Here is a 116,020-nt window from a genome sequence, read left to right as displayed (position 1 = left end):
AATCAAGATATGATCTATTGATCTCATACTACTATTCTTAAGCAGTACAGGGGACCAATAGATGTAAATGATCATATTTCTTTTTGATTTAATGGTTTCTTTTTCATCATTAAAAAAAAAGAAAAAAAAAGGAAAAAGGAGATTGATCTATTGACTTGATTAGTCCAAGTCATTTGCGTTCGATATTTCCAAACATTCATGGCAAAGTTTGTAATCTTTCTTGAATCAAACCTGAATAACAAGGCCCACATATATGATGACTACAACTCTTTGAGTTAGATAATATTTTTAATTGGGATTAAACTTAGCAATTATAACTTAAGTTTAAAATAATTTCTCCATTAGATAGATCTTTCAAGTCGACACAGGTCTTTTAATGAGTTCCACACCCAATTATAATTGACTCGATCAAATACGTACAAGACTATAAAATCGAGATTAAATGAAGAATAGAACAACTAATGAAACCATGAAGAAAACATGTTCCTTTCACCAAAGAAAATTCAATAAATAATGCTCAATGCGTCCAAAAGAGATCATTGCATATTAACATTCATTTGTCAGCAAGTAAATCTATTATCATGATTTAGAATAATTATCACCTTCAATTCGCGGGCACCTCTAATTCCTTCAATTTCTCTAATAGGGAGAGTGGATCTCACCTTGGACAGTGTTTTCAGGAAGGGGATAGGGTGGTCATTTCCACCCCCATGTGAGGAATTGGAGGAATTAGAGAGGGCAGCGAAATGAAAGAAAAAACTCTCCATGATTTACCCCAAAAAAAAAATCTATTATCATGAGAAATATATATATAGTAAGATAAATGAATAAATGACATACTAAATTAAGTATTAAGATATATTATATTTTAAGTGATTTATTATCTTTGGGCAAGAGATCACTATATGGGCATGTAGTCCTTGAACCAGTGTGGGGGTTTGATAAGAGTGTGCACACGTATATCAACATGGATGAAATTTCCAATTTCCACAAGGGTGAATGGTAACTTTACATGCTCTTGTGTCTAGGCACAAGAACCAAAGGCGGGATCAAGTTAGCGTACATAAATATACGAGAATGATGGCATCCATTCAGTGAGACCCTTGGATGGAGGTGGAGGTGGAACCATAGTGTTAGAGCTGGTGAGATGGGGGTGGGATTGCAGGGGTAGAGATGGAGATTGGAGAGTGGGAGAATTATTAAAGGGTAAAACTGAAAATTTATTCAATTTGAAGTAGGACAGGACTTATCTGAAAAAGAATCTCAAAAATCACTTTTAAAAGAAATGCTTTCTCAAATGTCTCTTTTCTCAAATATTGGTACCTAGGATGCAACTTACCCTTTTAATTTTAATGGATTTTTTTTTTTTTGCCATAAAAAAAATATGAAAGAAATGATCCATTGACTTAGTCAAAGTCATTTGAGTGAGTTCGATATTTCCAATCCGCCTTCCTTTTTAATATTATCTCTGAAATTACACACTAGCAAGTAATAAAGTACTAAAAGAAATAAAGTCAGTCTAGTCTTTGAATGTGTTAAGAGTTCGATATTTCCAAAGATATGGAACCATGATCACCTAATTAATCACCTCTATATACTTGAGGAGTTGCGGCACACAATTATAATTGATTCGATGAAAACCAAGACTATCATACATTTTGTTGAATTTATTTACAAACTAATTAATGAAACCCCGCCATGAAGTAAACATGTTCAAATTCATCACTAACGCAGTAAGATTAATTTGTTAATTTACATGTAATTTCAACGTATAAATTTCAAAATTATTATTATTATATATATATATTTTTTGATAAAAATTATTATTATACCTAATGCGTCCAAAAGAGATCATTGCATATTTACATTGATTGATCAACAAGTCAAACTAATCATCATGAGAAATACAAGGATTTTTATCCTCTAAAATGCATGCTGCACCATACTTGAAAATTCAACCATAAAAACATGGGCGATAGTGGGTTAGATTTTCTAAGTGTGGTGCACTGAGTAGTGCACCGCAATTGAGAGGATAAATTTATAAAATATATATATATAGTAAGATAAATGAATAAAAAAAATAAAACTGATAAAACAACAACGGCATTACTTGACATACTTAGGTGCTTTAATATTTTATTTTATAACTATAAGAGATTATTTTTTTAAAAAAAATTTGAGGCCACCAAAGTTGGCTAGTCAAATTAAGAGAGAATAAGTGCATCTCCGGAGAACTTTCACTGTTAAAAGTCAAAAGTCAGAAATTGAACACATGGACTTGGTAGCATCGATCAACCCACCCCCAGTATGGATCCATTCCAACTTCCCGGACTCTTCAATTCAAACTATAAATACCCATACATTGGTTTGGCAATTTCATCATTGCTTGCTATTATTGCTTTCCCTTTCCTCCATATCTTTCTTATAATTCTAACTTTGTTGTTTAATTTCCCACATCGATCTTCACGATCCAACTCACAAAAACAAGAGCAGCAAATTAAAAGCAATAATGGGTTCCATCTACGAAGCACAGCGTGCAAAGGGTCCAGCCACAGTTCTTGCCATCGCCACTGCAAATCCATCCAACTTTACATACCAGACTGACTTCCCCGATTTCTACTTCAGATCCACCAAGAGTGAGCACAAGACCGAGTTGAAGGAGAAATTCAACCGAATCTGTAAGTATTTATTATATTTCAAATGTGGATTGATTTGATGATCTCAATAAACGCTCTCTTCAATCAATCCAAATGCTAATTATAAGTTTTCTTTTCATGTTGTTGGTGTTCAATTAAACAGGCAACAGGTCAACAATTCTAAAACGTCACACTTTCCTGAATGAGGAAATTATCAACGAAAACCCAGACTTCTGCAACCCTATGGCGGCATCACTCGACGCACGCCAAGACATTATGGTGGTTGAGGTCCCTAAATTGGCTAAGGAAGCTGCTTCCAAAGCCATTCAAGAGTGGGGTCAACCCAAATCTAAGATCACCCACCTTGTATTCACTACCATTTCTGGTGTTGACGCACCCGGCTATGACTTCCAACTCGTCAAGCTCCTCGGCCTTTCACCCACCGTCCAACGTGTTATGATGTATCATTTAGGCTGTTATGGTGGTGGTTCTGTCCTCCGTGTCGCCAAAGATCTTGCTGAGAATAACAAAGATGCACGCGTCCTCGTTGTCTGCTCCGAGATCAATTCCGTCAGCGGCTTCAAGGGACCTACTGAGACTGACTTCCACACCCTACTAGGGCAGGCAATCTTTGCTGATGGCGCCGCAGCTCTGATAGTCGGTGCTGATCCCGACACGTCCGTGGAGCGCCCATTGTTCCAACTCTACTCAGCAGGCTCTACGATTCTCCCAGACTCAGATGATATGGTTGAAGGCCACTTACGTCAATCAGGTCTTTCCATTAGCTTATCAAAGGATGTTGCCAAAACCATCTCTGGGAATATTGAGAAGTGTTTACTTGAAGCATTCAAAAAGATTGGTGTTACCGATTGGAATTCCATCTTTTGGGTGGCACACCCAGGTGGGCCAGCCATTTTGGATCTAGTCGAAATGACACTCGGCTTGAAGAAGGAGAAATTGATCGCATCGAGGAAGGTGCTAAGCGAGTATGGTAACATGTCAAGCCCCACAGTATTGTTCATCTTGGATGAGATGAGGAGGAAGTCTATGGTGGAAAATAAAGCCTCAACCGGTGAAGGATTCGATTGGGGTGTGTTGTTAGGGTTCGGACCAGGTCTAACCGTAGAAACAGTGGTGTTGCGTAGCGTTCCTACGATATGATTTCACCAGCTCATTAATTAATGAGTATTAATTAGTTATGGGGTGGCCTAAAATTAAAATTGTGCATGGCTATTCTAGAATCTAGGATAGCTTAAAACTTTCATATAATTGATTATATCGTCCTTAATTATTTGTTTTAATAATATGTAATATAAAAAGAATGTATTAATTAATTGAATATTGATTCAAATATGATGAAAGATACATATGTACATTGGTGAAGATTTATATTAACCCTAATGTCGACAAAAAACACAAAAAAAACACTCGACTGTTTCTCCAATTTCGACTGTGGAATGGAGAAAACACCTCCTTTCCTCAGATTTTTCCCACATCACCACCTCAAAGTATTGGAACTCATTGCTGGGGTTACGACATCGCTTTAAAGAGATGAGTTACTGTACATTGGTGAAGATTTGGTCACATTCAACATCTTCAAGTAATGAACTTTTTACAAAAAACATGATAATTACTACCCAATGGTTAATGAAATTTCATGTCAGACACTAATGGTCAACCTCACAGTGTCAATAAGTTTTTTTTGTTTATATATAATTTATCATTTTTTTGGTTTAAAAAGGGATTTTCTTACAACACAATTTTGAAAAACTATGGTAAATATAAACTGGACGAGGCTTAATTATATATGTTAAACATTGTTGACTGATTTACAACTTGGCGGAGTCTGAATTATTTTTGCCCATAAATATTTATTTTTAAATTTTGAAATAATTAAAAATATTCAAAAATTAAAAGAAAATGGTGAAAAATAAGGAAACATATTATATTTTAGTTTGAAAAATAAAGAAAATTGTGAAAGTAATTCAATGAGTTTTTTTTTTTTTATGAAAGGAAAACATATATATAAAAAACTTAAACTGGTAAGTACAAAGGTGGAGGAGTCTTGGTCCAGATAGGGTGCTTATAAAAGTGAAAAGTAATGTTTTCAAAGTTGTCAATTTTTTCAGCTAAACAAAAATGTTATGTAGTAGGTTCCCAAGGTGTTTCAGTTTTCAAAGAGACACAGCCACAAGAAAGAATGCAAGAGATTAACGAGGTTCGGCCATGGCTGCCTACGTCCTAGGGTAAAAGCTCCCAAATCGTTTTCTTATCATCGTTGTGAGAGTGATTAACCAAATATGTCTTATGGGTATCTGCTCCTTGTTAGCTCTTTTCCATCCTTGAAGAAAACCAAAAAGTTCTGCGTCCATGGGATCTTGTACACTTATGCAACCTGCATCTGTTAGAAAGTAATGTCCATCTATCAAAATGTTAAATTGCCACTAGATTAATTTAGAAACGGGTTCAGAAATTTCTGCGACAATTTCAGCGTGTTTTGAAGTGCATATATGCTTATTATGTTGTATCATATTTGCTTTTGTTGATTAAGTCAATATTTTATTAAAAAAAATTATACAATTTTAATTTAATTAAGAGAAACACATAAGGGTCAGGTGACAAATAATAAGTAGATACGTAGTTGTTTCAATGGTCTCGGTTGATGCGTCCCAGTTAATAATGGTTTGTTTTCTTTATGCAACATAAGGGTGGTGAGATATGGCTAACAATGGAGGCGACAGATGAAGTGATAGAGGCCGGACACGACATGGGAAACATAGCATGGAATATAGATTGATGGTGATAAGATAAAAACATAGAGTAACTACTGACTCAAAAAGATTATAAGTTCATGCTCCATTGTACTTGTGCATATTTCTATGGTCACAATTATACAGTTAAGCGAAGGGATCAGAGAAAAGCAGAAAAGGAGAAAGCGATGATAGCTATTTAGGAGGCAGTTTATGCGACTTAGCCAAGACGTTGGGTTATGATCGATAATGATGATGACAGTGGTGACCTTGCGTATTAATTTGTTAGTACGCAACAGTTGAAATTATAATCATCCTATGATCAAATAAAAGGTTCCCGCAGGCAGGGCTTAGTTGCATAGAAAACGAAATACAAGACAATAATCCATTGGATTCTTAACCATATATATATATATATATAGCATGATCCTCAACCTTGAGCAGCACATGATGACATTAAATTAACAATTTCCAAATATATATACCAACAACATATGTATCTTTCATCATATTTGAATCAATATTCAATTAATTAATATATTCTTTTAATATTACATATTATTAAAACAAATAATTAAGGACGATATAATCAATTATATGAAAGTTTTAAGCTATCCTAGATTCTAGAATAGCCATGCACAATTTTGATTTTAGGCCACCACATAACTAATTAATACTCATCAATTAATGAGCGGATGAAATCATATCGTAGGAATGCTACGCAACACCACTGTTTCCACGGTTAGACCTGGTCCGAACCCTAACAACACACCCCAATCGAATCCTTCACCGGTTGAGGCTTTATTTTCCACCATAGACTTCCTCCTCATCTCATCCAAGATGAACAATACTGTGGGGCTTGACATGTTACCATACTCGCTTAGCACCTTCCTCGATGCGATCAATTTCTCCTTCTTCAAGCCGAGTGTCATTTCGACTAGATCCAAAATGGCTGGCCCACCTGGGTGTGCCACCCAAAAGATGGAATTCCAATCGGTAACACCAATCTTTTTGAATGCTTCAAGTAAACACTTCTCAATATTCCCAGAGATGGTTTTGGCAACATCCTTTGATAAGCTAATGGAAAGACCTGATTGACGTAAGTGGCCTTCAACCATATCATCGAGTGCAGGAGAATCGTAGAGCCTGCTGAGTAGAGTTGGAACAATGGGCGCTCCACGGACGTGTCGGGATCAGCACCGACTATCGAGCTGCGGCGCCATCAGCAAAGATTGCCTGCCCTAGTAGGGTGTGGAAGTCAGTCTCGATGGGTCCCTTGAAGCCGCTGGCGGAATTGATCTCGGAGCGGACAACGAGGATGCGTGCATCTTTGTTATTCTCAGCAAGATCTTTGGCGACACGGAGGACAGAACCACCACCATAACAGCCTAAATGATACATCATAACACGTTGGACGGTGGGTGAAAGGCCGAGGAGCTTGACGAGTTGGAAGTCATAGCCAGGTGCGTCAACACCAGAAATGGTAGTGAATACAAGGTGGGTGATCTTAGATTTGGGATGACCCCACTCTTGAATGGCTTTGGAAGCAGCTTCCTTAGCCAATTTAGGGACCTCAACCACCATAATGTCTTGGCGTGCGTCGAGTGATGCCGCCATAGGATTGCAGAAGTCTGGGTTTTCGTTGATAATTTCCTCATTCAGGAAAGTGTGGCGTTTTATAATTGTTGACCTGTCGCCTGTTTAATTGAACACCAACAACATGAAAAGAAAACTTATAATTAGCATTTGGATTGATTGAAGAGAGCGTTTATTGAGATCATCAAATCAATCCGTATAATAAATACTCACAGATTCGCTTGAATTTCTCCTTCAACTCGGTCTTGTGCTCACTCTTGGTGGATCTGAAGTAGAAATCGGGGAAGTCAGTCTGGTATGTAAAGTTGGATGGATTTGCAGTGGCGATGGCAAGAACTGTGGCTGGACCCTCTGCACGCTGTGCTTCGTAGATGGAACCCATTATTGCTTTTAGTTTGCTGCTCTTGTTTTTGTGAGTTCGATCGTGAAGATCGATGTGGGAAATTAAACAACAAAGTTAGAATTATAAGAAAGATATGGAGGGAAGGGAAAGCTATAATAGCAAGCAATGATGAATTTGCCAAACCAATGTATGGGTATTTATAGTTTGAATTGAAGAGTCCGGGAAGTTGGAATGGATCCATACTGGGGGTGGGTTGATCGATACTACCAAGTCCATGTGTTCAATTTCTGACTTTTGACTTTTAATAGTGAAAGTTCCCCGGAGGTGCATTTATTCTCTCTTAATTTGTCTAGCCAACTTTGGTGGTCTCCATTGTTTGTTTTTTTAATATTCTATTATAATTATAAAATAAAATATTAAAGCATTTAAGTATGTCACGTAATGCCGTTGTTGTTTTATCAGTACAGTCCATGTTTTGACGGTTAAGGCGGATTCTTAACTATGGTGCACTAGGCCACATTTTAAAGGATTAAAATCCTTGTATTTCACCCTAAGGGGTCAGTTCAGTTGGTAAAAAATCAACTCCTCAAATAAGAGGTCATGAATTCAAACCACCTTAGCCATATCCCTATCCCTATCCCCTATTCCTCACAAATTCCAAATAAAAAATTCCTTGTATTTCATCGAATCAATTATAATTGTGTGCCGCAACTCCTCAAGTATATAAAGGTGATTAATTAGGTGGTCATGGTTCAATATCTTTGGAAATATCGAACTCTAACACATCCAAAGACTAGACTGACTTTGTTTCTTTTAGTACTTTGCTACTTGCTAGTGTGTAATTTCAGAGATAATATTAAAAAGGAAGGCGGATTGGAAATATCGAACTCAAACGACTTTGACTAAGTCAATGGATCATTTCTTTCATTTTTTTTTATGGCAAAAAAAAAATACTCCATTAAAATTAAAAGGGTAATTTGCATCTTAGGTCCCAATATTTGAGAAAAGAGACATTTGAGAAAGCATTTCTTTTAAAAGTGATTTTTGATATTCTTTTTCAGGTAAGTCCTGTCCTACTTCAAATTGAATAAATTCTCAGTTTTACCCTTTAATAATTCTCCCACTCTCCAATCTCCATCTCTACCCCTGCAATCCCACCCCCATCTCACCGGCTCAACACTATGGCTCCACCTCCACCTCCACCTCTACCTCCCTCCAATCTATAATCATGTGGGTCTCACAAAGTGGATGCCATCATTCTTGTATATTTATGTACGTTAATTTGATCTCGCCTTTGGTTCTTGTGCCTAGACACAGAAGCATGTAAAGTTACCATTCACCCCTGTGGAAATTGGAAATCTCATCCATGTTGATGTACATGTGCACACTCTTATCAAACCCCCACACTAGTTAAAGGACTACATGCCCAGATAGTGATCTCTTGCCCAAAGATAATAAATCACTTAAAATATAATATATCTTAATACTTAATTTAGTATGTCATTTATTCATTTATCTTACTATATATATATTTCTCATGATAATAGATTTTTTTTTTTGGGTAAATCATGGAGAGTTTTTCTTTCATTTCACTGCCCTCTCCAATTCCTCCAATTCCTCACATGCGGGTGGAAATGATCACCCTATCCCCTTCCTGAAAACACTGTCCAAGGTGAGATCCACTCTCCCTATTAGAGAAATTGAAAGAATTAGAGGTGCCCGCGAATTGAAGGTGATAATTATTCTAAATCATGATAATAGATTTACTTGCTGACAAATGAATGTTAATATGCAATGATCTCTTTTGGACGCATTGAGCATTATTTATTGAATTTTCTTTGGTGAAAGGAACATGTTTTCTTCATGGTTTCATTAGTTGTTATATTCTTCATTTAATCTCGATTTTATAGTCTTGTACGTATTTGATCGAGTCAATTATAATTGGGTGTGGAACTCATTAAAAGACCTGTGTCGTCTTGAAAGATCTATCTAATGGGAAAATTATTTAAAACTTAAGTTAAAATTGCTAAGTTTAGTCCCAATTAAAAATATTATCTAACTCAAAGAGTTGTAGTCATCATATATGTGGGCCTTGTTATTCAGGTTTGATGCAAGAAAGATTACAAACTTTGCCATGGATGTTTGGAAATATCGAACTCAAATGACTTGGACTAATCAAGTCAATAGATCAATCTCCTTTTTCCTTTTTTTTTTTCTTTTTTTCTAATGATGAAAAAGAAACCATTAAATCAAAAAGAAATATGATCATTTACATCTATTGGTCCCCTGTACTGCTTAAGAATAGTAGTATGAGATCAATAGATCATATCTTGATTCACATACCATTCGATTATGACGATCCAAAGGGCATAGATCTCATCACACAATGGATCAATTCCAGATTTACCCTTATTTAATCTGATTTCCAACATAATTCCATTATCCCATATAAAATGATGCCTAGCTATGCCTCTATTAAGGATGTAAATGGATCGAATACGGATTGAATATGAATTGAATGTGATCAGATCTGGATATCTCTTGACCGGATACGGATACCCTTAACTAGATTACTAGATATAGAGGCAAATCGATTTCGAATTTTCAACCATCCGTTTACATCCCTAACTTATGTAAACTAGACCTTCCTTCCCGCCGCCCCCCCGAGATATGATTTGCTCTCAATACATGTCTCTCAATTGTCTTAATTTATTTTCCTCATTCTCTAAAACATGTTGTACCTTGAAGAACCTTCAATATCATTAGATATTTAATTTTTTATTATTAATTGACATCTATTCGGATTGAATAGATTTTGTTCCAGATTATCCAAATTTGGATCTAGATAACCTCTTATGGATCCAGATACCTCTAAATGAATAATGTAAACAAATAATTTCCAACTATCTGTTTACAATCCTACCCTTTATTGAGGGCGGAGAAAGATAGACCAAGGAAGTGTTGGCGTAGGCCACACTCTCGGGTAGAGAACACTCGATCCCCATATGAAATATCCTCACTGCCCTCCAATGTCCGATACTTTTTTATTGCGCACAAATCATTGGTAGGTTTCTCTATACCGCTTGCTCCGAGAAACCCCTCCCTTATATTATAATTAAATGTAGAGAAGAGGTTATCTAAACCGACATGATCGATAAGCTGGAATATTTCGGGATCATGAGGGTTTGCTTTTATGTGCCTTCAATTGCTTCTTGGGCGTAGGTACCAATTATGGAGCCGAGCCGAGTTTATAGTTCTCCTCGGTCTTTGGATGGGTAAAGAGATGGGCATTGATAGATTGCGGGTGAAATGTGACTGTTCTTCAGTGGTTTACTTCAATCCTATCAAAGTTTGTCCCTTGGTTCTGTCGCCAATCGTGGTGGACTTTGGAGTCTTTAGCTTCAATCACTTGGAAGATTAGTCATCATTACAAGGAAACAAATGGTGTGACTGATTATCTAGATAATTACAGGGACTGCAACTCAGGGAACCTTTGAAGTCTTTTCGAATCTTCTTCTACTTGTGTGGAATAAGCTGGTTTAAGATACGCAATCTCGTCCCAGATTTTGTTTTGAATATTACTTGGTTTTGCTGATGTTTGTGATTTGGTATCGACCTGCTAATGGTTTTGCCGAAGGTTTGTTTTCATATCAGTTGGCCGTGTGTTGCAGCGTGTTCTATACCTAGACACAGTCTGGCATAAAATGACAGCCCCGTCCCTATGTAAAGACAGGGCGGGGGGGGTCAATCATTTTGCGTTCAACTATGTTTGAGTGAAGGTACATTCCACTGCACATGACCCGATGGCATTCTTTGGTGCTTGAATTCAGAATAATTTCACGACCTTAATTCCTAATATGTCATCGGAGTTTTTGAAGAAGATCTTTAATGATGCCAAAGCTATTAAAATTCCAAAATTTCCAATGGATGATCGATGTGCCTAGAGTTTTAACTCCATCTGGTATCTTCACTATGTTATCAGCCTGGGAAGCAATTAGACTTAAAAATCTGAAGGTGCCAGCATACATGATTTTCGGTGGTGGTTTTGAGGTCCTCTTCTTCGAGTGCAGGGAATGTTCAGGTATGTGAGCATACATGAACAATTCACAGCCGCTTAGATGGAATCTATTCTGTGGAAATGTTCCATCTGAATAGCTGTGAGTCGTTCACATACGTACACTCACGTATGTGAACATTCACCCCCCCTCTTCTCTTCTCCCACAACACTCAATCTTTGGGTGGTACGGACGAGAATATTTCTATTAAAAAAATTCAGTTAGCATCAAGATGTGAGCTGTGCTTGGATCATACAAAATCTGCCAAAGCCTAGCTGTTCGACCAAGTCCCTCTACCCAAATCGCAAAGGTCTTTTGGTGCAAACCTGTAATGGGATGTATTAAGTTGAATATTGATCCTTACCAAAAAAATAAAAGTTGAATATCGATGGGTGTTCGCTTGAAAATCATGGAAGAGCTGGTGCATATGGGGTGCTTAGAGACCACTCGATCGGGTTCTGTTAATCAGGCTTTCAAGGAATTCCTTGGTCACAAATCGAATTTTGTGGCAGAGTTTGCAACACTGATGAATGGTTTGTCTACAGCTTTGGAGATAGGTGTCACTAGTCTCTGGATTGAATGTGACTCGATGGCGGTGATGATTTTAGTACAAGCAAATTGTATTCCTTAGTTACCTTGGCAACAATGGATTTTCCCTACAAACTTTCTTGATTGGATCTATACACTGGAAGATTTTTCTTTGCTTTTAAGAATCTAATTCAGTTGTGAATTATTTAGCCAAGGAGACTGCAAAATTTGGTGTTTCCGCTTTTGTTTCCAAATTTTTCTATGTTTATGAAAGAGAATATTCAATTTGATATTATTGGTAAATTTAGATTTCACTTTTCTAATTGAATAGCTTTTTACTTTTTTGAGTTTGAATTGATTTTTCTCTGCTGATGACAATGTCGAAGGTGGGAGTCTTTTCTCTCTCCTTATGTTTTTAACTTCTTATATTTTTCAGATTATGCGCAGCTTTTAATCCCGTAATCTCCTCTTTTTTATCCTTTTATATATAATTTTCTAATCTTTTAAAAAAAAAAAAATGTAATATTTTATTGATGAAGCAAAAATACATATAACAATAGGAACTATGATAGATAGCCTTTTGCGAATTGGCTGTTACTAAACAATCATTTCCTACAATCAAAAGACCACATCTAAGTACATAAACAAGTAGACCCGCCCATAGGTCTAACATAGAATATATATCCTTAGATTTATATACCAATGTTTTAGGCCACCACTTAATTAATGAGCTGATGAAATCATATCGTAGGAACACTACGCAACACCACTGTCTCCACAGTTAGACCTGGTCCGAACCCTAACAACACACCCCAATCGAATCCTTCACCGGTTGAGGCTTTATTTTCCACCAGAGACTTCCTCCTCATCTCATCCAAGATGAACAATACTGTGGGGCTTGACATGTTACCATACTCGCTTAGCACCTTCCTCGATGCGATCAATTTCTCCTTCTTCAAGCCGAGTGTCATTTCGACTAGATCCAAAATGGCTGGCCCTCCTGGGTGTGCCACCCAAAAGATGGAATTCCAATCGGTAACACCAATCTTTTTGAATGCTTCAAGTAAGCACTTCTCAATATTCCCAGAGATGGTTTTGGCAACATCCTTTGATAAGCTAATGGAAAGACCTGATTGACGCAAGTGACCTTCAACCATGTCATCTGAGTCGGGGAGAATCGTAGTGCCTGCTGCGAAGAGTTGGAACAATGGGCGCTCCACTGACGTGTCGGGATCAGCACCGACTATTAGAGCTGCGGCGCCATCAGCAAAGATTGCCTGCCCTAGTAGGGTGTGGAAGTCGGTCTCGGTAGGTCCCTTGAAGCCACTGACGGAGTTGATCTCAGAGCAGACAACGAGGACGCGTGCATCTTTGTTATTCTCAGCAAGATCTTTGGCGACACGGAGGACAGAACCACCACCATAACAGCCTAAATGATACATCATGACACGTTGGACGGTGGGTGAAAGGCCGAGGAGCTTGACGAGCTGGAAGTCATAGCCAGGTGCATCTACACCAGAAATGGTAGTGAATACAAGGTGGGTGATCTTAGATTTGGGTTGACCCCACTCTTGAATGGCTTTGGAAGCAGCTTCCTTAGCCAATTTAGGGACCTCAACCACCATAATGTCTTGGCGTGCATCGAGTGATGCCGCCATAGGATTGCAGAAGTCTGGGTTTTCGTTGATAATTTCCTCATTCAGGAAAGTGTGGCGTTTTATAATTGTTGACCTGTCGCCTGTTTAATTGAACACCAACAACATGAAAAATTAATTAGCTTTTATAATTAGCATTAATTTTGATTGATTATGGAAGAGAGAGCGCGTTTATTGAGATCATCAAACCAATCCGCATTTGAAATATAATATATACTTACAGATTCGCTTGAACTTCTCCTTCAACTCGGTCTTGTGCTCACTCTTGGTGGATCTGAAGTAGAAATCCGGGAATTCAGTTTGATATGTAAAGTTGGAAGGATTTGCAGTGGCGATGGCCAGAACTGTGGCTGGACCCTCTGCACGCTGTGCTTCGTAGATGGAACCCATTGCTTTTAATTTGCTGTTCTTGTTGTTCTGAGTTCGATCGTGAAGATCGATGTGAGAAGTTAAACAACAACGTTAGAAGGAAGATGGAGGGAAGGAAAAGCTATAATAGCAAGAACTGATGATGAAATTGCAAAACCAATACATGATCAGTATTTATAGTACGTTAGAATGGATTCATATTGGGTTGATCTGATAGACTGATACTACCAAGTCCATGTGTTAAATTTTTGACTTTTGACTTTAACAATGAAAGTTTCCACCAAGGTGCACTTATTCTCTTTGTCTAGCCAACTTTGGTGTCCTCTTAAGTGTTTTTTTATTATTATTTTTTTTTTTTCATATTAGGCTCTGGTTTTAATAATAAAGCACTTAGGATATAGTGATATAGTACCTTAATACTAACTCTTTTTTTTTTCTTTGTTGTTTTATCAACTTTTTGTTTATTCATTTATATATTTTATTATACATATTTCACATGATGGTTAGTTTGACTTGTTGACCAATTAATTTGAATACGCAACTATCTCTTTTTGGACGCATTGGGTTTTTTTATTTTTTTTTTAATTTCCTTCAATGAAATTTTTTTTTTTTTATCTCGAATTCATTTTTTAGATCCTGTACCTTTCTAGTATGTAATTTCCAGTCATGGATCTTTGGAAATATCGAAGTCTACTGATCGAGACTGATCGAGAGACCAGACTTGTTTTTTCCTTTACTTTTTGTAGTAAGTAACTTTCAAAAAAAAACAGGGAATGGCCATCATGGATTGTTTGGAAATATCGATCTCTAAACGACTTCGACTTAGTCTATGGATCAATATCAGAAAATTATCTCCTGTAGTTTCCTGCCCGGCCAGTCCCCCAGTGCCTAATAAGGAGGGGTGGATTCTATCTAGGCAAAAGTGTTTGGATAGGGGAAGGGTGGTCATTGTCCCCCACCTTTATTAGAGGCACTAAGGAACTAGGCAGGACAAGGAACAGGAAGGGACAAAGATCCATCAATATTCTTTTTATTGAAAAGAAACCATTAAAATTAAAAAGAAATAAGATTATCTACATTTTCTGGTCCTCTATACTGCTTAAAAATAGCAGTATGAGATCAATTGATCATTTCTTGATTAGGTACCATTCGATTATGACAATAAGCCATAGATCAGATCTCATAAAAGAATGGATCAATTCTAGATTTACCCGTATTTAATCTGATTAACAGCATATGTATATGTAAAATCGCATTTTGTTACCCCAGAAAATTGCATCAATGATGGAAAGAGTCCCTCAGAGTCTTGTCAAAAATATCAGTTACTATTAGCATCGAACAAATTAGGGTTTTACCAAAAAAAATTACCATTTGTCTCTGTATCACTTTTGAGTCCAAAACTTCTTGGAATTGTTAAAAAAATTTATAAATAAATGTGTTTTAATATAATTAGCCTAAATATAAAATTTTGTGCCAAGACGACGCAATGTTGCCATTAAATTACTATTTTGCAAATACAAGAGTTGTCGAATCCCATGGGTGTTAATTAACTGACAACAATTTTTTAGAATGGTCTCAAATTTTGTGTTCCAGTGTATTTTATCATTGGGCTGATGTTTTTTGTGCCGCAGTGCAAGCTGCGCCTAGACACATGGGTCTACCACTCAGGGGGACAGGGTGGTCATTGCGCCCACCCCCATGTGTCTGGGTGCAGCCTGCGCCCCCATCACAAAGAGCATTCTCCCTTTATCATTTTATATCATTACCCAAAAGATGATGTAAAATTGATTTGATTTAGCCATTGTTTGATAAAATTACGCTTGAGAAAGTACCTCGAACTTCAGGCTCAATTTTAACACAATTTTTTGTCTAGTAACCATATTATTTTTACATCAATGAATACTACATTTTATTTTATTTTTTTGGTAAGAAGTGAGTACTACATTTCAAGACCTTTCCAACAATACTTGAATGCGAAAATCAGACCATTGGATTTCCCGAAATCTGCCAACAAAAATTTGATGTGAAAAAAGACACAATCAGACCAATGGGGGGGATGCCACATGGCATCCTTGAGGTACCCCAAGGACAGCCCCAGTGGTGCCCGCACAGTGGACTGCAAGGAATGTTCACATAAATGAGCGTGAACAACTCACTGTCGTTCAGATGGAATCTATTTTGTGAGAATGTTCCATCTGAATGGTTGTAAATTGTTCACGTACGTGAACATTCACCCCCCTCCCCGCAGTGACCCTTGGATGGCTATGGATGGTCCCCTCCCTCCCCCAAGCACCGAATACGTGGGGAGGGGTTGCTTTTGGAAAGGAAGAAAGGGGGCAAGGAAGGAGAGGGAGAGAGAGAAGGGTTAGAGAGTCACTTAGGGGAGGTTCTGCCAGATTTTTCCTAAGAAATCTTACACCCATAAGTCTTCAATCAACCTTAGAATAGGTGGAAAACCCAAAATATAGGGGGAATGCTCTCCTTCGGTCAATGAAGGTAGAGTTTTCTCTTTCTTCACTCGGCAACCTGAAGGAGCAATTGAGCATAAAATCGAAGAAACGAGTACAAAACTAAGTATCTGAGACTCCCACCGGACTCAAAACTGTACCTGAAGCAGGAACCTGGATTGTCTTCAGACTACCAGTAAGGGTCTCGCAAATCTGAGCGGGCATATCTCTTTAGGCGAACTTTTGGTTTTCTTTTTTGTTCACTATTTGTATATTTTAACATTTAATCAAGTTCTTCTCTTAACCCTCCTTAAAAACTTCAACTTAAATAGTTGTAAGTCATTTAACACACTAATCAAGTACCCCCAATCCTGGCTTCAATCCGAAAAGGTTTTTTCTTGGTTAATCGGATTTATCTATATTTTTTATCGTTGATTGTGTACTAATAAATATATCTATGTATATGTATATCTAAGCCTACATCCATTGCATTCATCTCAATAAACCCTAAGAGAGTATGTTCCAAAATACCCTTCCAATATCCATTCCCTTCCTTCAATGAATGGGATCCCATTCAATGTGAGTGGAGGGAAACTCGGTCCACAGAAAAATGAGAGGTGAGGGATGAAGGATGAAAGTAAGAGGAAAGAGCAAAGAAACCATTAATCTTTTTTTTTGATAAACCTGAATTTATTCAAAAGCAGAAAAAGAACTCCTGGATGGAGGGATACAAATCTCTCTCAACCATTAATCATAGAGTCCAATTACGGAGTCAAATTACTAGTGGTCGAGACCATCGGTGAAAAAAACTCAATCCTTTTCCCGCCATTTGATTTCGTCTCAAATGATGTTGCCACTGCCCAAAAAGGGCGAAGAAACACTTGACATCAATGGGTTAAAACAATGGGCAGTATGTTGGGCCCAAGAGGATGGGAAGAAACTTTTGTGGAGTCCAAATTTAGATGATTTGGGCCCATATTTACAATAAACATAGGTGAATTTTATGGTAGTACTAAGGATTCCATCCATAATACATCAAACTGTGGACTGTTGTTCCAACTAGAGGTGCAAGTTTGACCTGGTGAGTTCGAGCCTAGCCCAAAATTTCAAAGTATGGGTTGGGCTATTTCACCAGCGGGCTGGCTGGGTTGTGTTTTAAGTCAGTTCGAGGGTTGGATTTTGAGCCCACGGGCTGAACCTTGGTTAGGATGTTTAGGTCAATGTGTGTGTGTGGCCCTACATCAGCATGGGAGCCAATGAAAGCACGTGCAAGAGCATATACATGGATGGAATTTTTAATTTCATAGGGGTGGTAGTTTCATGTGCTTATGTATCGGGCGACATGGCTAGACATCGTTCTTATTTCCTTGAAATTTAACACATAGGGCCAAATCGAGCCTATCCATGGCATGGCTGGGCCAGGCCAAGTTGAGCCCTGGGGACTCAGGCTGAGCCCGGGTTTTCAAAAATCCGCACCAACCTAACCTAGTTGCATCCCTAGCCCCAACCATCCTAATCCAACAAACACTTCAAACATTGATTCCCCAATGAGACTATGAGAGGAGAATTTCACCCGTACTCCCTTCCTAGTAGGGTTTTAGTAATTGATATTGGTATTGGTCTCTCTGTCGATACCAATCTGGGTCGGCTCTATTTTCATTAAAAAATTAGTTTTTTTTTTTTCATTTTCACCTGTCTGAACCAATCCACCGATATGAGATCAGTCAAGGATCAATATCGGTCTCACCGATACCGATACGAATCAGCCATATCAACCCGATACCAATACCTCAAAGCATTCCTCCCGGGTAGCCTGCTTGCTAGTTGTAACCTTTGGTTATAAAGTGTTCTTAGATTGCATCTCAGTGGGCTGGTGCTCTACGTCATTACGTGTTCGTGACTGTGTTTGTGATTATCTTTCTATCCAATGGCTATGGTTGGAGTAGTCAAATCCTAATCGTGTGCCGCGAGGAAATTTAAAACCTACGTGGGTGAAGAAAACTTAATCCCAAAAATATAAAAATACCAAGCCTACACGTACATTGATGAGATTAGTAGAATATCTGTCATTTTCTCATGGGTACACGCAAAAGAAGTTCAAACCAACTATTTAATAATAGATCATGTCAAATTCCTCCAAGTAGAAACACTATTATATACAAAACCACTACTTTCATACATTGAATTGCTGAATTAATTACTTGATATGTCAAAAAAAATAAAAAATAAAATGTTTTTTATGAAAGAACGTGGTATGTGCGCCCTCAAACACAGAGGGGGCAGAATATGTCTGCATGTTGATGTGTTTGTGCATGCTACCAGTATTGGTCTTTGCATGTGTACAGAGGCCACATTCCCCCATAGAGAACTCTTTTCCCTGAAAAACTACAGAAACGTAATTGCATGGCGCAATCTAAGTTTGGAAGAGAATTGAAAAATCAATATTTTGGATATAATTGAAGGGCTCATGTTCTCTATGCCGCAGCACAAGTTGCGCCTAGACACATGGGCCTGCCACTGAGAGGGTAGGGTGGTCATTGCGCCCACCCCCCATGTGTCTGGGCACAGGCTGCGCCCCCGGCATAGAGAACATTCTCCCATAATTGAATTATAATTTAAAGAAAAGGAAGAAGTAAGGTTCAAGTAAGTAGAATCAACAATATGAGTGGTCTGGAAAAATGAATGGGTGCATCCATGTAAATATGATGTTTCAAGATATCAATCAAGAGTGGACGCTATCTTTTGTTAATATGAGTTGCTTAGAGAGTACAAGAACAGTCCAAACCATGGCTGTTAATTGGGGATTGGAATTCTTATCTAAGTCTGGATGATAAAGTGGGTGATAGGCCTATGGCTCAGAGACAGCTCAAGCACCTTAATGACCCTGCCAATAATGCATGCGTTTCTGAGGTGATCCAGGTGGGATACAAATTTACTTGGGACAATAGACAGTATGGAAAAAGGAAAATTAAGGCTAAACTGGATCGTTTTTTCACCAATGCTGACTGGCTGCAACTATTTCCAGAGGCCCAAGTCACTTCGGATATTCTTGCCACCTCTGATCACAGGGCCATCAATCTCCACACTGATAGATCCTCTGATCGGAGGTCTAGGCCCTTCCGGTTTGAGGCATTTCGGCTCACTGAACCCAATTATAATCAGCCCGATTACCTCAGCTTGGGCAAATTTTACTCATAGAGGTTCTTCTTCATACAGAATGCATCGAAAGCTTATTTCTCTCCAACAAGTACTCAAAAATTGGAACAAACATGAGGTGGGTAACATTTTTCAAAATCTTGATCAGACTAAATCTGTGCTGACCGAGCTATATAATATTGACCCCTATATGAGAAATGATCACTGGTTTCTAAATGAGAAGCTTCAATTAGCACAGTTAAGAAAACTTGCTCATCAGGAGGAGATTCTATGGCAACAAAAGTCCAGATCCAATTGGATTGTGAATGGAGATAGAAACTCAAAGTACTTCCATATTTCTACCATGAAGAAGAGAACAAGGAACAAAATCAGGCTTATAAATGTAAATGGCACTACTGTTACTGATGAAAATCAATTGGGTCAAGCTTTCATAGATTTCTTTAGGAATTTATATTCCTCTTCTAACCCTGTGCAAGAGAACTCTTACTTTGAGCATATCAGAGGGAGAGTCACAAGAGAGGACAATGACAAGCTCACCTAACTGGTTACTGATGCTGAAATTAGATCTACTGTCATGGCCATGTCCGCGGAGAAATCCCCTGGTCCAGATGGTTTTTCAGGTTTATTCTACCAGAATGCCTGGTCAGTGATTGGAGATGATGTTTCTAGTTGTATCAAGTAATTCTTCACTCAGGGTACTTTCACTCTGTCCTTCAATCAGACATACATCTCTCTTATACCAAAGGTGGACCACCCCTCTTCCTTTTCTGAATTCCGGCCAATTAGTCTGTGCAATTTCATTTACAAGGTCATTTCGAGGATCATTGTTGGCAGACTGAGACCAATTTTGAACAAAATAATATCTTTCAATCAGAATGGATTTATTAAGGGTCGGCATATTCAAGAAAACGTTCTCATTTGCCAAGAACTTCTTCACAAAATCAAAAGCACTAGAAGAGGTGGTAAAGGGTATTTCTCTCTTAAAGTTGATATGCAAAAAGCGTATGACCGGGTTGAATGGATCTTCCTCAGGAATACCCTTACTAGCTATGGTTTTGATCCAGTTTGGATTGACCGAATTATGTTTTGTGTGGAGAACACCTAGCTCAGTATTTTGCTTAACGGTAGCCCTCAGACTTTCTTTAAACCAACTAGGGGTCTGCGTCAGGGGGACCCCCTCTCCTCCTATCTTTTTGTTCTCTGTGCGGAGGTCCTCTCAACAAAACTAGCTTTGGCTCATCAGCAACATCAAATCAAGGGCATTCAAATTTGTAGGGGGGGAGATAGATTAACACACATGGCATTTGCTGACGACCTTATCTTTTTTGGGGAAGCTACAATGGCAGAAGCACGAGCATTCAATGTTGTTCTAGAAGTTTACTGTAGACATTCTGGTCAAGCTCTGAACATCAATAAGTCGAGAGCGTAGTTCAGCCCTAATGTGAGCTCCACAATCAAGCGGCAATTGAGAGAATTCTTCCAAATTTCCCCTACTAATTCTTTGGACACATATACTTGGGTATCCCCTTTGCTAGTGGTAAGCTCTCCAAGTGACATTGTGATAATCTGATTGCTAGAGTGTCTCACAAGCTACAACATTGGAAGACACAATATCTCAGTCCTGCTGGCAAAGTAGTTCTGGTACAATCTACTCTTCTAGCCCTTCCTCAGTATACCATGTCGTGTTTCAAGCTTCCAGTTTCTGTTCAAAAGTCTTTGGATAGCATAAGCAGAAGTTTTTATTGGTCCAATGGAATCAATTCTCAAGTTCCTACTATTTCTTGGAGTAATATTTGCATGCCCAGGCGAGTGGGGGGTCTCAACATCAAGCTCACAACTCCAATGAATAATGCACTCCTTGCAAAAAAAGGTTGGGAGCTACTTACATCTCCTTCATCTCTCTGGGTGCAACTCATGAAGCAGAAATACTTTCCGACTACAACTTTCTTTCATGCCAATTGTCCTAGTACAGCATCATGGGGGTGGAAATCTATCATCTCAAGCAGAGATCTTCTGATTAAAGGTTCCTTTTTCCAAGTCGGTGATGGCTGCTCTATCAACCCTTGGAAGGATTATTGGATACCCCATCATCCTCCTTCCAATGCCCCATTTCCCCTTCCCTTCAATGCTCCTTGCTCGGTGGATTGCTTCATCGACCAATCTGATAGATCCTGGCGAAGAGACCTTATATTCCACACATAGCTCTTTCCATTCTCTCTATTCCCCTATCTATATTTCCTATGGAAGATAAGTTGGTGTGGCTTGGTACCTCTACTGGACATTTCTCTGTGGCCTCTGCTTACCTGTTGGCAATTCAGGAAAGCTTCCATCCCCCTAATCCAATCTGGATTAAGCTTTGGCATCTCCCTACAGCTCCGAAGATCCAACACCTTTTATGGAAAACTCTACACATGAAGCTTCCTTTACCAGATCTTTTGAACCAGAGGGGGTTCAACCTGAATCCACTGTGTGTTTTATGTCAAGAACAAGCTCAATCCGAAAATCATCTATTTTTTGAATGCTCAATTATCGAAGGTATCTGGCGAGAGACTGGTCTTCTTTCCCTATTCTCCCTGCCAGATATTGGAGGTGCAATTGAGGCGACAACTAATCTCCCTAAGGATTCTAGTAGAGAGAATTGTGCGAAGGCGTCCCTTTTCTGCAGCCTTATCTGGTTTATCTGGAATGGCTACTGAGATCTTATCTATAGGCAACAGAATTTCAATCCTCGACATATCATGCTGAGAGCTATTGCACATTCAACAGAGCACCTGATACTAGTCAAGACTGGAGCCAGAAGAGACATTTTGTGGGTTAGTTGGCACCCTCCTCAATTCCCGTTCATCAAGTTCAACGTGGATGGAGCTAGCAAGGGTAATCCGGGTCTAGCGGGCATTGGAGGGGTGTGTAGATCTACAGCCAACTCTATTGTCTGTGGATTCTCTTATGGCATTGGTTATTCTACAGCCTTGATCGCAAAAGCTCTAGCTATTCGGAGGGCGATGCAGATAGCGGTTGAGTTGAGGCTTGTATATCTCACCATTGAAAGTGATAATCTGTTGCTCATCAACATCCTTTCGGGTGCCTCTTCCACCGTTCCCTGGAGAGTGAAACCGTTGGTTGAGGACTGCCGAGCCTTAGGTCACAATTTTTTGTGCATTTCCTTTGTTCATTCCCTCTGGGAAGCCAATATTGTAGCGGATCACTTGGCATCGTTGGGTGCTTCTACTCAACAGAACTTGCACTGGATGGGTCCCCCTCCTCCTTGTATTTTGATTTCTCTGTTTGCTGATTCGTCTGGAATTTCGTTCCAACGGTAATAAAGTTTCGTTACCAAAAAAAAAGATTGGCTTCCGTTGACCAACTAGAGGAATTTATTTACTCAATGATTGAAATGCCTATGTCAACTTTCCATGTGGCTAAAATAAAGGAGTTGTCGCTGGCCGAACTTAATTATGTGTGTCACTTGATTACAACATAGATTTATTTTTTTTTTTTTAATAAAAGACTACAACATAGATAGATAGAGAGATAAATGCAAGTCAATTTGCTTAATCAAAATGAAGCATTGGACGGATGAAAATTGACTCCAAGTGAATATTTAAAGGAGGTTTGGGGTTTGTAGATCAGACACAATAGAAATGAAATGATCGTCCTACCCCTATGAAAGATAGGAATCTTGACCTCAAGGTGCAAGTAAAATGCAATGCTTCACCATTTATCACCGACCACGTGTTTACCAAAAAAAAATGTCTACGACCACGTGATAAAGATTTTGGGTCATCATCTGATGCTAATCTCTCTTTACACGTTATGACGGGCCCACCAACACTTGGGTTATAAAACAACATGTGGCGAAGATTAACTCAAGAGCCCAATTGTTATTCATACCCACCTTTTCTCGGAATTTAGATCCAATGGGAAACAAAACTGAATCTTTTGCCTGGCTGAGATGCCTTTGTTTATTATACACGTCATTCTTCCATACAGCAGGATGCAAAGGACGGTATCTTTATTTATTTTAATTTATTATTATTGTAGGAAAATTAATTATTATTTAAATCTAGTACACCACAATACAAATACAGTAGTAGTACTTTCTAATCGTGTTATTAACTCTTGCTTACTAGTACCTAACTATAATTAGTTTCTTAGACTTTTTTTTGCTATCAAAATTAATTTCTTAGACTTGACTAGTTAAACAACTCTCTAGCAAAATTGGCTGGCTTTGCATGGACGACACGTGGCCGGTGGACTTTGCCTGATGAAACACCTTTCTTTCATTCTTTCATTCTTTCATTCTTTCATTCTTTCAATCATTTTAAAGGAAAAAAACTGGCACAACGCTGTCTATCTCTGTTTCCCCTTTTGAAATAATCCTTGTCCATCATGTATGATGTCTTTTATAAATAAAAAATAAAAAAATGTATAGTGTCATCTAGCACTGTCATTAGTGTCACCCACTAGCTTATCACATGCGAGCAATGTGTCTATCTATGTCCCATTCATTAAATTTTTGTGCCATAGCATTGTTCAAGATATCGGTATCGGTATCAGTATTGATGGTACGTGATATTGATACGATATCAATGCAAATTGGGAATATCATTTAAAAGGTAATTTGTTTTTTAATTTGCATCTAATACTAGTCTGATATGGATCTTTATCAACTAATCAATATCGAAACCGTATACTTGGACATCGATACTGATACCCAAGGTTTAAATTTGAAAGTATCGATACCGGTATCATATCAAAAGCATCATTTTAAGAGACATACGTATTGTATCATATAGAAAACACACAAGCTATGGTAAAGATATATATAGAAATGGTCTAGAAACGTATGTTTAAGATATGTGTAAAATATAATTTGAATCATAAAACACTTTAAATATGTAGGGAAAAAGAACGTTAACCGGTCGCGTGGTTCCTACACCCAGACAAAGCAGTGCGCTAGACTGTTCAGCCCCTAGTGAAATCGAAAATCCCATTCAAATTAATGCCTCTGCACGCACTCTCATGGATCCCTGTACTAGTGCAGGGGCAACACCTCGAGTTAGTGTTCTCTTGCGCAAATAAGTAACATGTAAACATATCATGTATAAAAAGAAAAGCAAATGCATACAATTGATTATTTTTTTTAAAAAAAATCTTACATATACTAATACTATATTTTTTTTAAGTATCATATTGATATCTTAAATATACAATACATATCGATTAGTATCGGAGAGGAATCTAACCTTGGGCACAATCTCATTTTCCATGTTTATCTTGAGTCCTTGACGTGCAGATGGAATTAAGGGTGTCAAATTGGAACTGGAACCGAAAACCAAAATCGGGGTTGAACGTGAGCTGGCTTGGGCTGACATCTTGGGTTAAGCCTGGCCCTACCCACTTTATAGACATTAAATATGTGAGCAGGAATAATATATGTAAAATAAAGGTTGATATTCTCTGTGCCGTAGTGTAGCCTGCACCCAGACACATGGGTCTGCTATTCAGGGGGGTAGGGTGATCATTTCGCCCACCCCTATGTGTCTGGGCGCAACCTGCGCTCCCGTCACAGAGAACATTTGGCAGTAAAATAAAGATCATTATGTATCCTAATTTACATTTAATATACACTATTGATTTAATATATTAGATATAAAATATATAGGTTTAAAATTATTTTTACTATTAACCAGTCTAACTGGGCAAGAGGACAACCATCTATCCATTCGCCCTCATTTCACGGGTTGATCGAATATTAGCGTAGCATTCAATCATGCCTTTTTTTTGCCCAGGCGACCTTCGCTTTGGGGTTGATGTAACTTGAACACAAATGAAATCTTGAATTGTGTATAGAAACAAAACAATCCACTTCTATTCTTGGAGCATAAAGATAAAGAAAGTTTTCTTGTAGTTCCACTTCATGTTCTAAAAATTCAGAAAGGGAAATCGTTGGTTGGGTTGGTCCGATCATGTCCTGCTCCTTACAAAAGAAAAAAACATGCCATAATTCTAGCAAACCTTTCAACATTCTACTAAGTTTTGTCTATTGAAAGATTCTCTGAAGCAGCAACCTTACGTTGTCACTTTAGTAACCTGTCCTGCTCTTAGACTTTACGTAGCGCCCAGTCGTACCACCTAGCTCGACAACACACAATGCAAATGGAGACCAACCATTTTAGTCATGGATAATGAATTATCGAATGGCCCAAAAGGAACAAGCAACTCCATAGCGAACAAGCAACAAATGAGCACTAGTTGATCTACGACTACTCTTGGAACTTGATTCAAATGAGTGGAAGGATGATCCATGAACCAGGCTTAGGAGAAATGACGGATCACCTGCCGATCTCTGATCCTGCTAGCTAGTCAATTCAAAGTTTGACCTGTCGATTAGGAAGGCGGTTCAGGACAAGGTCGAGAACTAGAAGTCACCGTTTGTGAAAATAATATAAATATAACAAAAATAGGGGCCGAGCTCAACCCACCCTGAGCCTAATATGGCCAGGCTTATCTCAACCCAATCCCGGATTGGACTGGGCCAGGCCTGAGCAGAGCCAACCTTAGGAAACCTGGTCTAGCCCTAGGTTTTCAAAAAACCCGACCTAACCCAGCCCGGTTTCACTAAAATACATATATTCACATGAATTATGAAGTGGTCCTTTGTTTTAAAATTCCAGCTTCAATTAATAATGAGAAGTATGGGACAAGTATGGTATCCCTGTCTTGACTGTTGACAGTGATGGGTAAGGTTGATAATGCATAACTATTTTGGGGCTTACTGTCTTTATTGTCTATCGCATTTGAATTTAAGACCGGTCACAATCTCACGGTCCAAGTCCAACCCTCAAAAGGATAATGTAAGTGGTGGATTTCTTGGCATGGATAGGCTAAACCGACCACGCCAAACCTAAATGAAACCAAACTTACCAATTGATTGAAAACAAATTTAATGAAACATGGGTTCGATTGGAAATTCACATAAGGAGCATGCCAGCCCTAGCGGTTCACTTGGCATTCAAATTTGTGTAGTGTACACTAGCATCTCTGTGTGTTTATCTTTCTCATCCCGTAATAAGGGGTAGATATGTGATTTTATAAGAGAGAGGAGAGAGGAGAGAGGAGAGAGATAGATATAAGAGGCATTAGCATTCGCCATACGTTACATAGTCTAACAACGTTTAATGCTTCACTTGGCATTCAAATTTGTTCCTTGCTATCCCTGTTGTACTCTCAGATCCTCACTGGAAATTTTTGCAGGGGAGTTCCAATTAATAAATCATGGTAGTGTTGTGTTAAAAAAAAAAACAAAAACAAAAACAATGTTTATTTTTTATTTTTCCTAAATACATTATAAAAATCAATAACTAAACGTAAATAAATTGAGTTTTGAATAGATATAGGAAATTAGGTGGGTCTGGATAAGCATGGAAAACATTGACAATCCAAAAGAATAACATAATTGTAAATCCCTTTCAAATAATTTGAAATCTTATTTTATGTGTAGAATAAAAAATATTGCTACTTCTCTGTTCACTGCTTTTGTTACAACAAGATGCACCTAAGGGTGTCAAAATAAAATCGAATCTCGGAACCAGCTATTTACAATTGAACCAAATTGCATCGCAGAAAAATTTACGGTTTTGATTCCATAGGTTCTTTTTCCGATTCGATTTTGAATTGCACCGCAAAACTAACAATTTTAAACCGAAAAGAAACTGATACCTCTCACTCAAACACCAACCCACGCATCAATTGGATTAATTAATAAAAGGGCAAAGGGCAAGAGAACACTGCCTAGGCCTCTAGAGCCTTGCACGTGCACGTTGGCCAATGGGAGTGCTGCACAAACATCTACTTGGGTGGGATTTCTGCCTTTCCATGGGGATAGGGATGTACTTTCCATGGGACTAGTGTGGTTCTGTGTTTATGCGCAGGAGCCACGTTAGCCAGGCGACCAAATAGCATTCTTTTCCCCTTGATTAATTTATTAAACAATAATTATTGCATCATACTTGAAACATAAAAATAAGTAAAATGTCTTGGGACTAATGATTATGGAAGAGTGAAGAAAATGATAGACCATGTTAAAATGGATTAACAAAATCCTATTTGAAAATGGAAGAAATAGTTTGTTTATTATACGATAGTGGAGAAAAAAATGAGAAAAACAAGAAACATTAAAGGAAACGACAGACAGTGAAGATGATTTTTTTATTTTTTATTTCACATATGCGTGATAAACAAGATGAGTGGGCGGACTAGGAGATAATGGGAAAACACATAATATATATTTAATAAAAAAGAAGAAGAAGAAGAAGATGAGAACAGGGAGGGTTTGAAAAGCTGAGGTTATCTTTATTGCTGTTTGTTGAATCCGACATTACAAATCGCATGTAAATCAATTGTGAACCAGATAATGAAAATTGAATAAAAACCAATAAAATTGGACTGAATGCAAAACAATTTTGTTTTTGGTTGATTCCTATCATTTCATCTTATCAAATTGTTAGCCCCACAAAATCAGACTGAATAATCGAAACCAATCGGATCAATTGATACCCTTAGTTGTACCCTTACATGAATAAATCACCTTTATTAATGTACGGCAAAGGGAGATTTTTGCTTTTTAGTTGGATTAAACCCAAAGAGCCAAAACCTCATCACCTTCCATAAATGCAAGGAAATCTCTATTGAAAAAGGGTGAGGAGGAAACTGTGTGTTTTATGATTCTATTCGTGGGACAAAATGATAGTGGCTACTTTTAACAAATCTACAAAATGGATAAGGCCGACTGCAAAAAATATCCAAAGGGAAAGAGAATGCTATCTGGACACGTGCGGTGCATGACTCTGCTCTGGACACAGGGTCATGCAAAATGACCGTTATATCATTAAGGATTTTTGCCTTTCCATAGGATGTGATGATCATTTTGCGCGGCCTATGTCTACGCACTGGAGCATTCTTTCTCCCATATTGAAAATAAAAACATGGCAAAAAGAATACTAGCCTATCACGTGGTTAGCATAGTTCCTATGTTTAGACACAAATCAATACCTTTGTAAGTGAAAAACCACCAATCCCCAGTGAAACGAAATCGCATCCAATCCAATGATTTGATGTGCACTTTCATTGACTACTTTGCTGGTGCAGGGGCTACACGAGCGGTAGTGTTCTCTTGCCAAAAAACAAATTGCCTCCAAGAAAGAGAATGCCAATATGAGCCTATTTGTCAAGAAAGGACGAGCTTTCTTCCCATTTCGCGTATTCCTTACTTTTAAACCTAAAGCCATTTAAGTCTACGTCGTTAATTTCAGGCGTTAAATGTTAACAGATCTGAAATTGTAGAATATAATGTATAGTTATACCCTTATAAGGGCATAATTACCAAAATGCCCTCGTTCTTCAATTTTAGATCCGTTAGTATTTGTTGCGTCATAGAATCCCCCAACCAACTAAAAGCTGCCACGTAAACGTATTGGAACTGAATCCGAGGCCGAGGCCAAGGCCGAGCATTTAAGCCAAGGCCAAGGACGAGCACTGAGGCCACGGTTGTCCGAGGCCAAGGACGAACATTGAGGCCACGGTTGTCCGAGGCCGAGGCCGAGCACTGAGGCCATGATAGGGCATAAAATCAGCTCACCAATTAGAAGCTGCCACGTGGCCGTCTTGAGGTCAGTCCAAGAACTGAACTGAGCTGAGCAGGAAACCGAGCCGACCCGGTCTCCGATAGGTCACCTGACAGAGCCGAGTTCACACAAGTCAGCCGGGGCTAAGGTCAAGCTCAGAGCCGAGCTCACACAAGTCAGCCATGAATTCCTGACCGAGCATACACAGGACAGCCTAGGCCTAGCTGACTGCCGAGACCGACCTAACAGGCCGACCTCTCAGGCCCACCCCCCAGGCCTAGGTGACTGCCGAGACCGACCTACCAGGCCGACCTCCTAGGCCGACCTCTGAGGCCGAGCCCTCCTCCACAGAAGCTACCATAACGGCCCACCGGGGATCGCGGGGCCACGTCAGCACATCCCGAGAATCACGGGATAAGGATCGAGCCACGATCCTAGCGCAATATGAAATCACACTTTACATGGACTCTTACCTTAATAAGAGCATGACCCCGAAAATAGCTCTCCACTCCGCTCTACGTGAGAGAGCCTTCCAAAAGAAGGACTCCTACCATACTAGGACTCTCCCAACCGCCTCATCTCATCCTCACTCTATAAATATCCAAGTATGGAGCACCATTCCTCATCTTGCTTTCACTACGCAGTTACGCTGTTGCATTGGAGACCTGACTTGAGCGTGGAAGAGTCCTTGGCCGGAGCCACACCGGCTCTCTTGTGCTCATCGCTTGGTTTTTGCAGGCTCATCCATGGGCGAACTGGGCATCGGAGGTTTTCACCTTCAACAGTATTTAACACTTGAAATTAACAGTGTAGACTTAAATGTAGGGATGTAAATGAATAGCCGAAAAGCTATATTTACATGTACAGGGATAAAATATCCGATCCGTATTTGTGTCCGTATCCGTTTAGCACTATCCAAATCTATTCGAAAGCTAATCGAATGCGGATGTGGATATGGCACTATCCGAGCCGAATCCGATCCGTTTATATCCCTACTTAAATGGCTTTAGGTTGAAAAGTAGGAGTTTATACATAAAATTTTCAAGGGGTGCGTGTGGAATTGTACAGAACCTCAGGGTAAATGAGGTATAATGGGTACATTTTAGGGGCATGTGTATTAAACCTTTACTTAAAGGGGGACAGCATGAAAACTCAGACTATATATAACTAGAGCGCAACAAGTAAAAGAGAAAACGTTTTCCCCTTTCCTGCCAAAGCGGATAACGAAGGAAGGAAGTTTTCTCATTCCGGGATTCTGGTTCTGGGTCTGGTCTTTTGTCGGTCACTCCAGATTCTAGAGGGAATTTTTTCGCTTCAATTGCGCGGTGAAAAATCCAATTTACACTCGGGAAACGAAGGGAATCCGTGTTGTTCACAATCCTCGAACAGGGCATTTCAGTCAATTATTGCATAAGAACGGTGGAGAATAGAATCATATACGAGACCAATACTTGAAGGCGTTTTCTGGTCTCGTTTGGGAAAAGAGGCCAACTAAGGTATTTTCAAGAAAAAATCCAATATTATTTTCCTCCTCCCCTTCCCCTGAAATTGATTTTCTTGTTTTGCTGCGTCTTCATTTGAAGCTGTTCAATTTTCACTTGTTTTTGTTGAAGAATTCTACTGGTTTCGAAAATTTCTTTACGATCTGTTGGTTTTTCGTTTTGGGAATTCTGATTCGTGCTCGACTTTTTTTCTGGGTTTTGCATCTTTTGGTGGAAGATCTTTGGATTTCTTTGTTTTAAGCCTCGAGAGCTTGTTTTTCGGTGAGATCCTTCTCTTGTAATGCTTAACGGGAAGTGGGTCTATGTCGTTTTCATTTGAACCGGTTCTGTGTTGAAGCCCTTTTCATAAACTTGTTTATAACTGAAATTTGAAGATATACTTGGCTACTATTGAATGAATCCTAACTAAAAAAGTGTGTTCTGCTTTTTACCAGGTTTCTTCCAGTTCTGTTGCTCAGGAATTGACCTTAGAATTATTACTTGTTTGTTGACAAAACTCAAATTGTAAGAATTATTAACTTCCTGTTCTGAAGCTGGTTTCAAGATTGCTGTACAGATTTTGTTGCCATTTGTAAAAGGTTCAAGTTTTAGAGATATAGTAGTCTTTGCACTGTTGGGAGACTTTAAATAATTGAAAGATGACAATCGCCCCGAGGAAGGATGGGAAGCGATCGAAGGGTAAACGGGTTGTTGATGAGAATGCTCCTTTGTTGCCGAGTAGGCAAGATGAAGATGTTGGACTTGATGAGTACGAGGGAGGTTCCTACAGTGGAGCCGTCTTTAATCTATCAACTACTATTGTTGGTGCCGGAATCATGGCTTTGCCTGCGACTATGAAGGTTTTGGGTCTTATTCCGGGGATAGCTGTCATCATCTTTATCGCTTTTCTGACAGAGTCTTGTATCGAGATGTTACTCAGGTTTAGCAGACCAGGGAAGGCACTTTCTTATGGTGGAGTTATGGGAGATGCTTTTGGAAGGACAGGGAAGATGTTTTTGCAGATCTGTGTTGTTATCAACAACGTTGGTATGATCGTTGTCTACATGATTATCATCGGTATAACTTCAATTTAGTTCTTATGTTCTATTCTTATATTTTCTTTCTTGCTAGAAATATCATCTGGTCTAGATGTTTGTTGCTTTTGTGTCTTGCTGAGTCTGCCTTGTATTTTTTTCTGCTTTTAGAAAGATTATGAATTTCCTTATATTTTTCATAACTAGTTGTTTTTGTCCTGAGACGAGCTGAGAATTTCTCACTCATGCTGTAATGAAGATCACAAACACTAATTTAATGTCTTTCGATTTCTCATTGTATAAGGTGATGTGCTTTCTGGAACTTCTTCAAGTGGAGTTCATCATTCTGGAATTTTGGAAGGATGGTTTGGAGATCACTGGTGGAATGGGCGTACCTTTGTTCTGCTTGTAACTACTCTTGCTGTATTTGCTCCTTTAGTTTGCTTTAAGCGTGTAGGTATGTGTATGCCCTGTTTGTTTTGTACTATTTACCAAGGCTTCTCTGAATTGGCTGGAGATCTCATTTTGTTTGATGAATCTATTTAACTTGCTGATTGCATTTAGTTGTGTATGCTTCTCTTACTTTATCAATTCATATTCTTTGCTTTTAGTAATTTTATTTTAGTAGTTTGGGACTCTTAGATTTCCTTGTACTTAGAGTCTTTAAGACTCTGGCTGCTGATTGCTCTCTCTTGTGAATTTCTAATAGAAAGCAAGTCAATGTTAAAACTAGGTTCATCTTTCTCACAATCCAGGGTATATGAGTGAAAATTATATCAGCTGCTAGTTTATCTACTCCAGAGGAGTATATATCCTTAGCTCGTATCAAAGAGTTGTCAAACAACTCATTAATCTAAGAGACTTTCAAATACTTCAGCAATGTGTAAAGGTGAAGTGATAAATTAAATTGAGATTCTTGAGACCTTTAGGATCCCCGGATGGATGAAATGTAAGATTCAAGGTATGAGGTATAGCCTTTGGTGTTCCCTTACTTTCTGACTGAAAAGTAATTAAAAATGAGAAAATGTAGGTTTCCTTTGTTTGTATATATTGCTTGCCAAAGGAACCAGCATTTGCATTTGGCATTTGAGCTGGTGCACCCAAGTACGTCTGTGTTTTGCCTCCTTACCCTTCTTCCTTGTGGTAAGTTTAATCCAGATGAACCTTGGCTACATCCCTCGTGAGCATGTTCTTCTGTGCCAGGTGAAGGATATTCTTATTTTTCTAACATGTGAAAGGGTTTAATGACACATGCTGGAGGGGTTATTCAGATGATGCTCATCAAGTTGTGAGGGGATGATGTGTTGAAACATGTGGGCCCCATTCGGCTCAGCACATAAGCTTTCATATGCTCAAAAGTTTAGAATTATAGAAATTGTGAATTTCAACATTTAATCGAAAATCAGATCCAATGGAACAATTTGTCACTTCCAAAATTATACTTTCCAACCCATGACGTGAATAATACATGATCAATTAACCACTGGCAAGCCGTTATATTATAAATAGAATTTTGTCTTGAAAAAAATGAAGTTTAACTTGTTGAGTAACTTGTAACGTTGAAGCTCGTTAAAATGAAGTGGTTGAATAATTGAAGAATATGAGTATTCAGGAAAACACATGGGAGTCTGGAATCAGGTAAGTAATTTCATGGGTGGATTCATACTCAAAAGAACTGTTTTTGATTGTTAAGAAGCGAAACAAAGGACACTGATAGCACTAGAACCACTATGTGTGAGGTCCACCCAATGCTAGATTTTGAGCCACATGATAGATGAATGTGAACTTCATGAGCTACCCATGATAAAGCCTAATGTTGCTGATACTTTCTTCTTTGGTTCCTTTTTCCATAACCTAACTTGGAGAAATGATAGGAGCTTTATCAGAAATATAGTTGTTGAAATACGTGTTTATAGTGGCAGATATGTCTTTTTCCTTTATTTATTTTAGTCCTTCATTGTATCGGTTTATGTAGGGGCAGTTCTGTCCTTACAGTTTTTTCTTATTTGATTATTAATATATCCTTGGCTGACCTGCGATAGAACATTCTGTTCTACCGCAGGTCCCTTCCTCCATTGGGGTTTGCGTGGATTCCTTCTCTTCCTCTTTTCTTCTGTTTCTACCTCTGGTCTGATTAACTATTTTCTGATATTATATCATGGTATCAGAGCACTCTTAATCAGATTGGAGTTTCCCCTTGATTTTCTGCTGACCTCTTCTTCTTGATTTCCCCTTGTGGTGTGCAGCCACCCATAGCTGCTTCTACTATGGTTTAATTCCACTCCTATCAATAATTAATGGAGTGATTTTATTACTATCTACCTGCTACTAGTTGCTAATTGGATGTCTACATCAACCACAACCGATATTGCAAGAATTGATCTCCAGAGAAAACCCTGACTCCTATCGATCTGATATGGGAGGCTGGTTGTTGAAGTTCTGTGTTTTGTGAATTATTTATGATGGTCGATTGCTACTGCAGTGTACTATTTTTGCTGCATATTTGAAAGCCCTACTTCTCTTCTCCAAAGCTCTGACATCGAATTTTTCTTGTTGGCTGGCTGCCTCTGGTTGTGTGTTGCTGGTTTGTTACTGCTGGTTGACTGGCTTCTCTGCTGCCGACTGCACTTTTTTTATTCTCTGAATGTTGGTTTATTGCTGCTATTCCATTCTGATTCTTCCATGTCGATTGCTGCCCCTTGGCTTAGCTTGTCCCCATTATCGATTCTTGAAGTAAGGGTTCTACTATGGATGATTCGAAGACTCCCCCTGATACTGTCAATGTTCAGATCACCTCCATTAAATTGAAGGGTAATTCCAATTATTTGCTTTGGACACAAGCTGTCCGTGTCTACATTATAGCTAAGGACAAACTTAGCTACATCACTTTTGATCTTCCTCCTATTAATGCTACCTGCTAACATGCACTTTTGGATGTTTACCCTTGGTTTTTGACCATGGTTTTATTTTGTCTTGGTTCTATAATATTGTTTGGGAAAATATCATCCCCCTCCCCTCTAAGTATCCATAATATCAACCCAAACCCCAAGTTTTGAATAATGATAATACCCTCCCCTACTTTCCCAAGGTTCTATCAACCGTACCCTAACCGTTAAAAAACGCCATTAAGTGATGATGTGGCATGTACAAAATTTCTAAAACCCCAAAATACCCTTAACCCAACCCTAACCTAACACTCTCTCTCCTCTCTCACTCCTCCCCATCCCTCGTTTCTCTTTCTTTCTTTTCCGGTGAACACCACCACCGTCACACCTGCAACTCTTCTTCTCCGACGAAACCTCAAGATTGGTTTGGTGCAAGAGATAAAATGAAGAAAGGGAACCAACTCAGTACTCTCTCAAGCCTCCCCTCTCTGGCTTCCCTCTTTCAACTCATCTCTATAACCCTCGGTATTCCAGGCGACGGCCGGCGACGGTATCCTTTCTCACGCCTCCCTCTCTCACTGCCATCGCACCCTCACCTCCCCTCTTCTCTCTCACCAGACCTTCCCAAATCGATTCACAGCAACTCTTCTCTCTCTTCCGCGATGAAATGCAACCACAGCGGCACCAATAGATGAATCAACGCTCTGAATCCTCTAATGCTGCTCCATTCAATCTTCCTCATTATTATTATTCTTCTAACTAAAATTCTGCCACAGTTGGAGACGATCAAGAGAAAACAAAAAAACCAGAGAAATTTCCTCTCTCTCTCCGTTTCTCTGCTGTGTGGTGATTGAAACTTGGAAGAAAGGAAAGTGTAGTTATTGGTTTAACAACAATGAAAGTGTGGGGACAATACACAATATACACGTGATTAAAGTAGGATCAGGTTTCTGTTGGGTGGAACTGAAAGGGAAGAGGGGAAATTTCCAAAAATAATTTTAGTGGATTCGTGATTCCTTCGCGCTTTTGACTCCAATTTTTAACTCTGGAGTCTCAGCATCACTACAACTGAAGCAATCCAAAGCTTTATCTTCTCTCCCTTCTCAGTTCGTCTCTCTACTGCTCCTTAACTGGATTTTAAGATCTCTGTTGCAACTCTAATGACACATATTATTACTTCTAAGGAATCCCTACAAATTTTATGAGCGATTCTTTGAATTGGAAGCACTCAAATTCTATTCGTTTTAGAACGAAGAGAGAATATCAGGGGGGAAGAAAGAAAGAGAAACGAGGGATGGGGAGGAGTGAGAGAGGAGAGAGAATGTTAGGTTAGGATTGGGTTGGGTTGGGTTAAGGGTATTTTGGGGTTTTAGAAATTTTGTACATGCCACATCATCACTTAATGGGGTTTTTTAAAGGTTAGGGTACGGTTGATAGAATCTTGGGAAAGTAGGGGAGGGCATTATCATTATTCAAAACTTTGGGAGGGGGATGATATTTTCCCATATTGTTTTGGTTCGGTTCTGATTGAACCGAATTAAAATTGTTTGGTTCACTATTACAATATATCTGCTTTGCATGCTTTCTTGAAGGATAGAATTCTGCCTTCCTGTCCATATCTTAAAACAGTGGGAGGACAGAAACTATCATACAGTGGGTGACAGAATTATTTGGTGCATATCTTTTGATATACATTTACGTTTTTTGTGATTCTTGAGGCCAACCCAGGGTTTTTAGACGTGCTCTACAGCGCTGTACTGTCTGTGACCTTCAGTTATGTCACTAGGTAGTACTTGCAACACAATTTTGGCTCTTTTGTGTACCCCATGATGGCACAATTCATCACGATTATTTACTTTATGCTTATTTATGATATTCTTGCATATATTATGATTAAACTGTTGAACCTGTGTCACATAATGGTATTTGGTGGCACATAATTTATGATTCAGGGTTCATGATACGATTTATTTACCAAATTACCACTGAAGGACTTAGTGTTTGCCACACTTCAGGATAAGTCCATAAAGCTTTAATTCAGGGATAATTTTGTAATTAATGAATTTTAAGGCATCATACACTTTGCAACAAATACATGAGAATTAACTCCGAGCCCTAAAGAGAAGTTATTAATTTTTGTGCATATGTTGGGGTAATTTTGTAATTAATGAATCTTAAGGCATCATACACTTTGCAACAAATGCATGAGAATTAACTCCAAGCCCCAATGGGAAGTTGTTAATTTCTGTGCATATGTTGGGATAAGGTAACTTGATAAATATTTAGATGAGAAGGATTCTTAAGGCCCAAAGGTACGGGATTCCTCTTGTTTGGATATGATTCATTCTAGCTTATTGTTTAAGATACAAACCTTACAAGTTGCAGTCTTTGCCCAAAGGTAGACTGTGATGAGTTTGGTTTGTTGTTGATTATCAATATTGGTTGATACCAACACTAAGGAAACAAACTATAGTAAGTTACAGCCTTAGCCCAAAGGTAGGTTGTAATGAGCTATAATTTGTTACTGAAATTAGCATGGGTTAATTTTCAGTATAAAGTTCCATGAGCATGTCACAGATTTGGTTTATATTGTGTAGTTATGCTTGACAACCAATTCAGGCTCCCCCTTTGGACTGGGGATAACTATACTGATTGGAAAGAGCTGCTTGAGCTTACCTTGGGGTATTTGGATTTGGATTTGGCGATTACTGAGGATAAGCCCCCTGCCCTCACTAATGTAAATACGTGATGCAGCTCCAAGAAGGAAGAAGGAGAAGAAGAAGCCCTTAACTTAGGGCTTGAATAGGGAGCCATAGATTAGGATTTATATTTTTCCATACTTAGTTTATTTTTCTGTTTTTAGATTGAACCGGTTTAGAATTGGTTGCAACCAATTGGTTCAATTGGTCTAATTTAAGTGAAGTGTTCCTATTGGTCAATATGTCCTTATATCCTATTGGCTAACATGGAATCTACTTTAAATTAGTTGTTTTTTTAAGTTAGATTCTCTTATTTTAAGTTAGTAGGGGTAGTTAGAATATTTTACTGTTTTAAATTAGTAATTTGATTGTAATTAGATCCCTTCCACGATTTTAAGTGAGGAGGAAGTTAGATTGTATTAGGACTTGGCCTTTGGCCTTTAGTTATAAAAGGAGAAATCGTGGGAGGCTCCCCCACAGATTATTTGAGTTTAAAATATAATTCGTTGGCTGCCATTGCTGTTGTTCCTTGCTCCCCTGTGTGAGTGTGCATCCTTGTGGACTTCAAGGTGGAAGGGTGGGTGGATTCTTGCGACTCCTTACGCCGTGACGGCTGGGAGGATCTCTCTTTGAAGGTGGTTTCATCCTTCATCCCTCAAGCTGCTGCTGGTGGAAGCATGTGGTAAGCTGAGTTTAATTTCTGTTTTATCTTTCCTTCTCCTTCCCCATTCAATCCTTTATTTTCTGATTTAATTCCTAAACCTCAGTTCAGTTACAGCCTCAACCAACCATCAAAATTCATTCATATTTCAGTCACAACTCCTTTACATCATCCCCTTCACTCGATATTCATCTCAGTCCTATCCAGCCATCTAAACCCTAATCCCCCATTAACCCCCATAAACCTAAAAGCCCTGAATTCCTGTTTAGGCATATTCAACCATCAGAAAATCCCCCTGCTGCAACCGAACCTTCCCCTTAGCCCCTCTAATACTCGACCTCAGCCCCAGCCCATAAATCCCACTTTAAACCCTAGTTTTGGTTGTTTTCTTAATTTCTGAAAACCCGAAACCCTAACCCTAAATCTGCATAATCATAAAACCTAACCAAATCCTATTTTTTTTTATATCAAAATAGTCCCCTAGACCTGCTGATCATTACCATATATTACTTTCATCCATAACCCTAGCCTAAACCCTAGGTTAGCCCTAAACAGCCCCAAATAGCAGACTCGATCAGAATCTGATTTCACCTGTCTCCTAGTAGGATTATCTCCTATTTTAGGACTACATTAGTACGCCAGATGAAAGGACTTATCAGTATAGATGGACTCGATTGAACTGTATGAGTCTGAAGCTCATTAGGGCTTATATAAGTAAGAGCATCAGAGGTTTTATCCCTACAAGCGACAAAGCTAAGGAATACTTGAAATCGATCGATGACCAGTTTATTGGCAATGATAAGTCTATCATCAGTACCCTGATAGCAAAATTCAGCTCTTTAAAGTACAATGGCAAAGGTGGTGTGTGAGATCACATCATGAAAATAAGGGACATTGCCGCTCAGCTCAAAGGAATGGAAGTAGGAATAACTGACGAATACTTGGTGCATCACATTCTCAACTCACTCTTCCCTACGGTGTATAGGGCCTTTAAGGTCTCATACGACACACAACCGCAGAAATGGACAGTCAATGAACTAATGAATATGTGTATTCCGGAGGAGCAGAGACTGAAGAGTGAAGCTAAGGAAAGTTCACATTTGACCACTTTTTAGAAAGGGCAATCCAGCAAGTCTAAGAAGTCTTTTCTGAAGAAGAAGGGAAATAAGCCTATGAAGCAACAAGGCATTAATCAACCCAAGTGCTTCTTCTACAGGAAGAAAGGACATATTAAGAAGGATTGCATCAAGTTTCAAAACTGGTTGGTGAAGAAAGGTATGTCCTATGTTTATTATGAGTCTAATTTGGTTAATTTTCATTCATATAATTGGTGGATTGATTCTGGTTCTACAATCCATGTTGCCAATACAATGCAGGGATTTCTGCAGACAAGACCACCGAGGGAAAATGAAAGAAGCATCTATTCTGGAAACAAGGTGCAGTCTTGGGTTGAAGCGGTTGGAGTCTATAGATTTATCTTGCAATCTGGGCATGTGCTGGATTTAGATAGATGTTTTTACATTCCATCTTTTTCTAAGAACTTAATCTTTGTTTCAAGTTTAACACCTTATGGTTATGTGTTTGGCACCAGCGCATATATATTATAATAGTGAACCAAACAATATTAAATCGATCTGGGAAGATTCCAAAAGAATCCGGGTGTACACTATTAAGTATCATTCTGATGGGTCTATTGAGCGGCTAAAAGCCCGCCTTGTTGCTAAGGGATACACCCAGATTTATTAATGTAGTCCTAGAATAGGAGATAATCCTACTAGGAGCCAAGTAAAATCAGGTTCTGGTCAAGTCTGCTGTTTGGGGCAGATTTGGGGCTGTTTAGGGCAAATCTAGGGTTTAGGCTAGGGTTATGGATGAAACTAATGTAGGGTAATGATCAGCAGGTTTAGGGGGTTATTTTGATATAAAAATATTGGGATTTGGATCAGTTTAAAATTCCTGCAGAATTAGGGTTAGGGTTTCGGGTTTTAGAAATTAAGAAAACAACCAAGACTAGGGTTTATAATGGGAATATGAACCAGGGGTTAGGGTCGAGTGTTCAGATGTGTAGGAGGGAGGTTTGAGTGGAATATGGACAGATTCTGATGGGTGGTTAGCTCTAGACAGAAATTAGGCTATTTAGGGTTTTAATGGAGAAGAGGAATTTAGGGTTTTAAAGGTGAGGGGAGGCTATGGCTTAAATTTGAGTGATTTCTGATGGAGAAACAGATCTGGATAGGTTCTAGATTAATTAGGGTTTATGAAGTTAAAACAGAAAATAAAGGGGGAATTGATTGGGAAGGAGAATGAATAGAAAAAACAGAATTTAAAGTTCAAACTCACCACTGGAATCCACCGGCAGCAGCTTGAAAGATGAAGGATGAATCCACCGGCAGAGAGAGATCCTCCCAGCCGTCACGGCGTAAGGAGTCGCAGGAATCCACCCACCCTTTCCACCTTGAAATCCACAAGGATGCACACTCAAAGGAGCAGAACAGCGGCAGCAGTCGGCCAGCAGCATAAAACAGTCTTTTAATTCAAATTTCAATGTGTGGGAGCCCTCCACGATTTACTATGTTAATAAGATGGCTTTATGCCAAGTCCTAGTAAAATTTAAAGTCTTTTCCTTCAAAAATCGTGGAAGGAAGAGATTTAATCTAACTTAACTAATTTAAAACAGTAAAAGACCTATCTAACTCTACTAACTTAAGTTAAAAGATATCTAACTTAAAATAACTAATTTAAAAGAAGATTCCATATTAGCCAATAGGATATAAGGACCTATTAACCAATAGGAACACTTCACTTAAATTAGACCAATTGAACCAATTGGGTGCAACCAATTCTAAACCGGTTCAATCTAAAAATAGGAAAATAAACTAAGTATTAGGCTAATCCCGTATGCAACCTATATACCCCTAGTTTAGGCTTATTAAAGTGGTCTAATACATAAAAAAAACCCTTAGGAAGAAGGGCCCAACATGTGTATAACCCAACCGTAGGCCTATTTCTAAAGAAATAAGCCCTATTTGGTGATGATTCTGCATCACCTATGGTGTTTATTATTTTGAGACTCTCTCTCCTGTGGCTAGGTTGAATTGTGTTCGCCTCATATTATTTCTTTGGTTGTAAATTTTGATTGGCCCTTGTACTAGTTGGACATTAAAAATGCTTTTCTTTATGGTGACTTGCTCGAAGAGGTCTATATGGAGCAACCTCCCGGGTATGTTGCTTAGAGAGAGAATAGTGGACGTGTGTGTAGATTGCACAAGGCCATTTATGGGCTGAAACAGTCTCCTAGTGCGTGGTTCAAGAAGTTTAGTTCCATTGTAATGTAGTCCTAGATAGGTAGGAGACCTACTAGGAGCCAAACAACAGGATCAAATAAAAAAAGGGGCTGCTGGTTCGAATGGACAGCACTAGGATTTAGGTCAATTCCTAGGGTTAGGGTTGGATATTGGGAAAGGGGTTTAGAGGGTATTAATGGGCAGGTCTAGGGGGTCAATATGGTATAAAAATAATAGGATTTGGGAAGGTTTTAAAATTCTGCAGTTCTGGACAGAATTGTGTTGCAGGATTTGGGTTTTAATGGAGTGAAGGAATGGAGGGGATAAAGTGGGAGTTTGGGTCTGAAACTTGGATCGAGTGTCAACAATGATGTAAGGGATGTATGCTGAAAGTTTGGTTTGAAACTGATGGACAGATTTGGAGTTATGGAGGTTTCCTAGTAGAAGTAGGAGAGAGGGGTAAAACTGTAATTTCAGACAATCGGCTGGGTGGATGGTGCTGAAATTTGAATCGAGTCTCTCTTAGGATTTGAGAAAGACTTGATCAAATTTTTAGCAGATTCTAATGGTTAGATTTGGCTGGGCAGAATTCTCACGAAAATCACCTTGTATGTGACCTTCTAGAAGGAAGAAGAATAGTTGCAGAATTTCTTACTTGTTACAGGTCTTCAATGGCAACAACTTTGAAGATGAACAATGGGGTCTCTCGATCTTCACAATGCAAGGAGATAAGTAGCAGCCCTCCCGATCTTCACGATGCAAGGAGTCGATTGGAGATCCACCAATCCCTTCAACCTTGATATTACTCACAAGGCAACCTTGATATTACTCACAAGGCACACTCACGATGGAGCAAAGGCAGCAAGCATAAAGCTAATTTTTATTAATCAAATTCGTCTCCAATGTTGGCCTCCCTTACAAACTTATATAGAAGACTCAAAAATAGACTTAGACACTAAAAAGGAATGGCCTAACCTTATCCCTAACCTATTAGGCAACTTAAACTGACTAGGAAACTCAAATAGACTCAAAATAGAGTCCTAATGACTTAAAACAACTTAAACTACTTAAAATAAAGAAGATTCCCTAGTAGCCAATAGGATATAAGAACCTCTTAGCCAATAGGATCACTTCACTTAAATTAGACCAATTGAACCAATTGGATGCAACCAATTTAAACCGGTTCAATTAAAAACACAAAATAAAAACTAAATATTGGGCTAATCCCGTATGCAACCTATATACCCCTATTTCAGGCCCACTAAAGTGGCCTAATACATAGAAAACCCTTGGGAACAAAGGCCCAACATATATATATCCCAACCCTACACTTATTCCCAATAAAACAAGCCCTATTTGATGATGAATCTGCATCACATTGTTACTGTTTTTGGTTTTTCTCAGTGCTTCTCAGACCATTCTGTATTTGTTTGCCTCCAAGGAGAGAAATTGGTTGTTCTTGTTGTTTATGTTGATGACATCATTGTGTCGGGAAATGATGAGAGTGAGATCAAAGAGGTGAAGAATTATTTGCAGACTAAAGATTTGGGACAGCTTCACTACTTCCTTGGGATTGAAGTTATCAGAAATAAAAAGGGAGTCGATCTGTCCCAAAGAAAGTATGTGTTAGATCTCTTGACTGAAACTAGTATGCTTGCTGCAAAATCAGTTGATATTCCTATGGATCCTAATCACAAGTTTGGTTCTGATGATGGTGAGGTTCTTAAGGACGTTCACTCCTACAAAAGCTTAATTGGAAAGTTGTTATAATTGATTGTCACTAGATCAGACATTTCTTATGTTGTTGGGGTTTTCAGCCAGTTCATGCAATCCCCTTATAAGTCTCATTGGGATGCAACCATTCGGGTTCTTTGGTACTTGAAGGGAGCCCCCGAGAAGGGGCTGATTTATTGCCCAAATAAACTGTTAAGATATACCAGAATACCAACCGTAGGGGTATTCTGGTCTTTTTCTCTTTTATTTTATGTTTTATGTATTCCTAGATTCCTAGTTATATTTCAGCTAGGCTAGGGTTTCTCCTTTTATTGGTTTTTCTCTCAGACTAGTTCTATTTTTGGTATTCCTAGTTGTATTAGGAATTCCTAATAGGATTAGGACTGAGGCAGTTTATTCCTATTTTCACTTTGTTTCAGTTGTAATTTAGAGATTATAAATGAAGGGTTGGGTGATCTGGTTCGATTACTTAAGCATTCTCTCCATTCTCTCTTCTAACATGGTATCAGAGCAGAATATCTGATCGAGCCTGCTTCCTAAACCCCCCCCCCCTCCATTGTTCTCCCTTCTTCCCCCCCCTTCTTCCACTTTATCTTCTTCAATTTTTTTTGGTTTTTTCTTCTGGATTAGGGCAGATCTAATGAGGTGATCTGTTGTTTAGATGCTGCCCTAATTAATCACCTCATGCCTTGACAAGTTGATGCAGATTCATCATCAAATAGGGCTTGTTTCATTGGGAATAAGTCTAGGGTTGGGTTACATACATGTTGGGCCTTTGATCCCAAGGGTTTTCTATATAATAGGCCACTTTAATGAGCCTAAACTAGGGGTATATAGGTTGCATACGGGATTAGCCCAATACTTAGTCTTATTTTTGTGTTTTTAATTGAACCGGTTTAAATTGGTTGCATCCAATTGGTTTAATTGGTCTAATTTAGGTGAAGTGATCCTATTGGCTAAGAGATTCTTATATCCTATTGGCTAGTAGGGAATCTTCTTTTATTTTAAGTAGTTTAAGTTGTTTTTAAGTCATTAAGACTCTATTTTGAGGATATTTCAGTTTCCTAGTCAGTTTAAGTTAGCTAATAGGTTAAGGATTGGGTTAGGCCATTCCTTTTTAGTGTCTAAGTCTAATTTTGAGTCTTTTATATAAGGTTCTAAGGGGGCCATGTATTGAACACGAATTTGATTAATAAAAACTCAGCTTTATGCTTGCTGCCTTTGTTGCTGCCTTTGCTCCATTGTGAGTGTGCCTTGTGAGTAATATCAAGGTTGCCTTGTGAGTAATATCAAGGTGAGGGATTGGTGGACTCCGATCGACTCCTTGCATCTTGTAGATCGGGAGGTCCTGCTTCTAGTTCTTCAAAGCTGCTGCCATTGAAGACCTGCAACAAGTAAGAAATTCTGCAACTATTCTTCTTCCTTCTAGAAGGTCACATACAAGGTGATTTTCGTGAGAATTCTGCCCAGCCAAATCTAACCATTAGAACCTGCTAAAAATTTGATCAAGTCTACCTCAAACCCTAAGAGAGACTCGATTCAAATTTCAGCACCATCCACCCAGTCGATTGTCTGAAATTACAGTTTTACCCCTCCTACTTCTACTAGGAAACCTCCATAATTTTGAATCTGTCCATCAATTCCAAACCAAACTTCTAGCCTATATCCCCCACACCTCTCCCTACACTCGATCCAAAATCCAGCTCATAACTACCACTCTATTCCCTCCATTCCTCCACGCCATTAAAACCCAAACCCAAACCCAAACCCCTAAATCCAATTCTGCCCCAAATTGCAGAATGTCAAAACTCATCCAAACCCTAACCTTTTTATACCATATTGACCCCCTAGACCTGCCCATTAATACCCTATAAATCCCTTTCCCAATATCCAACCCAAACCCTAGGAATTGACCTAAATTCTAGTGCTGTCCATTCGAACCAGCAGCCCCTTTTGTTTGGCTCCTAGTAGGTCTCCTACCTACCTAGGACTACATTACAAGTTTTGGATCGATAGCTGCTGCCCATTCTCCTGCGACTTTGTTTAGAGTTCTCCCCTCTTGCAAATCAGTCTCCTTTCTCAATTTGAAACTGGTTTGTTTATTGGGATCCATTCCTGCAGTTCCTATTGGACAGCTGCTATCACAGGTTCTCTTCTCCAGCATTGAAGCACATTCTCAGATCGATCTACTTTCAGGGTTTTTCAAAAAACCCTACCACTTGTCGATTCTGTTTTTTTCTGGTTCTCTGTGTGGATTTTTTTTGGAGAAGCTACTTCATCTTCCATCAGTATCATCTCTGCAGAATTTTCTCTGCCCTTTGAAGACCTCATATCTGCAGAATTTTTCTCAGCTTTGAAGACCCCTAAACCAGATCGATTACCTCTTTTAGGGTTTTTTTTTCTTAAACCCTGCTTCTCGGTTTTGGTTTAGGGCAGTTTGTTGCTGTCAACCTGCTTCTGTTCTTATTACCACAGGGCTTAATTCAGCCTTTGTATCTCTGATTTCTGCTGCTCCTATCTTCTCTTCAATATGGGAGACTCAGAGGTTACCACAGCCAACTCTGGAAGTGATTCTCAGTCCCGGACAGAATTCCTCCCTTATGCTGCCTCCATTAAACTCAATGGCACTAATTATCTCATATGGGCTAGATCTCTATCGTTGACTGTAGCTGGTAGAGGACTCAGTGGGCATCTTCATGGCACCTCTAAACAGCCTACTGAAGAAGGGCCTGCCAAGACTCGATGGGCTGCTAATGATGCTATGGTTATGTCTTTCATCTTGAACTCCATGCCACAAGACCTTTCCAGCCAGTACCTTCTTCTTAATACTGCTGCATAAATATGGGTTGCTGCTAAAGGCACGTATGGCCAATTGGGGAATGATGCACAGGTATATGACATCCGGAAAACACTTTCTTCTACTTCCCAAAAGGAGCTGTCCGTGACTAAGTACTATGCTGTTCTCAAAAGTCTGTGGCAAAAATTGGATCACTATGCCCCGTTTCAGCCTACAACAGCTGCTGATGTTATTGCTTATTCAGCCTATGTGGATAAATTTCGAGTTTATGACTTCCTAGCTGGTCTTAATGCTGATTATAATCCCATACTTGTGCAAGTACTTGGTCGGGTGCCTTTCCCTACATTGGAGCAGGCCTTCTCCTTTGTTCTTATTGAAGAGACCCGTCGAGCTGCAATGATGATGGGTTCCTCTGATGAAAGATCAGCCCTACAGGCTGCCGGTTCTAAAACTACTTCTTCTGATTCTACTGCTACTGCTGCTGCCCCTCCAAAGGAGCCTGTCAAGTGTGAACATTGCCATAAACTATATCACACCAAGGCTCAGTGCTAGAAATTACATGGGAAGCCTACTGATTTTGAGGCTAAACGTGGCCGTGCTAAACCTAAAAACAAAGCCAATCACACTGAAAGTGTAGCTTCGGCACCCACAGCTGACAATAGTTTCTCTCAGGAAGAATTCCAAGCTCTCAGGCGTATGTTACAATCTTCCACTACATCTGTTCCTGCCGGTTATTCCACACCATCAGGTTCCCATTTTGCCCGCTCAGGTATCCCTTTTGCTGGTCACTGTGCATTGGTTGTCTCCTCTCCTTGGATTATAGACTCCGGTGCCACTGATCACATGACAGGTTCTGGTAGGTTCTTCTAATCTTTTTTATAAATATTCCCCTTCTTCTGGGAAAGACAAAGTTCGAGTGGCTGATGGTTCCCTGTCCTCTGTTTCTGGCAAGGGGTCCATCAGTTGCTCTCCTACCCTTACTTTATCCTCTGTTTTGCACATTCCACGATTTACTACTAACCTTCTTTCTATTAGTAGTATTACCAAAAATTTAAATTGCAAAGTGACCTTTTTTCCTACTCATTGTGTCTTTCAGGAATTGGACTCGGGGAAGACGATTGGATCGGGTAGGCTACATAGTGGATTGTATCTCCTTGATGATGGACCGCAAGAAGCTTTACCTTCCCAATTATGTCAATCATCTTCTTTTTCTTCTGAATTACATCAATGGCATTCTAGATTAGGACACCCCTCGTTGGGCACTTTATCCCTTTTGTTTCCTGCTTTGTTTAAAAATTGTAATAAGGAAGACTTTTTTTGTGAGCCTTGTGTCTTGGCCAAACAGACACGTTCCATTTATTCTATATCTAATAAACGAAGTTCTTCCTTATTTCACTTAATTCATTCTGATGTGTGGGGCCCTAGTCGTAAGACCTCTCTTAATGGCCAACGATGGTTTGTTACTTTTATTGACTGTCATTCCCGTTTCACTTGGGTATACCTTATGCATAACAAGAGTGAAGTCTTCTCTTGTTTTCAGCATTTTCATACAATGGTACAGACTTAGTTTAATGCCTCTCTCAAAATTTTGAGAAGTGACAATGGGACAGAATATATGGAAGGTCAGTTCCAAAAATACCTTTCTGCCCATGGCATTTTACACCAAACTAGTTGTGTTGATACTCCAGCCCAGAATGGTGTGGCTGAGAGGAAAAATCGCCATCTCTTGGAGGGGGCTCGGGCCTTAATGTTTGCCTGTCATGTTCCATCCTTTTATTGGGGGGATGCTGTCCTTACTGCAACCTATTTGATTAATAGGCTGCCGACTCGGGTTCTTGCTTCCAAGTCCCCTATCGAGCTTTTACATGGCTCTTCCTCTTTTATTGTTCCCCCTAAGGTGTTTGGGTGTGTCTGTTATGCTCGGGATACTAAATCTCCTGGCAAACTTGAGCCCCGCAGTCTCTGCTGCATTTTCTTGGGTTACTCTCCCACCCAAAAGGGGTACAAATGTTATTATCCCCCTGCCCGCTGTACCATGGTTAGTAAGGATGTTCTCTTCCGCGAAACTCTCTCCTACTATTCGTCCCCACCTCTTCAGGGGGAGAGCTCTAGTGAAGATGTGTTGACTATTGACCCCCCTCTTAGGCATGTTTATGAGGAGATTACTCCTGCTGTTCCAAGCATGCCTACCTTGCCTAACCCTACCCTTCCCACTACGTCAGGGGGAGATACTCCTTCAAGGGGAGATGTTCCTGTACAGGGGGAGGTTCCCACAATTCCTGCTCAAGGGTAGGCCACCCCAGTCCGGAGAACCATTGGTGAATTTCTACGAAGGATTGATGCGACAGCGACAAATAATTTGAAGGTTTTTTCAAGGCATAGGACCAGAACTAGGGAGCTTCAATCCACTGTGACACCTGTTCCCATCCAACTGCCAACTCCGGCTCCAGAACCTACTTCTCCACCGGGTAAGGCTGCTTCTTCTTTGGATCTCCCCATTGCTGTTCGCAAAGGTGTGAGAACTTGCACTCAACACCCTTTATCTCATGTTGTTTCTTATGATGCTTTGTCTCCATCCTTTTGTGCATGTGTTTCCTCGCTCTCTTCTGTTCGTATTCCTCAAAATTGGCAGGAAGCTCTTACAGATGGAAAGTGAAAGGCTGCAATGATTGAAGAAATGGACGCCTTGAAAAAAAATAACACATGGGAGCTTATGACTCTTCAACCGGGGAAGCGAACTGTTGGATGCAAATGGGTGTTTGTAGTAAAACAGAAGGTGGATGGAACGGTGGATAGGTACAAGGCACGTCTCGTGGCCAAAGGATTTACTCAAACATATGGGATAGATTATTAGGAGACCTTTGCTACTGTCGCTAAGCTGAATACTGTCCGAGTATTATTATCTTGTGCAGTTAATCTTGGATGGGACTTACAACAGCTTGATGTCAAGAATGCTTTCCTCAATGGGGAACTTGATGAAGAGGTTTATATGGACATTCCACCAGGTTTTTCTTCTGACAGCACTCGAGGCAAGGTTTGCAGATTGAAACGTGCTCTCTATGGGTTGAAACAGTCCCTCCGAGCATGGTTTGGCCGTTTTCACAAAGCAATGATTTCGATAGGCTACAAGCAGAGTAATGCAGATCACACTCTCTTTATAAAGAGAGTAGGTGAAAAACTCACTATCTTGATAGTCTACGTTGATGATATTGTGGTCACTGGCAATGATAATGTTGAGAGCATCAGGTTGAAGACTTTTCTTGGCCAAGAGTTCGAAATTAAGGATCTAGGAAAGCTAAGGTATTTTCTTGGGATTGAAGTTGCCAGATCTTCAAAAGGCATCTTTCTTTCGCAACGAAAGTATGTCCTAGACCTATTGACGGAGACTGGTTTGTTAGGATCCAGTCCTTCAGATACTCCTATGGATGCGAATGTTCGTCTCAAGGAAAAAGAGGGTGATCCAATTGATAAAGGGCGATATCAAAGACTAGTGGAAAAGTTGATTTATCTCTCTCATACTCGTCCCGATATTGCAGTTGCTGTTAGTCTTGTCAGTCAATTTATGCATGATCCCTATATTTCACACATGGAGGCTGTTCTTCGGATTCTTCACTATTGAAGTCCGCTCCGGGGAAAGGAATTCTCTTGGCTCCTTATGGTCACCTACGCATTGAGGCGTATACTGATGCTGATTGGGCAGGTTCTCCAGACCGTAAGTCTATTTCTAGTTACTATTCTTTTGTGGGTGGTAATCTTGTCACCTGGCGTAGCAAGAAGCAAAATGTGGTGGCCCGTTCTAGTGCTGAGGCCGAATTTCGTGTTATGGCACATGGTATTTGTGAGTTGCTCTGGTTAACAGGTTTGCTCCAAGATCTTTGCGTTGCTATTCACCTTCCTATGATGCTGTATTGCGACAACAAGGCTGCCATTAGTATTGCCCACAGTCTGGTACAGCATGATCGCACGAAGCATGTTGAGGTGGATCGGCATTTCATCAAGGAAAAGTTAGAGGAAGGCCTTATTTGTGTTCCTTATGTGAAGTCCGATGACCAGCTTGCTGATATGTTCACCAAGGGATTGCCTGGACGGGTCTTTCATCCTAATCTAGTCAAGTTGGGCAGGCTTGATATCTTTGCTCCAACTTGAGGGGGAGTATTAAGATATACCAGAATACCAACCGTAGGGGTATTCTAGTCTTTTTCTCTTTTATTTTATGTTTTATGTATTCCTAGATTCCTAGTTATATTTCAGCTAGTTTAGGGTTTCTCCTTTTATTGTTTTTTCTCTCAGACTAGTTCTATTTTTGGTATTCCTAGTTGTATTAGGAATTCCTAATAGGATTAGGACTGAGGCAGTTTATTCCTATTTTTTACTTTGTTTCAGTTGTAATTCAAAGATTATAAATAAAGGGTTGGGTGATCTGGTTCGATCACTTAAGCATTCTCTCCATTCTCTCTTCTAACATAAACATATGGAGCTTGTTGCCTACTCAGATGCAAATTGGGCAGGTTCGACTAGTGACCGTCAATCTACTACAGGTTATTGTACGTTTGTTGGAGGAAATCTGGTTACGTGGCGAAGCAAGAAACAAACCACTATTGCCAGATCCAGTGCTGAAGCGAGTATAGAGCTATGACCCATACCATTGTGGAGTTGATGTGGATTAGATCTCTCATTCTTGAGATGGGGTTTCCAGTTCCAACCCCTATGAAGATGTTTTGTGACAACCAAGTAGCCATGAACCATCTATGTTGCTAGTAATCCGGTCTTTCATGAGAGGACCAAGCATATAGAGGTGGATTGTCACTTTGTTCGCAGCGCCATCTTGAAGAAATTGGTTGAGACACCGTTTGTCACCTCATCTGATCAGATTGCTGATGTGTTCATCAAGTCCTTGTTTGCTCCTGGTTTTCGTTCTTGTTGTAACAAGCTGAGCATGGGCGATATATATGCTCCAACTTGAGGGGGAGTGTTGAAATACATGTTTATAGGGGCAGATATGTCTTTTTCCTTTATTTATTTTAGTCCTTCATTGTATCGGTTTATGTAGGGGCAGTTCTGTCCTTACAGTTTTTTCTTATTTGGTTATTAATATATCCTTGTCTGACCTGCGATAGAACATTCTGTTCTACGCAGGTCCCTTCCTCTATTGGGGTTTGCGTGGACGACTCCTCTCCTCCTCTTCCTCTTATCTTCTTTCTTCTTCTTCTGCCTCTGGTCTGATTAACTATTTTCTGATATTATATCAATAGTAAATTATTAAATTGCACAATTGAGGTGTGTGAGGTCTATCCAATGCTAGATTTTGAGCCACATGATAGATGAATGTGAACTTCATGAGCTACCCATGATAAAGCCTAATGTTGCTGATACTTTCTTCGTGGTTCCTTTTTCCATAACCTAAGCTTGGAGAAATGATAGGAGCTTTATCAGAAATATAGTAAATTGTTAAATTGCACAATTGAGGTGGGGCTGTGGAAAGAACATGGAACTTTAAACATTGAGGGTAGAGAATTTTCTTTTTAACTTCCTGATGTGATGGTAACACTATTCTCAATTAATGTATGAACGCACCAACTGCTTGCTAGGACCAAGATTTTAAAATTTGGAATTGTAACTCAGATTGCCCATGGGCAATCTTGATCCGGATAGGCCAATCTGACACTGTCTTGGCAGATCCTCAATGAAATCAGGGAACAACAATGAACATGGTTTTTCAAATAATTTTTGTTTCGGTATTTAATCATTGGATAGGCCTTCGCTGATCCTGATGTGGATCAGCTGATCTAGCTTATCCGATCCCAATACCTGAAACCATCGATAGGACACCTCACATCTCAAGGCACAGCCGTGGGGCTGTTAAGCTTCAAATGCTGGACCTTGATACCTTTTCCATGATCCCCAGTTTGTGGTATCAGCTCACTTAATCCAAAGGAGGACTCTAATGTCTGCCTTATTTTTCTGGCACTATTAGTTACAACACAGCTCAACTCAACTGAGCCTCTTTTTTTTTTTTTTTTAATCAATCCATTCTGCCAATATTTAGCTGAATCAACTGAATACCGTAGTAATCTTAGTTTGGCAACTACATTTCTCAATTTAATCATTTACTTAAGATGCTTAGTACCGCATGACTATTCAATCATTAGTAATAACTTTCTTATGCATAGTTTCATCTGTTTTATGTTTGCAGATTCATTGAGATATACATCTGCCTTATCGGTTGGGCTGGCAATTGCATTTGTTGTTATTACTGCGGGTATTGCAATTATCAAATTGATTGGAGGACACGTAGCAATGCCCAGATTGTTTCCAAGCGTGACTGATGTCACATCATTCTTCAAACTCTTCACAGTGGTGCCAGTCCTTGTGACAGCATACATTTGCCATTACAATGGTACACATGCTGAATCTTTCCATTATCTCTATAATATTGGCGTAGTTGTGGGGACTAATCATTGGTTGAGAGTATTTTGTCGTTTTTGGTGTCAGGTGTTTTTCCCCTTTAATCCGTCAGAATCAATGAATAAGGAATATTAGTTAACTATTTTCCTCATATCTAATGCTATTTTATGACGCTTATAATCTCCAAAGTTGAGAAAGAATATCGTAATGTTTTTATTTATAACTTCCATGAGAAAAGTAATTCTGAATATCATAATGTTTTTTGTTTATAAAATCCATGAGAAAAACAATTCACTTCTTATGGTAACTGAACTGATTGTTCATGTGCTAGAGCAATGTGGTTGTTATGTTTTCCTCAAACAGTTTGACTTTAATTGTGAGAAGATCATATGAATGGAATCTTTAACTTCTGCATATGTTTTTTACAGTGCACACAATCGAGAATGAGCTTGAAGATTCCTCCCAGATACAGTCAATTGTGCGATCTTCACTGACACTGTGTTCGACTGTGTACATCACAACAAGCTTCTTTGGGTTCCTCCTTTTTGGTGATGAGACCCTTGATGATATACTAGCCAACTTTGACACCAACCTTGGCATTCCTTATGGTCAAGTGCTTAACGATGCTGTCCGTGTTAGCTATGCCATCCACCTCATGCTTGTCTTCCCTATCATCTTCTTTGCTCTTCGGATCAACTTGGATGGTCTCCTCTTTCCCTCAGCCAGGGCTTTGTCTCATGATAACAGGAGGTTTGCATTGATCACCATTGGGCTCCTTTCTGTCGTCTTCCTTGGGGCGAATTTCATTCCTAGTATCTGGGATGCTTTCCAGTTCACTGGCGCAACTGCCGCAGTCTGTCTTGGATTCATTTTTCCTGCTGCCATCACTCTCAAGTAAGTTCGCCCGTATAATGGCTGGAATGTGTGGGCAGTAATAAATTTATACTCATTTTGGATGTTTGGGATGCTGTGTTTTGCAGGAAGAATCTAATATGATAAAATAAATCCATAATAATCATGATTAACGATGTTACAGCCTATGGAAAGTGTATATACATATATTCCTCTGAACTATTCAACACTGACTTTCAGCTTGCGATTTTTCATTGGAGGGAACTAAAGTACCAATTGAATGAAACTTGGATAAATATCAGGGTGATGGCTGGGTGTACATGATTCGTGTAGAGTGTCTTCATGTGAAAGTAAATTGGCGTGTATTGGGTTTTTGTTCTAGTGTTGACTAGTCAATGCCACCCACTCAGCCCTGTGGCAAATAAATGTCAGATTACCTTGTCAGATACCTAATTCATCTTGAAAAGTTCTTGCATTTGCTCTCTTCCAGTGGACCCCAGTCCTTGACTTTCATGTGCAACTATAGAGTGAAAGAGTATCTTGATATCTTATGATGCCGTAAGGCCTTTGAATTTTCTTTAATGGCTTGTGAGTCCATGTTTTAACTGTCAGGTTAAGGTCATGCATACACATGCATCATTGATTGACAAGTTTTCCTTTTTTTTCTTTTGAATGTGGTCTATTAATGATTAAAATTCTTCATTATGCTCATTTTATTTTTTGGGGGGAGGGGGTGCTGGGACTGATATTTACCATCATTTTGATAAGCTTTCTTTCTTATGGAATGTCAAATTCTCTTCCTAAAATTTTTTTTCTCCGGGTATTGCAGGGACCCTCATGGTATTGCCACAAAGAAGGACAAGATCCTATCTGTCTTCATGATTGTCCTTGCTGTGTTCTCAAATGTGGTTGCTATATACAGCGATGCCTACTCCCTAATCAAAAAGAGCCTTGCACCGCGTTCCTGAACTCTCTTGGTGTTAGTCCTTATAATCAGTGTCAGATGGGAGGAAGCTGCAGTCACCATACAGAAAGACCCAAACTAGACCCATCGGCAATCCAATAGAAATTCAGAGATTTGTAAGATGGTCTGTTGTGCGTGGGAATAAGAGGAACACTTGACCCAATATTTATGTTGAGTTGTTCTGCCTAGCGTAAAGAGAGGTGGCTCCAGATCTCCACCCAAATATTTTCATTTTTGTACTGCTTGTGATATATGAAATGGTGTTGTGTGGTGAGCTCCACCCAAATTGTATCATTGTTGTACTGCTTGTGATATATGAAATGATGTTAGTGAAGTTTATTTTGATTCAGGGTTTACTCTTGAGCTTTATATGGTGTGATTTGGATGTTAAAATGGGAAGTTCCAATTTTCACCACATCCCATTGTACATGATTGATCTTATTGTGATGGTATACCCTTTTTTTCTTTTCTTTTTTTTTTTTTGGAGGGGAAATAAAGTTCATAGAATGTTTTTCAACTAAGCACTGGTCAAATTCCCATTTTAGGTAATGTATTCTCAAATTCAGGACAAGAAGTCGGGTCATCATTTTCATTGCATGTGGAGTGTTGCATATATATGTCCAACAAATTCAATAGGATTAGAATTAGGCATTTTGTTCATAGGGTCACATTCCAAAAATATTAATGTAAGTATTTGTATTATATATGTATGGAATTGGATCATCTTGAGAGTCTTGGGTAGACTTCTTTTGTTAGTTGTTTATACAATGAGATTCTCTTTGATAGTTATTTTGGTCCCATGCCTTCGAGGTCCTTACAATTGTAGTTGGAATGTGTTTGATATACTAAAAGTTGATGCCCACATTGGTTTTAGAGTTTGGCTTCTTCCAAATTCTACATTTGGGTCAATTTGGTCAAAGAAAAGTTGCTTTGTCACAGCTCAATCAGGACAATCCCCATTCCTCCCATTGCCTCCCTAATTCTCAAGGCAAACTTGAATGTCCGTGATCATGCTATCAGACATACTATTTCCCTCATCCATGATGGCAATCGCACACACCTTTGGCACGATCCGTGGTTCAACGGCAAGCCTCTTTGTCAAGATAGTCTCCTTGTCTCCAACGCTATGGGTCGCTCTTCCCATGTCAAAGTCTTTTTTTTTGGTATTAAATTGATCATTTATTAGCGCGAGAAAAGTGCGAGGTGTCTAAATTACAACTGTTAGACAACCACGCAGTGGAGGATAATCGCCATTCTGTCCGACTCGCACAGGACAGGGCTTTCCGGGCCAAAGAGTCAACAGTGCTGTTAATCTCCCTCGGAATGAAGGACAAAGTCAATGGTGAAACCTACAATGTTTGAAACTTCCGTTGGCATTGGGGCATTGTTAAAGGACATACACTGTATAAGGTCCCTATTGTCAGACTCAACCTCAATGTTCAGAAGACCTTCAGAGATGTATTGGAGGAGAGCTTCTCGAACTGCAAGTGCCTCACCCTGAAGGACTGAGAAGAATTGTTGAGGATCAGAGATTGCTAATATAGTATTGCCCTTTGAATCCCTGATTATAAACCTGATTCCTCCTTTTCCGTTCTTCAGCGAAACATTTGAATTGAGCTTGACTTTAGGAGGGGAAGGAGGGGTCCAATGAAGAAGTTCTTTGTTGAGGTGGTGTGAAGCCTGCTGGCCCTGGAGTTTAAATGGAGATCTGGTTGCCTTGTTGAATTCATTAAACCCCTTCTCTGCTTGCTGAATGACTTCAACTGGGGACTAAGATTTACCATTAAAGATGAGATAATTTCGAACTTTCCGGATGTTCCAGCAAAGAAAAGAGGCCATTCCTGAAATTTCCTTCAGATGATACTTATTGGCATTTGAGAAAGATCCCAGCTTCAATATAAAATGGGATAGTTGAGGGCTATTTTGAGGTGGGATAGAAGCAAGTCTGGAAGCAAACCAAATTGCCCTGGCGAAGTTGCAGTCCATAAGCACATGATCTGCAATCTCATTCCCCTGTCCGCATCTGGGGGATGTAGAATCAATGTGAATTTGTCTCCTATTTCACGCTGAAACTGTTGCTAATCCGCCTGCACAACACCTCCATAAGAAATTTCGAATCTTGGGAAGAGTTTCGCAACTTCAAATCTTCCCCCAAACTTCATTAGGCACCCGAACGTGATAGGCTGGATTAGATGTAGAAGCAGAAGTCCTATCTTTTTCATCTCTTGCGTTACATAGGAAGTGATAACCTGATTTTGCCTAGTACAGACCATTTCTTGAGCCCACACCTGGAAATTTGACCTTGGAAATAAGCCCAACCTGATTTTTTTCATCGTCAATAAGCTCTGAAACAAAAGTACCTTGTTGCTTAAAATTAGGAAACTGAAACTTGAAATTTGGATTTTCAGGAGTCCAATTATCTTCCCATATTCGAATGAAATCTCCGGTTCCAACAGTCCATAAAAGCCTGACTGAAATAACTTTGCGCCCCTCTAAGATGCTTCTCCATCCCTATGAGGGGGATGATCTTAACTTTACTGCAAGAAAATTTGAGTTAGGATAATAAAACTGCTTGATAAACGTAGCCCATTTTGAGTTAGGTTCCTTCCATAAACGCCAAGTTAATTTCCCCAGTAATGCTTAATTGTGAAGGATTGTGTCGCGAAAACCCAGCTCACTTTTTTGCTTTGAATTACACAGGCGTCTCCATGAGATCCAACTACATCCAAGGGATAGAGGGCTTATCATCATTTCTTTCCCAGTAAAATTTTCAGGCTATTTGACGGATTTTTGAATGATGAGAAGTTGGCAGCTTATAACGTGATGCAACATATATGTTCATAGAAAGAGCAACAGATTTGATTAGCACCTCTTTGCCAGCTTTTGATAGAAGGTGTTGCTTCTAGCCCGACATTATACTTCCAGTTTTTTTCATTTATTTTTTTTAGAAATGCCAAAAAGAGTAGGGAGGCCCAAGTACTTTCTCGGAGCTGTCCCATATAGAATGTGAAGGATATGTGAGGACTAACGTCTAAATTGGGGGGGGTTGGGGGGGGATCATATTTCCTACTAAATTCTTGACATATATCATTTTCATTTTTCGCCGAAGTACCATCACCAAGTTTTAGCTGGAGGATTTTATTATGCAGCCTTCTTTGGACTGTGGAAGCATGGAAGTATTTTGTATTTCAATCCCCACATGTCATTCAATGGATTTTGGATTTTTTATGCCATAGAATTTCCTCCTTCAGTTCTTCTTCTAAGCACTCCCAAACTACCTCTTATCGAGCTTGGGTCATGGCCGTAGGGGGGCAATCGTGAATAAACTCTAATTTAGATCTCTCCTCTCCAACGACAACCGGCTCCCTTCCCCTTTTAGAGGGCGGGCTTGGCCTTGGCGCAATGGTGTAAGGTTGCTCCATTGTGAGCAAGTGGTCATGGGTTTGAGTTTGAAAACATCTTCTGCCTGATAGCATGGGTAAGGCTGCGTACATTATGACCTTCCCTAGACCACGCAATGAGACACAATGGTAGGTGGGCAAATGACTGCCGCGCCCCCCATTAAAGGCAGAAATTCCGCTCCTCGAGATGCCATCGTGTGCTCTCATTGGCTACCGCATGCATGTGGCCCTGCACTCCCCCACAGAGATGAGAGAACACTCCCTTTTCATTGTTTGGACTGGTATGGGCCGACCCAAAAATCGATCCTAAAAAGTGGCATTTTTTTACTCTCAATCATGGAACAAAAACTTGACCGAAACCTATCGAAACCACCGAGTTAACTCGGTTTCCCAGGTTTTCGAGACGAGTTGAAGGGGGATTTTATAAAATCCCTAGATTCGACCGGGTTTCAATGGTTTCGACCATATTTCGGTGGTTTCGACACATATGTCCATCGAAACTAGGGGAAACTTGGCTTGAAACTTAGACAGGTAGGTATTTATGCTAGAAACTGTCATAAATCAGGACAGACACTTAGTTATGTCTAATATCATTTCAGTAAATGTTTTTGTATTTGTATTTCATTTACTTAAGATATTATTCATAAATAAGCAAATACCCCCTATTTGAATCCAATAAAAATAGTTAAAAAATCAAATTTCAAAAGAAAAAAAAAAAATCAACCCCTCAGTTCAAGAACAAAAATTGGATTTTCGATGGCAGGTGCAATTTTCAACTTTCTAATGCTAGGGTTTTTTTCAAATCTAAAAATTCTATAAATCTTAATATGACAAAATATTACTAAAAACCAAAAGTCCGGTAAAATATTCATTTGTTTTGATGTCCAAAAAAATATTTTCATTCAGAGCGATTTTGACAGCATTCGTGCACACTAAATTAAGTTTGACCGGTACATAACTCATTCAATATAAATCAGATTTAAGCAATCTTTGACTTATTGGAAAGCTATCAAAATAAAGCTTTCTAACAAATCCAAGATTGCTTAAATCTCATTTATATTAAAAGAGTTATGTTCCGATCAAACCTTATTTGATATCATGTCCAAAAACAATATACAGTATCAAACTTGGATCAAAACCACAAGTAATATTTTTAGTGTTCTCTATGTGAAACTAATGCATGGATTGAGTTAAAAATGTCAAAAATAGGCAGCACAACAAGAGTCAGGGGAAAAAAAACAACTTCTAGGTCTCGAAACCAAGGTTCGAGTTAGCCTAGAGAAAGTCCCAAGTTTCGATTGAGATATGGTTGAAATCGAGACGAACTCGTTTTCTGGCTAGTCGAAACCCGAGTTCTAGAACCTTGCTCTCAATTATTGCCCGATTCAAACCCGATACAGGCTGATCTGGACCAATATCGATCGAAACCAATCCCAATTGCTAAAACTTTGGTAGGAGAGAGATTGGATTTTTTGAAGATAGAAGGAGTTGAGGGAAATCTGTAGCCTGGGACAAATTACAAAAACTAGGTATTTGGTGTTTAAGTGATCTGGATTGGGCCGGATCAGTCGTCCTGGATCGATAACCGATCCAAAGCCTGATTGCAATTCCCGACCCAGGGACTCAGGGATTGATATCGGCCATTTGGCCTCTGCCGATGTCGATACGGATCGACAGATCCGACACCGATTCCTCAAACCATCCACATTATATGATTATACCGACCATCAACGTGAGAACAATACTCCCCTTCCGCTCTTCTCAGATTCTTCTCTTCCCTTCCATATCGCTCTCTGAATTCTTGCAAAGATGACGATGGGTCCTCCTCCGCCTCGAAGCCCTAACCCTTCCAATCCTGATACGGAGCCCGTTGACGACGATAAATTGAGAGCTCCGATGGGTCCTCCCCCGGAAAGAGAGGCGTCTGAGAACCCTGAACCTAGACCTACCTCTGATTCTACTCCGGGAGAAGCCCCTAACATTGCAGTTCCTTACACTATTCCACTTTGGAGTGAAGCTCCCTGCCATCCTTTCTCTCTCGAAGTTCTCAAAGAAGGCCATATTATTGACCAATTCGATGTGTAAGTGATCTCCATACCCTTCGACAGAACTTCTGCTCAATAATGGACTATGAGGATGGCAAAAAACCAAAGAAAGATTATGTGTTTAGCTCAGTCTCTCTCTTACTTCATTCCTTCTCTGATTATGGATGCTATTTTGAAAATTGAAACATTAGAGGTGACGAATTTTTATTATATTCATGAAATTTTCATTTTCCAAAATTTAGATGATATTGTGTTACCTTTGAACAAAAAGTAAATGATGAAGCAGGGAAGTGGACTGGAATAAAATTCAATTAGGTGGAGTTCTACAAATGCGCTTTATTAAAAAAAAAAAAGAAAAAGAAAAGAAAAAAAGGAAGGGGCTTCCCATTTGATTTTTCTGGCTTTACAAAAATCTAAGCTTTAGAATCAATAGTTGGTTGAGAAGAAATTGGAAATTGGTTAATGAAATGAAGACACTAATTTGCATTCTGTCTGCGTGAATAGCAGCTCTATTAAATTTTTAATCACTGATGATGCAGGTCCAAAAAGGGGGCTTACATGTTTGGGCGTGTAGATCTTTGCGACTTTGTCCTTGATCACCCAACTATTTCCCGATTTCATGCCGGTAAATTTATTTTCCACTGTTATGCTTTGAAGTTGGTTGGATTATTCTGCATTGTAGTATGTAATATGTTTCCAATTAATTTTTCATATGCTGCATTTAAACCTCTGTCGAATAATAGACTTTGATATGCCTGGGAATTGACATCTAACATATCAATCACCTCTTAGCCATGATGAAAGGTCCTCTTAATTTATGAAATAATTGATCTCACGCAGTATGTAAAGATTCTTGGATTTTTCATTTGACCTGTTATTGCAGCATGTTTTCTGCTTGAACAAACACTGGCATTTTTCTGCTTATCTTACATTTTACATCAGACAAGTCTGATTGTAAAATATGCTCTTCAGTGTCCACAAAGCTGAAATAAAGGTCAATCTGAAGTCATTCCCATACTCAAATCCAAACCCAGGACAGGTAACATAGTGATGTGCAAGTGTTCAACTGAGGACTTTGGTTGTGATAAGCATCAGTATGAGCATTGACAGGGAGGTTGACTTTCACATGTCACGTAGCATTGCTAAACATGTTTTCAACGAAATCTAGTGTCCAAAGGTGAATCTGTTACAGGTGTAGTGGTTTTATGTCATGAGTTGTTGGGTGAATGATTCTATTAATTTAATTACTTAACTAGTGGTGCCCTGGTTTAGGGGAGTAAATCATGAAAAACAATTTATTTATGTAATTTCATTGCGTATTCCACTTCCATAACTCATAAATGGACATGGAAGCAAAAAGCATGCAGGGACAACAATGAGCATGCACATAATATATGATATGTATATGTAGGAGACCCTGTGGAAAAAACCTGTCTGCAATGGAAATTAGAGTGAGGTTTGTAAGGTGCATTCGGGTTTAAAGGACTGAAATTGGGAAGACCAGAGTTTGGGTTCAATACTGAAATGGATTGTAGGAGGTCTTAACTGAAAGAGCTTAGGTTTGGTTATATGTAGTCTTCCGAAAATAGGACTGAACTGAGATGTCAACTGATTCTTAAAATTAAAATTTAAAAACATAAGCTTGTTGGCTGCACCATAAAAGAGAAATTATGGGTAATGTAGGTTAGGATGATGGTTGCATATGCAGTGCTGTTTGAATTTTGGTGGAACCAGTCCTAGAATAGGAGATAATTCTACTAGGAGCCAAATAAAATCAAGTTCTGGTCAAGCCTGCTGTTTGGGGCTGATTAGGGGCTGTTTTAGGGCAAAATTAGGGTTTAGGATGGGAATTTGGGAATGGGGTTTATATGATTTTAATCTGCAGGTCTAGGGGGTCATTATGATATAAAAATATCTGAATTTGAATTAGTTTTAAATTCCTGCAGAAATTAGGGTTAGAGTTTCGGGTTTTAGAATTAGGAAAACAAACAAAACTAGGGTTTTGAGTGGGGGTTTAGGGCTAGGCTTGGGATCGAGTTTAGGGGGCTGTGGGAGGGAGGTTCGATCCTAATATGGGAGAGTTTTGATGGCCAGAAGTGGGGAATCTGTAATTTTAGGGTTTAATGGCTAATGGATGGTTACAGAAATTAGGGTTGGGACTGGTCAGAATGGGCTGCAAGTCTGGACGAGTGGAGGGGTTGGTTTGGGAAGGTTGTGATCTGATTTTGGTGAAACACAGATGTAGGATAAAGGCTGGGTAAGACTTAGATGATCTAGGGTTTTAGAAATTCAAGTAGAAAAACAAGAGGGATCGAATGGGGGGGGGGAAAGAGGAATGGAAACAGAAATTAAATTTAGACTTACAGCAGATATCCACGGTAGCAAATCTAACATTAAAGGATAGAACCACCTTCACAAACAAAACCTCCCAGCCGTCACGGCATAAAGAGTTGCAGGATTCCACCCACTCTTCCACCTTGATAACCCACAAGGATGCACACACTCTTGAAGAGCAAGGAGCAGCAGCAAGACAGCCACGAATTCTGTATTTTAATTTAAAATCTCAATGTGGGGGAGCCCTCCACGATTCAATATATTTATAATATGGCTAATGCCAATTCCTATTACAACTTAAAGTCCTTTCCTTCACAAAATCGTGGAAGGGAGAGGTTTAAATCTAATTTAACTAATTTAAACAGTAAAATGTCCTAACTACCCCTACTAACTTAAAATAAGAGAATCTAACTTAAAAACAACTAATTTAAAGTAGATCCCATGTTAGCCAATAGGATATAAGGACCTATTGACCAATAAGAACACTTCACTTAAATTGAACCAATTGGATGCAACCAATTCTAACCCGGTTCAATCTAAAAAACAGAAAAATAAACTAAGTATGGAAAATATAAATCCTAACCTACGGCTCCCTATTCAAACCCTAAGTTCAGGGCCTCTTCTTCTTCTTCTTACTTCTTGGAGCTGCATCAGACTCATAAACATTTGAATTTTGGTGGAACCAGAAATTGGAAGGGACTCATAAACAAACTAGGGATGCTGGGTATTGCACAAGTTATCATTGTGTATTTGTGTTTTGATTGAAAAATAAAAATATGGTCGCAGTTGGTGTCAAGTGAAAATAAAATGGTGTATAACGGTAAAATAATAATTTGACAGGAGATGAGTTAGTGGGAAAAGCAACCATCGAAATAAGGAACACATCCCAATATAAATAATTTTCCTTTGTTGGTGTTCAACTTCGGAAAATAGCAGCGCAGTGAGATATATAAAGAGAACTGGTATGCAACTATCATGAACTATCAGTTGCAGTCAACTTATATAAAAGAGCGTCCCAGTGCATGAATCTCCCGCAACTGCAGGGTCTAGGAGAGGCAAATGTACACAGCCTTAACCCCTGCTTTGCAGGAGAGGCTGTTTCCAAGTTTTGAACCCACAACCAACAGGTTGGAACTATCAGTTGCAGTCAACTTATACAAAACACTAAATAGTATTTGACTTATTTTTTTATTCTAATTGCCATTACTATTCAAAAAAAAAAAAAAAAAAAAAAATCTAATGGTGAAAAAATACAAGCCAATAAATAATCACCTGATTCAGGACTAGGAACTTCCCTAAAAACTTTAATTCAAACTTGAAACTGTAGTTTTTCTCTAATTTTATAGCCAAACTAAAAATCCAACTAAGACAAACTACCATTGGGGTGGCGGTGGGAGAAATCACAAGCATAATTTCTCGTGATAGAGACAGGTACTTATTATGTAAAGTAGAGCTCTGTTGCAGGCTTTACAATGGTTGTGTCAGGAATTTTTTTTTTTGGGGGGAATTTTGGTGTCTAAGGCCCACAGAAAACAGCCTCTTTGCAAAGCGGGGGTAAGGCTGTGTACATTATGACTGTCCCTAGACCCCGCAGTGGCGGGAGCCTCGTGCACTGGGTACGCCCTTCTTTTTTGGCATGTAAGGCCCACATATGGTGTCTTTCTATATTATGGGCTCAAAGTGGATTAAATAGGGTTCTTCCCCCCCAAACTTCTAGATATTTTAAAAGTTCCATGGATGTTAACTAAGTGTGGAGTAGCAGGAAAATACTATACGTCTGTAACCCAAGCACAAATTTAACAATGAATTTAGTTTTAATACTATAGAGTTGAGAAGGAGAGATTTGAGAAGCAAGGATTGACAAAGTGGATTGGCTTGTCAGAATGACAGAGGCCTTTTATTTATTTATAAAGCAAACAAATGATACAAATAAGGTATGCTAGCTAAGGTTGAGTCACAGTCCTTATCTAGCATACATATACAACGAATTTAGATAGTGTCTAGTCAATGCTTATCGTTAACACTCCCCCTCAAGTTGGTGCATATATATCCCTCCTGCCCAACTTGGAAACTATAGAATGAAATGACTTAGAAGTCAATCCCTTAATGAATACATCAGCAAGCTGGTTCTCTGAAGTGACAAATGGGATGCAGATCGAGCCTTGTTCAAGTTTCTCTTTGATGATCTCACTATGTTCGGTCCTGTCATACTGGACTGGGTTATGAGCTATACTGATAGCTGCCTTGTTATCGCAGTAGAGCTTCATAAGTTCTTCGGACATTTCCCCTAATCTTCAATAAGAATCTTAAGCTAGATGAGTTCACACACACCTTGTGCCATTGTTCGGTACTTTGCCTCTACACTAGATCTGGATACTATAGTCTGCTTTTTGCTTCACCAAGTAACCAGATTCCCTCTAAGGAATGTACAATATCCCGAGGTGGAGTACCTATCATCAATAGAACCGGCCCTGTTTGCATCGGTAAAGCATTCCAACTTCAAATGACTACTGTTGGAGAATAAAATACCCTTTCCTGGTGCTGATTTCAAGTACCTCAGTATTCGGTATACAACCTCCAGGTGATTTGCTTGAGGATTATGCAAGAAACAGTTCACAACACCGACTGCATAAGCAATATCTGGTCGGGTATGAGAGATATGTATCAATCTGCCTACAAGCTGTTGATGTCTACTGGTTCACCACCGTTGCAATTGAGTTGATGGTTAACTTCAATGGGTGAGTCTGCTGGTTTACAGCCAAGCATTCTTGTCTCACTTAGAAGATCTAGGACATACTTTCTTTGGGAAATGAAGATACCTTTGTTTGAATGGGATACCTCAATCCCCAGAAAATATCTAAGAGGCCCTAAATTCTTGGTCTCAAACTCTGTAGACAACTGAGTTTTTAGCAAGGAGATTTCTGTATCATCATTCCTTGTTATTACGCTAGCGTTTACATAGACAATAAGGCCAATAACTTTCCCGTTCTTGTGCTTGACAAACAATGTATGATCCGCATGGCTCTGTTTATATCCAAACTGTTGCATAACCTTTTAGAACCTCCAAAACCAAGCTCAGGGTGATTGCTTAAGACTACAGAGGGACTTCCGTAATCTACACACCTTGCCATCTGTGGTAGAAGATTCAAAGCCTGGAGGAATATCCATGTATACCTCTTTTTCGAGATCTCCATTAAGAAAAGCTTTCTTCACATCAAGTTATTGGAGATTACATCCAAGATTTGCTGCACAGGATAACAATGTCCGAACAGAGTTCATTTTTGCAACAGTGGTAAAAGTGTCCTCATAGTCATTCCCATAGGTCTAGGTGAAGCACTTGGCAACCAATCTAGTCTTATTTCACTCAATTGTTCCATCTACCTTCTGTTTTATAGTGAACACCCTTTTACAGCCTACTGATCTCTTCCCTTCAGGACGAGGGACATGCTCCCAGGTTTCATTTTTCTTCAAGGTTTGCATTTCTTCGACCATGGCATCTTTCCATTTAGGATCTATGACAACTTCTTTCCAGCTTTGTGGGATAGATACATAGGACAAAGAGGAAACAAAGGCACGAGAGGAAGGAGATAATGATTCATAGGAGACAAAACTAGAGATAGGGTGTTGTGTACATTTTCTAACTCCCTTTCTAATAGCAATGGGAACATCATTAGACGAGGAAGGAGTATCATTACCTGATGTCTACGATGACGGAGCTAGATCTGGGAGCATAGGTGGACATGATGGATCAGAGATGGGTGGCTGTTCCTTTCTCCTGGAGTAAGTTAGTAGATCCATTTTTTCAGTGACATGGTCAGTATTCATCTTCTCTCCCTGAAGACGAACAATATCAATAACCAAAGGAGAAGGAGAAGGAAGCTCTTCCTCAAGACTCTCCCCATGAAGAGAAGATTGGTAGGACTCATTTTCATGAAAGGTAACATCCATTATGACCAATAAACGACAGGAAGGGGGATGATAATACTTGTACCTTTCTTTGGAAGTAGAGTACCCAAGGAAGATACAACAGAGAGCCCTCGGGTCCAATTTGGAATGAGAGGGTGGGGAATTGTGAGCAAAACACACACAGCCAAATACCCTTGGAGGGAGGTGAGAAACAAGAGAGGGATCGGGAAGTAGATTAACAGGGGTTTTGAAATCTAGGGCATTGGAGGGAACCCAGTTGATGAGAAAAGTAGCAGCAAGAATCGCATCACCCCAATAGAATTTGGGAATGTAGGTTGTAAACATCAAGGAACGAGTGACTTCAAGGAGATGTCTATTCTTCCTTTCTAGGATGCCAATTTGTTCCGTACAGACACTAGAGGTTTGGGACACAATACCATGTTCATCAAGGTACTGAAGGAATGACCCATCTATATATTATGTCCCATTATCGATTCTCAAATTTGAACTTGGGCATGGAATTGGATCTTGACTATAGCATTAAAAGACCAAAAACATGAAAAGGCCTCAGATTTAGACCGGAGAAGGTAAACCCAAGTAAAACAAATACAATTATCAATAAACGGAATAAACAATTTGAACCCACCCCAAACAACAGTTTTTACGGTCCCCATAAATCCGAATGAATAATAGAGAAAGGAATAGTACTTTTATTATCACTGGGAAAATAAGGAGACCCAGTGTGCTTAGCAAGTCCATAGATGTCACAATTAAACTGGTCCACAATACAATGCTTTATTAAAGATGGAAATAAATGACTTAAAACAAAAAAGGAATGATTTCTGAGTGGGCGATACCACTGATGTAACCGAGTCAGAGCACCATCTACATGAAGAGTGTGGGCTGAAACTGGGGAGGATGATGCCGCTGATGCACTGATGTTCGGGTCCAAGTAATACAACCCATCACGCACCCTACCATATCCAATCATTGCTCCTGTCATCAGATCTTGAAAGACACAATGCGTAGAATAAAAGTGAACACAATAACTAAGATCAACAGTGAGATGATAAATGGAAAGTAAGTTGGCATAGAGGTTAGGGACATGGAGAACAAAAGGTAAAGTAATTGTAGGGGAGCAAGAAATGGAACCTTTACCAGAGATGGCAGACAGAGACTCATCAGCAACTCAGACTTTGTCTTTACCCGAACAAGGGAGATAGGTATGAAACATGTCCGAAGAGCTAGTCATATGACTAGAGGCACCTAAATCAAGGAGCCATGATGGACTAGAAGGGGAAGACACATGAAAAATACCTGATTGGGCGAGATGAGAAGCATGTGTAGTGGAAGAGGCCATGGTTGGAGATGCAGTACCAAGTTGTGTCATCATACACTGGACAACAGCCATCTGTTCTGAGGAAAATGGTGAGACCATAGCAGAGGAAGAACCAATGTTTAAAGTATCGGTATCGGGTATCGTATCGGTCGGGTGATTTAAGAGACTTATCGTATCATATCAAAGATACGTATTGTATCATATCTAAGAAACGTATCGAATGGTGCAAAAAAGCATGGAAATGGTCAAGATACACATGGAAATAAACTTTTGGAACAAAAAACAATATAAGCAAGCAATACAGAGTCACTCTATCATGCATAAACAATAATGGCTGAAAAATCATGGATTTGAGTTCAAATCCTTGCAAATTTTCAACTTTGATGCATCTAATAGCTTAGTTTAACCTAAATGCATGGATTTATAGCAAGCAACAGAACTAAAAAGCATACCTTTTCCTATGAATCCCCTTCAATCTTTGATTTTAGCATTTTGGATGATGCAAAGGATGATGTTTTTCCACTCCTTGATTCGTTTTCAAGTATTGAATGGAAACCCCAAGTAGGTAAGTGTGAAAAATCGAGTTTAGAAGCAAGATTTCAAGGTTTTCCAACTGGCTTTATGGTGTTTTTTCTGCCTCTGGGCTTGCTGTGTCGACTGTATGAGTAAACAAAGGCTTTAAGTACTTTGTATCGAGTGTATCGAGCGTATCGATATGTATCAAGCCGTATCAGCTGATGCATCTCAATACTTATCGATACAAATTGATACGTATTAATGTCCATTTAATGCTTTGTTTCAATCGTATCGGTCCGTATCGGCCGATACAATACGATACACTTGATACATTATATATATATTTCTTAAAAAGAGATGTATCAGCCAATATGATATGATACAGACCGGTACTTTAAACACTGGGAAGAACCATCAGCAGTGTCGACATATGAGCTTGAGGGCGAGACAACCCTTGTTTACCACCGTGCCCTCCTTTAGGGCTTCCGTGAAGCTTCCAACAAGTTTCTTTAGTGTAATGAGGACGCCAAAATAATCAAGCTTAACCGGTTCTTTGGCAGGAGCAGCCTATTTAATGGGAATGTTCAAATCCACTTGAGGGGTAGTAACAAGTGCCGATTGAGTAGGTGTTATTATTGGCATCATAACTGAGCGGCGCTACTCATGTTGGACCAAATTGTAAGTCTTGAGCAGTGTAGGAAAATTATCATGGCTAAGAACTTGAACTCGGATTTAATTATACTCCGGGTTCACCTTGTGAGAAAGTCATACACCCTTTCCATCTCACGCTCTTTCCGAAAGGTACTAGCATCAGTAGTACAGGACATGGAAACAGGATGATAGAAGTCCAACTATTGCCATAGGGTTTTAAGAGTGGAGTAGGAAGCAAAGGAGTGATAACTCCTTCTGAGTAGTCTCACGAACTTGGCGACGAAGTTCATAGATTTGTGCATAATTATTTGTTTGTGTATAGGTCTGTTTGACTGCATCCCATAAATCTTTCACATAGTTTAACAAAACAAAGCTGTGGCTGATAGTGGGTTCCATCGAGATCAATAGAAATGACATGAGAGCATCATTGGCCAACCGATTATTTGCAGCAGTAGTCTCAGTTGGTTTGGAGATGTCACCAGTCAAGTATCCTAAAAGATTATTACCTCGGATAGCGGGAAGGCATGCTTGGGACTGGGTAAGATAATTGGTACCATACAATTTTGTAAGGCCTATCTAAATAGTGGGGTTATGGCCATGGATGAGTCAGCGTGTCAGTGGAGGTGGCATGTTTCAGTTGTCCATGCTCAGCCTTGGGAGGCTGAAACCTCTATTGTGTAGGGTTGACCTCTCTTCAACATGAAAAACTAAAAAAAAAAAAAGAATACCCAAAGTATTGGGCTTTGATACCAAGTTGAGAAAGAGAGTTTTGAGAAAGAGGTTTGAGAGAATAGATTGGCTTGTCAGAATGACAGAGGCCTTTTATTTATTTATAGAGAGAATAGCGGATACAAATAAGGTATGCTAGCTAAGGTTGAATCACAGTCCTTATCTAGCATACAGATACAACGAACCTAGACAGTGTCTAGTCAATGCTTATCCTTAATATATAAGTATGTAACCCAAGCACAAATTTAACAATGAACAAGTGTTTCTTCTCTGTAGGCCATGAGCTGCTATTTTGTGGATTCAAAGGCCCTTTTTGAGGTGGATTCCTAGCTATTGCAGCTTTTGCTTCTTTATACTCTTTATTTAAGTTCTAACATCATTTTATAAGTCAATGTAGACACTCTAAGAACTCAATTGGTTATGTACCAATGTTGCAACAAAAAATTAATTGTATGCACCAAAAACCCAGGTTTGTGTATGCAAAGGAATTAAAAAGGGACAAATTTTAGTGATGGTACTGCTGCAGTTGGTGATGAACTTGCTATGGAAAAGAATGTATTTGTAGCCGATTTGCCATGGGAAGTTACAACTTTGAAGATGTGGTACTCAGCAGTGAGCATCTGTTATATGGAGATATTTATACTTCTCATTAAACTCAGAGACTCATGTGAGAAGCCAAGGCCTTGAAAGGATCACTAATGAAATACCACATTTAGGCAAAAATGTAATTGTGATACTCAGGTCTTGGGTAGGAAGGGGTGTTATCTTGTAGGTATAATATCGCCTCATATTGTCAAAGAATCATCGTATGCCCCGTGTTATAGGAGCCTTTTCTACCCTTACAACCAACATTTTTCACCAAGTCTCCATCAAACTGCCAGCAAATCACTACCAGAGTATAATGCATCAATGCCAACCTTCATCTAATCACCCATCGGCAGAACTTGACTTCACACCAATTACTAATCCACAAAACTGCTAAACCTATTTGCAGCACAGTATATGACTCTTCTTTGCATCCAGCAGCTACTATCCCTTATTTCTGCTTACTACGTAGCTTGGTTATGGGTGCTAGTTTTTTTTTTTACTCTTCAGAGACTGCAATAGTTTTGGAACCCGAGATGGAAACCTCAATAATAATGTATTTGGAGACTCAAATACCATGACAGTCCCTTCATTTTTCTATTGATATCTATGATCATCGATCACAGGGGCCTCCTTTACCATTCTGTATAAATGGGCTAAAAATTTTGGGGTATGCCATTAGTTCCTACATTGCTAAAGCAATTTAATGCAACCATAATTTACTCAAACTAAATAATGTTATCTGTGATTCACTGGGTAGCTAATCAAATTTTCTTAACCATGTAGGATTCTAATCCCTGGTAATTGGTTTGATCCAGTGCATCTTGGAACCATAGTAATCTACTTGCCAGTGATGCTTCAACTTTGTTTTCTGTATTGGAAAACACACTTATTATAATAAGTGGGTTAATGTGGAACTTAACGGGTTGATGAAACAAATTTGATCTAACATAATCTATCCTAAGCAAGGATTTTCAAGACTCAGAATTGGGATCTGGATCGGGTCCATCTTATTCCAATCCAGATCGGCCGGAATCAGCCAGATTTCTGCCCTAACCTTAGAAATGGCTAATGGATCGGCTGCTCTGGATCCCGATCTGATCTCAAGTCTTGAAACCTTGATCTTAAGGCATGGAGTAAATAACATAGAAGTTAAGTGTACTAGGACTGGAACTGGATTCCCTTCATGATTTAAGAAACACAGATTGATAAGGTGGCATGACATTGCAAATGTTCATTAAATTTATGTCATGCAGTGTTCCATCTCCGATTTGTCTTTATTGACCATGTTGTCTAATCGATCATTTTTTTTCTTAAGACAGTTCTTCAATTCAAGAAGGATGGAGACGCTTACCTTTATGACCTTGGCAGTACACACGGTACTTTTGTCAACAAGAAGCAGGTACTTCTTTGGAGCTTGTTCTTTGGTTTGTGCTTTGTGATTTATATCAACAAGAAGCTTGAATGCTTAAGAAATTGTTATAATGTAGAGTAGATACTGTACATTAACCTTAGTATGGTTTGTCAAGTTATACTATTGAAAATTGCAATCCAAGACGCTGGACCTATGGTATTGAATTTTCATGCCATTATTGGCAAATGTTTCCTGCACTCCAGGAAATATAGGTGTGGTGGAATAGTCATGATAAGAGATTTACCCCCCCCCCCAAAAAAAAAAGAAAAAAAAGATAGAGAATTAAGTGTCATTTCTAATTACTTTACTGAGGAAGATTCTGTTATTCTTAAAGTTATACTTTCTTGCATGGTTCTTTATGTTTGTATGCGGCAATTATAACTTTTTCTTGTTTCTAATTTAGGGATAGAGTTGAATTGATTTTCCTAGTGGGTCTTATATGCTCTCAGCTTGGAATCGTAGTTGAATCAGGAATGGAATAGGAGAGGCCTACAGCAATAAGGAAGACTTTTTTTTTTTTGGGGGGGGGGTGGTTAGTTTGAAAATCTTTCTATGCTGGAGCACTTATGAAGTTTCCTATGCAAGTGATGAAATATTATACAATATAAATTTATAATTTAGTATACTTCAAAACTAACTTAGCTTTATTTCCTTTCTCTGCTAGGTACAGTTGTTTCTGGCAGATGGAAACCTGTTAGGAAAGTACATGCATTCAGATTCAATTTTAATGCTATCTTCAAAGTTTGGATTTCACAAAAGGTGCTTATGGCCTCCTACCACCTGGCTACAATGGAATTACTACTAAAAAAGTTGTCAGAAGTTGGAAGATCTACACAAAACTAAAATTACTTTCAGGGACTGAATAATTGTATTTAGCATTGAGAGGAATGTTCTGCATTAAAAACTTCAAATAACATGATATTTATTGATTAGACTAGGGAGATGTGGCTTCAAATTTAGAACTATGAAGATATGCTTTACTGCAGACATTGTGGAGGACAATCATAGTAACGACTAATAACATGAGTAGAAACATGACTTAATAAAGATTTGATTGCCAAAGGGCTATCACAACACAACGGATGCAGATACATCACCAAAAGGTGCTTTTAATGGAAATAAGCTTTAGGTTGGGTTATATATGTTTCAAGCCTTTGATCCCATGGGTTTTCAATGTAATCAGCCACTTTTATGGGCCTAAAGTATGAGTAATAAGGTTGCAGAGGGGATTAGCTAGTTTGTTTCTTTATTTAGTTTATTTTTAAGTTGTTTTGGGTTAATTCAATTGAACCGGTTCTTTGTGGTTCAATTTGAGTTGCAAGTAATTGTTAATAAGTGTTTTAGTGGGGCTGGATTAGGATTCTATGAGTCTAGCCATGTTTTCAGTCTGTTTCCTTTATAATTTCACTTTCCTAGTCAATTTAGGTTTCCCACTTAGGGATTGGATTAGGCCTTTCTTTTTTAGTGTTTGAGTCTATTTTTGAGTTTTCTATTTAAGGTTGTAAGGGGGGCACGCATTGTACACGAATTTTGATTCATGAAAAGCTTTTTGCTGCTCTTCTTCTCCATTGAAGAACCCCTTGTGTATGATCAAGGAACCCCTTGGTGTGTGATTTAATCGAACCACTTTGTGGTGTGAAGCCCAGGTGTTATTTTCTGTTGTTCTTTTTATTCCATCATCTTCTTCAGCCATTAACAAGTAAGTTATCTCAGGTTTCTGCAATTAGAACCCTAACTTGAGAACTCGATTCAAGTTTTACTCAGTTCTGATTAGCCGATTGGCTGCTGGAGTGAAATCTCTATTTTACCCTTTGCCTTGTTAGAACCCTGTTTCAGATTTGATTCTAGTTCTGATTTGCTGAACCTATTAAGCTATTGTTTATATGTTATTTTCATGTCTGAAACCCTGCAACCTATCTTCAACCTCTGAACCCTAATTGCAGTAGTTAAATTATCCTTTTACCCTTCACTCCTATCTCTACTAGGAACATAGTTCGAAAACTCGTCTTGATCTGGTGTCTCGACACGAGATCTCGATGAGTTTTGTGCATTTTTTTTTGTTTTGGTTTCGGTATGATGTTTTGGTGGACAAATGGCCCCAGTTGGCTCTGAAACTTGAAGGGAAGCTTGTTTTAGGCTTAATAAACATAGTTAAATCTTCAAATTATAAAGAAAGCACCCAATTTAAGATTTGCACCCTTGGTTGGCAGTAAACGTCGAGCCCTTACTGTAATATTGCCTATTCTACACATTGTTTGAGTGATATGAGCCATAATAGGCAAGTAAAACAAGTAAATTATGCAATAATGGATGAAGACACATAATATTGAATAAGTATTTAAGAAATAGTTAAAGACTTAAAGTTTCTACTACAAACTACAAAGTGCAGTGAAGTGTGAACAATGCATATTACATAGACACCCAACCCAAGTACAATGAACAATACACAAGTCATAGACACCTTACTACCCTAGTCTTCCACGTCCCAACTTCCAACAATACAATAATATGAGTATGTGACTGCCTACTGATATGAACTATGACGATCTGGATCAAGTCCACTCAATCAATCTATTCGTAGTGATGTGGCAACCCCCAATCATGTATCCCAATAGTATTGAGTGATGATGTGACCAAAAAATCATGAACCAAGTTTCCCCCACTTCTTTGTCGAGTTTACTTCGAAATTTCGAAGTCTGGGTCGAGATTATGTCTTTTTATACGGCACTTTGTTCCATTTCGGCAAGACGGTACAGAAGTACCAAAATCTCGCCGAAATTTCAGTCTAGTTTTTCGAGTTAATGACAGTTTGAGATTTCAGCCTATAACTCATCTCGACCAGCTTGAATTTCTTGAGTTTTTCGAGATCTCGGCGAGATTTAGAACTATGAGTAGGAATCCTCCATAACTCCAGATTTAGTTGTAAATTTCAGCAACTCTTATCGCCTATCTAATCCACACTCGACTTAAGATTTAAGCCTATTCAACCACCTGGTTTCGTATTATCAATATTTCTCCTAATTTGAAATATTCTTTGATTAAAAGATTCTGTTTTTGTTTCTGGTTTGAGCAATCAAATCCATGACTACATTAACAACTATTTTTGTTGGTTTGATTTTCTTTAGAGAGTAGGTAATGGCTGATATCGGTGGATGAAGTGAAGGTGTTCAGAGTTTGTTTTAGTGGAGTACCAGCAAACTGAAGGAAAAATAATCTAAAAAGGTTCAAAGGCCAGCCTGTTGGATGCAGGCCAGAATTGGGATCAAGGGACTCCAATAAATGAGTGTAGTTGAGATCAGGGTAATGATATGAATAATTGGCAAGACCAGGAAGAGGGAAAATCAAGATTGATGCATTAATGGAACTTTACCATAAAAGAAGGGAGACAGGGGGGGGGGGGGGGAGAAATAGATTAAGGGAGCTCAGGCGTTTGAATAAATGAAATGCGTTCAAGGTAATCGACTGACTCATCCTAATTCCTAACAATGGTTTCCCCACTTACTCTTGAGGAAGGGGAGCAGAGACTGCTGTTTGGGGTCATGCCATGGGTTGGGTATATGGGAAAGTAACCCCACCTTGGGAGATCCATGTCTCGCACATCTTAAAATCTTCTTCTTTGTGGATTTCTGATGTAGGGGGCTGTCCTGATGAGGCTTCTGTTTAGGTGCTGGGATGTAAAGAGGTATTTATGAGTCAGGTTTTGGTACTGGGTGGATGCTGTTTTGTTCAGGTAGGGTGGTTGGGATATGGTGGTTGCTGCTGCTTTTTATTTTTCTCTTCATTTCTGATTCTCCCTTTTCTGAGTTTTATTTATCCATTTGGGGCCTTTCGGGCATCTTAAAATCTGCTTCTTATTTTTCTATTTTATATAGATTATAGTTTATGCATTTCTGTTGCTTAAAGTGATTGAAATTGAAAAAAAAGAAAAGAAAAAAGAAACTGACTGGTGGCCATAAATAAGGGGAACTTTATATTTAAGTCTGTCAACAGTTTTTGAAAATATTGACTTCTTAACAATTCTTTAATTCTGTACTTCTGCATCTTCCTGAGTTAATTTGGGCTGGTACTTAAGACATGGACAGGGGAGTTTGTCACCTACCTGCGTGCCAAATTTGGGGTCTAGCTAAGCTGCCTCATGGCCGAAATGGCTCCGCAGTCACAAAAATCCATCAGAGCACACCTGTTTCTAACATATCTCAGTTCTTTGGATATTAATTTATTCGTTCTTTGAAGATATTGATGATGTGTAAATTGTTTCTAATTTGTCTTGCTCTTGATTACTGTGGATATCACTTCTCTAATGGATCTTTCGTTTCATTTGATTAGGTGAAGAAAATGGTATACACTGAGTTGCATGTTGGTGATGTGATACGATTTGGCCAGTGAGTAAATTTTTTGAATTCCTGTTTTCTTTTATTTCTTGGTTCCACACTTCTTTGAGTTGTTTGTCTCCTTGTATTACTTTCAGTTACGTACTTTGTTAATTAGTTTTTTACCCTACTGATGGGAACTTTAAAGCAAAATATAGACATATGTTTTCATATTATTGTCTTATTGTACTTCTGTCAACCGTTCTCAATTTTCTTATGCTGAAAAACAAATTAGAAAAAAAAATGAGATTTACTTTGTTAAGATCTATCGTTTTATGTTTACCATATTCTGGGGGTATTTTAGTCCTGTTTATGTTTCTGGTTATTTCTATTGTCTTAGGGGTATTTTGGGGTAATTGATTGTATTTTAATTATTGCTGAGATTATAAATAAGACTCCCCTCCCCACGATTTGGTTAATTACAAATCGTGGGAGAGTTTCATACTCTCTATCGATCTCTCTCTTCTCCTTCTCTTTATTCTCTATTTTCTTCTTCTTCTTCTTTGTTCTCTACTGCAGATTAGCCTAGGGTTCTGTTCTGTTACATGGTATCAGAGCCCTAAGTCTGATCCACAGTCCTCCTTGGTGTTGCGGTTTTGAAGGCTTCTCCTTCTCCTTGCTCTCTTGCCGTGGTCCACAGCAACCAAATGCTGTATTCTCTTGTCTGAACCCTAGTCATACACTAATGAAGGACTAGGGTTCCCTGATATGCTGAAGACTGATTGTGTTTTGCACCTGCTGCTGTCCAAGATTACTGCAAATTGAAGTTGTGTTTATTTTCATCTGAGAAATCAATTTCTCAAAACCCTATGAAATCGATTTTTTCTCTTCTCCTGGCAATTCTTCTTCACATTGGCTGCTGGTTTGGGGATCTTTATTCTCTTTATTTTGGTGATTATTTACACCAATAATTGGTCACATATTGGGCTGTTTTAGATTGTCGATTTTTACCCTAATCAGGGTTTTGGCTGGAATCGATTTAGTGCCTTATTCTCATTTATTGCTGGCTGTTGCTGCTCTCTATATATCCCAGGAATTATTTCACAGTTTTTACTTGGTCTCATGGCTGAAGCTAAGCCTGCTACGGACAACTTCAATATTCAGATTACTACCATTAAGTTAAATGGTGCCTCCAACTACCTTCTTTGGTCTCAAGCCTTTGAAGTTTACGTTACTGCTCGCCGGAAGATATCTTATCTCACTATGACACCACCAGCTCCTACTGATGACAAATATGATGTTTGGAAGGCCGAAAATGCCACCCTTCTATGTTGGCTTTGGAATAGCATGGAACCTTCCATTGCCTCTAATGTTATGTTTCATAAAACTGCCAAGGGAGTTTGGGAAGAACTCAAGGAGAGCTATTCTCAAGATACCAATCTGTCCAAAATTTATGATTTGTATGAGAGGTTTTTCTCTTTCAAGCAAGAAGGGAAGTCTCTTGGCGAATAGTACAGTTCATTGAAGGGGATGTGAGAAGAACTCAATGTGTACCAGCCTATATCTACTAATGCCTCTGTGATTAAATCCCAATGATCTGAATATTTGGTTGCTAAATTTCTCTCTGGATTGGACTCTGATCTTCAATCCGTCAAGAGCCAATTACTGGCTGGTGAGAAGGTTCCATCTATGAATGAAGCATATTGTCGAATCTAGAGAGTTGTTTCTCCTACGGTGGTGAAATCTGATTCAGCCCCTGTCTCTAAAGATAATTCTGCCCTCTTCACTTCTACTGGAGGGCGTGGTGGTGGTGGTGGTGGTACCTCTTCTCAAGGTCGTGGTTCTGGATCTGGTTGTGGACGTGGGGCTGGTTCTAGTGGTCGTGGAACTGGTTCTCACCTTGTTGGTTCGTCTTCTGGTGATAGTGGTTCTTGGTGGTGCTCTCATTGTGGTTGTCCTAACCACACTATTGACAATTGTTGGCTGAAACATGGCAAACCACAATGGGCACGAGAGCAGTTTGTAAACGCAGCAGTTTCTGATGGAGCGGCCGATTCTGTGCATCCTCCTGACACTACACATGGGTCTTCCACCGATAGTGGTAGTTCCTCCAATGACCTGGTTTCTCATCTAGGTACATCCACTGCATGTCTTGCCTCCTCACCTTCTCCGTGGGTCATTGACTCCGGTGCCTCCTCCCACATGACTGGTAAGCCCAATTTATTTTCCTCATTTACTCAGTCCGCTGTCCCATCTCGGATTTCTATGGCCGATAGGTCCTTTATACCTGTTACTGGTCATGGGGACATCCCCTTATCTTCTGTCTTTTCTTTATCTGATGTTCTTCATGTACCTAAGCTTCCTCTTAATCTTCTATCTGTTAGTCAATTAACTAAGACTTTGAATTGTTCTATAACCTTTCATCCTTCTCATTGTGTCATTCAGGATCTTGCAACAAAGACAACTATTGGTGGCGGGCATGAGAAGGGTGGCCTCTATTATTTTGATTTGGCATCTACTTCTACGGCAGCGGTTGCTACTTCTTCTAGTGTGTCTCCTTTACATTGGCATTATCGGCAAGGACATCCTTCATTATCCAAGCTGCGTCATCTTGTTCCTAGCTGCAAATCTGTCTCCCGCATTGAGTGTGAAGCTTGTGAGCTTGGCAAGCATCATTGTACTGTGTTTCCTTCGAGTCCAGAGTCTAGGAGTACTTCTTTGTTTCAACTTTCAATTACTTCATTCTGATATTTGGGGTCCTTGTAGGGTCAAGAGTCGGTTAGGTTTTTCTTATTTTGTTAGTTTTATTGATGATCATTCTCGTATGACATGGCTGTACCTCTTGAAGGATCGATATGAATTTGTATCTATTTTCAAACAGTTTTATAATGAAATTCGTGTTCAATTTGGTGTTCATTTGAAATTTTTGCGCATTGACAATGCCCTAGAAATAATCCAACGTGAGGTTTCCTCCTTTTGTTCTGACAATGACATCCTTCATCAAACTAGTTGCTCCTACACACCGCAGCAAAATGGTGTGGCAAAGCGCAAAAACCGCCATTTATTAGACATTACTAGGTCATTGCTGTTTCATATGAATGTCCCTAAGTTCTATTGGGCAGATGCGGTATTAACAACTTGTTTCTTAATTAATCGTATGCCTTCCTCTGTTCTTAATAATCAAATTCCTTTTAATATTGTTTTTCCTGACCGGGCTGTTTTCTCTCTTCCCCCTCGTGTCTTTGGTTGCCAATGTTTTGTTCATGTGCTTCGCCCTGGTCTTGGTAAACTATCTCCTAGGGCTATCAAGTGTTTGTTCCTTGGCTATTCTTGTACCCAGAAGGGTTACAGGTGTTTTGATCCCGTCTCTCGCCAGCAGTTTGTTTCCGTCGATGTTACCTTTTTTGAAAACTCCCCTTATTTTGTTGGATCTTTTGTTGCCCTTGATCTTGAGTTTGATACTGGTGGTGGTGATAGTATCGTTGCTGCCCCTATTCCTCCTCTCCCATTGGTTGCAAATCCTGATTCCACATCCGTTAAGGTCTACACGCGCCGTGCCCAACAGGTGCCGCCATCTTTGCCATCTCAAACTATTGTGGCAGCCCCTCCACCGCCACCAGCTGACTCCTTGCCTGCGGATCCAACTTTAGACACTGATGATCTCCCCATTGCACAGAGAAAAGGTACTCGTACTTGCACTCAGCATCCTCTTTTCCCATTGGCTAATTATGTTTCTGTTTCTCATCTTCCACTCCATTATCGTGCTTTTGCTGCTGCTTTACAATCTACTTTTCTTCCCACCTCTTATACGTCTGCCTTGTCCCACCCTGGGTGGAAACTTGCTGTGGATGTGGAAATGGATGCCTTGCTTTCTCGTAAGACCTGGTCATTGGTTGATCTACCGCATGGTAAAGATCTTGTTCGGTGTCGTTGGGTGTACACGGTTAAGTACAATCCAGATGGCACTGTGGAGCGGCTTAAGGCCTGTTTGGTTGCCAAGGGGTTTACACAGACCTATGGGGTCGACTACTTCGAGACCTTCTCTCCTGTTGCGAGGTTAAATTCTGTCCGTATTTTGCTTTCCCTGGCCGTCAATCTTGACTGGCCTCTATTTCAGATGGATGTGAAGAATGTTTTCTTATATGGTGATCTCCAGGAGGAAGTTTACATGGAGCAACCTCCTGGTTATGTTGCTTAGGGGGAGGATAGTGTCCGGGTTTGTTGCCTTCATAAGGCGATTTATAGACTGAAACAGTCTCCCCGTGCTTGGTTTGATAAATTCAACAGTGTTGTGGCTGGTTGTGGGTTTTCTCAGTGCTATTCTGACCACTCTATTTTTGTTAGACGTCAGGGGTCTAACTTGGTCATCTTAGCAGTCTATGTCGATGGCATTATTGTTACCGGTAATGATGCTTCTGGAATTGCACAGGTGAAGACGTATTTACATGATAACTTCCAGATCAAGGATTTGGGTAATCTCAGGTACTTTCTTGGTATTGAGGTTGTTCGCAGTTCTCGAGGTCTTAGCTTATCTCAGAGGAAGTATGTCCTTGATTTACTTGATGAGACAGGAATGTTGGGTTGCAAACCTATTGATACTCTTATGGATCCCCATGTTAAGTTTGGTTCTTCTGCTGATGACAAGGAATTTAGTGACTCACATCAGTACCGACGCCTGGTCGGTAAACTTATCTATCTTACAGTTACTCGCCCCGATATTTCCTTTGCTATGGGTATTGTTAGTCAGTTCATGCAGACACCTAAGCAAATATATTGGGATGCTGCTTGTCGCATTTTACGCTACCTCAAGGGTGCTTCAGGTAAGGGGCTGGTTTATTGTCGCCATGGTCATATAAGCATTGTTGGGTTCTCTGATGTTGATTGGGCTGGTTCTGATGGCGATAGACGATCGACTACAGGTTATTGCACTTTCTTTGGAGGTAATTTGGTTACTTGGAAGAGCAAGAAACAGACCACTGTTGCTCGTTCGAGTGCAGAGGCTGAGTACAGAGCTATGGCTCATACAGCTGCAGAATTGATGTGGGTTCGTTCTTTTGCTCATGAGCTTTGTTATTGCAGTGATCAGCCCATGGAGATGTACTGTGATAACCAAGCTGCCATCTATATTGCCAACAACCCCATTTTTCATGAACGAACCAAGCACATTGAAGTTGACTGTCATTTTGTTCGAGATGCTGTTCAGAAGAAGCTGATTACTACCCCTTTTGTTCGTTCCCAGTTTCAGCTTGGAGATATGTTTACGAAGGTTCTATTTCGACCTCAGTTCTTGAGTGGTTGTTCCAAGCTGGATCTTGGTGATGTCTACGCTCTAGCTTGAGGGGGAGTATTAAGATCTATCGTTTTATGTTTACCATATTCTGGAGGTATTTTAGTCCTGTTTATGTTTCTAGTTATTTCTATTGTCTTAGGGGTATTTTGGGGTAATTGATTGTATTTTAATTATTGCTGAGGTTATAAATAAGACTCCCCTCCCCACGATTTGGTTAATTACAAATCGTGGGAGAGTTTCATACTCTCTATCGATCTCTCTCTTCTCCTTCTCTTTATTCTCTATTTTCTTCCTCTTCTTCTTTGTTCTCTACTGCAGATTAGCCTAGGGTTCTGTTCTGTTACATACTTCACAAACCATAATTCGAATGACAGATTATGAAAACTGGAACTCCCATTTGAAGTGATGAGTTGATATTTTTGAACTTAGGTACATGATGTAGGCCAGCCAAGGGTTGATTATGAGGAAAGGTTCCGATTCTATTGCAAGTCAAAAACACTGAGTTTTTTTTTTCCTGATACATGGAGATGGGCTTATAATTTCGGTAGTTTCATTGTAATTAGCTTCTTGTGAGTTTCAAAAATTACAACCTTATGGGAAGCACAGATTCTCTTTTATTTTCAAAGTTCCAAGAGGCTTTGAGAAAACTAGTGTTTTCTGAATTATGTGAACTGTGAAGCCAGTAAACAAACAGCGAATCGGTGGATATTTGAACCTGAGCATCCAAGGAAAAATAGAATATTTGATGGAAGAACGAGAGATCCTTTTGAACAACCTGTTCTAATAGGAAAGTCTTATATGTTGAAATTAATTCTTCAAGTTGATGATAAAATCCACGGGCGTTCCAGTGGTCATTATGCACTTGTTACACAACAATCACTTAGAGGAAGGGCAAATTGGGGGGGACAATGGGTAGGAGAAATTATTAAATTTTTTTGTAATAGTTGCTTAGTTAGGCAAGTTGTTTCTAGATATTATAGTTTCATTTCTTTTAAATAAGTCAACAAAAAAGTCTACTTAGAAGATTTTATCAGCAAAAGTTTCTAAAGTAGTCAGGAAAAGTTCCATCTCAAGAGTTTCTATGTTTCTTGCACGAGAATCTATATATATATATGAAGGAAGTGATGAATAAAAATTAAGTTTTGCGTTTGAGGTGTGCTTATGGTGGCAAGTGAAGGCTGTGTTTTCTCTTTTGCCTCCTTAGCAATTCTTTCTTCTTTCTTGGATATCTCGGATTTCTCTTTTCTTCCTATTTTTTGTATTTTACTATTCTTGGTTACAGGTCATAGCCACATAACAGTGCCTCTTTCTTCATTAATTTGTCCTAGTTCTATACAACCTTATAAATCCTACCATTTTATTAACCACCGATGTACGATTAATTTTTTCAAGCTAGGGAGTTCTGTTATACACTAAAGTTTGACGTTCACACAAAATTGTTCCCTCGTAACTGCAAAACTTGAGGACGAATTTTTTCAAGCTAGAGAGGTTCCAACAAAGTATTCATGCCGGAACAAGCCCAAATCCTAGTCTAATGGGTTAATTAAGTAGCCTAATATGTTATATGGGTCATGGGCTGAGAATTTTCTTGTTTTCTATTGTAATGGGCCTCTTTTGAAAGCCCATACATGAGGAATAGGTGGACCATACGAATTTAACTAGTTGTATCTAGTCTTCTAAAGTTGTGAAGTCTTGGGAGATGTCAATAGATTAGTATCATTGTTAGTTGTGAAAGACCCTAAAAACGTAAAATCATTAAATATCTTGAACAGAGTCCCCATGTAAGTCCTTGGAAATGAACAGGCCATTAAGTAATGTAGTCCTAGATTGGTAGGAGACCAACTAGGAGCCAGTAAACTAGGATCTGTTATGAACTGGTGAATCAACTAGGTCAAAATAGGGTTTTTTGGTGAAATTAGGGTTAGGGTTTGATGTGTTGGTTATGCTACGCAGGTGTAGGGAAGTCTATCATTGAAGGTCCTGAGATGATGTTGTATTGGAGGGAAGTATACTGATTTGAATTAACAACAATTTAGGGTTAGGGTTTCAGGTTTTGGAAAAGAGGAAAAAGTGGATTTCTAAGGTTTGGCTGGACAGAAGTTGACCAAACTTGAATGGTTTTCTTAGGACGGTATGAGGGATAATCGTTCAGATTTTTAGACTGTTCTGATGGTTGGTTTGGGCTGGGCAGAATTTAGGTTATGGGAATGTTGTTCAGTGATGGAGGGGATGTTAGGGTTTGGTAGTTTAGAGGATTAGAAGGAGGATGGGGATGCTTCCAACTTACTTGTAATTGCAGAAAATTATTGGCAGCAGCTTGTTGATGGAGGAACTTGAATGAAGATTGAATTTTTGAACTTGAATTTGAACTTGAATAAAAATCAGATCTCGAACTTGAACTTGAATGTAGAGCTTCAAAAGAACCACCCGGGCTTCACACCGCAAGGTGTCGACTAGATCAAACACCAATCCCACCAACGAACCACCTGGGCTTCCCACCGCAAGGTGTCAATTGGATCAAACACCAATCCCACCAAAAAATCTTCAATGGAAAAGAAGAGTAGCAAAAAGCTTTCATTGATATCAAAATTCGTGTCCAATGTTTGCCTCCTTACAATTATATAAAAGACTCATAAATGGACTCCTACACTAAAAAGGAAGGGCTTAACCCAATCCTTAACCTATTAGGTAACCTAAACTGACTAGGAAAATGAAATAACAAAGGAAATAGACTCAAAACATGGCTAGACTTATAGAGTCCTAATCCTGCTCAACTTAAATAACAATTAAATTGTCACATGACCACTTAACCATGTCACATGATCACTTAAGTGATCACATGACCACTAACCAAATGAAAAGAAATCTACTAACTAATCCCGTATGTAACCTTATTATCCATATTTTAGGCCCATAAAAGTGGCCTATTACATAGAAAACCCATGGGATTAAAGGCCCAACATGTATATAACCCAACCCTAGACTTATTCCTAATAAAATAAGCCCATTTCGGTGATGAATCTACATCATTAAGTCTAGGAGAAAGTCCCAATGAGAGTTTAGAACTCTCCCAGCCACTCTATAAAAGGGCTGCATGGAAATATTTTGAAGGAAGTTGAAATCTGGTTTTTGCCATTCTTCTGTGAGAGACAGACTGCAGTGAGATGCTAGTGTGGTTAGTGAGATTCTAGCCTAGGCTTGGGGTGAGACTCTTCAAGTCATATGTTCTTATTTTTCTTACTTCTTCCTTTGTTAATAAAATTGCTCAGTTTTGGTTCTGTTCTCACCTCCCTCTGACACTGTCTATCGAAGATTCTGATTTTGTTGCAAGGACTGAACCAATATCCCATTAGTTGATTTGTTTTTAACAATACTGGGAATCTTCAAATTTTTATGCTGCCATAGCCCATATGGCCAACTCTGATTGAGTTCAAAATTGACAGGTAGCAGACGGTATCATGGGGCATACTTTACATAAACTTGGGCCCTAATTAATCTGCCACGTAGTGGATATTAGCTCTGACCAGCTAACGTCCTACGGTCAGACCTAATTACTGCTTATTTATGGTGTATTATGCTTCAAAGCTGTATTTTTGCATGTATCTTAAGCATTTCCATGTGTATCTTTAACTTATCTTGCGTCTCTTAAAACCACAGTCTTTTAATACTGTTTTATGCTGGTGGATCTTACTCTTTTAATTGTTGGTTTGGATATTTTGTTTGTAACTTTGTTGCTAATCAGTGAAATTAAATAATATATGTTGATACTCTTATTGTTAATGTAATGGACATCTACTTTGGTTCTTGAAAATAAAAAATAGTAAGGAGTTATCAGCTACAGATAATTGATATTGCTGTAACAGTGCTCATAGTTCACCAACCATGTAAAATGTTTGAACTCGGCAGTTCTCAACTTCCTATACTTTTAATTCTGCAAATGCTTTCTTTACCCCCCCTCCCCAAAGGAAAAAAGGAGAAAAGATATGAGAAGAAAAATTGATGTTACTTTAATATATTTTATTTATCATATTTCTAATCATTGTCTGTTTTATCTGATTCTTAACAGATCATCTCGATTGTATATATTTCAAGGACCATTAGAGTTGATGCCACCAGTAAGACTTCACTATCACTATAATTTGCTAATGACAAAACTGAGTATTTGATGTCTATGACTTATTCTGTCAGATATGTTGTTTCTGGAATATTCATCCCAATGGCAAGGCTTTATATATATTTTTTCTGCTTCACTTCGTTACTGCGTAGGATGGCATTATGTTTTCCCTCAGCTCAAGGGCCTGCTGATTGCATTGCATTTTCTCATTCCATGTCATGCCTAATGTAATCTGCATGCATTGACTACATCCCCCATTAGAGGTTAACGCACACATATATCAAAGATGTTTCAAATTCTAATTGATTTGACAAAGTTATGGACAAATTCAGACAGTGTAGTTAGATCTCAGAGTTATATAGTTCAATAAGAATTCCAAGAGCATAGTTGTTAGGGCATCGACTAGGCATCCAGGTTCCTTATTGGGTCCAAGGTGACAACAGTCACAACACGCCTTGTTTTCTGCAAGAAATGCGACCGCCGTGGATGCCTAGGAGTCACTTTGTGGCCTTGTGCCCGTATGCCTTATATTATATCAGTTTTTGACACTTCACGAGTTTACACTGATTTATGTTTATTTGCTTTATTTTTTTTTATGAATGTGCTTATTCTATATCCTTTGCCTTGTTTATTATATATTGGTTTTTTCATATTAGGTCATTACTATCATAATTATATTATATTGCATTGATATGATTTCGATGTTACGTATAAACATAAGTATATATCATTGCTCTATTACTTATACTGCGTGCCTAAGGCACCTTGGTGATGCCTAGGCGGGGGTGCCTTGTCGCCTAGGTGCCCCTACAACACCTTGATCGCCTAGTTTCCCTGACAATTATGTCCAAGAATATATATATGTTGTCATGAGATCTAGCTGTGAATCTTATTAAAAGGGGCTTCAAGTTTTTGCTTTTGTCCATGTTGTACAAATAATAATATCTTGTTTTTGGAGCAAGTAATGGAATACTTGCTCCTTGGCTGATAAAAAGAAAGTATCTATGTATACCTTTAGTTTTCAGTTTTTGATATGATGAATGCAATATTTTGAAGTGCATTCAGATTTCTTCCCTTTTGAACAAGACTAGAATCTTGGGCATCCAAGTTGACTTGGGTAAGTTCTGACAAAAATACCGGAAAGGTATCATTCATTAGAAAAATATTGTCTGGGTATTAATGCAGAACAGGATTTCCATTTTTAGGTTATAGTTTTGTATTTTAGTAGTTTAATTTTTATATGCTTATTTGAATACTTTGCTATTGCTTTGGAGATCTATGCTCTATCTGAAGGTGCAACCACCTTCAATTTTTAGTTCTTATTGCTTCATAATCCTAGATGTGATTTCCTTTCTTCATAGTTGTGTACTTCATTTTTCATATGATTAATGTACTTGTCTCTGACCTTCTACAATTCTTTGCTGATGACATGTAAAAATTCCCTCTAAATCATAGGTTTCTAATATCCTACATCAAGTCAAGTGTGTTTTGGCTCATGCAATTATCAGTACCTTGCTGCTGGAAGCATTTGGAAATTAGTTCTAATAACTTTTTCTTAAATTGTGAGCAATGTTTCTGTAATTATTTGTTTATTACTTTATTTTTGGTGAAAATATTACACTGTTATTTTTTGTTATTTCTTTGGGAGGACCCCATTTAGTTGGGATAAGGCTGAGTTGAGTTGATTTTTTTTTTGTTTTTTTATTTTTTTCTGGGGAGGGGGGGTTCTTTTCTTATAGACAAATGGTGGGAATAGAAAAAAAAAATGTAAAGGCCTTTCTCTGCCAAATGAATGTTTGTCCTCTTGTTGCTGCATTGACATGTCTGGTAGGAAGCTTAGAAAAATAAGTCGATTTGAGTCATCTTCATATTTAATTGTAGTCTGTCTTGTGAGCCTTTGCTCCTTAGATCACGTTTTGTCCTCAGTAGAACAAATAAACCATTGGAATAGACGAATAGTACCGGCGTACAACATGTGTATGTTTTATTTTATTTTATTATTAAAGTAGTGTTGTTACTTCCATGAATCTACTCTGAATAAGTTCATTTGTCTGATCAATCTTGGATAGAACATATACAAATCTAAACTCATTTTTAGTCATATTTCTTTCCCCCTAAATAGTTTCCTCTCTCTGTCTCTCAGGTGTATTTTGAGCATCTGTTTCATCCAATTAGCAGTTTAATGCTTGGACTAGAATTTTCTTAGAATGTGCTGAGTTACTTTATTTTGCTGATTTCCTGTTGCTTGAGGTGACTTATAGTGGCTGAATTTTTTTCGAATGTGTTGATTTACTGTATTTTTCTGATTTCCTGTTGGTTGAGGTGACTTACAGTGTACCCATCTTGTAGGAAGCTGATTTAAAAAATATTCGAAATGCTAAGATTAAAGAGGAGATGGAAGATCGTGAAGCTTCTCTTTTACGAGCCAGAGTTGAAGCCTCTCTTGCAGATGGTATCTCATGGGGAATGGCTGATGATGCAATTGAAGAGATTGAGGTTGGGCATTTGTGGGACATTCCGATATGTGCTTTCTCGGCTGTAATTGATTTCGATGAAGTGCTACATGCAATGTTGTACAACATCCTTTGAATATTTGATTGTGCTCCAATTTAGAAATTGGTGTTTTGCAAGATTTTTGGAAGACTTTTTTCCCTTATGGGGATGAGTAACAAAGTAATGCAGGTGCATTATTTGTTTGCTATCTTAGTGTCAATCTCCATTGGTCTTCTGGAAATCAAAAAATAATTATTGAACTGAATTTATTTATTTTTTGTTAGGTGAATGCAAAGTCTATCCTGTTACATTCATGGATTTCTTGTGTAGCAATAAAGAGACAACAGAATGAAATTGTTTGTTGTAAATGATCTGTTGTTTTCTTTCCTGCCTTCCCGGAGCAAACTAAACTAGTAGATAGAGGTCTTTATAACATGCTTTATTTAATTTTTCCCCTTTTATTGACTCTGTTGTTGGACTATGTTCTCTTCACTTCTGAATTTTCTATTTCTTTATAAGATGTAATTAGATGTAGATTTCTGTATTCATTTACTTTTCCCACTAACTGAATTTTTTTCAAATTTCTAGGAGGATGTTGAAGAAGTAACTTGGCAAACCTTCAAAGGTCAGCTTACTGAGAAGCAGGAGAAGACCCGTAACAAAATCATTAAAAGAGCAGAGAAGGCAAGTGACTGCTCATTTTTAGGATTGTCTCTACAAACATATAGTTATCTTATTGTAGTTACTTTATTGCCATCATAAGGATGCCTAACAGAGTCATTTCAAAACTATGCTTTTTTTCCTCCTCCTAGTTGATTGTGCTCAATTTTTTCCTATGACTCTCTTTCCAGTCTTACTACTGAAATTAGTCATGTTGCTTCGGGTTTTGTTTGCTCTCAATTTTGTCCTATGACGCTTTCCAGTCTTACTACTAAAATTAGTTACGCCACTTCAGGCTTTGTTTAACTTCTGTTTTCTAATCCCCCCCCCCCCCCTCCCCTTTTTCTTTTTTTTTCTTTCTTTCTGTGGTATCGATATATGCCATGAAAAGTATGGTTAATGACTTCCTGATAGGTCTGAAGTTCTAATGATGTTGAATATTGGAAAAAGATTCTTACCTTCTAAGGAACTTCCTCATTTTCCACTGAAAAAAAAGATGAGGAACTTTTTCACAGTGCATAGGTTCTCTTAAGATTAGATCTTTCGTCGTAATAGAGTTTACAACATTCATTCCTCTTTCACAAGTTTATTTGTTAATTATGTTAAGATATTTCTGGTCAATGAATATCAGATCGTGATTATTATGTCATGCTTTTCTTATAAAATTTGGTCCATACGTTACATTACTAATGCTGCTTCTTTGGGGCTGTAGATTGCTAATATGAAGAAAGAAATAGATGCTATTCGAGTAAAGGACATAGCTCAAGGTGGGTTAACGCAAGGCCAACAAACTCAAATTGCTCGAAATGAACAAAGAATAGCTCAGGTCAACCCTCTACATGAAAAGTTTCATCATGCATCTTTATTTGTAAATTTTGGTTTTAGTGGGGGGCAAGTTAATTTGTATATATATTGAATAGATTATGGAGGAGCTTGAGAACTTGGAAGAGACCCTGAATGAAAGTATCCAAGAAAGTATTGGTGCACGAGCTGGAAAAACGGTTCATGGTAAGATGAAAGGAGATGTAGAGGATGAAGAAGAAATTCCTAGGTAAACCACCTTGGTAGCTCTCTGCTAGAGTAATTTTTATTTTCATTCTTTCTGGAAATGTAAGCATGATCAGGTCTGACACGTAGTAGTCTTATATTCTCACCACCTTGTCTGAATGCTCAAATGTTGTTCTGACACTTAGGCTATGTTTGGCATGCATTCCCATTATGAGAATACGCATTTTCATTCTCAAAATGTAGTATCCATTCTTAACTGGGAATGAGAACATTGTTTGGATACATGTTTGGCTAAAATGCGTTCTTGATTTTAGAATACTCAGGCATTTCATCGAACACCTAATGGGCAAAATCTATTTGTTCTTCAGCTCCTAAACCAAACCTACCGGAGGTGCTCTAGCCAGCCTAAACCAGTAAAGGGCCACTGGTTTGCCACAAAGCAGCTTAGTTGGCACTTCAAAACCAGAGCCAACCCATATGAACAAGCAAAATTCGGGTGTGCACACCCTGGACCCATTGATCGAATAGATTGGACATTCGAAAGATGGTCAAACTGTGTGGTTATGGGTCTTTCTACGAATTGCGACCCAAAAAGTACTCCTTGTCCATGTTGGTTCTGCGTTCCTGCTGAGTTGACTATTAGATTATCATGCAGTGTTCCTGTAGCGTCGGCCATAGTTGATCCCAAATTTTTGGCATGCACTTTCTCCCAATTCCATGTAAAATTTGAATTCTCAAATAAGCCCACGACAATTGAAACCAGGAGTCAAGGTCAAAGGGCATCAGGGTGTATAGAACCCTTAATCGGATATCCTCCAGCTTTAGTGGAACTAAGAGAGTTTTGGTTTTTGAAGAGATGGTTTGATGGGGGGAAGCAAGAACATTCTGAACAGATGAAGCCAAGGTTTCTGTGCCTTCATGGCTTCAGAACGAGTGGTGAGATCATGAAGAAACAGGTCTACAAGTGGCCAAAATCGATTCTGGAGAAGATGGATCTTGACTTCGACGATGGGCCTTTCCCTGCAGAAGGGAAATTAGACTTCGAAGGAAAATATTTGATCCTCCGTATCTGAAAATTGTGGTTCAATGAGGAATCTGTACCTGTGGATATCCCGTTGCAGGGGGGAAAAGAGGGAGGTGTGTGTGAGAGAGAGAGAGGGGGGCATCACTGTTGTTCATCCTCTCTTACGTTGTGTTATTCCGCGAAAACAAGGCCTGCTACAGAACGAGAATGTGGAAAGGGTTAAAACTGTGTTCCAAAATGGGCCTTGTTCTTGAACCCATTCCAATATTTGAGAATGAGTATGAATACCAAACGGTGTTTTATACATTCCAGAACATATTCTCAATCCAGAATGCATACCAAATGCAGCCTTAGATTCCTCAGTTAGATCTGGATGGACCACCCTATTTTGAACTTCTGACTTATTGAACCATCTTTTGATTTTTTGTGTGACTGCATCCATTGGAAAAAAGTTGCACTGGTGAACCGTTTGGCATGGTTGAAGCTAATGTGTTGTTACATTATGGGTATTATATAACAGAGGACTGTATTCCCTTTGTGATTTTTGTCATAAATGATTTGTACTTTAACTAGCATATGATTTGTTTGGAGGAGAATTTCAATTTGTCATAAATGATATCTACTTTAACTAGCATGTTACTTGTTTGGAGGAGAGTTTTAGATCATCATGTTGCAGTAGTTTAATGGCTCAAAACTAATAATAGCAAGTATTTTCATTGCTGGCCCCTACATAAACACCAATTTTTGTACATTCTCCAGTGATGAGGATGAGTTCTATGATCGGACAAAGCAGAAGCCTGCCATCCAAACGAGTGGTGACCACCAGTCGATTGAGACAGCTGAGACTCTTCTTGATAAGAAGGACACTATCACTAAAGAAATGGAAAAAAAGAGGGAGCTACTTTTGACTGAGAAGAGTAGAACTGTACCAGAGACTGAAGGTGGAGCTGAGGGTGGTGATTCCCTTGATGCTTACATGACTGGGCTTTCGTCTCAACTTGGTGAGTAGTTTCTTCGAGCCTTTGATTTCATAAAACATTTTGTCATTTGATATTTCTATTTTTATTTCAGAGAAAGGTTAGATGAACCTGGGATTAGTTAAACATGTATCATGGTTTTGTGGAAATTTTACTTTCCATGTAAACATAATCAAGATCTGGCCTTGCACTACTTGAATCATAAATTGTAACAACACATACAAGGAGAAGAAGTGCATACTATTCACCACAGAGAGATTTCTGTTAGCCATTAAGGTTGATCACCACCTGCGAGCAAAACCTTGGAACCTCTAGATTTCTCTCTCTTCTTCCCTCTTCAGTGCACCTTAGCAATGGGGCTATATGGATACAATACGGGATACAGAGAGTACCTAGAGTCCTAATTTTACACTTCCACCTATTTTAGCCTAACCAAACTACCTGTTCAGATCAGATCCTGGTTATTTGGCTTCTAGTTGGTCTCCTACCATTCTAGAACTACATTAGTAACATCAATTAGAATCCAAGTTACCGAGTTGAAATCAAAACAAATAATGGCATAATAGGTAAGTCATTGGTCATGTGGACCATACATAATAGGATAAAATCAGTACAGGTTTCCCATCCTGTAGTTTCTCTTGTCATTATTTTTCTTGGTCAGTGTATGAACATTATAACACTTGTCATATATATGCAGTCTCTAGCTTAATGGAGTTCTAGTCCAGAATCGAGCAAAAGGGTTATTTGCACACTCTAGGAATGGCGTGCTTTCGTATTCAATCCTCAAGCTGAATTTGGACTTTATAACTGCATGTATTTTGGATAAGCACAGTAATTTGTGTGAGGATGCAGGAAGTTATCAGATAATATGAAATTCACATGCCTGTATATACAGATTCTTGTACATTTATGTCATTGTTCACACATTCTTGGGTATATTTTTCAAAATTCCTTCGTTTCTGGTTTTTATTGGGTGTGTAGGTTGGGGGGGGGGGGGGGAGGGGTATGTTTATACAATTGAGTTGATTTTGTTTTGTGAATGATAAGGTAAACAATTTTACTATTCCTGACAACAATGTCTGACATCTACCAGTGCTCAACACAACAATGCAACTTGAGAAGGAATTTTCTGTTCTGCATTCTGAATTGGACAGGGTTGTCTACTTGTTGAAAATTGCCGATCCAACTGGAGAAGCTGCTAGGAAAAAAGATTTCAGAATGCAGGCATCAAAATCTAATCAACAAGATATTCCCAAGTCTAGCACCATGAAGCAGCCTGCGGTGAAAAAGAATAAAAGCTCGGTTTCAGAAAAAGTTGAAAATGGCTCCTTGATGCATGGAACTCCAAATGCTAGTACAGATGCAAGTAAGCCACCAGAGACTGATAACAATGCCTCTGACTCTATAGATAGCAAAGCACCTGCATACACTGTTACAAAGCCTCTGTGGCTTGGGGCTACTCTGGACAGAGAGGTAAAAGAGATTCAACAAGAAACTCCATTAAATATACCCGAATCTGATAAGTTTGTTGACTACAAAGATCGAAAGAAGATCCTTGGTGCTGTAGATGATGCTCTGCAGAAAAAGGAGTCTGATTTGGAAAGTGCAGGCCCTGGTCTAATAATAAGGAAACGAAAGCAGGTTGAAAAGCATGAAGGGGGTGACACTAGGGCTCCTGAACAGTCAACATCTGTTACAACTGAAGCTGAAGCCTCAGCTGCAGATGCTGTGGCGCTTCTGTTAAAGCACACACGTGGAGTTATTGCGTCAGAGGATGATGGAATAGATGAAAACCAAAACATCCAAGCTGGGACTCAACCTAGAAAAGATGGTTCGAAGTCCAGTCAACCTAGAAAGGATGGTTCGAAGTCCAGAAGAGTGCTTGGTCCTGATAGACCTTCCTTTCTTGACAGTAGTAGTCCAGATTATGAATCATGGGTGCCTCCTGAAGGTGAGCCAACTGCGAACTCACCTCAGAATTTGGTGAATTTTTATGCTAAAGCTGTTTGTTATACTCAGGTTTCCATTTTGGATTGATACTGATTTTGGTTGTATGCAGGACAATCAGGTGATGGACGTACTTCATTGAATGATCGTTATGGATACTGATTCAGTCTCTGATTTTCTTCTGCTTGATCTAACCTTAATACTTTTTATCGAACTACCGCACACCCAATCTATGTTTAGATATGCGCTCTACACCTGGTATAAGGTATTCACAACCTTGAAGCTGAACATGTTGGGTCCAATGCTTCAATTCAAGCTTTCCAGGTTGAAGGGCGCTCCAGGAACTCCTGCAGCTTAGTAGCTAGTTTATAAAATTGGTGAAGATGCTTTAAATGCAAGGAAATAGTTGAAGCCATAGACATAAATGCTTTGTGAAGGTCACCTCTTGAAAAAACTAGTCATGCTTACTACAGTGTGGATGAATTTGATGTGATTAGCTTCTTCAGTAGGTGGCTTTGTATAGTGATGACTTTTCCATCCTAGGTGTTGACTCTACCTCGTTCACATCCGATTTACCTTCTATGGAGAGTTACCTAATGTTTGAAGAGTTCTGCTGCCAACTCTTAACCTAATATTAAAAAGCTAGACCCACTTTTAGCTTTTAAAGCCCTTTGTCGTATGTGAATGGATAAAAAATTAAGGGTAATGTACACATACCACCCTTGAGGTTTGCCGAAAGGATAATTTTATCCTTTAGTTTTGAAAAATTCTGCGTACCCCTCATGAGGTTTGCAAACAGTAACAAATAAGCTCATTCCGTTAGTTCATGACTAACACAGTTAAAAATAAGAGGTGATCTGATAAAATTACTTTTGTTAAAAAATAAAAAAAAAAAAACTTGCAACTCATCTTCCCCAGATCGATTGGGGAAGATGAGTTGTAGCTTGCAAAACCCTTTCAATCCTTAAGGAATTTAGGGTTTCAAATTGGGAAAAAATCCTAAATCAAAACCTTTTTGTCCACGTGAGATACTCACTACCATTTATTTCTCCCTCAGCAACACAGGCTCACCAGCCCTGCTATCGACTTCCCCCGCCTTCTCGGCTGCAATAATCCCCCACCACTACACAAGGATTAGGGTCAATAGGATCGCTAGTATTCTGGTCAGCAGTAGGGCAACTAAGATATGGATGAAATTATGGTTGAATGGTCTATTTGTAAAGGAGAACTGATGTAGATCGAAGCACTACGAAGCAAAGTACCAAAGACATAGTTCATTGAAGCTGCTGACCATTAGAAACTGTTCTGCTGAATGTTCCATCAAGTACAGTTGAATACTCAAGAGCATTCCCTGCGGTTACTTGTGTTGATGTTTTCTGCAACAATACTTCAAGCTCAGGAAATTCCAGATCCAACCAGTAGATTCAGTCATTATTTTAACAGCAAAGCATCCTACCCAGGCCCGCCCTTCGATGATGAAATTGGATTGATCCAATGGCTGAAAGTTGTTTTTTTTTTATAAAATGGCTGAAAGTTAAGTTACTAGTTTCAATTTTACTTTCTAATTTTGTAGCCCTGTTGTAGCTCCTAATCCAACCATCAGAACTGACAGAGACTCTGAAGAAACACTCCCTCCCAAGAACCCTACACTCGACTGGATTGGTTTCCCCAACAAAGGAGTCTTGTTACAAATTTGAGCCTTACTTTTTAATTCTGAGAACCACTAATGTCATAATCTGACCATCAGATTTAATAGTCATTTGGGAATGTTATTCTGTATCTAGTCCCTAGTTCTTACCATCGATTGAAAAGATTTGTCCATCTGAGACGTTTGTTTTCTATTTTGAGGTCTAACATATTAATACATTCCGAGGCTGCTAGTTTTGTTGACTGAAGAGGATATTCTGCTGTTGTATTCCTTGTGACCCTACTGCTGAACAGAATACTAGCGATCCTATTGACCCTAATCCTTATGTAGCGGTGGGGGGTTTTTTGCAGCTGAGAAGGTGGGGAAGTCGATAGCAGGGCTGGTGAGCCTGCGTTGCTGAGGGAGGAATCAATGGCCATGAGTATCTCAGGTGCGCAAAAGGGTTTTGATTTGGGATTTTTTCCCAATTTGAAACCCTAAATTCCGTAAGGGTTGTAAGGGTTTTGAAACCTGCAATTCATCGATTGGGGAAGATGAGTTGCAGGTTTTTTTTTTCTTTTTTCTTTTTTAGCAACGGTAATTTTGTCAGTTCACCTCTTATTTTTAACAGTGCTAGTCATGAACTGACGGAATGGGCTTATTTGTTACTGTTTGTAAACCTCAGGGGGGTACATAGATTTTTTCAAAACTGGGGGGTAAAATTATCCTTTCGGCAAACCTCAGGGGTGGTATGTGTAAATTACCCAAAAATTAAAGGAAAAAGAAGGCCCAGACATAGGAAGGATGAAATGACCATCCTGCCTCCTGTGAAATAAAAAATCTCACCCTTGTTGGATGCTCTTGTGTAAACTCTTATTGGTCCCATGCTGGTGTAGGGGCCACGCAGCTTGGGCAGCAATCCTCCTCCCTTTAAATTTTTTTTTTTCTAATGAAAAACAAATTGCAAAATGCATTAATGAGGAGGGAAGATGAGATCTACAATATTGTTACAATTTCTGCATTTCCTACTTTTAGCCATAGTGGCTAAAATATGACTTGGAGAAATAATGTGTATATTCTTTTTAATAATAGTGACAGAATCCAGTGAGTTTTTACCCAAAAAAGAAAACACAATCCAGTAAGTGAAAACCTGCATCAATATCATATAAATGAGAAAAAAAAAATCCTCCATGGCCAAGGATGTTCTTGTTGGTGTGTAAGCCAATTTACCAGTTCCATGGAATGCCCCCAGATTTCTATTGTTTTGCATCTCGGAAGTGTTACTTTGACCCCTAGCTTCCTTCAGCTTCTTGTGGTCATCTTGCCTAGCTAAAATTTATATATGCCGCAATAAGTTGGTGGTTAGAAATAAGTATTGAACCCAGCCTGCTTCCTTGGATGATGGATAGAAAAACCCGTCTGTGATAGAATCGAATGATCTACTGTAGGAAGGTCAAGTAGAAAGATAATGTAAGGACTAAGGAGGGTGGTGTGAATAGTGATCAGGGAATATGTCTTCTATGACATGTCGGAAATTCAAATTCAGATCTTGAACCAATATTGAGATCAAGTTAAAGATGGCAATGGGATTGGCACGTTCATTACAAAAAAACAAACCTCCATCTTGTTTCTGTTTGTCTAAAGAAAATAGGCTGATGACGATGTGAGATGGGTGTCCAATAGCAGATTTTCAGAGTAATATGTTGCGAAGATCGGACACAAATTTGAATAGAAACACAATCAAAATTGCATTTGAAGCAGGGGATCTGCAATTCAAACAGATTTTTTATATAAAATTATAATCAAACGATATCGTCTTCGCACCAAAAGCTAGATTCGAGTTTAAAATGATAAAACACATCTATCCTAAAAGTTTCGGTCAATTCACACCAAGGGCAAAATGGTTACTTTTCTATACGATATTTGAGAACACTGTTGAATTCAATTCATCATTGTCTCGAAGGTCCTTAAAGGAAACAAAATCTAAGTATCTACAGAATTCTACAGTACCCTACCATGTTAATTACTTTTTAAAGTTGATGAACATGCATTTCAAGTTCGGTTTGACAATGTTGTGGGGGTTGCATTGGTTGCAGGTGGACATTGCTTTCCTCTAATCACCTTTTTTTAAAATGGCTTTTCATTAAAAGCGCAGGGTCGATGAAGGGATTACCCATCAATGCGAACAACCAAAAGCAGTTGTGCATTTGCATCAAAATAAAAAAATTAAAAAAAGCAGTTGTGCATCTGCATCCGTTTGTCCAAACTCACCGAAAAGGTTACATTGATTAAAGTATCACTTTTGAGTTCTTCTCTTCCTCCCCTTAAGGCTAGGCTGCATGCCTGCATGAAGGGGTTGGATCCGGCTCCTCTCCAGCCGCAGGATGTGCGGCTGGGGTGCCCCGATACACACATCAACACACATCCTGACGTGTTGGGGTGTGGATCGGGGCTGGGATTCTCCAACTGCACGATGTGTGTTATATATAAGGATGTAAACGGATCAAATTCGGTCGGATAGTGGTATTATCACATTCATATTCAATTATATTTGGACGGATTCAAATAATATCTTTTCGATTTTCGGACGGATTCGAATATTATCCTATCCGTTGACATCTTTACTGTTTTGTTGATGAAGGTTAGGGTTAAGACTTGAGAGTTCAGCAACTATCCTTTTTTCTACGCTTCTTAGTTTTTTATTTTTTTATGTTTTTTACTTTTGATTTTATCTTGTATTGATATGTGATTCCATGTATCACAATGCATAAAACAATATATATAAACCAATAGAAAATCTAGAAAAAGAATCACATTATCTTAACATATGAATTATAAAAATAAAAAAACTTAATCGGATAGATGGACACAGATATATTTCAGACATTTTATTACCATCGGATTGCTAAACGAATCGAATAATAATCGATTCGATAGGGGGATTATCATATTCGTACCCTATTAGTTTTCGAACGGATTCGAATCTACTAAACAGATACAAATGTGGATCAAATATGAATTTTCAAATATCCATTGACATCCTTAGCTGCACACCGTGTAGTGGGAGAGGAGCCCAATCCTGGCCAATCTGGGTTGGTTATCCCTGAAAACTGGGTTTCATAAAATCCATTTGTCTCGGGTATCGAATCTGTTTCCATCCCCGAATCCAACAAAAATGTATTCGAATATTCGATAGATATATACCACAGCACTTAGAAAAATCTAATCCTTTTATTAGAGAAGGTAAACAAAGAGTCAATACTGTACTATCTACTCTTAATCTAATCCCAGTATTTAGTCTTACTTACTAAAGAAGGTACAACAAAAGTCAACATATATCTATCTATTTAATCTAATCCCTCTATTTAGCCTCAAGAGATCACTTATTTGGTCGTGTAGCCCTTGCACCAGCATGGGGGCCAATGAAAATACGCACAAGGGTATGAATATGGATGGGATTTTTTATTTCAAGAAAGATTGGGTGATAATTTCACATGCTCTTGTATTTGAACTCTGGACACAATTTTGTTTCCTTATAAATAATAGAGAAAAATTCTCTGTGGGGGAGAGACCGGCACGCCTAGACATAGAGTGGGGCCAACATGCATGCACAGGGCCCACGCTCCCCCCACCCCAAGACTGTTCACCTTCATATAAAAAAAAGTCACTAAAAGGTATTCTTGTCTTCTTGAGCTTTGTGGATGGGGTCACTATTATTACTGTGCCATAGAAGCCTGAATCAACTCTAGAGCCATTGAATGAGAATTTGAGAATCCTAGAGAGTAGTACAGAAAATAGTCCTGCCGGTTAGAACTCGGCAGCCATATCAGGTCGAATAATTATCATCTCCAATTCGTGGGTACCTCCAATTCCTTCAATTCCTTTAATTGGGGGGAGTGGACCCCACCTTGGGCAGTGTTTTTGGGTAAGGGTAGGGTGGTCATTTTCATCCCATGTGAGGAATTGGACGACTTGAAAGGGGCAACGAATTGGAGGGGATAACGATTCAGGTCAGTCAGGTAGAAACAAAATTTGTCAAAAGGTAAAACATACCATGACACCATTTGAAGAAAAACATGCCTAAACCTATAAAATTCTCTTTTGGTGCAACAAACATCATCAGTTTTGACTTGGGCAGCTCCCCTGGTTCAACAAGGTGGTAACCCACCAGTTGGGTCACCGACTGGGATTTTGAAATAATACTGGTGGTCTCCAGGTGCTTTGTTTTCTCTGCAATAGCCAATGGAATTACGAGGGGAAAAAAAAAAAACTAAAAAAAATTTCAAAACTCAGTTAATATCAAATTTAAACAATGAGAGTTAGCCAATATAAATTGTACAATTCAGCAATCCCTTTGCTTTCCTCAAAATGTAAACCTTATAGAAACCATGAAACAAGACTGAATTAAACTCTATCCATTTCTTTCATGTTTTGCTGACCAAGTCCATTTCTTCCTTGTTTTGCTTCTCCATATTGACTTGAAGGAAGCAACACAAATCATAAAGCTCATTTATTGGAGAAGTATCACCCACTTTCAGTTGGAAAACAATATAAATTAGAGAGATTTTCAATAAGGTGTCTCTTGTTTCTTAAACAATATATTTAAAGTATCTTCTTCAGCATAAATTACAGAGCATTCTGGATTTGCAGACTTGGGTTCTAGTACTACTGTGATACTGGAAGACCCACTTGATGCAGTGGCTCGGGTTGGATGTCGGTAAGCTTTCTAAGCCTTATTTACTGCTTCCAAAACATTTCATGTTTTATTAGTCTAATAAATCAGAGATTTTATTGAGTTTGGAAGACTAGAGATATCATAAAACATGGCGAATTTACTGATAAATTGAGGATTTAACTTTGTGTCATATGCTGCCAACAGTTTTTGCTCACTGTGGCACATGGATTAGATCATTTGAGATACAGATCACAAGTTTGATCAGAGTCCATATATGGTCATGGGGAAGAACACATTAATCAAAACATAGTTACTGATACCTGATCATATTCAATCTAATTTTTTTTTTCTTCCTTTTTTCATTATTTAACAAAAATATGTACTTACATGCACTAGAATTTAACTATCAAATAAGCCTCTGGGTATTGGTGTCTGCATCTTCTCTTTAAGTTGACACCCACAAACCCTGAAACATACCAGGCAGCACCTAACTCTCAAACCATGAGACAAATTTGATATATTCCCACACCCACAAACAATCTCACCCAGAGAAGAAGAAAAGGTTGGAAACATGGAGGAGAAAGGAAAATCATCCTGAACTCAAGCAGAAGATTGAATTTCAGTATCTCCTGGTCATGTATGTTAGACTTACTAACTTCTTAGATACCTTATATCTTTGCCTCATTCATATTAAGTCTGATTCTGTGCTAGCAACTTGTTAACTTTAGGGTTTGGAGCACAGTTAGAAGCACGGTTTTTTTTTTGTCTACTTACATCCTAGGTATATAAAATTCTGAGATTACACGACAGCAACAACAACTCAGCCTTATCCCAACTACATGGGGTCGGCTACACGGATCTTTAGAAGGACCAAAAAAAAAAACGATTATCAAAAAAATAAAGAAAAGGGATCACAACTACGAATCGGTCTAAAACAAACTAATTGGGGTCATTTTAGGCCTTCCCCTAGCTCTTTTAGTACCTTCAATCTGAATCAAGTCACTCCTCCGAACTGGGGCATCCGGCTGCCTCCATTGAACATGGCCATACCACCTCAAGCTACTTTCTCGTAGCTTATCTTGAATCGGGGCTACTCCCAAACCAGACTAAATGGGCTCATTTGGTCCATACTAATACAAGTATGTTTATGGAAGTTTTTAATTTGTATTTGTTTTTAACTTTCTTTTTTTGTTGTCCTTTTGTTTCAAAATTGGTTGAGTACATTCTTACAGTTTTATGATACACTGCAGTGCACTAAATACTGAGTGGAAATATGTGATCATGTTGCTACCTTGTCATGGTTTAAGAACAAACAATTATGGGGCTTGCTTTCTGGTTTTCCCCTTGTTAAGATTATGTTTAGTATGAATAGAAAACTTACTTCATGTTATTTTATTCTCCTGAGCATAGCTAGTCTCTTTTAACTTTTAAGCACCAGTTACTGAGCTGACCTATGTGACAAGGACATTCTGTTTTGTGAAAATTTATGCTGTGTCTGATACTTCAAATAAAATCAGATTGTCCTGCATAACCTCCTTTCTCTTCACCCCTTCCCCAAACTCCCACATCCAACATAATGAGAAAAGTTGTATTCACTTGTCAGATATTTTTTGAGACTTTATTTTGCAAAGTCAGGTGTTGCATGCTGAGATACTATTTTGATGAGTCTTGCCCATGTCTTGTTTATAGTTATTATCTATATTCCATTGACATAATGACTGTGGTGTCAATTTTTTCTAAATAAATTCTTCAGATATCATTGTTACAGAACTAAATTATTCAAGATACAAACTATATGAATGTATTAGTGCTTCCAAGTTACATAGGACCAAACCAGTTGTTTCAGTTGCACATTATATGCAGGAAAAAGCCCATTTCAGAACTGAAATATCGTTTCTCATTTTGTTCTTCAGTTGGTGGAAGATAGAGAGCCAGTTATTGTCCATGCTCATTCCCTAGTGGCATCAATTTCAGAGATCACTTCCTCGTTGGTTTGCATAGAGATAGAACAGGAAAACTTTATGGAAATTGGCAGCTACCTTGAGCGCACTTCTCCAGTCATAATGGAGTTGCAGACTACTAAGAATAACCCTTCAAATGCAACAGAGATTCTACAGGATATATCCAAAAACATTGATCTTGCCAAGAATCTAGTTGGGAAATGCCTCAAAGGGCCTGATTCAATTCCAGATTTGGAAGTCAGAAGCATCTTACAAAAGCTGGAGGGAGTGATAAAAAACATAGGTTTGGGACTGAGCCTGATACCATGTTCAGCATTCAGGAATCAAGAATATGCAGAAGTTGCAGTGCGATCTCTTTCAAGAGAGATGACAAATGTTCACTTTGAAATCAATCATGTTCAAGCATCAGAACCCAAGGAAACACTACAGTTCCCACCTTTAGAGCATTTATTGGATGATGAAGCAGAAAATGACTTGTATTCTGTTCAAGTCAACTTTTCTGCGGAGAATCTTCAGTCTAAAGATATGCCACTTTCTTTTGATTTTATAAGAGAATTGAGCTACACTGACCCTGGGAACCATGGAAAAAGTAGTACCTGTTCATTGAAGGCATTTCCAAAGGTGGCCAAGTACATGGAGCCTCAGTATGCATCCTTCTTTTGTCCATTGACGAGGAAGATCATGGATGATCCGGTTACTATAGAAAGTGGTGCAACTTATGAGAGATGGGCTATAACTGAATGGTTCAAAAAGTTTGAAGATGGTTCAGAAGATGTCATCTGTCCAACTACCGGGCGGAAATTGGCAATTAGAACTCTAAACACCAATGTAGCACTAAAGACTACGATAGAAGAGTGGAAGGAACGAAATGAAGCAACAATGATCAAAGTTGTGCGGGCCGCTTTGTCAGTAACCAACCCAGACAGTGTGATAGTTGAAGCACTTAAATACTTGCAACACCTTTGCAAAAATAAACAATACAATAAAGTACAGGTGCGCAACATTGGAATGATACCATTGCTTGCTCAGTTTCTGGAGCACAAAGAAAAGAATGTCAGGTGTGCAACACTGGAAATATTACAGTTACTGGCAGAAGAGGATGATGAGAGCAAGGTTTAATTCTTTCCTATATTTAATCTCACGTTCCCCCCCCCCCCCTTTCAGCTTAATCAACATTTTCTGAATTAGCTGAAGTCTGTCAAGGAACATTTTTGGGTACTGTTGCAAGGACCTGCTGCTAGTCATGATCTTGTGTGGGTTGATATAAATGACACTAGCACAAGATTGATGCCTGAGTTTTGAATAACATTCAGTGTGTTTTACCCTCAAAGAAAGCAGCATTTCTCCTCTGCATGATGAGTACCCACCATATTTTGAAAGATTTCCATGGTGGATGGTTTTTGACATGGCTAGCTATATGTTTACATCCTTCATAGCTTAGTATGTCAATCTTTTCTAGTCTTTTTCTTTCATAGCATCAGTCTCAGGATTTCCTATTTGACAGGACACGTTTGTCATTGCCTTGTAGTATGTCATGCAAGGGTCGCATATGATACCTATACCGAGTCGGGTTTTTTTTTTTTTTTTGGGGGGGGGGGGGTTAAAAATAGTTGGCTAAAGATACATTCGTACACATGTGCAGGAAATGATTGCAAAGACAGATGCCATTTCAAGAACAATCAAAATGTTGTTAAGTAACCACCTCCCAGAAAGGCATGCATCCTTGTCATTGTTGATCGAGCTTTCGAGGTCTGAACTGTCGTATGAGTGGATTGGATCGGTTACAGGGTGCATCCTGATGCTTATCATGATGAAATGTAACCATCACTGTGATGCCTTTGCTGCAAAGCAAGCAGATGAAATCCTAAAAAATTTGGAGAATTCTCCCAAAAACATCAAGTGTATGGCAGAAAATGGCCTCTTGGAACCGCTTCTAAAACATCTCATTGAAGGTAAGTCGTCGCACCTACCTCACACTTACACAATAATCAGTATCATTTTGATGAATATATGACTCTAATTGCACACACATGCACCACACAAACAGAGGAAAACAGAGGTAGGGTTCTGTTTCTAACCATCTTCACAGAGGAAGGCTGCTGAAGCAAGCATTCATTATATAGTTTTCAAGCAGAACCTAAGTATAACAGATGCACACTGAAATGTTTTGGAATCTGACATAGGTATAACAATATAATTGTGACATAATTCTATGGGTTCATTTAATGGATTATATAAGAGATTGCATGTTACACATTGAAGATGGAAGCAACAGGAAAAGGGCAAGGGAATAGGATGATAGTCTCATAAAACTTATCTAAGAAATCATACAATCTATCAAGAAAACAAGGACAAACAAGTTTCATTTATATTCAGAAGATTACGGCCCAAAACCTAATCACTCACATCTATTTTTTGATCATCCCACATTTATTTTACTGGTTGAAACACATATAACAAAATCGGCACCCATGCAATAGGGTGGCTCCAGTTTAGCTGTAATATACTTCAGATAATCCTCTATTCACTATTGTTTGTTCACAAAAATTTGAAACAGGGACCGAGGAAATGCAGTTGGAGATGGGAAGTTACCTAGGAGAAACTGTTCTTGGGCGGGACACCAAAACTTTTGTGGCAGAGAGAGCTACTCCGGCCCTGATTAAAATGATTCATAATGGAAACTCTCTAACAAGAAGGGCAGCTTTCAAAGCTCTAGTCCAGATTTCATCCTACCACCCTAACAGCAGCATACTTGTGAATGCCGGTATTGTGCCAATCACGATTGAAGAGATGTTCACACCGAGAATCTACAACGAGTCCATGAGTTTCTTGAGAGAATCAGCTACAATTCTTGCTAACATACTTGAGTCTGGGCCAGCTCTCGAGAACCTCCAAGTGAACAGGAATGGTCACACTATGGTATCAGATTACGTAGTGTACAATGTTGTCCACATGTTCAAGAACTCAGCACCAGATGAACTCAACGTTAACCTCATTAGAATCCTCCTATGCCTCACAAAATCACCAAAAGCAAAATCTACCCTTGTTTCTGTGGTCAAGGAAAGTGAAGCAAGCTACACCCTGATAGAACTGATTGATTCTCCTCATGAAGAACTTGGTATCACATCAATTAAACTACTCATCACCCTTGCACCTTACATGGGATACACACTTTGTGAGAGACTCTGCAGGACCAAAGGTCAACCAGAAAACCTAATCAATAACCAAAGTGAAAGTGATAGAATCACTGAAAAACATGCGGTTTCAGTGAACTTCCTAGCTAAGCTTCCTCACCAGAACCTAAAACTAAATTTAGCCCTCTTCCACAAAAACACTGTGCCCATAATCCTACAAGCCATCAATGAAATTCAAAGTGGAGTGAGGATGGGAAAATTTTCCAATTCTTACTTGGAAGGATTAGTTGGTGTTCTTGTCAGATTCACAGCTACAGTCTATGACCCTCAAATACTCTCATTAGCAAGAGACCACAACCTCACATCAGTGTTCACAGAGCTGCTTATGACAACATCAAGTGATGAAGTTCAAAGGCTATCGGCAACTGGGTTGGAGAATCTCTCAGCAGAATCAATAAATCTATCAATACAACCGCCAGCACAAAAAAACAAGGGACCAAATCTGACAAAGTTACACAGCTTTCTATCCTTTCCTTCGTCGAAGGGGAAGAGATTACAAGTATGTCCTATCCACAGAGGGGCTTGTTCTTCACAGACCACCTTTTGCTTGCTCGAAGCAAAAGCAATAGAGAGGTTGTTAGCATGTTTGGAGCATGAGAATGTAGCAATGGTCAAGGCTGCACTCTCAGCCATTTGTACCTTGTTGCATGACAGGGTTGATGTGGATAACAGTGTGAGCATATTGAGTGGAATGGATGCTATCAATCATGTTTTGAGGGTTTTAAAGGAACACAAACAAGAGGTATGGCAGAAGTCCCTTTGGGTCATAGAAAAATTCTTGACAAAAGGTGGAGACAGATTTGCTTCTGAAATATCGAAGGACAGATCTTTGCCTTCTGTATTGGTAAGTGCTTTACAACATGGGGATATAGCAACAAGGCGGATGGCTGAGAAAATTTTAAAGTGTTTGAATAAGTTCCCTGAATTCAGCACTATTGAGTTTCTCTCCTAGATTATTATTCTTATGATCCTTTTGGTATTACAAGTAGATAAGAATTTAGATTTTTTTTTTTTTGGTAGATAACAGGGCTATTTAGAATTACTTAAAGGGATGTTGTAATTCAAATCAAAATAGATGAAATGAATGTGGTGTACCAATTACAATGTGCTCTGTAGAGAAGAAAGTGATGGTGAGGTATGAGCTCGGCTGTTATGTTTGTGATTTTACCATAGTGGATGTTCTCAAAAATTAAATCCTAGGGCCCATAACTTAGTTAGAAAGCAAGAACATGGATGGTAGGTGAGAGCACAAGAACACCTAAGTGAAATATGAAAAGATAATCCTCAGCCATGAATCTATCTACACATGTAAAGAACAAGAGAGCCACCTCCAATGCCTAGATCCATACCGTTTGAAGCTTATCACTGTCCAACTAATTTAAATTATCAGTTTGCCATGGATTGGATTACATCAAAGTACATTCTCGATCTATATAATACCTTGGTTTGAATTCAAGCTCGTAGAAATTTAATGGAGACCCATCAAAAGTTATAACTAGTCGACAAGAGGATCACAAACTTCAGGTCCAGCAACAGTAAATAAAAACAAGAAATCGAAGAAGGAAGAAGAAGATAGGATAGTCTCTCTCAGACTCGGATCGCTCACCCATGGCCTCTCACCGTATTTTGGTCTCTCACCACTCTCTTACAGAGCCACAGAGCTATTTTTTTCTTCTTCTCAGTTTCATTAATCAAATTCGTGTAAACTACATAGGTTATCCATCATCAAATTTAAAGTGGTTTCTACTTTCTAGGTAGCAAGAATCAGGCGCACCAATTGGATGATATTATCATCTCATTTTGGACTCAAATCTTTCATTGAACGACATTAATGAAAGAGATTTGCAGTTTGAAGCAGAGAGACCCAAGACGTACAGAAGAGAAACACCCGAGACTCTTCTGAACCTTAAATTGCAGTGGGTAGCAGGGAGTTTCTCCGGTTTTCATCTCGCAAGTGAGGTTATGTAATGTATTTTTTGTTCTACCCCAGTCTACAATTTATGGACTGAGAACAACTGACAGAGAATACGGAGATTTTACTTGGGCAGCAGTTTCAATCTCTAAATCCTGGCCTGGTTACGGGTGAACTTACACAGATGGGTCTGAAATTTTTGCGTAATGGGGAAGAGAAGATATGGGCAGTTTCAATCTTGCCATCCCAACCTGGGTATTCCTTAACAACTGCAACTGACACGCCTTCTCGGGTGTCTTATCTGTTTCGTCATGGCAACAGTTGGCCCTCCTTATTCTTGGTTCCTGTATGGTGGGGAGACAATCTTGTACCATCAACTATAGCTGTAGAAACCAAAGGGACTTCTGCAGCAGGTACGAGTATTTCAAATTGATCCTCTGTATCGATATTATTTTTTATTTTTTTGGTAAAGCTCTGTATTGAATTTGATTCCCTGAATCTCCTAGCCATGAGAAACTTAGTTTTCTTTTCTTATTTTTTTTTGGGTTTTGGAGAGGGGGGGGGGGGGGGGGGGATTACACAGGTTTTGAAGAAACTTTAATGAAGGATTTTCACTCCAATTCTTTCATGTGTTCATTTAGAGCTAGAAATGAATTTGGGCAGCTGGCTTCTTAGTTAAGTTCTATTATCCTGTGAATGAGATTATCAAGCTCCCCACTACTACCATCACACGTTTCAACAGGAGAAATGGGCTATTGCGTGATTGCATTTCTTTTCTCTGTTGATGCTTAGAGGAGACATTTCAAATGGCAATGTCAACCCCCCTCCCCCTTTTTTTTAATCCTAGACAGAAAATATTCAAATAAAAGTGTAACTCACTGCTACCTTACCAGTTTATCCCCCTTCCTGGTTTTCTTTTGTATTCCTCCATCTGCTTTCCAATCAAAACCTTTGCTTTCTGTGAATAAAATACTTTTTCTTTCAATCTTTGATTGAAGCCATCACTAATTTTAATTTTGAATATATTTTGTTGCTAGCTGTTGTGTTTTGTCTTCAATCTTTCCTTTTTCTGATTTTATTTTCTTCAACTTAATATGCCATGGAAGAAATAACAACTGTCCCTCATTTTTCCTTTTCTGTTTCATTGATTCATTCTTTTTTGTTTTTTGTTTGTTGCAACTTTTCCTTGTCTAACTTTTATATATGTAAAGAATAAAAATGCTAGAAGTCATGTAAAATTGGATTAAATTAACTAGTAAGTAATCAGTCCACTTTAAGGTAATGAATGGATACTGGATTGAATGAAATTAACACATCATTGATATTATTAAAATTAAGAGTACTTCATGATCCAAGTTACAACTTTTTAATGCATTCACTATCTTTTCAATCCCTATGTGCTTTGTTCAATTTCAATTCAAAGAGGCAATATGATCAACATGTACATTCAGGACAAGTCTCATCACAACCATCAAGGCTTGGTGAATTTGGATCCTTTTGAAGTTGGATTGAGGTGCTCTATCTTACTCAGAAAAGATGGCTTCCTATATGATGGAGGAGTTTGTTGGAAATGGCACTCTGAAAGAACTGGTCCCAGAGTTCTTAAAAGCAGGCTGGGATGATGTACCAACTTTGAAGATGATGAATTCAGATGATATGGTTGCAATGAACATGACTCAACAGCAGAAGGTTGGTTTACCACATCAACTTGTAACTTCTTGTCTTTATTTCTTTCCCTTTTCTCTTTCAACAGAAGGTTGTTTCCTTTGCAGCAGGAAAAAGATTTCCATTGATGTTTTTTTTCCCATAATAATGCCACCCTTAGAATCATATCTCTACAATTTGCTCTTTTGGTTCTTGGTTTGACATTTAAGAACAAGTAACACTAATTGTCTTTTTCCCCTTTATGATTTCTTATGAACCCTAATAACAATAACAAACAAAGACAACAAGAGCTATATTAGTAATAGTAATAATGATGATAATAATACATTTATTTATGTGTTTCCTTTGGGGAGGTGATTGATAGGGTGGAGGGATCTTGGATTCAAATTGCTCGGAAACAATCACTTTATCTGATGATTTTCTTCTATATGATTCTTCTTTTTTTTTAATTTAAAGAGAAATTTTATTGAATATATAAAAGGGGCAAACAAGCCTATGACAGATTACTAGCAGAGAAAGCTAAAGCTTAAACAGAAGGGACTCAGTCCTAAACCATTTGGGCGAGGGCTTCAAGCCACTCGCTGACCCGATAGAAATGATATACCAAGGCTACGGGGGATCTGCGAGTCGCACCGAGGGGGTCCTTGTCCTATTTGATCGTCGAGGGATCCCAGCATATACTCCGGGCCGATCAAAAGCCACACGAGCCAAAAGAGCCTCCTCCTCTGGTGAAAAGGGAGATGTGGTCTCCTTTTCAACCAGAGTTTTTTCTACTGCCGTGTCCACCCCTTTAACACCAGGTTTTTCTATATGCTTCTTAAACTGAACTATGAACCTTAGAGTTGAGTGCAGTTGTTCTTAACAAGATTTCCTATCAACTATCATGGACATCACAGAGTTTATTTTGCATCACTGTCTTGCTGTTTGTTTTCTTACTGTCAAGTTTTGGCAATTCAAAGATGAATCTATGCCAGTATGTTATTTGTTCTCCACTTCTTAGAATTATCACTTCTACAGATTTTTCAGTTGTTGTCAAACATCTTTTTTCATCATCGGGGAAAACAGAGTCAGTTTTTCAACATAATTCTCTTGGATATTATGGAACTTATTCTGTTCGATCTTTTTCATCTAATGGAGGTGTTTAATCTGGTTAATAGGATCACTTCGACTGAGTCTAACATCCATTTCTCTTGGTTTTGCTTTAGGTTGCACTCCAAATGAGGTCATACCTGCATGATCGAGCCTTGGTGGGATATGCCAATGAGATGGAAGCCACAGGGAAAACGTTGCATGAGCTTCTTCAGTTAAGTAGTCTGGTTCTTTCCACTCAATTCGGCATGACTAGAGAACAATTGGTCCGTTTCACAGATGAGAGAAATTTTTCTCAAGTTCTAAACCCCCCATTAGGCTACAAAGAACTACCACACCTTCCGTGAGCAATAGTGCTAATGGGAGTGAAATAACATCCACTCCACAATCTGCAGGTGAGAGTAAGATAGCAAGAGGACTTGACATTAAAGGAGTAGTTTCTTCGGAGCCTGCAGAGCCTCAGTTATGTGGCTGTATACAACCTCCACCTGTAGTTGATGAGGTGACTCCTTATTCTGTTATTGAGAACATCTTAATTGAGAAACTCACTCCAGAGTATAAAGTTGGGACAGACCAATTGGTGAAAATCAAGCCACCACCAATGAAGGCTTCAGAGTTATGGCATGATAAACCAGTTGTGTTGCTCTGTATTCGACGCCCTGGGTAATTTTCTATGCATCTATCTTCAGTCACTTAGGGATCACATATGGCCTCATCCCCCTCCTCCCTTCCCCTCTTCCCCCCCTCCAAACAAAAAAAAGGCTCTTCTAATAAGTAAAACTTAAATTAACCAAGCTAAACCATATTTCTATCCTTGCTTACTTTACCTACCAACCAGTCTGGGAAATCAGGGGAAGAGCTATGGATGGAACCGGAAGGAATGCCCTTTGGAGCAACTATTGGAAGTTGCTGATCTTTTTTTCTTTTGTTCTCTTCCTTGAGAAACACACACCACTCTTGACCCCAACTAAAACTATCAATAACGAAAGCAGAAACAGCCAAACTATGAGCAAGGCCATGAGGACGTAGGAGTCCACAGGATATGTATACAATAAAAGAAGGTAATTTAAGAAAATATATCATCTAGTAAATCATGAAGATTACAAAATTCACCATCTTGTTTATTAAAGAACTTTATTAACATATGTAAAAAAAAAATGCACTCTAAGGAAGAATACAGGTTCAGATGATGTTTACTGTACATAAATCTCTCTCTCTCTCCCAGGTGAAGACAGATGAAATAGCTACAGTTTGGTCTCCCCCCCCCCCCCCAACAAAAAAAAAAAAAAAGAGGACACAATTTCCCAATATTTCCACCTTTTGGACTCTTTCCAAACTAACCTACTGAATAGTTGTTGTGGTTAAGGAGTTAAGGGAAAGGCTTGACATACTGAGGATGTTTATATGTCCAACATGAAGACTTAGAAATGGAAGATCATTATCTCATTTCACCTTTTTTGCATTTCGTCACCCATAAAGTGGTGGGTATATATTAGGTTACGAATATTCTTATCTCACAAATGGAAATACAGGTGCATCATGTGCAGAGTTGAAGCTCACCAGCTCTATGCAAGGAAGCCTATATTTGATGGATTGGGGGTTCAGCTAATTGCAGTTCTTCATGAAGAATTAGAACCCGAGGTAACTACAATACCTGCTTTAAGTTGTTTCTCTTTTACCAACTCCTTTGTGCTCAACTTGTTTGATTATTTTTTGTTTTTTGCTGAATAATTTTCTTGATGATGTTAAGCTTGAAGAGTTTTGGCCTCACTACTGGGGAGGTTGTATAGTCCTTGATCGGAACATGGACTTCTTTAAAGCACTTGGAGGAGGACAGCTTCTCAAAGACAATTACATAACAGGTTTCCTTTTAAACTATCGAGCCATGGCAAATTACAAGCAGGCAAAAGCTATGGGATTGGATGAAAATCTTAGAGGAGTAGGTCATATTAAAGGTGGATTATTTATAGTTGGCAGAGGAAACAGTGGCATTGCTTACCAGTTTATCGAGAGGACAATTGGAGATCGGGCACCACTTGATGAAATTATTAAGATATGCAGTTTAATCTCAGGTTCTTAGGCTACTTTGATCCTGTAATGCAGTTGGTCTTGTACTGATTCTTAATAACCTAAACCTCAAACTTTGTTTTTTTTTTTTTTCTCTGGTGCAGAAAACGATTCAAAGTTGGGACAATTTCATCAAGAATCACAGTATCTTACTGAGGTTTGAATGTGTTGTATAATTAATATCCCTAAAAGTTTCCACAATGACCTTCCCCTGATACAATTCCTTGTATCTGAGTATGTTATATAATTTATATCCCAACATTTTCCTTTTATTGAACCCATTGATCCTTATAAGATCATTGTAAAGCAGGGTTTTATGTGTTTTTTAGACTATTATCTCATTGTGGAAGTCAGTAGGATATCCTTGTCCTTGTATATTTTATTAAACTGGGTATGAGATCCCCATTATCCATTTTTACTTGTCCAGAATGTCTGATTCCTATTTCTATCCATTCTTATTGAGAGATTCTTGAAGAGAGATCACAATTACCTTTATTCTACTCCTGCACTGCATACCATGCATGTAACACCATCCTCGATTTCTCTCTCATTTTTCTATGGGTATTGGTTTTGATCTCTTTTTCATCTCATTTCATTTTTATAGTCTGGAATACGTATGTATATCCAAATCATAGTTAGCAAATTTGAATTCGGAAATTATTCGCAATAATTCTTTTTGTTGATTTAAGAATTCGGTTAAAAAGCGGACAAAATAAAATTCAGATTAGAAAACTATTCATTTAAACAATTAATAACTCAGATGTTATTTTTAACATTTGTAGTACATGTTTCACATTATCAATCAATATATATATATTTTTTTTGTAAGGCATTGTCAACCAATTATCATATGTGTATAATATATAAACGATATAAAAATTGGAATAACATTTGTTTCATTAATCAAAAAGCATAACAAAGATTAAAAATCATAATCAATAGGATCTCTTTGTAAGGATCTCAAGTTAATCTTTGGGATGACTTGCACACATGAGTTGGGCATAGAAACATTCATTTGATTTCTATTTCAATTGCATGTTTGGTTCCCTCGTCAACCTTTCCAATTACCAATAGGATCTTTTTTCATCATTTTAATTAATATGATGACAAACTAATGGCAATACCATATTTATCAAAAAAAAAAAAAAAAAAGAGACAATACATAAGCCACAGTAAATGTGCATGCACAATGTTGAAGAAACTAATGACAATACCATAATATGTTTTTTTTTTGTATATTTGACATGGAATTTTTACCTAATATGTCATATGGCATAAAATAGGTATCTTCAATTTGTTGTTTACCAAAAAGAAGGTACCTTTGTCCAGTTTTCTGTCCGGGAGTGTGGTTTACGCCAGCATTCCCATGTGTCTATCTCTCTCCTCCTCAAAACAAATGGACATAGATGTCTTTTCATATAAGGAGGAGAGAGAGAGACTCATAGGAGAACTAGTGTAGGCCATACTCCCGAATAGAGAACTTTCTCCCAAATTTATATCATCTCAAGCTCAACACTCCACCACCTATCCCAAAGTAGAATGATTATCAATAATATAATATTAATAATAATATTGTAATATTTCTCTCATTATAATATTATATTAACTATAAATTATAATTAGATGAAAATGAAGTGAAAAGATTCCCTCTAAAGAAACTTAAATAGATGCCAATTTGGAGTTTAATTTTCAAATTTTAAATTTGACTTCAGATTTTATTTACGTTAGCTTCAGTCAGCTATTGTTTTGTTTATATTAAATAAAGGTCGAAATAGTATAGATTTTTTATTTTTATGAAAAAAGAAGACTATATATTAATTAAAGATTGGAATGTACATCATGATGTTGGTGATATGTAGTACAACAATCCCTTATGGCTTTGAGTCTCAAAAGTTTAACATTACTTTAGACAAGTTCATTACTACTCTAGGTAAATCTAATTTTAATAAAATTGTTAGTTGCATAAAAATAAAGATTAAAAAAAAAAAAAAAAAACACACTTTAACTAAATTCCATGGTAGGCACATCTGGTCAGTTGGATGTAGGAAATAGCAGAGATCCCTATTGTGATACAAAGACACTTTAAATTTGATTTTAACTTTCGTAATATGTTTCCACCCTTGTAGAAGTCCATATAGTTCAGCCTCCAATGTATCATGAGTAGGGCTGTAAATGGATCGGATTCGGCTCGGATAGTGCTATATCCGCATCCGCATCCGATTAGTTATCGGATGGATTCGGATAGTGCTAAACGGATACGGACACGGATACGGATCGGATATTTTATCCGTTTACATGTAAATATAGCTTTTCGGATAGCTATAGCCTATCCGTATCCGCATCCGTTTAACTTTCGGACGGATTCGGATAGCATTAAACGGATACAGACACGGATACAGAAACGAATTTCGGCTATTCATTTACACCCCTAATCATGAGTCAGTAGACAACCTGCAAATGTTAAAAGACCCAGTCTAGCTAGCAAAATGCAAAAGTCCAACCAATTACTCTTAATTGAGGGTTTTTGAGGTTTTTTATTGATCAAATAATTTAAATAAAATTCAGATTTACCGAATTATTCACAAAATTATTCCGTAAATCTCTAAATATCTCGGATTTTTCAAACTCTTTGAGTGATTCAGATTCGGACAAATAATTCGTAAAATTCGGATTTACAGATAGCTCTCTATGAACATTAAAGCGGTGAAACAACTTGATGAAAAACGTTCTTCTGATTGGGTTTCCAGTTTTCCCCTTCCACCTCCATTTCCCCAATCAGATTCCAGCTTTTATAAGGAAACATGGTTTTAAAAATCGGGAATCGGATCGTGGAATCGGTGTAAGCGATCTTGAATTCGACCAATTCAATACGACCGATTGACAATCAAAACCCTAGAAATTTCACAGGTTTTTTGACCTGTGGACCGATTTTAGCGTTTTTGAAGGCCGATTCCGATTGGATCGGAATCGTCGCTGTCCGATTCCATCTCCGATTCCATCTCCGATTCCGCATTTTAGGACCTTCTAAGAGAGCCCTTAACTGCCTCTGGGTGAAAGCTTTTTGAGCAATAATCTTGCCTGCCAGAATATCATCGATTTTCACTGGATCTGCGGACATGTGAGCTTGCAGGTCTCCTAGTGTGTCTTCTTCAAGCTCTTCTTCGATTCTGTTTGAGTGATTCGTGGTGGTGGATTGAGCTCCACCAGCATCTCACAGTGAGTGGAGATTCAAATGATGCAGACGGTAAACCAGGTTATCCTAGCAGAGAAGGTTGGAGTAGGCTTTGGAAACCTAAAGATACACACTGGTACAACTCTACCGGGGAGAGACCAGAAGAAGAAACCCAATTAGCAGTTGGCCAACCTTAGAATTACCCCTTGATGTCAAATGTATGACAGGAGGAGGTGAAAGAATGCAGAGGCTCCACAATTGCGGTGACCAGCTAGCAGCAGAGAAATTCTTCGCTTCTGATCTTACAAGCTGGGTTAGAATACACGATTTATGGGGGTCATTAGACGAGACCGATAAGTTAATTTTCTGATTCAGTGGGTCAATCATTGAAGTTTCAGATATGAGATATCCCCGAAAGTGAATTTCTTGATGGACAGATTTCAACTGGTAATCCCAATTTCTCAACCTGGGTTATCACGGAGACCTCCAAATGGGGATTCTTAGCCTTCATATCGACGGGTCCTTCACTGCCACCCCAGTAGGGAACACCCGGCCATTGATGTTTGTTTTGTGATTACTGTTGCCGGACTCCTGTTTAATTGCCCATTTCAGGGAAGTGTATGGGAATTGGGAAGACCATCCTTATCCACGACCTGCAGGGTAACCATTGGTGTTCTCCAAGAAGCTAGTGCTTAAGGATATGTCAAACTTCTGGTCTTTATTGATTCAATCAACGGCTGTTTTACACTGTGGAATTCTGTGGGTGCAAACCCAGATTGAACTGTAAGCGATTTTGATTCTTTTCCTGCTGTGTATTCATATAAGAAGCAAATAGGGATCTGATATATTGGCTTTATGAATCTGTAAATGAAATGGTGACATGCTCCCAACTGACTTTCCTATTGAGGTCCCAGGAGGCCAAGAATCATTTGAGGAGGATTGGGTAAAAAAAATTATTTTTTTTCCTAATAGATATCTCCTTCCTTCTGTGAAGACTGAGGCTTCAGAGAGCAGGTTTTGGACAGCAATGACGAGACGTCTTATCTTAGTAAGAATCCAAAGCCAAAACACAAACGTCAATTTCTAGTACACCATGGACCATGCGTTTTGGTTTTTCACCCTAACCCCTCAATCCAATTTTTAATCAGATATGTTGTTTTCACTAGATTAAATATTGTTCTACTAATCTTTGTTCCTGGCTCCCTCTAGCTTTAAATTTGTTTAATTTTTATCCGTACAGGTTGCGACTTTCTTTAACACCCCCCCCTAGTCTTGCCTTTTCATTTTCAAAATTTTTTCCCCAATAAACACATTAAACAAATCAAAATAACGCTTGTCTTCTTTCTTTATTCATCTCTTCTTTTCCCTTTATTGTTATTTTCACTCTGAAATTGATTCAAATCGGATCCAATAGATTGTCAAACAAGCAGCTTACCTAAAAGGAATAAGATGGTGGAATAAATAGATACTGATTTGACCCAATTGTTTCCTTGTGGACATTGCCAAATTGCTTTTTTGTTGTTCGGGTCTTTTTGATCTTGTTTTGTGTTTTTAACTCCGACTCCAAAAAATAAAAAAGGTCAATTTGTACATTCACGATTCATCTCAGCAACAGCCTTCAAGGCCTGGTTCATTTTGTTTCTTGAAGTTGAGGTGCTCTGTCTGCCTTGGAAAAAAATGTCAGCATCATTTTCAGTGGAGGAGTTTGTTGGGAGTGGTGCTCTGAGAGAGCTGGTTCCAGAGTTGCTTGAAGAAGGTTGGGATGATGTGCCAACTTTGAAGATAATGAATTCAGAGGATATGGATGCAATGAACATGACTCAACAACAGAAGGTTAATTATCACTTATACTTTATGTTTTGTTTCCATTTTTCTTTCTTACCACGAGGTTTTCTCCTTCCTCCCGGAGAGAAAAAGAACTCCATACTTTATCGTACTGCCATTCCCTTGAAGTGTCA

General features: G+C 38.8%; 6 protein-coding genes and 1 pseudogene across 9 annotated transcripts in view; 6 read left to right on the top strand and 1 right to left on the bottom strand.

The window, feature by feature from the left end:
• Nucleotides 1-2,503: 2,503 nt before the first annotated feature.
• Nucleotides 2,504-3,817, top strand: LOC122651468 (chalcone synthase-like). Its single transcript, XM_043844864.1, has 2 exons — nucleotides 2,504-2,678; nucleotides 2,800-3,817. Exons 1-2 carry the CDS (start codon nucleotides 2,510-2,512, stop codon nucleotides 3,795-3,797), a joined length of 1,167 nt encoding a protein of 388 aa, XP_043700799.1. The 5' UTR covers nucleotides 2,504-2,509; the 3' UTR covers nucleotides 3,798-3,817.
• A 2,250-nt stretch (nucleotides 3,818-6,067) lies between these two features.
• LOC122651059 lies at nucleotides 6,068-13,965 on the bottom strand (annotated as a pseudogene).
• Nucleotides 13,966-19,229: 5,264 nt separating this feature from the next.
• On the top strand, nucleotides 19,230-20,076 carry LOC122651058. Its single transcript, XM_043844394.1, has 2 exons — nucleotides 19,230-19,501; nucleotides 19,596-20,076. Exons 1-2 carry the CDS (start codon nucleotides 19,230-19,232, stop codon nucleotides 20,074-20,076), a joined length of 753 nt encoding a protein of 250 aa, XP_043700329.1.
• Nucleotides 20,077-30,583: 10,507 nt separating this feature from the next.
• LOC122652437 (amino acid transporter AVT6A-like) lies at nucleotides 30,584-54,232 on the top strand. Of its 2 annotated transcripts, none has more exons than XM_043846172.1 (6): nucleotides 30,584-30,657; nucleotides 31,098-31,719; nucleotides 31,981-32,133; nucleotides 51,930-52,133; nucleotides 52,570-53,035; nucleotides 53,823-54,232. In XM_043846172.1, exons 2-6 carry the CDS (start codon nucleotides 31,302-31,304, stop codon nucleotides 53,959-53,961), a joined length of 1,380 nt encoding a protein of 459 aa, XP_043702107.1. In that variant the 5' UTR covers nucleotides 30,584-30,657; nucleotides 31,098-31,301; the 3' UTR covers nucleotides 53,962-54,232. The 2 variants fall into 2 exon arrangements, with proteins under 2 accessions (XP_043702107.1, XP_043702108.1); XM_043846173.1 differs by lacking the exon at nucleotides 30,584-30,657 and adding an exon at nucleotides 30,716-30,924.
• Nucleotides 54,233-59,118: 4,886 nt separating this feature from the next.
• On the top strand, nucleotides 59,119-106,727 carry LOC122652436 (kanadaptin). 2 transcript variants are annotated; one of them, XR_006331598.1, is made up of 13 exons: nucleotides 59,119-59,439; nucleotides 59,943-60,028; nucleotides 70,786-70,865; nucleotides 75,204-75,259; nucleotides 84,544-84,592; nucleotides 86,941-87,087; nucleotides 87,673-87,768; nucleotides 88,457-88,570; nucleotides 88,665-88,795; nucleotides 90,536-90,777; nucleotides 91,847-92,704; nucleotides 92,813-93,209; nucleotides 106,717-106,727. XR_006331598.1 is itself a non-coding variant. In XM_043846171.1 (12 exons), exons 1-12 carry the CDS (start codon nucleotides 59,168-59,170, stop codon nucleotides 92,860-92,862), a joined length of 2,181 nt encoding a protein of 726 aa, XP_043702106.1. In that variant the 5' UTR covers nucleotides 59,119-59,167; the 3' UTR covers nucleotides 92,863-93,352. The 2 variants fall into 2 exon arrangements, 1 of the variants encoding a protein (XP_043702106.1); XM_043846171.1 differs by lacking the exon at nucleotides 106,717-106,727 and having other exon boundaries at nucleotides 92,813-93,352.
• LOC122652435 (putative U-box domain-containing protein 42) lies at nucleotides 98,867-105,118 on the top strand. The gene is made up of 4 exons (XM_043846170.1): nucleotides 98,867-99,044; nucleotides 100,916-102,076; nucleotides 102,606-102,915; nucleotides 103,521-105,118. The coding sequence occupies exons 1-4, from the start codon at nucleotides 99,039-99,041 to the stop codon at nucleotides 105,107-105,109; spliced, it is 3,066 nt and encodes a 1,021-aa protein (XP_043702105.1). The 5' UTR covers nucleotides 98,867-99,038; the 3' UTR covers nucleotides 105,110-105,118.
• A 7,500-nt stretch (nucleotides 106,728-114,227) lies between the features above and the next one.
• The window catches only part of LOC122649908 (peroxiredoxin-like 2A), a 3,863-nt gene continuing 2,070 nt past the window's right edge, over nucleotides 114,228-116,020 (top strand). Inside the window, exon 1 of one of the 2 annotated variants that reach the window (XM_043843166.1) lies at nucleotides 114,228-114,845. Coding sequence is in view for 1 of the 2 variants with exons in the window: in XM_043843165.1 (XP_043699100.1) it covers nucleotides 115,740-115,895 (156 nt within the window). In the remaining variant the exon portion in view is untranslated. Of the gene's footprint in view, nucleotides 114,846-115,635; nucleotides 115,896-116,020 lie in introns of those variants that run through there. The other variant, XM_043843165.1, reaches the window with a different exon arrangement.

This window comes from Telopea speciosissima, chromosome 2 (genome assembly GCF_018873765.1).
Source record: "Telopea speciosissima isolate NSW1024214 ecotype Mountain lineage chromosome 2, Tspe_v1, whole genome shotgun sequence".
NCBI lineage: Eukaryota > Viridiplantae > Streptophyta > Magnoliopsida > Proteales > Proteaceae > Telopea > Telopea speciosissima.
This window is presented reverse-complemented; position numbering and strand designations above follow the sequence as displayed.

Coding starts and splice junctions, on each gene's coding strand:
- LOC122651468 (XM_043844864.1), top strand. CDS start 2,510: ATGGGTTCCATCTACGAAGCACAGCGTGCAAAGGGTCCAGCCACAGTT. Junction 2,679..2,799: donor GGAGAAATTCAACCGAATCT/GTAAGTATTTAT, acceptor TCAATTAAACAG/GCAACAGGTCAACAATTCTA.
- LOC122651058 (XM_043844394.1), top strand. CDS start 19,230: ATGGCTCAGAGACAGCTCAAGCACCTTAATGACCCTGCCAATAATGCA. Junction 19,502..19,595: donor CGGAGGTCTAGGCCCTTCCG/GTTTGAGGCATT, acceptor TTCTTCATACAG/AATGCATCGAAAGCTTATTT.
- LOC122652437 (XM_043846172.1), top strand. CDS start 31,302: ATGACAATCGCCCCGAGGAAGGATGGGAAGCGATCGAAGGGTAAACGG. Junction 31,720..31,980: donor TGTCTACATGATTATCATCG/GTATAACTTCAA, acceptor TCATTGTATAAG/GTGATGTGCTTTCTGGAACT. Junction 52,134..52,569: donor ATACATTTGCCATTACAATG/GTACACATGCTG, acceptor TGTTTTTTACAG/TGCACACAATCGAGAATGAG.
- LOC122652436 (XM_043846171.1), top strand. CDS start 59,168: ATGACGATGGGTCCTCCTCCGCCTCGAAGCCCTAACCCTTCCAATCCT. Junction 70,866..75,203: donor CTTTTGTCAACAAGAAGCAG/GTACTTCTTTGG, acceptor TCATTTGATTAG/GTGAAGAAAATGGTATACAC. Junction 75,260..84,543: donor GATGTGATACGATTTGGCCA/GTGAGTAAATTT, acceptor GATTCTTAACAG/ATCATCTCGATTGTATATAT.
- LOC122652435 (XM_043846170.1), top strand. Junction 102,077..102,605: donor AAGAGGATGATGAGAGCAAG/GTTTAATTCTTT, acceptor ACACATGTGCAG/GAAATGATTGCAAAGACAGA. Junction 102,916..103,520: donor TCTAAAACATCTCATTGAAG/GTAAGTCGTCGC, acceptor AATTTGAAACAG/GGACCGAGGAAATGCAGTTG.